Raw genomic sequence first — 141,295 nt, 5'->3', positions numbered from 1 at the left:
GTATTTTCCAGCCTTTATTGTTTAGTTCGAAAACCTTCCTGGAAACCAAACTGAAGTGCCGCAGTTGAAGGCGCGATTCTTCAGCTGTGGTCTGTGAGTCCATATCTGCAGTTGCCATTAGCGGTCGCCGTCGAAGTGCTGAGTCATCTGACGAAGCGCTACGTGACTCGGTCGCTGACTGAGATGAACGCGCTCCACTTCTCACTACTGTGGTTGGCAGCCACAAAACAGTTCGTTGAACCAGTGAAAGTCGGTGATGCGTTCACATGAAACTGATGATGCCATTGCCTGTCATTGACAATGAGACGTGTTGACTCTGCCTGGTTCAGTATCACACGACTGTCTAATGGCTACATTCAAGAAACACAATGCTGTGGTTTATGTCATTTTACTAGCTCTAACATAACTACTGCAACCATGTAACTGTTATATGTATATGTCTTAACTACTCCTTCCACACCTGTAAAACAACCAATCACTACTCCCACTACTACAAAGAATACTACCTTTACTTGTTCTACTTCATCAATACCAATACTGCAGTTCTGCTACTGTTGGTGATTTTATTAATGCTATTGTTCCAACTTAAACTCATCTGCTCTTTTCATTCTTACTCTACTACAAATGCAGCAAGCATTGAACAAACTCCTCATACCACATTACTATGAGTATTACCAAGTCCATAACTGCGCTACGACTCCGAAAGTTTCCTGCATCTCCTCTACTTCTCTACTACTTTCAGACGTTTAACATTGCTGTTTCTTTTTCCACATCTACTACAAAACCCCTGGGCTTCGACTACTTATAATACTGCAGACTTTAAAGATACTGCTGATTTTAACACTGCAAATATTACCACTTTTACTGGCTTTAGATACCTAACTAACTAAAACTAACTGTGTACCAGTTGTACCACTAATACTACTGCTGCTGCAATAACTGATATTTTACCGATATTTACACCACAGCTGCGACATCATCTTCTTCTCCTACTACTGTATTTTCAGTATGTACAGAAGAACAGTTTCAAACTTTGTAGTATGAGACGAATGAACCAATGAAAATAGTAACATAGTAACTAGAACGAAAGTGTTCTCGTTGTACTCAGAGCAGGGTATTTTTGAGTACGACTGGAACCCAGACTGTCAAGGAATCCTCCAACCAGACAATCCAAGATGGCTTCCCTGAGCGTAACTATGTTGCAGTTTTGTAACAATGAACTAAACCAGAAGAGACAATAGCTTCTTTGCTTCTTCTGTTCCCTCTTCATTTGCGTATTCATCCAGAAGTTGTTTACTTTCCGAAGAGGCACATGTGAGAATTCACCAACGTCGCCATCTTGTTTTCCGACTCTGCTAACAGGAACGCTGTGAGGTGGCCGTTCCCAGCTGAGAATTTTGGGGTAAATCATTTTCACTTATTCTACAGCGACCGATACTGTTCCAAATACCAGTACCACGACCCTGCTGGTCCAGACAAATGGAATGGTATTGTACCATCTTTATTGGAAACACAGGAGCATCACAGTCAGCAGGTTTGGTTTACATGTACAGCAGCACAGATAGATGCAAAATGGAGGCTCATAGAGAGAGAGCAGGTGTGGTGTCGGTGTCGGACATCAGAGAGGGTCTTTTGGGAACGGCGTGTGCCTGTTCGTACCTTTGGTGGCTCAGTCTGCCGGCACACCTCTTGGCGATCTGCAGGAGGTCTTGCCTGAAGCGAACGCCGATGAAGACGTACAGGAAGGGGTTGAGGCAGGCGTGCGTGTAGGCCAGGCTCTTGCTGATCTGCACGGCCACGTCAAAGACTTGCTGGGTGGGGCAGTCCATGGTGCCCGTGGCCGCCTGAGCGGTCTCCATGATCAGCAGGATGTTGTGGGGCAACTGGGACACGACGAAAACCAGAACCACGGCGAAGATGACGCGCAGAGCTTTGTGCTTCTGAAAGTTGCGGGCCTGCAGAAGTTTGCGGATGATGGCGGAGTAGCAGGTGATCAGGACCAGCATGGGGACCATGAAGCCCAGGCAGATCTGCACGGACAGAACGGTGATCTTCACCTGGTTGTTGGTGTTGACGGTGTAGACCAGGGAGCAGTAGGTCTCCCCGCTGGCGTGAGTCTTCAGTTGGGCGTGGATGAACTCCGGCAGCGCCAGGAGGATGGAGAGAAGCCAGACACCAACGCAGGCGAAGGAGCTGTAGAGCAGGCCCCGCTTCTTCCAGTTCTGAGCCTTGGCGGCCTGGACGATGGCAATGTAGCGGTCCACGCTGATGCAGGCGAGCAGGAGCATGGAGCTGAAGAAGTTGATCTTGTAGATGGCCGACACCAGCTTGCAAGAGCCGGCGCTGAAATCCAGTGACCTGGTGGCCTCCGTGGCCCACAGGGGCAGCGTGCACAGGAAGCACAGGTCGGCCACCGCCAGGTTGAGCAGGTACATGTCAGTCATGGTCTTGATGCGGTTTCGCACGGTCATGTAGATCCAGATCACCAGCAGGTTCCCCACCGCCCCCAGCACGAAGATGAGCCAGAAGAGCGGCGGCTCGTACCGGCCGCGGAACTGTCGCAGCCAGGTTCTGCTGCATATGCCGCTGCTGATGTTGGGCGTGGTGTCGTAGTCCTCGTAGTCGGTCGTGTCCTGCGATGAAGCAGAGCCCGGGGTGAGTTCAGACGCCAGGGCCCGCAACAAAGTCCAGACTGACGACCCAGAACTGACTCTCGTGCCTCGTTTTCACGACTTACTCAGCTCCCACTTCTGCTGCTTCTTCTCTGTCACCACCACTGATCTTTGACTTCTGCTGCTGGGGTGTCCTTCACTACTACTACTTTTACTATACTGCAACAACTAGTGCCGGAGTCAGGGTTACACAGAAGGGTGCTTGGTCTTGGGTTAGATACCAATGCCTCCAGCCACTACTACTGATTCGTGTAGTGTTGCGTCTACTTTTACTACTAGTTTTATCTCACCTACTTTGACCAGTACGTCTCCTGCTCATCTTACTTGCAGCACCAACTTATTAGTATTACCATAACTGCATCTTTTACCCCCCTAGTGTGACTATTAACGATACTATCTAGTGAGACCAGACAACGTTGCAATTTTTATTACTGCTACTTCACAGTTATACTTTAACTAGTCCTGCAGCTGTTACTACCATTATTGATCCTTTTACTTCTTACTACTGTAACTGTATTACTACTAACCTTAACTACTATTTAATGGTTCCTATCAATGCACTCCATCTTTAACTAGCATGACTAGCGTGACACTACTCCTTAACTCCTGATACTCAAAGTGTGACTACGACTAGTACTACTGCTACTTTTACAACACCTGTTTTTAATTTTGACTTTCACTATTCCTACTTATACAGTAGTGCTACCACAGTTGATGCTTCAAAAAAAAAGTGCAAATATTTCTACTTGGATAACAATTCATACTGACCGCAGTAGCACAGTAGTACATTTCTCGCGTCCAACATCATTTGACCACACTGTGACTTTAAAAGAATTACCATGCTATTGTCACTAGAACCTATAGTATCACTTCCAATTTCACTGTTGAAGAATACTCTCACGCGAAGGGGGAACAGTGTGGCTTCAGTGCGTCATGTGACCTGGATCGCCTCTGAGCCGTGAACTTTCAGCGCAGGTGTTGTGTCTGAGCAGGAAAACCTGAAGTACCACTTCCTGCAATGATCCAGGGGTGACAGAGGCGCTCGACAGAGGGGGCGTCGACAGCTGGGGCCGAGGGATGAGACGTGCCTCACTTACGAGCTCACAGCTACTGCAGCGAGTAAAGCTGTGTTCTCATCAGAGCGGCCCCCAGGGGCCCGGCTCCCCGGGGCATTACGCCACACCACTCACTGACCCTGATCTTCCTGAGAGTTTTCACTTTTGAACCGTGACATCCAACTACAACAACTGCTGCGCCTTCTACTACCTTTATTGGTACGAGTCAAACTTTTACTCCAAGTACTTCTACTTTATGCATATACATTGACTATTACTAATTCAATTTTTAGTACTGCTGATGCAGGTACTACTACAATACTACTGATGCAGGTACTACTATTACCGCCTACTGCTATTTTCCCTATAGCAATTGCACACACCTTTACTTTGAAGTATACTCTGTTTACAACAAAAACTATTGTAGTTATTTCCATTTTTCCTACTTTTAGTGCTGTTAATATTTCAGACTACTACCAGCACCTCTTCAACTACTTTTATTACTGCTTATGCTTTTAATACTACTACTCCTGAAGCCATGAGTACCAGTAACAGTCACAGTAGTTTTTACTACTACGACTCATACTGTTACCTTTATCATAAATACAGCTACTTTACTTGACATCGGATCAGATCAGATGAGATCTTTCGAGATAGTTTTATTATTACTCAGTCACCATCTATTTATAGTACACTCTGTTACTGCCACACCTTCTAATAGCATGTTTACACCACAGGCAAACATACTTAAAAAGTACTATCAGACCTTTCACTTTGACTATTCCTCATCATTATAATTCAGTACTGGCTCTGGAGCTGTCGGTACTTCTTGTAGTACCATCACTGCTCATGTTCTGAATCCAGGGATACTTCTACTTTAAACACATGCAGTGCTCCTCCTATTGCTAGTACTATCACCACCATATTGACTTCTCCTTTCAAAAAATGAACAGAACTATTACTTCCACAATTAAGTGGTTACGTCACAAGCGCTATGACTGAAGATACAACTCACCCTAGTACTACTACAAACAACACCAAGATTGTGTCAAAACATGTACTGTTATCTGTGCTCCCTCGGCTTCAACACAACTATCACCTCAGCAGTCGAAGTGCACCATAACAGAAACACACCTTCGGATGTTTGACTTCTATGTCTGGTGCAGAGTCTACTCGTGCTATTCATAGTGCACATTCTCAAGCGCTTGGCTGGAAGTATGTAATGTAAAGTCATGTATCACCACCGGAAACATTTCTACATTCGGTAAACATTATTTTCTGAGGCACAGATTTGAACAGGAACAAGCATGCGCGTCAAAAAAACAAACAAACAAGGAGGCAGTGAGGATAAAGGAGTAGTACTGCAGTACTGATACTCACAGACACCTGATAGTAAGTGTACACGGCCGTGGAGTTCTCCATGTTAACCGGAGAAAGAAGCTGTGAGAGAGGCTTGAGATGGACAGATGAGCGGTGCCTCGCAGGGAGGAGAGACTGAACACTCACTTCTGCCTCAATACTTTTATGGTTTCTGTCAGGTCATGTGACGCTCTCAGATCACATCAGATCTTATCGCTCATCCACACTTCGACGATGAAGCTGTGAAGCCGTTTGTGAAGACGACAACAGGACTGTTGCAAACATCCTTTACACTGCAGTCAGAGCTGCTGCTTCTTGGATTAATCTTTGCTTGTGTTTAGGATGCTGCCAAATATAGAATCTAAACCTGTCCTCACAAGGTTTAGAGGGTGAAAACATCAGGAGATTGAGTTCATGATAATCGGGTGTCAGTTTGGTTTAGAGTCCTGGTTCAGGTGAGCCATGTGTTTTGGATGGTCAGGTTTAGGGGAAAGAGTGGTCCCCACAAAGATGGTCTGACAATGTGGTGCAGTAGTGTGCAACTCGTGCTTACTTTAAAGGTATTTGTAATTTTGAAACTATGACAAACCGTCATCTTGAACCTAGTACTAACCATGAAATCGTGTGTTCTTTCTTTCTTTCTTTTTTTTTTACTAAAACGGAGCACACAAACATACACGCATATAATACACCCCACCACCACCACCAAAAAAAAAAAAAAAAATCACACATAATTCGCTGACCGCAAATGTTCGTGAGAAAGGGAGTCCAGCGAAAAAGGAAAGAAACGGTTGCCATTCGTCAGTCTTAATCATGTGCTTAAGCTTGGCTTCCTTCAAAAAGAACACAGGGTCAGGGAACCATTGAGGACTAGATGGTGACAATCCGCCGTCAAGCGAATAAGGATGTAATAGCTAGATCCAGCTGGTCAGACGTGAATAGTCCGGGATTATAGGGGAATCCAAATACAGTCAGGTGAAAGTACAGTGGTATGTTGTTCCCAAGTAGAAGGCGACACAGGCGAGAATGAACAATGATGTGTGTCTGCTTGCACAAAACTCTCCGTGGTTGGATACATTGGCATTAGAAAAAGTGCATAAGCCCCGCCCATCAAAAACACTTTCTGGGAGCTGAAATGTCATTCTCTCAGCCACGCCCACTCTGCTGTGATTTGACCTATCACAGCAGAGCAATGGCTTTTAGTTTTGTAAAATTCCGCAGGTTAGTGATAGCCTGTTCCGATGCATTTTCACGGAGAGAAAGCTTCTGTTCCATCGAAACAAGCAAAGGATTCGGTCATCGTGAGCCGGGGAAGGCATTGGAACGGGCTATTGCTAACCGATGGATTTTTACAAAACTAACAGCCATTGCTTAACTTGAAGTGATAGCTAACCCTGAAGCTATCAGTCACCCCGAAATGATCGTGAATCTTGTAAATATTGCGAGACTTGTACTGCCCTCCAGTTTGGAAGAGGGAAGTCGGTTCTGGGAATGACGTACGAGTTCAGTGCGTTCCACGTTCTACGTGAGAAGACGCCAAAGTCTATAAGCAACTTCTCGAGGAACACGCTCCATGTGCAAGTAAACAACCTGCAGGATGAGAAGAAAACAAAGTTCACAGAATGCGCTTGTTTCGTTTGCCGTATTGACTTCCACCTAACTGGGAATTTCCCAGTTCCTCAGGTAACCGGAACGCGCCATCACCTCAGTCAGACATCTTGAAGTTACCGCTAACCTTGGAATTATCGCTAACCATGAGACAACTTCTAAGAAATCAGAAAGGATAGATGTTGATTTCTCACGAAGGGGATCTCACAAACCGCACCCCGAGTCCTCCACTCCTTTATTTCAATGTGTTTCCTGTGTGCGTGCGACTGCCTCTCAGATGCTCTTGAGGCCAGTCGGCAGTTTCAGGTTTGGGCCCCTGAAGGCGACAGTTTCAGCTGCAGCTCGCGTCCCAAATGTCAACACACGTTGATTCTGTTTGTGCAGGGAAGCAGCTGCAGCATTGACTCTATTTCCATGGTCAGATTATCCACCAGGTCTGTGGTGTTTTCATTTAAAGAGCAGCTCAGGTCTGTTGCTTTATCAAGTTCTCCCCGGTCTGAAAAGCCAGCGACCCAGAGGTTTGGAGAGCGACATCATTGTTACGTCACACCTCCAGCGCAGCTCTGACTCAACTGATTCAAGTGAGCCAGTTCAGCCTTTCACATTGACCATGGTTCCATGCAGAGATCCGCCTGACTCAGGCAATGGCTCAATTAAACCGCTGAGTCTGATTGTGTCATGCTCACTGACAGCTGAACTTCTGTAATGACCGGTCTGTGACGAGGGGCGCTGTGCGCTCTTCAGCTCTTCCTTCCGGTTCCACTGACAGCAGAGGAGGAACACGCAAAGCTGACAGGTAGCGAGGAGCCGTTCAGCCTCAGGTCAACGTCCCGTTATTTTTGGCAGTTTGCTCTTCTGCAGATTTCAAACTCACAAGGTTCTGAATAAAGTAAAACATACTGGAACTTGCATTGTATCGCAAGAATGGTAGCTGTGGAGTGTCTGAAGAACAGAGCCTTGACTGGCTTAGCAACCAAGCTAACAGTTGCTAATATGGAAGTAATGTTGTCGTCTTCAACCAACAGTCTTCTTGTGGGAAAACTGTCAAAATGACCTGAGTGACTGACGGAAGATGAAGACAAACCTTCACGTCTGCAGATCACAAGTTACATAGCATACAGCTTTGTTGTGTGTTCACCGCAGCAACACTGAGGAAGTTACACACAATCACACTTCTGAAGCTGAAGCTCGCAGCTGCACATCACGCATTCCAGTCAGAGTCCAGCAACTGGCTACATGCTATCTTGGTCCAGCTACTGGCTACATGCTAGCATAGGCCAGCTACAGGCTACATGCTAGCTTAGTCCAGCTACTGGCTACGTGCTAGCTAAGTCCAGCTACTGGCTACATGCTAGCTTAGTCCAGCTACTAGCTACATGCTATCTAAGTCCAGCTACTGGCTACATGCTAGCTTAGTCCAGCTACTGGCTACATGCTATCTAAGTCCAGCTACTGGCTACATGCTATCTAAGTCCAGCTACTGGCTACATGCTATCTTAGTCCAGCTACTGGCTACATGCTATCTAAGTCCAGCTACTGGCTACATGCTATCTAAGTCCAGCTACTGGCTACATGCTATCTAAGTCCAGCTACTGGCTACATGCTAGCTTAGTCCAGCTACTGGCTACATGCTAGCTTAGCCCAGCTGCTTGACTTGGACTCTTTTTAAATTACATACAATTGAAGGCCACCAGGGGGCACTCACACTTGAGAAACATTGAGTACTGTGATAAAGTGGCAGTTTTACTTACTAAGCTGCTTTTTTGTCTTCTCTACCTGTGTTAAGTTGAAACTCCACCTCTGTCTCTGTAAACTTTGACGGTGTGTTCGTTCATCACTGTGTGGCTCTCTGCTGCAACCGTCTCCTGCTGAGGGTCCGTGGACTCATGCAGGTCATTAGCTGTTCGTCTTGTTCATGAGAAAAGCCGAAGGCCATCTGCGTCGTGTGATGACTGCAGAAGGTTTTTTGGAGGAAACCCCGCAGAGATATGGGGTGGTGCTGACTCGGAGCTGTGACTCAGGTCCACTTCATGGTGCGTCAGCCCCAGAGCAGAAAAAGCCCGGCGAGAACGGACTGGACCCTCCCAGGTGCTCCAACAGTCTTCTGTGGGAAAGTCGCAGCTCGCGTCTTGTCTGACTTTGGTTTGCAAGTTGAGAAACGAGTCACCGCTTCCTGTGCAACCTAGCTGTGATTTAAAATGTGCGGTGATGAATGACTGTCTCACTCTGGCTGCTTGTTGTTCTATTCGTCACAGTTTGTTTGCTGTACTTTTCAGTTTCATGTCACAGATTCAGCAGCTGATCCACAGTCAGTAGCACTGAGCCGCGCGAGACTTTTCCTTCCATCTTGGCTTGGAGCAACTGATTCTCAACACAGGCCTTTCTATTTGTCTGAAAACACCTCTTCTTCACAATATATATATATTTTTAATGATAATGCAACAAAGATTTTTTTGGGTTAAAATTATTTCATTTATGGTAGTTGAACTGTTTAAGTTTCATTTCTTATTTATTATTCTTTTTATTATTTATTTATTATTTCTTTAGTTCTATAAAAAAAACACTGAGTTTTTCTATTTTTTGTCATCCTAGACTTCTTTAACGTGAATATTATATATTAATATATAATATTATAATATGATATATTGTATATTATATAACATACAGTTTGGGTAAAAAATAAAAATAATAAACTATTCTTTATCTGAATATGTGGTCTCTTGAATTAACATTATTATTTCTTCTAAATGTACTCGCATCTTTAGATTACTTTGTTCTGCCTCACTTGTCTATTATTAAGTTATGATGTCATTGTTTTGTTGTCATTGCTTTTTTTTAAAACACATTTCTCTCTTTCAAAAATGTAATTTCACATTCTCTTTACTTACTTGCACTTAGTAGTATTAGCTTTGCACTCATTAGTATGTATTTAATGTATTGTTCAGTTATTATTGTTACAAAAGTACTATTATTGGAACTGGAAGCCAAGCAACAACATTTCGTTGCCAAGGTCTCACTGCTGTTTTTGTCTTTGTGCGCTGACAGTAAAGGAAGTCTAAGTTTAAGTCTAAGTCTATATCAACACTGACATTTCATTTTTGGAAATAAAAATCTAGTTCCTGCATATATTGGTGATACACATTATGCCATTTGTAGTGAAGAAAAACAATTGTCTATTTCAGGGGATTTTTAAAGGCACTTGCAGTGCAGACAACAGATACCAACCTGGGCGTTTTCCCGTCCCGGTCCGGTCTACGATTCTCTCTTTCCTCACACTCCCTCGCTCCTCTTGGACCCTGGAATGTTTCTTGCTAACACGATGAAACCTCACAAGGATTGACTTCCTCTCAGCAGCTGCCTCAGCTCCACAGCAGAGAGCTGTTACGGCTGGCTCGTCCAGTTCTCTTACCGTGAATAAGTCAATATCTAATTTAGTTGCTGGTTTTGCTCAACGCTCCAGCGAACCGACACCACAACCAGTGAACGTCCGTCAGACTTCCGGCCGTATTTGGTAGCAGCTTTATTCTCCGCACGACACCAGCAAGTGAACACCGAGCCGCAGGATGGTCCTCTACGTCAGACAGGTCTGACCGGCTCTCTCACGCGGCAGGCAGAAGCAGACGATCTAGATGACTAACCGGTGTGTTACAACTGAGGAGGACTAACTCGAGAGGTCAGATTATCTTGGGGTCATTTGAGGGTGCTTCCTTCAGGGTTCAGTTCTGAGACAAGGCCTCGCGGGACACGATTGCATAGAGCGCAGAGGGACGTCTGATGGTCCGGGCCGACCCCCAGTTTGGACTCTAGAAGGTCTAGGTTTGTCAATGAAGCCGGAGTAAACAAATCCACACAGAAGTTCTTGAGCTGTTGATCCACGCAGAAACATCAGGAGAACTCATTCGTTGGGCTCGTATCTGTAACACAAGAAAGTGATGTCACACAACAGTCGGAGGGAGACGTGACTCTGAACCACCCCGAGTCTCTCACGGATGACTAGAACGACGTCACTGATGAAGTTGGTGCTTCAGCCATAGCTACGTTCTGAAGTTGCTATTCGTTCGTTTTGATGAAGCTTCATGAAACAGTGTCCTCGTGTTCAGAGGACAGTTCACAGTGCCATCTAAAGGTCATGGAAAGACAGGACACTGATTCATGAAGCCTCTGTAAGATCTTTTGAAACAGTCATCTCAGAAACGTAGAAACTTCTGACCTCTGCAGTCGTTTCCTAATCTCCTTGATCTGTTCGTTCTTCTTGGTCAGGATCTCCTTCATGTTGCGGTAAGCCGCCGTCTGCTGGAACTTCTTGTCCAGTTCCTGAACACAAGACACTTCTGTCAGGTTTGCTGAGAAGCTTCCGCGGGGTCAAAGGGGAAGCGACCTTCTCTGCTAAAGCCAGCTGCTCCTGCACCCGCAGCAGCTCGTGTTTGGCCGACACCAGGTTGTCCTGCAGGTCCTTCTGCGAGGCGGCGCTGACGCTCAGCGAGCGCTGGTAGTCCTCCTTCAGGGCCGCTACGGTGTCCTCCAGACTGCTGATCTCCTGAGAGGAGGAGCTCACCTGGTGAGGAAGCACAACTCCATCAACCGCTGCTGTCAAAGGACTCTCCGTCAGAAGGCAGGAAGGTCACATACCAGTTAGTTCCAAAAGAGTGAGTGATGGGTGAAAACAGAGAACATAACTGATGATGAGCACAAAACAACTGGAGAAATGTCAGCAGATTTCATCAGCAGAGGTTTGATGAAGACATGAATTCACTTCTGCTCTGGCCAATTCATGTCAGGATAGAAAAAGTTTCACAAGTTTACGACAGGTTGGGGTCAGGCACCAGCAGGTGGACCTTGATTATAAATTGGGAATCTGTAAATTCCTGCAGGAACACGGTCAGTGAATGCAACAACTGACTGAGGACCATAGATGGAAAGCTGCTCAGAGACTAGTTATAGGTCAAGTGCTTCTGCCATCTACTGAAAACGATTTTATTTTGAGAGCTCAACGACATTTGACATTTTAACCACCGCCTGAACAGGTGTGCAATTCGAGGGGTGGGATCAACATCATATCACGTGACCAGTGTAAGTGGAAATGTCAGCGGAAATACGGCATAATAGAGAGGAGAACAATACGTCTTCAAACCACCTCAAAGAGTTTTGGAGGTAAAAGGAGGGAAACTGAAGGAAACAAGGGTTGATAACGCAGAGCTTATGGCTTCAATATAACCTCTCATGTCCATAACCCTTTCCCCAGCTTCTCCCCCTAAACCTAACCATCCAAAATACATGGCTAACCTGAACCAGGACTCTGAGCTGAACTACCTTTATTGACGTGTTAACCCTCTAAACCTTGTGGGGACAGGCCAAAATGTCCTCACAAGAAGGTGCCTTGTCAACGCTTGGTAATCACAAGCATGGCAAAACATGCCCACTCACACGGCCAACAGCAGAGTGGTCACACCAAACGTGACATGGCGAAACTAAGTGAACCTGCTGGGTCTAAAGTTGGTGGAACAACAGTGGAGGACTAGACAGGCAGATATGTATATTATTGACTGGAGAAATCTACAAATGTCCCACAGAAAAGCAAAAATGTCGCATGAAACAGGTCACTGTTGAAGCCGCGGCCCTGTCTCCCCAAACATCCCCCGCCCTGATATTGTAATGCAAAAGATAACAATGTATAATCGCTCCTCCATCCTGGATTGCATAGGTCATGTTCATGTTTCCCTGCTTCCCTCACTCTACTTATTTTAAGCAACGACTTGAAAGACTGTGTGCATCGGAGTGGCGCTGCGTACCTGCTGTTCCCCCTGCACCTGCTGCAGGTCTCTCAGTGCTCTCTCTGCTCTGGTTTTCTCATCCAGCACGCTCATGGCCTGCAGGAGCAAAAATCCAAAACACTTGGTCATGACTTGACAACAGAGGCTGGGGGTGAGTGCAGGCCAAACCTGACTCTCTAAAGTCCTCAGTCTGGCCTTCAGTCTGTCGTTCTCCTCCTGCAGTCTTGAGATCTCCTGGAATGAAAACGATGAATGTTGGCGCGAAAAACAAACAGTCTCTTATTCAGATGTTCAGTTTTTACTTTATTAAGAAGTTCAGAGACTCCACTGCCTTCGTTCAGAGGGGCCAGTTTGGGTTTGCTGGTCTCCTGGTTTATCTGGAAGACAACAGAACTTCCTGTCACACTGTGCTTCTCCCACTGCTACACCAGATGATGAATGGCATTGTGGCCTACTGACACACAACTCATTGCTTCTCCAGTAACTTCATTAGGTCCAGACTCTTAACCATAATGCTCCTGCTCACCTTTGCTCCCTCCTTTGTCAATGGTCTTGAAATTGGTGCCTCCTGAAGCTTTCATTCAGGAGGCACCAATTTCTTCTCCTGTGAATAGAGTTACTTATGGTGCTAACTGTCTTTGTCAGAAAAGGAAACATACTACATAAACATCCCAAATAAGAACGGGACAGATAATTCATATTGTCACACAACTATTTGTTTTTACACCTCACTACTCCCATAATCCTTTGCTGCAGTGGCAGCCTGGATCGCTACAGTGTATTAAATTTAGACTTTGACAGCAGAAAACATCTAGTGCTGAGATGGTTTTGCTGGAGTTGTAGCTTTTGACTGCCCCAAAGTAGGTGAAATAAATGACTGTTAATAAGAGCAACACTTGAATTAAGCAGTAAGATCTATTTTGATGCGGCTGCGATGCAAAATATCAGACTTTAACTGTTATTTACCTCATAATATTTCCTGTTTAGTATAGACAAAAAAAAATTCTAGGTTCTGCTCGAGCTAGGATTTTTGTGAAAAGTCGAACACAAGCAATAAGAAATGCATGTTTAAAACTAGATAAATGATCGAATAGGTCTAAATCCACGTTTCTTTTATCTTGTGAAGAACCACATCATTTGCAGAGCACAATTTGAGTCTTGGAGGAGGGGCTGAGCATCTGCCGTGGCCCATTTGCACTCACGCAATAGCTGCCAGTCTGAGGTGGCGCACTGAGATAAGGACATCCTTCTCACCCAGAAATCCACAGATAGATAAGAAGTCAATCTCAAGACGGTTCGTGCGTGGTAGCAGTCGAAGGCATCACAGAACCCATCAGCCTTGTTGACCTTCGCTCAGATACTCCGTTACTGTCTTGAGTGAGCTTCATCCTCTGTCACGTTAAAGCCTCAGCTACCTTTACAGTCGTGGCAGCTGTGGCTCATGAGAGCACAAAGGACTCCGCTGCCACCATGATCACAGACTCATGCGCCATGTTTCTACACTGGCTACAGGCTGCAGACTGGGCACACACTTCTCCGGTGTCCTCACACTCCCTCTCCAGCTGATCTCAGTTTGTGGCTGACCTGACCACCCTCTCAGTGCAACACCACAAGCTTTCTCACTCAGACTCCAACACATTTGAAGTGACAACTGTCCTCTACAGATGCTTCTACCTTTGAAGAGCAGGTCGCACCACTCACGACTACTACAGTCATCTGGAGCGTCTCATTTTCCAGTTTCAGCGACACCAAAACCAGTCATGGAAGAGGCGCTGTTCAGTAACTCACTTGATTTGCATTTAAAGAAACCAACACTCTGCTGAGTATGCAGCGTTTAAAGCTAGAAACCAAGCTAAAGCAGCTAGGAGGAGCTAGACTTAGTGATAAATGGCTATCACTGAACATGTGGCAACAATAAGTGGCTGGTTAGATCTTGTTATTTTGAAAATAGCACCGCCTTGTCCTTCCTTTGTGGGGTGTAGACTTACTATGAGGTATTGAAGAAACAGTTCAAATGTGTCTTTTGGACTATTGGTTTGGCTATTTGGTGGGAAAGGTCAGGCTGGTTGAAATTTCAAAGCTGATTCAAGGTTGGCGACACTTTATTCTGTTTCAATATTGATTCAATGTCTTTGTTATCTGGGATACCTTCATCCTTCCTGGTAGCTCTGGCTGAGAACTCAGTCAAATTCATGCTGGCAACTTTGTCACATTACATCGTGCTTGGCAAAAACCTTTTACAGGGGGCTGCAGTGGTTTTGTTACTTTGTTCTGTAAATGGTTGCAATATTTCGACATTGTATTTATGACATTTATTTGTAAAGCAAAAACACTTGTGTGTTAATTCATATTAGATGGCCTTTATTGCCTTAAAAAAAAAGCAAGAAGCACTGAATTGGAGTCAGCAGGTCAGGCTTTCCATAAATCAGAAGCCTGCAATATGCAATAATGGCCGAAGAATGTTTATGAAAACACAAAGACAGGAACCCCGACAGTTTTATTTCTTTGTGAACCAGCGACAGGTTGGCACTCAAAGTGAAATGGGTTCTCTTTAGAGGACATTTCTACTCACCTTGTCTGTCGTCTTAAAATCTGTCTTCTCAAACTCCGCCACTTGCTCTAAAAGCTCCCTGAAAGACAGGACAGAGGACACGTCCGGTCAGCGGACACTTGAGTTTCGTGTGCAGTTCTGGTGTCAGGATGTTTTGTTATCACCACTGGTGTGACACACTGTTCAAAATACCAGCCCTTGCTTTTCAGAACTAAGAGCACATGTGTCTGTGGTGACTTCTAAGCTTGGAAAAAGCAGGTGTGGTTTTTTAAAAAGCAGCTGAACACACGTAGACTCGAGGTGTGTAACGTGAAGTCACGTAAGCCGAGAAAACCAAGTGTTGATCCACCCAGCGAACGTATACGTGCCGCTATAGATGCTGACACCCTGTTGTTTTGAGAGGAGAGGTCACACGTGCAAAGGTGAGGAAAGGGTTACTTGAGTATATGTTTTTATGAGGCACACGGAGGAGCTTTGACTTGATTTGACTCTCCAAAACACCTGAATTCAGATAGTTCAATCTGTTGGTGGCTGAAGGAATCTCAGTTTTCAAGGTCTTTCAGAGTTTCAAATGTCTTGATCAAGTTCTGTTCTGGCGTCATAAATAATGCAGCTTGATGGGTTTGGCCTGTTCGTGAAAAAGGTATTGTCTCCCAGTGTACTCTGATTTCCTCCCACGGTTCAGAACCATTCTGCGGTTAATTGATGTCTGCGAGTTTGTGTGTCGTAGGGGCCCCCCACCTTTCACCCTCCCTCCCCCTGTCATGTAAATGAGCAGTACAACTCTCTATATTTTGGTAGGTTTCTTTGCATGTACGCACAGTCCCTCCTTCCTCCAGGTCTGAGGTCTCTTGTGGCAGGAAAAACTGATTTTGCTATAGGTTTTTTTTTTTTTTACGGTCAAAGTTAGATTAGACTGCCTTTATTCTGCCCACAATGAGGAAAAGTTGCGATTCATTTATGGCACAAGAACAACATGGCTGGAAATAAAGTCTTTTGCAAATGAGCTTGTATAAAACTAGTGTCAGATTTTAGCCTAAAAAGCTCCAGGCTGTAATGGTATTAAGTAATATGCATCATTTGTAAAAAGCAGTATTTCAAGTGCAAAGAACACACACACACACAACAAATAGATAAATGTACATGAAAACTAAAACTGATGATAAAATAAAAAAGTTCATCTTTTTCATGATGATGTTCAGTGACTAGTTTCCGGGCTGAGCGTTGGTTGTTTTGTTCCGGAGCTCCTCACAAGGGCGGAGCCAGACCGAGGTTTGGATGGGCGGAGTCTGAGAGATAAAAGTATGGAATGTCTGTGTGTGTGAGCGCGGAGTTGTCCTGCGACTCATTTATCCAGCCAATGAAAACAGTAGCTGCTGATCTGTTCCACAGGGTCGAGATGTAGAGGGTCAGAAACAGCCTGGAGAGAGATGGATCATGTTTGTTTACATCTGACACGTTATAGTGTGCGGGTGACGCTGCACTAGTCAGTTCTGCTTCTGTCTATTCTACATTTCCATTTGGGGATTTGGACATTGAGGAATGGATTCAGGATCCTTCACGTCCGAATCGCTACGCTTGGCGACAACATTTGTGGGGAAATGTGAGCGCTTGCACATGACTTCATCTCAACATGGAGGGAAGGAATATGACAAGGTCCAGAACTCAGCTGCCCATCCAGCAGCAGCTCCAGTGGCTCCTGGTGACCAGTCTGATCTCATCATCCTGTGCCCTCAGATCCAGTCTCACTGACCCACCTGCCTGTCTGAACACCAGAGAGTGAAAAGCCTCCAGCAGTCATGCTTCCTGGTTTTGGAACTCACGTCACCCAAGAAGACAGAGAAAATCTCTTCACTTCCGCCCTAAAAACTCATCTTTATTCCCTCTCATTCATATTGCAATGACTTTAACTTTTTTTCATGTTAGAATTCTTCCCACAAACGTCTTACAGCACAGTGACTTTAAGTGCGAGACATCCCTCTGTGGTTTGAAGTGTTCTCCCTGAAGGCACCACTCACCTGTTCTCCAGCTCTGAGATGTCGGACTGCAGTCGCAGGTAGAACTTTTCAGCCTGAGAGAAAAGCTGCCGGAGGAGCAGCACATTGGTGTGAGCCGTGTTGATGAGCTCCATCTCCACCTCGCCCCGCACCACGGCCTGGAGTCCGTCCAGCATCTCCCTCACCTCGTCCACGGTGAAGGTTTCCTCCACAAGTCTATGAACATCGGCATCGAAATCGTGTGACACTTGAGGAATCATCCATGTAAAACCAGAACACAACCTCCCACCTCCCACTGAAAGCAACATCTACCTGCTGTCTTTAAGTTCCTCAAAGCAAGAGTCGATAGTCTTGAGGCTCAACACTCGTTTGGAACGCGCAAACCTCATGTAATTGATGACTTCGTTCTGGTGGTGCTCATTAAACCCAAACTCAGCCTGAGGAGAGAAGAAAGGAGGCGGTGAAACCTGCCTGCAGAGGTAGCTCGAGATGCTAATGACGCCACAGGCCACGCTCAGGCTGGAACCCTCCAGGTCACCGGCCGTCTAACAACGGGCTAAATCGCATGCTAGCTTCAGAAAGCGAACAGGTGGTCGCGCGGGATCGGAGGCGGACGCTGCAGCCGAGGCGAAAGCTTCAAGAAGTAGACGAGGACTTACCATGGTGGCTGCGCTGCTAGCCAGCCGAACCTAGCTCGGGCTCTCGGGGAGAAGACAGACAGACACCGGGTGTTCCGCTCGCTAACTCGGGCCACGCAGGTGATTTAGATGTGAATCACCGATCCAAGCGTGAAGCAGTCTGCTTGCTTTGATCACAAACTGTGCAGTTTCATGTCTCGGCTCTGCGCTAATCTGGCCGCCTGGTTATAGCCTAGCAACGCGGCTAGTGTTTGCACTGAGACTGCCTTGGCAACCGAGAAGAGCGTCATCACCCTGGTTACCGCCGGTGCCTTCACGGACCTTACGTAAAACTAAACTCAGTTTAGAATTCATTGCCATGGTCAGTGGGGGTTCCACCAACGAGGAAAGTGCTTCCAAATAAAGTGCTGTTAAAATAAAATAAAATAAAAAAGGCTAATCACAAATTTAACAGTCTGATGGGAGGTTCTGGTCTGGATGGACCGTAGCCTCCTGCCAGAGGGAAGAGGAACAAACCGTTCCTCTAAATACATCGACAACGATAGATTATTACCCGGGTAAAGGGCGGCCCTAAAACTGGTCACTGAGCGGGGAAAAAAATACTAATATTGTCATTAATAGTTCCGTTCTAATATTGCTGTTGTTCAAGTTCGTTGTGAGTACTTCTGGTCCCTCAGAGCACATTGACAATCACAGGGAAAAAAATCCTTGCTACGTTTTATATTTAAATTAAGTATACATAAAATGAAAAGAATTCTTTTTTTTTTTTAATTTAAAAAACATGATCTCCTTATTTAAACAACTTTGATTTTTTTTGTTCCCCTCTTTCCCTTGTTACCACTATATCTATCTATCTATCTATCTATCTATCTATCTATCTATATATATATATATATATATATATATATATATATATATATATATATATATATATATATATATATATATATATATATATATATATATAAAAGCAGGGGAGTCACGGGCTTTACACATTGAAGGGAGTTCTTTGCAGTGCTTTGAGATCATCATCATTTTCACCAACAGTTGCACAGCTGGAAGCACACAGTGCCAACCCAGACAGTCACATCTGGAGTCTTTCAGCATCCTCAAGCCCGACTGAATAGGGCTGAGGGAGACATCGAAAGCGTCTCTGTTTTGAGGACACTGTCGGGGCCCAGATTTCACACCCATCTGAGTAATAAATGACACTGATATTGGCTTAAACAAAAAGACCATGTCAGCCATTCACCTAAGAATCACACTGTGTTGATTTGTGACTATTATCTTTCAAAAGAATACTTCACTCCACCAGTGGGCCATCATGTGATCCTGATTGAAGCAATAGCATCTCTTGAATGGACATTGTTGAAGGGGTCTCCTGGGCAAGGAAAGTGGAACTTTTCCACTCATGTCTCTTTGGCTGCAATTAGATTATGCTAACTGGCGGCACATGGTCGGCCGCCGAATCAGATGCCTCATAACGTGACCATGTCATGTTCAAGCCTGCTCCCATTCACAGAGAACATCAGTCACAGAGGCCGAGATGTTTCCCCTTTACCTTCAATCACGGTGAGTCTCTTTCAATCCCAAGTGACTCCGTTTCTGCGTTTGTGCTGAGTGTATGAAGCTCCTGTGTGGCTGGGGACTTGGCTATTTGGAAGGAGATGGAAGATGATAAAAGGTTAAGTTATTGGTTCTCACGGTGGCAATGAGTCAGGCAATAAGAGTCTTGAATAGTGAAGTGAAGATTGTAGAAGTGATCTGGAGCAGTGGTTCAGTGGTGACTTGCTTGTGATTAGGGGAATCAAAGTGTTGAACTTTTGATGATAATCTTGCAACCGTCGTCAGAGCTTTGTGCTCAGCAAGGTCTGATGAGTGCCCATTGGTCAATGAGCTTTCGCTCTGACTCAGGAGCGTGTGAGGAGACAAGGATCGAACCCACAATCTTTGAATTACTCACCGACCTCTTAACGTCCTCACAGTCAGACGCACTTTTAATGATGAGATTTCTTGGGAAATCATATACACTCATATAGGTAAGAAAATAGTGCGTGAATTCAGGCTGTGAGGTCAGAACTGAGCTGGTTTTACTCACTTGAAATAAGAGCAACTTTTGTGCAATCAAAGTGTTGCACTGTGTTCACACCAACATCCAAAAATATGAAGTAGTTTCCGTCTATTTCTTGGACATGGTCGGTGTGTTTTGGCATTTTATGGTTTAGTTTGGTTAGGCTTTATATACAAAGTGTGTGCAGCTTGAATAGTAGTGGTGTGTATTCAAATATCAAGTGAATTGAATTGTTTCTGATGGCTTTGCCTCTGCTGTCATTTCAATATATTATTCCGTCTCTGTGATTGAGTTCAGATGGAAATTCAGATGCACTGCTACTTTTTTGTCTCTAGAGGGCAGAGTATATCTTAAAAACACACGCACACACACACACACACACACACACACAAAACCGCTCACAGCTCATTCAAATTATTGTCGAGGGATTTTTTTTTAATTCTGTTGATAATCTGTGTAATTTTTGGGCAAAAATGTGAAGACATTTAATCCAAAAATGGCACGCAAACTCGTACGCTATATTTCTATTGGTTGATTACATTTTCATATTCGAGTTTTTTGGATGCTATGAAAATAAATAAATAAATGAATAAAGCACACACACACACACACACACACACACACACACACACACACACACACACACACACACACACACACACACACACACACACAAAATAATCAAAAGGATAACAAACAGGTGTCATTTAAAAATGATTTCTGTTTTCAGTTTTGTATCTTGAACTATTAAGAATCTCATAAAAAGGTTTAACCTATTTTTCTCGGACAGAAAATCACATTCGTTAAAATAATTGAACTGTACTTACACTTGACTTACAGTCACAATGTATTTTATTTAAATCCAAATATAATGTGACATGCAAAATAAAGCGAAATATTTAACATTATAAATGTGAAATAGCGCGTATTTGCCTTATTATTTGCAAAAGATTGAACAGGTTATTAACTTTCAACACGGAAACACGATCCGTTGAAGCACTGACAAAGGGTCAGCTCTGACTGTAATTGTCAATAGAATATACGCGGAAGCGGGAGTGAACGCAGATCCTGGGTCAGATATTTCACAGCGCCCGCCTTCACACAAGCTGATCAGCTGACCGCCGCATGACAGCCAGGCCCCGCACATGCGCACCAGCACTCTCTCGCCTCCAGGAACATGGCAGCGGCGTAACTGAGCACCTTCAGCATCTGAGTGGCAAAACTGCGCCGCACCAGGAGGGTGGGGGGCCGAGGGACGGCGACGACTAGCATCTCTCTGTGACATTTACAGGTAAATGCACATTTTAGCACTTGTCACTCGCTTTAGACGGAGCCCCCGGTGTTTGCTTGAATGGGCGCCGTTGCTAGCGCGACTAGCTGCCAAACCTGTGCGATGTGCTAACTAGCCGCTAGCAATGCGGCTAACCTATCACAAGCTTCAGGTTTGCATATGGCAAACAGTCAATAATACAAGTGTCTGAGTCTCCGCGCCTGCGAGTCAGTCGGGGAAATGGAGGCCAAGCCGTCGCTGTCGTGTTTGTTTGCCAAGAGAATTCACGCCATTGAACAATTAAGGCCCGCTTCAATCAAGCAGACTTCAGTTAGCTGGTCCAGAGTCAGGTAACGTTCGAGCTGCTTCTCGCGGATTTCGCTTGACAGGTCAGAGGTCTGGCCTTTTCTACAGTCCCGCACCGCGACTCCCGTCTCAAAACGGTCTGATCTGTTGTCACGTCTCAACGGGAGAAGTAAGAATTGGCATGCGAGCCGTCAACCCGGAGCCAAAGTTGTGAGAAGTGCAACACATCATAGATGCACGACATGGTCTTCTGAACCGGTTACGCTTGGTCTTACGTCTAGTCATGAGAGATTAGCGTGTTTTTAACAACATCCTTGACATCTGTTGCACTCCTTGGGACAATGTTGAATTCATGGAGAGTTTCAAATGCAAATCAAGTTATGTCCTCCTCATAATCCCGTGCAATGCCGGCATGAATTAGGCCAAATGTTGTTATGAAATCTTGATGAAATATGGAGTTGTGATGTGGTATAGTGGAAGGGTTTGAATCGTTTTCTGTCCAGCAACTAGACTTCAGTAAAGGTAGTAAGAAAATGAATGAATAACTGAAGGAATGAATGAATGAATAAATACACACACCGTTTTCATTGAGATGTTTTTAAAATGCATTTGCATCCCATGTTGACAGTGTCAAAGTTATGATGGATGAAGAAGTTGAATTTAACATGTAATGCAGGTCTGTTTATGTTGTGTAGGATCTACCCAGGCCATCCAGAACATTATGTTAACTCTGTTAAGTCTATCGTCAGCACTGAGACTCTCATTGTGAAGATTAGTAGCCATAAAAATAATAGAAGTGACTACACTGTAAATGATCAAATATAGACACAAGATTGTGAAATTTCTGTTATTACTGCGCTGTTATTGTGTCAATTGAAAGAAAACAGACATTACATTAAAATGAGAGGCTGTTGTCACATACCTGCCGGCTACTCTGAGTCATCGGTGTGAAGCTTTTTGTAATTGTCTATAAATGGAATCCATATTGAACAAATGATTAGTCATGGAATATTTCTGCGCTTTAAGCCATCCTCAGTCTTTCAAGTAGCACTTCTTGTTCTTACGGTCACATCTCCAAACAATTGTTTCTACAAAATGGAATCCACAAAGTCTGCTTAACACAATTGCATTCGTGGAACCTGTATGTGATTGCTTTCTTTTACAAGTCCAGCGTGATCCAATTACTTTTTCATTGATGCCTGTCTTGGAGACATTTTATTGGACTGACAGTTGAATGTAAACCGAATAAAGGGCAGTCAAACTGTTGCGTAATGGCACATGACAGTTTGATCTTTGTACCTTGAAGATGCTGATGTCGCCTTCCCTTCCTTGATCCAGAAGCCGCATTCTTCATTTCCAAGCAGTTTGAACCCACAGGCATCGTCATTATTAGCATTATGTGAGACACTGTTTACAACAGGGTTGCTAAGCAAACTGGTCATTTAAAATGTAGCATTTTTCCCTACCTGAAGTCAGAGTGTAGTTGCTCAGAAAGCTATTTATTCAACTTTTTGTGAACAGGAAAGACCTGTCTTGAGCTCATGTAAACGTTTGTTTGCTTTGTGCTGGGAAGCACCTCTTCCATATTGCTTAACCAATCATCTTATCTCAGCTGTGGTAGCTCAAGAATAATTTATTATTAATCTGGGAACAGTTGTGGCAGGGCGGGGATGCCAAATAATTCTTCTGTGAAATGTATGAAATATGGCCCTTCAAAGATCTGACCCGGGGATTAGGTCTTTAGTTTCTTGTCTTTATAACTCGTCCGTCTCAATATAGTTAGTGCCATCTTTTAGTGGTCCACTGCTGTATGGGAATATTCCTACCGTGTTGTTGTTAGGAACAAAGAGGAAGGAAAACTGAAGTCAGGATTTTTGCTGAAGGATCCTGCCATAGTGCTGACACAGATTTCCCTTGTCACATTTCTGCTGCTTCATTCCTAATGAGGATAAGAGAGGGACACTTTTGTTTGACAGTACATTCGCCAATGTTTGTTGTGGAAATTCATTCTATTGAAAAGAAGCACAAAACTGAATTTCATCCAGTTGATCTGATTCAACATCAGTAGTCTCACATAACCTCGACTTCTATCATGCACTTCACAAATGGGATCACAGGAACATGCAAACCTCTAATCATTGTGGCTCAAGTTGAGAGGAGATCACATAACTCAACTTTTGAAAGCTACAGTCTTGTATTTCCTGGAAAATGGTTTAATCTGACAACGCCATGAACAACTGCCAGTTTTATCTGTAATGCAGAACTTAATAGGAAGGATACCTGCTGAATATGGAAATGGAACTTGAAAGGAATGGAAGCTCTGTTGACTGATTCAACTGGCTGCTAAGGAACTCTAGATGGAAGCGGGGAGCTTTTTGGACGAAGCAATGCCTGCAGCACGTTGATGAAGTTTATTTACATCCCTCATACGAACAAAACTAAATGTTCGATTTTGATGTGGTTTAAAGGATCAGACAGTTGCATTGAAAAGAATAAATCCTACACCATTTCAATGTCTTTTCTCGTCCAAGATAGTCGGCACTTGATTTTTCCCATAGAAGTCCATTATGTTTTCCTTCTTGTAAGTCTTGTAAGTTCACTTAAATGAAGTATGTGAGATCCAGTAAAAGACATGTGAGTGAATCATTACTGTTTCATTGCACTTTTATGTCCATTTTTCGAGGACTTCGGGAGGTTATGAAAATGTAGGAAATGTGTTCCTCATTCTTGTTTACGTCGTCATGTCCAGTGGGCATGTTCTGCCTCTTCGGGAGGTTTGCAGGCTTCCACTTCACCATCTAGGAACAGAACTCTGAGGTTGCCTTTTTTTGTCAAGATCTCTGTCTCTTTGCCACGTGTTTCTTTTTATGCGTTTGGACTTTAGTAGGTTATTGTGCTTGAATGTTGTGATCTTGTTCTGATCATTTGCAGTCTTGTTTCTAGCCTGCCATGCTGCCCTGAGATCCTTAAATTTCATTATCTCCTCTTGGAGTTTGACCAAGATTTGTTGGGGACTTGCACTATCAGCAGGCTGATCCGCTGGGCTGAGTTGGTAATAGACTTATCTTTGTATCCCACTGTGTCGTTGATGAGGTCCTTTGTGATGCAGATGGACATAGATGCAGCCAAGGTGCTCCGGCTTGGCATGGGTTGAAAGTCTCTACCTCTAGCTACTGTGTTTTGCATCCCTATCTCATACAGTTGGCAGGAATGTTGGAATACATGAAGGATCTTGTGCGATCTTGAGCCAAGACGTTGGCGTTGAGATGTTGGAAGGTTGTTGAGACCAGTTGTGACACTGGTCAGAATTGAAGAAAGCAATGCAGACTGGATGGAGCATAGGAAATTCTCATGGTTGTCATTAGACTGAAATGGACCTTTAAAGGTTCCATTCTGGGTGTCTTCATAAATGGAGAAAAAGAGTGGGTGTGGTGTGTCTCCTTAAACACATAGATGGCTTGTATTTGTTGTTGCAATACCACATGAGGTGACAGCTCACCACAGCATCTCCCTCTGTTACAGTCTCACAGAGGATGTGGTTGATGTCGAGCGATAATACTGTGCGGTGCAATGATTCTACAGTCAAGGAAACGAGGGGCCGGGTCGGACTCCATTTTGTGTTTATCTTGTAAAGTGATGTTCAATAGGCCACTCTGCCTTTGCAACTGTTGACACAGGATCAGCTGTTGCGCTGTTCTGTTTGCATGACCGTGATTTCAGAACTTTCCCTCCACGTGAGCCACCAGTGCTGTCGTTGGTTTAGCTGCTGAGCTTTAGATTGTTGAATGGCAGTGAGAACTGGGTGAGACAATGCGTGTTACATAAGCATCTTTCCATGATGGCTTTTGAACATGATGGTGCAGAATTTGTTGCTTATAAACAGCAAAACTTTTTAAGCTCCCACCAGCTTTGTTCTTTCATCAACATGCCCTCAAATTACAGTTATTTTTCCCATTGTGAGTCAGAAGAGGTGAAAATAATAAAAATAAATAAAATAATAAATAAATAAATTGACTCGTGAAAGTGTTTTGTCGGAAATCACGACGTGGAGGATGGGAATGTGAAAACTGACATCTGAATAGGCACAATACGTCATGCTTCCATTCACAACATGTTTGCAGAATAAGTCAAAGAAGCTCTCCACATGTGTGCGGTCGTGACTACGCTGTTGAAAATTGTAGTCTGGACCACCAGCATTATGACTCCACTGAAATGCTACTTCTCCTCCTGCTACTGTTTCACGTTTGATGTTTGCGTTACAGGTCCTCTGAAAAGATGAACGTGGTCAAGGAAAACAAAGACCTGGCCTGTTTCTACACCACCAAGCACTCCTGGAGGGGAAAGTAAGCTTTACACCTGATCAAATGTCATGGTACTCTGCGTGTCATATCGTCTTTGTGGTACTTTATAAGACGCTATAACCCTCTGGGTTATCCTGAGTCACTGCTTGTTTAACCTTCCAGAATCTTCTGACGGCAGATTCACAGTCAGACAATTATTCATTGTTTAATAATAGGACAAGGTCAACACAGCTTGTGTGTCTACATGCACAGGTATAGATTCTTACAAGAATACACTCTTTCCTAAACTAGACATGATCCAGCTTCCCGTTAGCTGTCAATGCTATGATGCAGTGATCCAGTGGGATCGGATTACCAGTACCTGCTTTCATAATGTCTGCATGCCATTAACTTTGGTAACTTGAGTAGGGCTGCGCTACATTCTCCATCATCAGCATCTCATTTTGCTAATGCTTCCTGAAACGTCCAGAGGAGACAAGCGCTCGTGAAGTGGACAGCGGAGGCTGTCAGCAAGAGCATGGCTCAGTGGGCCAACTATCACTAACTGGAGTAAACAAATGGACGGCCACATTGGTTGGCAACTGTCGTGTTTAGTCCGTCCGCTTGACTGATTTATTCAATGGTGTTCAGTACCTGCAATCTCACAGACCTGTCATCTGAATCTGAATACGGAGTTACTCATCTGAGTCAGTATTGTTCTCTCAGTAACTCACCTGCGCACTTCTGTGGATGTTTACATGACATGTACTTGCCTCAAACAATTCATGAGAGAGGGATATTCTTTTATTGAAGTAGCAGAAGAGCGACTCTAATTCTAACTCAAACTTACTCAGATATGAGTCGTTGTGTTGGACTCACTTCCTTTGACTTGACATATTGATGAGCAGGAAGTGTTTCGAGTTAAGTGGTTAGAAATTGCTTATTTGATCAAATATATAAGTCCTGGATCCATGTTCCTGTGCAGCAGTGATTTAGTCTCTGTCAGAGTGCACCAACCTCACCTCATATAAAACCGTAACAGTCAGCTGACCATGGCTGAAGTGTGTGGCATCTAAGCCTCAAACATTCTTTCTGAGCACTGACGACAGGTCTTTCACTGACCTTTTTCCCAACTACTGTTTCACCTTAAATTGTGTTAGTTTTCTGTAGATCTATTCTTGGTGAGCATAGGTTAGTCTGTGTCGGATCTGCCATTGTAATATCCACTTCAGTCACATGCAGGAAGTTGCTTCATGATGGATTTTGAAACCTTCTGAGTTAAAGGAAGAGGACATTGTTTTCAACATGACCAGGCAAAGAAAACCTGAAGTTGATTTGCGGTGGAACAAAGAAGTATTTCGATGGTGTTGTACAAACGCTGCTCAATACTTTCTATATTGTTCATTTGTGTCAGCCTCTGACTTACACACTGATAAAATCAGCCCATGGTGAATGAATAATTAATGTCTGAGCTGACTCCGAGCTGAAACTGTGATTAAGCTTCGAGGTCAGGTTTTCGCCTCGGACTCCTGGAAGAGTGGTCCTGAGATGAAAAACACAGCAGTGTTTGTGGAGAGGTTGGAGTTAAGATTGTGAGAAAGTTCTCCATTAGGAGAACGCACGTAAAAACATTTGACATTTTCCCATGATAATGATGCAACTGCTCCTCCACTCGGACTTCGCCTCCAGCCTCCCTCAGTCTTGTCTGTTGTTGTTACTCATGCCCGCCGTGCACTGATTTATAAAGAAGAAGTGGCCTGTGGATTCCACTTCCTTCTACTCTCCAGTTTGATGGTACGAGCTCTACGTGGAGAACGTGTCAGTTAAGTTGTTCCGGTCATACATTATAGATGTATATTTTCAGGGTTACGTGAGCTCAACAAAAAGACAAAGCCGTTTAACAGTGTTAATTCTGGAGCTAATCAAGAATTTTACAAAGCATGACACAAGCTTGACTCGCACAGACTCACAAGTTGACATGTACGGATTGGCGTTGTTAGAAGGAAGTGTGGTATTGCGTTAACTTCGAGTGACACGCTCTCGTAACTGTCCCTGTTAATGTCCTGGTTCAGTGTCAGAAGCTGCACACAAGTTGTGGCCTTTTGTTGGTTCTTATCAGAGTTTTGCAGTACAAATACGTTATTGTTGCTGTTGTTCCTGATAAGAGTGATGAGACTCAGAAGACCTGTAGCCTTGTTTCTCCTGCGGACGTCACCAATGTTTTGATTTTCTATTTGGACTGTTCATTCATTCATGCCAGCTTTCATTGATGTGGAGCTTTATCAGCATCTTCTTCATCTCCACTTGCTTTTCTTCCTCACATTCCTCTGTGACTCACAGAGCGTGTCTCTCTGTTCCAGGTACAAGCGAGTCTTCTCAGTGGGAACCCATGGCATCACCACCTACAACCCCACCACGCTAGAAGTTACAAATCAGGTCAGTGTGCTTGCAGACTGTTGCAAGTGCAGCCAGGAAACTCCTCCATGCTGCTCACATCATGGATTTGCAGGCCTTTGAGGGATGAGTCCTCATTGGACTGTGAAGAATCATTTTGCAAGGGCAATTTGCTATGTGCTACTATCATTCAGACTGTAGAATATTGTATTATATTGTGACGTGACCTTGTTCTGCTGAAAACAATCTGTTTTCTTAATGCTTATGTTTCTAAATGATTTTTAATGTGTGTTGAGGAGGATCTCTTTCTACTTCCTATGATTCCAGTGGCCTTATGGAGACATCTGTGGCATCGGCCCGGTGGGGAAAGGTCAGGGAACGGAGTTCAGCCTCACATTTCGAAAGGGCAGCGGCAAGAAATCGGAAACGCTCAAATTCTCAACTGAACATCGGACAGAGCTGCTTACGGAAGCACTGGTGAGAAGAACTCTGGCTGAGTCATGAGTTTGTTTCGGCGCCTGTGTTCCTGAAAAATCAATCATTCCATTTGACTCCTTGATTTTAGTCAGCAGTTTGGTTATATTTTCTGTTTTCAAGATCCAAATGACTAACAGGTGCTCGAACTTAAAAGCCTTCCCAGTCAACCTGCGTTTACGTCTGAGAGCAAGTTATTCACCTCTTGATCGCCTGTGCTGCTTCTGGGAGGTCTGTTTTATGCACAGGGAGACTCACTTTCCCTGAGTTGGTACCAACTCTTTCACCTGAGTGGATCGCTTCACAATGTGTCTCAAGGTTCTCTTCAGCCTCTGTGATCAATGTACTGACAGTTAAATCCACCCACGGTCAGAACTAAGGCTTGTACTTAAGACTCACAAGAGCTTGTGACAAAGGCACATTGCTGCAGATTTTGGGAGGAACTCATCGAGCTTAATTCTCTTTTATGGAGTAGTGTATTGAAATTCCTGTTTTTTCTGTTACACGACCTTCACACAGTGAATATACATGCGTAAAGTTGTATTTCAGTTGCTGACTGAGGCAGCGCTGGTCAGTACTCTCTCATGCTGACCACAGACGGGGCTGTGCAGTGCCTCTGTTTGTATTATCGACCTGAATGGAGGGCAGGTTGATGCACATGATTCTCTCGGCAGCTTTGGCAGTCAGTTCTTTCTCTGCTTGATGACTGAGCCAAATCACATGGTGATGGAGCTGTTGCAAGTTCTTCAGCTGTCCTCGGAAGTGCATGTCACTTTTATGAGACCACTATTTAATTAGTCTTTTTAATTTTAAAAATGTGAATGGGTACCACGATTTGTCAGAGGTTATTGATTTTTAATTTTGCATTTTATTATTGATTATATTGATATGTTATGTTATGACAATACTGATGGTAGTCTTAGAGTCATGCTCTGTGAAGAAAGCGGCAACTCCATTCATTTGAAATGAAAATCCTTGAAATGCATTTAAATGTCAGTTCAATATATTGCTAGTAAAGAAATGTAGGTGTGTTGTGAGCAGCATTGGTGAAATGGATTCAGGAAGGTTCCATGTTTACAAGAGTTCCTGAATTGAAGTGAAAAGATCCGTTTGTATGTTGTAAAAGTGCATTTTAAGCAAAAATCAAATTTCATCCTCTTGCACAGATTGTTAACTCACTTCCCGTTTTCTTTTTTGTTGCAGAGATTCAGAACAGAGTTTTCGGAGGGGAAGATCACAGGCAGGGTAAGAGCTCAGCAGCTCATGATGGCAGCTGAGTGACATGTTGGCACTGTTATTAATCCTTCACGTACCCCACAGCGCTACAACTGCTACAAGCACCACTGGAGCGACACACGAAAGCCCGTCAGTTTAGAGGTGACGCCGGGTGGCATCGACCAGATCGACCCGCACACCAACAGAGTGATATGTTCTTATGACTATCGCAACATCGAGGGCTTCGTCGAGGTGTCGGACTACCAAGGAGGGTTCTGCATCCTGTACGGCGGCTTCAGTCGGCTGGTGCGGGCTGCTTCAGTCTCACGTGTCATTTGTGAGACATTCATTTGAACATTCTCTTCTTTCCACAGCATCTGTTTGCCTCCGAGCACAGAGATGACATCATCCGCTGCGCCATTGAGCATGCTGGGAATTTCATCGGCATCATGTTGCGGCTGCGGAAAGAGCCGCTGACCTTTGAGGGGTTTGTGACGGACAGGCTGGGGAAGTACAGCTCGGATGAGAGCATCACCTCTTTGGCTGAGTTTGTGGTGCAGAAGATCACATCTCGACATCCGGTTAGAACCTTGGTTGTTTGTAACTCCTTGTTTAGTCTTGTTTAATTTGCTGTGTTCACTACAAGACAGGCAGATGTTTCACACCAGATGTTATGTCACTAAGCAGCGTAATAAAAACCATGGAGGCAGAAAATGATATCGCGCACAACATCCTCTTTCATTCGTGTGTGTTGTTGTTGGAGAGGAGATGTGCATGCCCTCCAATTTTAGCCAAAATTAGTCAATTTTGTGAGCAAGTATTAAGAAAGCAAAAGTCGAGGTGCTGATCTTAAATTGAAGAGCTCTGTTTCCCTGTATCTGTTTACATTTGGAGGCGCGTGTGACAAGGTCAGTCATAAGGAGCGTGGTAGCTGACACTCGCTGTGAGAGCTCACCGCATCCAAAGGAGTTGTGTGTTTGTGTAACCACTTATCCTCGATGACATGACTGAGTTATTGGATGTGTACGGTTGAGCTAGGTGATATAATTTTTGTTTGTCATAATGTGTGTGACTGAGTCCATGTGTGTTGTATGACGTCCTCTTACCTTAGATCATCACGTGTGAGGGAGTGTGTTTGCAGGTGGTCATTTTTGACCGCCTCTGTTTAAGTGCATGCAGGTGGTGTGCGCTTTGAGGCAGTATTTTACTTTGCTAGCGGGCTTTGCGCCGGTGCAAGATTGTGGTCTCGCGGGTGAATACATGCTTGAAAATCAGTGCAAGATCATCAGAGGCTAGAGCTGCTATGCAACACTGACCCAGATCTTCGCAATCTCCTGCCCGTGTGTGGGTTCATGCACACGCTGTCATCGGAATTATGTGTTTATGGCCACGTATCTGATTTACCAAATGCGATGGAGCTGAACACAACTTGCTAAAAATAGTTTCACACTTCATGGGTTCTTGTAATTGTCGTGTTTATATAATTTTACTGGTGCTTTTGTTTTGAACTAACTAGCCTGGTTAATTGTTTAGGAGCCGATCAAGCGAATCCTGGCTCTGACCGAGACGTGTCTAGTGGAGAGAGACCCTGCGTCATACAACATCGTCACCATCAAACCCTTCGGGGAGGTGAGTGCTTGGGTCTGGCACGATGAAGCCGTTTTCATTTTCATTATAATATTTGTCCTGAAACTGCTCTTTAAGGTCTTTCTCATTTTCGTCTTCTGTGATTTGCATGAATAAACCGAGTCTCTCTCGCCAGGTGTTTGCGCTCATCTGTGACGTAGACAACCCTCAGGTGTTCACGGTGGAATTCATCAGGGGCCAAATCAGAAAGTTCTCCTCCACGGAAAGGTGTGTAAATAAAAGATCTCAGTTGTTTCAAGTCGTATGAGATGCTGAATCTTTTCGTGCCTGTGCCAGGGACTCGTTGTTGGCCAGCTTGCTGGACGGTGTTAGAGCATCAGGCAACAGAGATGTGTGTGTCAAGATGGCGCCGACGCAGCGAGGGCAGAGGTGGGGTCTTCTCAGCATGCCTGTGGATGAGGAGGTGGAGAGTCTGCATCTGAAATTCCTAGCAGCACCTCCGAGTAAGTCATCTTTCATAGTCACCACGTGCCACTCATGGTCTTTGTCAGGAAGCAAAATAGACAACAATCCGCTGTCATCACATATAGACACCCATCTGATAGCACTCTGTACTGTAATCCACTTACCTTTACAGTATCGTATCTACAACCCCTTTAAAATCCCATTCCCGGGCCAATTAAACCTTCCCTTTAATAATACATGATTATGGTACAAAATGTTTCACATCATTTTCATCACAAAAGCAAGACGCAGATGGGAATTTTGACAGCTGGATAATTAATACACCACATTGTTCAGGATGACCTCTGAACTAAATACAAGTCAGAATTGTCTCTGCTGTCTTTTTAGTGGACTTTTCTTCCTGTCATCAATCGTTTTTTTGACATTTTTTGACTTCTTTGTGCATTTTTTTTTCACAGTGCCATTTATAAACTCAGTTGTAGAACAACATGCACAATAACTTGCTAAACCGTGTATGATTGGGATGACGCTGCTATAAAATCATGTTCTCAATTTTGCTGTCTACCGCTCAATTTGTCTTCCTGTCTTCCTGCTCTGTTTAGATGGGAATTTTGCAGATGCTGTCTTCAGGTTCAACGCCAACATATCCTACAGCGGCGTGCTGCATGCCGTCACTCAAGACGTGAGTGTTGCCCGCTATGTTTCTCAGTCTCTTCGAACATCAGACAGTAAATTAACAAAGGGATCAATATTCTTGTGCCTGATATTGTGCGAAGAAAAATGCTGCATGGTTCTGTTATCTCTCTGCTGTCTACTCTGGAGCCATTAGACTTGTGAGTGCAGAAAGTCTGGCGAATCATCTCTCTCACTTCTTCCAGGGTCTTTTCTCAGAGAACAAAGAGAAGCTGATCAACAACGCCATCCTGGCTCTGCTGTCTCAGGAGGTCGAGCTGCCCGCCCTGAACACGGAGCTGGAGAGTCACTTCCAGGCCATCCGCCGGCTCGTGGCCTCCAAAGCCGGCTTCCAAGCCTTCACCCAGCTGCCAAAGTAAGGCCACGGCAAATCCAGACCCGCAATTCTTGCCCCTCCCCCCCGCTTGAGTTGTCTTGAGCTGCTTGTAACAGCTTTTGTCGTTCCAAGGTCTGGTCAGGGGTCCGGACTCACAGATGGAACGTAAATATGAATCCATACATCTCAGTCCGCCTGGTGCTTTTCCTTTCCTGCTCCTCTAGAGTCATGGTTGATGAGCTCCTTTACCTTGTGTCTGCTTCCATCTCGAGGCTTTCAGACAGAAGTGTTTCTGCACGTCAGTCAGCTTCGATATACTTTGGGCTCCTTCTCCGGCCATTTCCTTTACTCCCATCACTTTCTGTGATCTGCTTTGCTTGCTCCACACTGTATTCTTATAGCACATGTTCAACATGTACAACAGTCAACCTAGGTCACTGAGATGTATGAGACAAACTGTATTTACCGTCAATTTGTTGTTCCTCTGCTGCCATTGGACCCGAAGCCCCAAGATTCATTGCTGAAAAACTTGGTGTTTCCACTGACATGTGACTATAGGTCACTGTGACTGAGCATCAGGAGGCTTCTCAGTATAATGCCACATCTCTCCTCTCCTCTAAACGCTCACCTTCCTTTCCTCTCCTCTCAACGCTTTCCTTCCCTCCCCTCCCCCTCCCCCTCCCCCTCCTCTCCTCTCTCCTCTCCTCTCTCCTCTCCTCTCCTCTCCTCTCCTCTCCTCTCTTCCTCCTCCTCCTCTTCCTCCTCCTCTTCCTCCTTCTCCTCCTCCTCCTCCTCCTCCAATGCTCTCCTGTCCTCAATTAGGCCTCAGTTATACGCAAGTTGTCATTTCATGTCTATTAATAAAGAGTTAACTCTAACTACAAGCCGCATAAGGCACTAGAACCGGTGAAGCGCCTCGAAAGGTTGGCTCGTAACACCTTGGATGAGAGTTACTGTTTATAGTGCAGCTGAGCTTCTTCAGGCATCTTGATCACTCGTCAGCATTTTGAAGTGGACCCCGGACTTGGCAAAATAATTCACCTCATCTCTGTCTTGGGAATGTTTCAGGAGATGAAGGTTTGGGAAAGCAAGGCTGGAAGTTCCTGATGAAAGCAAGTGTTGGGTCGTAGTACAGATTTAGTCAGGAGGACACACATTATTCTGCCTTATACTAACCCATGCAAAATTGCTCTTTTTGTTTCAACATGCTTCACATAAACAACTCGAAACAGCAAACCAATTTTGAAGCAATGAATTATTTGAATATCCAGCCCCAGATCTCTCCCATGCGCGTTTGAAGTCTGTTCTGCTGTGTTTCAGCTTGTTGCTCACCACTCTGACCTTGTGTCATGTTGGTAAACGTGTGCGTCCGTCCTTGTGTGTTCCAGGTTCAGAGAAAAGTTGGGAGTAAAGACTGTAAAAGCTTTAAAACGGAACAACAACGGTGTGACGCACGCTGCTATAGACATGCTCTGTGCCCTCATGTGTGTAAGTAACAACCTGTTGACGGCTTCATCAACACCAGTTTGTGTGAATCACAAGTGAAATTTCAGTGTAAACAAGTGATTAATCTTTCAGTGTGGTCAAACCCAGTCACACACTTTTATGTTAAGTGTCGGTTTCTACTTTTTCCAGCCGATGCACGATGACTACGACCTGCGACAGGAGCAGCTGAACAAAGCATCTCTGCTGTCTTCCAAGAAGTTCCTGGAGAACCTTCTTGAAAAATTCATCACCAACGTGGTATGCTGTCATCTCATGTTGCACAAAAGTTCTCTTCTTTTGTCATAATTTTTGGAATTAGTGAGCTTCCTCTTTCCTAAAAGTTTTGTTTTAATTGGCTGCTTTTTTGGTACATTCCCTTCTTTTTTTCCTCTTTCTTGGCCTCCTATTTTCTTTGCCACATTTCTTAAGTAACATTCCTCCTTGCCTTGTATTCTTCTGGCGTCTTCTTGTTTTTTTGGGGGGGACAGTTGATATTTGCTCAATCCTTTTTTTTTGCGTCTTCTATATTTCTTTGAATCCCATTTTAGCTTATTTATTACCCTTCTGCATGAAGTTTGCTTCCATGTTGCTTCACTTGTTGAGTCATTTTCTAAATCTTTTTCTTTTATATTTGACCATACATTTGTCAGTGGTTTGTTTTGAAACATGTGGTTCGACAAGCAAACGTTATGTAAAAGCCCAGAGAATGCATTGGAAAAGGTCACATCTCTACTGCTGAGGTTTTACACCCTTGAGTTAAACATACAGTATAAGCTTCCCATGATCCATTTCATTAGTAATTAAAAAGATAGTAGATCTTCGTCCGGAACTCACAGAGATTTTGTCCATGTGGCTTTCAGAAACATTTTCAAAAGTTCAACCCGCTGTTCAATGTGTCTTCCAGGATCACGGAACGGGAGCTTTGGTCATCAGCTCTCTGCTGGACTTCCTGACCTTCGCCTTGTGCGCCCCCTACAGTGAGACCACTGAGGGTCAGCAGTTCGACATGCTCCTGGAAATGGTGGCTTCAAACGGCCGAACGCTTTTCAAACTGTTCCAGGTGAGACGGCGAGAAAGGAGACTGCCAGGTTTCAGTTCCAAGCTAGCATTAACACTTTTGCTTTCCTTCTGCAGCATCCGTCGATGGCGATTGTGAAGGGAGCTGGTCTGGTGATGAAGGCCATCATAGAGGTAACTACTAGAGAGCTAGCAATGATGGTGCGGGCTTTCACTGAGTTCTTGAAACCATTTAGGAAGGAGACAAAGAGATCGCCACAAAGATGCAAGACCTGGCTTTAAGTGAAGGTGCTCTTCCCAGACATCTTCACACGTCCTTATTCACCATCAGCAGTGACCAGAGGATGCTCACCAACAGGTCAGTACTCACACTGTTAATGAGCTGACAGATCATAGCTTCAATTTTACTCTTAATGTGGTGAAGATTTGATTGTGAGTGGTGTAAATTCAACTGAAGGACCTGCAGTAGAATTAGTTAAACAGTTACAAGCCTTTGGACGACGTATAAAGGAGTGCATATCTTTGTGTGGTGCTGTGCCAGGTGTGTTTCTGTAGTGTGTTCCACTCTCACTCAATACAATGAAACATGATATTACTATGGTTTCACGGTTACACATGCATTTTTGGAGCAATGTTGTGTATTTATGATGACACAAACATGAGTGCAGGCCAAGAACAGTCACCTTCTGTTGGAGTGTGTTTGTATTTGCATTCATATTCCAGTGTTTTGAGCAAAATGCCCTGAAACATAAAAAATGACACGCATAAACAAAAGTTCATATCTCGGTCACAAAATTACATTTATTTTATCCAAAGAAATGGTCTGAAATATACCATTCATCTGTTCCAAAAACTGACCACCTTTCTTCAAACAGTTGCTTTAAATATGAGTGTTTTCTTTGCTACCTCTCCCTTTTGTATACATTTTATTGTGACTTATTTCCTCTTAATCAATGGAGAGTTGGATTTTGTTTTTCCGCCTTCAGACAGCTGAGCCGTCACTTGGTGGGACTGTGGACAGCAGAAAATCCTGTGGCCATGAATCTTCTCAAAAGAATATTGGTAAATCGTCAGTGTCAGAGAGTGTGTCGTCACCTTCCTGCTGATGCCGTTTTTGTCCTGACCTCTGCAGCCCACAGGACTTCTGGCCTACATGGACAGTCCAGACTCTGTGCCAGAGAAAGACGTGGACAGAATGCACGTCCGAGATAACTTGAAAATAGCCACGGTAAAGCTGAAGAGTGGGTTCAGCAATGAGTCTGAAGTCTTCAGATTTTCACCATCATTTGTCTCCATGTAGGATCAGCTGAACAGGAACAAAGTGCCTGAGTGGCAGCGCATTGCGGGCAAAGCAGCCAAAGAGGTGGAGAAGTTTGCCAAGGAGAAGGCAGACATTGTACTGATGCACTGGAGAGATAAGATGGGCATCGCTCAGAAGGAGGTGAGTCCGTCATGACATCAGGCTTCCGCTGTGGGCTGCTGTCGTCCTGCTGTCGTCCTGCTGCTAACCCCTCTTGCTGGTGCTAAGCGGAACTTCAGCCATCAATAGCTGCTCACATTTTCTTGAAAAAAGATGAAATATATACTTAGATTATGGGTTATACTCGTAAATTACTATTTGATTTCTTTGGGAGGATTTTATTTTCTAAAAAAAAATGTCATGTTCCTGATGCAATTCAAGTTTCATCCTAGTCAAGTTTCATCCTAGTTTTTTGGAATGTATATGATGTATGAGAATTCTTTAACTATGATTATTTTTTGCCCTGTTTTTATATGACGTCACGTTCCCCTTTTGAGATTCAAGTTGTTTGATTTTGTTCTCAAAATTGACCTGAATAATTTGTAACTAGATGCCCCTGCATTAGAGAAAATTTCTCCTTGCATAACGTCATGAGCAACAGTATTTCAGAGTGGGAAAATGAATCCTTGCACTTGCCACGAAATGTCTGATTTTTTCTTTCTGTGTTTGCTCTGTTATGTCACCCTCAGTAACAGTTTATCGTCTTTGTTCATCAGTTTTGGGTCCTGCTTGTGTTTCCCTGAACTTTTTATATAACCTGCAGCAACAATTCAGTTCTGCTTACGCCTTGCTGCGCATGATCAGTGTTCTGCATCACAATTGTGATTTCTAATTGGCACTTTTTGCATCAAGATACGTGACTCTGTCTGGTGCTGCCGAGCTTCTGTGTGTCCTCTGCAGGAGCTATAATCAGTTGACCACCAACGCTGTCGCTTGTTTTCATGAATGTATTATTCATTCGAGTTTTGAAAAACAAGTGATTTATCTTCGAAGATGTCGTTGATCTGAGGAACAATAATCTTTCTGTGTTGTCTCTGCCCTTCCCTCCCTTTGTCTTGTTTTTGGTTTCTCTGCTGTCAATCAATGCAGCAGGACAGAAATAACCTGGTAAGTGGCGCCAAACCATGGGATCGATCCCCACCACCTATTCTCTTTGTCCCTGTTTCATCCGTCGTCATTGTCTCACTTCTGGTGCTTTCTTCATCTGGTCCGATCTCAGCGGGGTCTCTGGTTGTTGATCTGACTATTTGGGTAATGAAACATGATTGCAGCTAATGTTGAGCGGTTTCCAATCCTTAATTTCAGAAGATAAGGCAGGGTTTTGGAAAGCTTTTCATCTACGGCTGAACCCTTTTTGGGCAGAGGGTTTGGGTTTAGCTTTGGATTTAGACCAGGGGTCTCAAACTCATGGCGCACATGATGCAGTTCTGTGGGCATTCTCTCTTTCTCCAATGTGAGCTGGTTAGAACACGCTGTTAAAATAATTCCTGTAGATGGAATATGAGCTTGATTATATTCCAAATGCTACTTTATATGTGCAGATACCAGGTGAGGACAAGAGGATGACTTGCTATCATGTGACGCATGGTGCTAGAGGCCAACTTTGTGTCTCATATCTGCTGCTTCTCTTTTTTATTGTTTATGAGCCTTTTATTGATCTTCAACTGGTTCACATTTAAACACTGAGGTTGACTGTGCTCATGTGCACTTCTAATACAGTTAGATAAGATTCTGTTAAATATCTAAATGGATTTAATGACATAAACAATGAAGAAAATCATCTAATGTGCGCAAAAACCGCAAGGCCCCTCACTTCTCCTGGTCTGTGGCCCGGCCTCACCAAACCTTGGAGCCAATCGAGTTTGGGACACCTGCTTTAAACAGAACAGATGAGCTCAGCAGGGAAAGGCAGGGGACACATCAGACCACGTGGACTCCCCCCAAGATTAGTGCCACATTTAATCAGCTTTTTATTTGACACCTTTTTTACTGTGTGAAACATTATTATGTTATGTTAAAAGCAATGAAACCCGGCAGCTTTCCAGCACTAAAGGAACAAGAGCTGCAATAGAGAGTGAAAGAAAATTTGCAAAGATTCCTGATTGCAAATGGTAATTAGGAACCCCACGGGAATTTAATCATCAGTTCTTGAAAATGTAATCAAAATCCATACGTATATAGTATAGCAGCTTTCAGCTCAGTCAGTTTGACCACCCTCGACCTCATCATCAATAGAATTTTGCACAAGGGTGGAAGACTCTTCTAGTTGAAGGCTGTGAAGTGGTGTGGTCCACTGTCATGTTGTGGAATGCACTGGAGAAGTGAGAAGGTGTAGGCTTGAGTAAGCAAGGGATCGTCGAGCTGCTGATGCCATGTTGAATTGAAGCAATGATGTTGAATTTCTCTCAAAGAAAAGAGGAGCTCAATAATAATAATCAGAAGATTTCGATGCTGGCTTGTGGTGAGTTCCTCCCTCAGCCATGCTCAGCCATGTTGTTACCATAGCAACCATTACTTGTTTCAATTCTCACCACGCTCACCTGTCGTTTGGAGAAGTGAGGAGAGAGGCATCAGAGCAGACTGGAACTTGAGGATCAACGAGGGTCCACAACTTTAGAACAAAATAAAAAATGTGGTTTCATTTGTCCCAATTTTATGTTTCTTTCTTTCTGCAAGCATCATTTCCAGGATCCCATTCTGGTCTTCACTCATCTTTTGGTTCAACAGCTGTTGGTTTCATGTTGTTTGTCTTTCTCTGTGTGTCTTTTACTTATACTCATTTAACAGCTGTGTGATGTTGGAGGTGTTTCCATCTTAACATTTCTTTTGTTCTGTTTGCTAGCGAGGACAACGATTGGTTAGCTTGTTTCCAGGAGACTCACCAGGCTTTGTTTCTTTTCCAGAATCCAAATCAAAAGCCGGTCATCTTGAGAAAGCGGCGACAGAGAATAAAAATTGAAGCCAATTGGGAGCTTTTCTACTACAGGTAAACATCAGTCTCAACGTTTGTATCTGGACTTTTCAACTCAGATATATAAAATAAAATGACCACCATTTCCCCTCAGATTCCAGCTCGATCACGCACGCTCGAACTTGATATGGAACTTGAAGACGAGGGAGGAGCTGAGAGACGCCCTGGAAGGCGAGATGCGAGCCTTCAACGTGGATCGTGAGCTCGGCAACGCCACGGTCATTTCCTGGAACCACCAGGAATTTGAGGTATTGGACATGCTCTTCATCACAGTCCTTGTCTGCACATCACACTGTAAGAGTGGCTTAACAGCAATAGCAAGCCTCAGCTTTGTTTTTTTTTTTTTGTGGTTAACAGACCCAATCGCCAACTCTGGCTTTGACAGGTCAATTGTAATTCGCATAATCAGATCTGTTCATCTGCATGAGGAGACTTTGTGCTCAGTCTCTTGATTCATTTTTGGAAATGAATTTACCGACAAATACTACGCTACGCAAAGAGAAAAGGGTATTTAAATTTGATTCCAGCCCAGACTCTGAAAACAGTCCAGTCTTTAGATTTCACTTTGCTGCTTCACATTCACACCCTGTAAGGTTAATTCAAAGTCCTGTGTTCATTTTACAGGTCAAATATGAGTGCCTTTCCGACGAGATCAAAATCGGGGATTACTACTTGCGCCTGCTGCTGGAGGAGGATGAGAACGAAGAGTCGAGCGCCATCAAAAGATCGTAAGAGCCACTGGTGCCCTGCAAACCAGATCAAGTGACTGACCCACTGTTGTGCGTCTCTTTCAGATACGAGTTCTTCAACGAGCTCTATCACCGCTTCCTGCTGACACCCAAAGTGACGATGAAGTGCCTGTGCTTGCAGGCGCTTGCCATAGTCTACGGCAAATGTTTCGAGGAGATCGGGCCGTTTAGCGACACCAAATACATCGTGGGCATGCTGGACCGGGTCAGTGCACGCTGCAGGGCTCACTGTGCGAACGCTTGCTCGTAGTTGATCCTCTCTTCTGTGTTGACAGTGCACCGACAAGCTGGAAAGAGACCGACTCATTCTCTTCCTCAACAAACTGATTCTGAACAGAGTGAGTGACTCATCGCACCATTTCAGTTCTTATATCGAAATGCGTTGTTCATTAAAATATTTTTGCTGCAGAAAAACGTGAAGGAGGTGATGGACTCCAATGGAGTGAGGATCTTGGTGGACCTGTTGACATTAGCTCACCTGCACACCAGTAGAGCGACTGTGCCACTGCAGGTAAACAGCGGCTGATGATGGCGTCGTGGAGCCGTTGTTAATAATTATCATTAATGCCACTGATCGTCTCATTTAAACCTGTGTGCCCTCCTGTAAACACATATACCATCATGCTTTCTGTAGAGTAATGTCTTGGAGGCGTCACCAGACATGAAGCGGGAGAGCGAGAAGGAGTGGTACTTTGGCAACGCTGACAAAGAACGAAGAGGACCTTTTAGTTTTGAAGAGGTTTGAAATATATTCTGTACTTGAACAAGCACATTTCCGTAGAGGGTAAGGTTTTGAATTAGTCTTTTTCTCTTTAGATGCAGGAGTTTTGGAACACGGGAGTGCTGACGGCAAAGACGCGCTGCTGGGCTCAGGGCATGGACGGCTGGCGGCCCCTGCAGGCCATCCCTCAGCTGAAGTGGTGCCTGCTGGCGACAGGGCAGGCAGTGATGAACGAGTCTGACCTGGCAACCCTCATCCTCAACATGCTCATCACCATGTGCTCCTACTATCCAAGCAGGTAGGAACTGTGGACAACGGCCGCATGTTGTCTTTAATTTTTAGTATGTCAACCCATAGATGTTTTTGTTGCGTTTCAGAGACCAGGACAACGCCGTCATCCGTCCGCTGCCGAAAATCAAGCGGATGATCAGCGACAATGCGTGTCTCCCTCACATTGTCCAGGTATTCTGATAGTTACCTTGGAAAGAAAGGCTGAATCTCTGTAATGATTGCTCTTTTTTCGTTTTTTCTTGTGTAGTTACTCTTGACCTTTGACCCCATCCTGGTGGAGAAAGTGGCCAACGTCCTCTACCTGGTGATGCAGGACAACCCCAATCTGCAGCGCCTTTACTTGTGTGGTGTCTTCTTCTTCATCATGATGTACACAGGCTCCAATGTCCTTCCAGTCGCCAGGTTGGTTTGCAGTGTATAATTGAAGTCTGTCTTTTCAAAATTACTTTTAAAATGAAAGGAGGAGGGGAACCTGGAGAGATAGAGCTATGACAGAGAGTGATGAGGGTCCAAGGCACAAAGCATGTTTATGGCTGAGAAGAGGGTAGATACATGGAGTAGAAAACAGTTCATCTCTTTGTGCTCAGTAATAAAGAATGATGGATAGAGATGAATGGAGGTGAGGAAGAGTGCAGACTTTGGAGACTCAGGAGTCAGAGTTAGAAGAGTCAGAGATGAAAATACGGACGTTGGTCATTGGGAGGAACCTGAAAGTTGAAGATCAAAAATGAGTCTATCAGAGCGACACGTGGTGAAGTTTGGACAGAAACGTTTGGGAGAACAGATGGTTTGGACACATGGAGAGGTGAGACAGTGTTGGAACAAGGATGTAGGAGATGGATAGAGAAAGACAGCCTTGAAGTTCATAGATGAAGGAGGTGTTTGTTTGAAGATAGGAGTAGGACTTGCTGTGGAGTTCACTGATGGCATTTTGATTATCATGTTATTTGTTCTTTATTCATTACCACTTATTTATGTTCAAGGAGACAAATAAACCTTTGTATTCTTGTGATCCGAAGGTTCCTGAAGTACACTCATCTGAAGCAGGCCTTCAAGTCAGAGGAGGTAAGCGTTATGCTTGTTTGTGCCTCTGTTCTGAAATGTTACACTCAGAAATGACCTTCTTGTCGCTGCTCTCAGTCCAAAGGTCAGGACATCATCCAGCGCAGTGTCCTTGGACCAGTTCTGCCCGAGGCCATGGTGTGTTACCTGGAGAACTACGAGGCTGAACGCTTCTCTGAGATTTTCCTGGGAGAGTTCGACACACCAGAAGCCATTTGGAGCAGCGAGATGAGGTGATGCTACGATGTCCTGACTTAGGCAGCATGGTGGCTCAGGATCTCCAATAACTCTTGTGTTGGACTTCTCGCTGCAGGCGGATGATGATCGAGAAAATAGCAGCTCATGTCGCCGACTTCAGTCCGAGGCTGCAGAGCAACACGCGTGCGCTTTACCAGTACTGCCCCATCCCGATCATCAGCTTCCCCCAACTGGACAACGAGCTCTTCTGCAACATCTACTACCTCAGACATCTGTGTGACACTGTTCGCTTCCCCAACTGGCCCATCAAAGATGCGGTAAGAGTGTGATGCAAATGAGATGAATCTGAATAGAAAAAGCAAATGAGATGAATCCGAATAGAAAAAGCAGGGGGACTGGACTAAATCAGAGACATTTTCACAGGTGAAGCTACTTAAAGACACATTGGAAGCCTGGAAGAGGGAAGTGGAAAAGAAGCCTCCTTCGATGTCTGTGGATGACGCTTACGAAGTCCTCAACCTTCCTAAAGGACAGGGGCAGTGAGTGTTCCGACGTTCAGTTGCCTTCACTTTGTGGATGAAGTGTAGCTGAAGGGTTACTTGACTTTAATGACCTCACTCGAACCACTTGTGCATGCTCGTTCTCTTCAAGGCATGAGGAGAGCAAAATCAGGAAGGCCTACTTCAGACTGGCACAGAAGTACCATCCAGACAAGAACCCGGAGGGCCGAGTGAGTAGCAGGGTCACTGATGTCCGCCTCTCATCACAGCTTGTAACCTCCTCCTTACTCGCCTTTATTTCGTGTTGCAGGACATTTTTGAGAAAGTCAACAAAGCCTACGAGTTCCTCTGCACAAAATCTGCTCGCTTCCTGGATGGACCCGACCCAGAGAACATCATCCTCATCCTCAAAACGCAGAGCATCCTCTTCAACCGGCACAAACAAGGTGAGGAACAGGATTTTATTAACGAATATTGCTTGAGTTAATACTCTGTGAGCTGATCACAATGAGAGAGAGACCTAGCATTGTGTAAACATCACGTACAGCGTACAGTCAAACTCTTTCACACAAAAGGCTAAATTTGAAACACTGTCAAAGCCTTGTGCTGAAAACTCTGCCTTGGTTTACACATTTAATGCTCTGAGAGCCACATGATTTCAGACATGCTGTTTTGGCTCATGACTGACAGGTTCTGCTTCAAATTTTTTTGGTTTCGTGACTTCAATAGTCTGATTTTTGAGTCAATATCTGCTCCATTTGGACTGAAAACGCTTCTGATCCTGAACAGAACTGGAACCCTACAAGTACGCTGGCTACCCCATGCTCATCAAGACCATCACCATGGAGACGCAGGACGACCAGCTCTTCTCCAAGACCTCCCCCCTGCTCCCTGCTGCTGCCGAGCTGGCCTTCCACACAGTCAACTGTTCCGCTCTTAATGCTGAGGAGCTGCGGCGAGAAAACGGCATCGAGGTGTCTGACCGTCTCCTCCATCGTTCCCCGTCATGATCAACTTGACTAACCCTTACTTGTTCACCAGATCTTGTTGGAGGCCCTGTCTCGGTGCGTCAGTGTTTTGACTGCGTCCAGTAAAGCTGATGACATGGCAGTTCAGGTAGAGCGGAGACTCATGTTTTTGTGAAACAGGGCTTTGCTTAACTGTCGAAGCTTTGTGCACTCAGGTGTGCGGGCACATCTGCAGGTGCTACAGCGTCGCAGCTCAGTTCGAGGAGTGCAGAGAGAAGATCATCGAGCTGCCGAACATCATCAGAGACCTTTGTCATGTCCTGTACTACGGCAAGGTGAGAGCTTTGTGTTCCTTGCTTGTGGTGCTGGAATTGAAACGAGACTGGATCAGATGGTGGTTTTTTGCTGATCAAAACTGATCTGATTTTCAGGGGCTTCCAAAAACAGCAGCTCTGGCTGTCCTGTGTGTGAGCTCCTTCGCCGTGGACTTCTTCCTCCAGACCCACCTCTACCACGCCGGCGTGCTCTGGCACCTGCTGGTCAACCTCTTCAACTACGACTACACTCTGGAGGAGAGCGGCGTCCAGACCAGCCAGGAGACCAACCAGCAGGAGGTGGCTAACAGTCTGGCCAAGCTCAGCCTGGTGTCCCTCAGTCGGCTGGCTGGGTACAACCCGGTCCCCGCCAATCCAGACATGACCAACCACGTCTCGGAAACCAATGGCGTCGAGGGAACGCCGCCGGAGAATCCCACTGTACGCAAGAGTCTCGCCGCCATGTTGACGCCGTACATCTCCAGAAAGCTGGGAACTGTCTCCCCACCTGAGGTCAGTGCTTGCCAACCCCTGAGACACGGGTACGCCCTAACACCTGCTGATGCTCCTGCAGATCCTGAAACTGCTCAACAGTAACTCTGAGAACCCGTACCTCATCTGGAACAACGGAACACGAGCCGAGCTGATGGAGTTTCTGGAGCAGCAGCAGGAGGGAAACATCAAGAGGGTAAGACAGACTTGGAGCAGCCGCCGAACTCCAAAGACAAAGTCAACTGTCAAATCAAACTTCCTTATTAACAAAGGAAATATTTTGTGGCTCCAGTTCTTCTTGGTTCCTCCTGAGTTTGCCACTGATTTAGTTATTTCATTGCTAACTGTCACAGGGAGAGAACGACAAAAGCTTTGGTGCTGAGTTTGTCTTCAGTGATCACAGTAAGGAGCTGATCGTCGGGGAGATTTTCGTCCGTGTTTACAACGAACAGCCCACGTTCCCACTCGAGGTGAGTCCAACACATCCTGCTGGCACACGCGATTCTGTTTTCACGGTTTCCTTTTTGCTTTGAAGTTTCCCAAAGCCTTCGCCGCCAGTCTGCTGGACTACGTGGGCTCTCAAGCCCAGTACCTGCACACCCTGCTGGCCATGAGTCAGAGCAACAAGGTGGAGTCCCAGCAGCATGCTGAGAGGCTGCGCTTCGCTGAAATGGCTTTGGAGGCTCTTCGCAACGTCATCAAAAACAACCCTGGTGAGACTTAAAATGAACTCAACTGTAAATGCATTGAATTATGGACTCATTCTCTCATAAGTTATATTTAGTATCTGTTTATAAAATGGCTGCCATGCTTGAAACATGTTTCCATGCCTTCGACTCTGTGCTGGTTTGAGCTGATTGAAAATATCATTCAGAGTCGTCATTCAGAGCAGCTTAAATGAACCATGAAAGAAAAGTGACACACGTTTGTGGCTGCATTTCAAACTGGAAACCATGTGGCGTTAAACACAAACTCCCGACTAATGAGCCGATATGAAGAACTTCTTTGCAAACATCTCTCCCTCAGTTCATATGTTTGTCCACCTCTTGAAACTCATGAAAATATGTTGCCATTGGAATCTGGTGAAACATATCCTGTTTTGTTGAAAACTGCAACTGACTCTAAACTAAATTGATCATTGTCTTTTGTTCACATTCGAGCTTGTGTTCATGCTCCATCTTGCTTACTTTTGAGATAACTTGAGGCTCCCTTAAATCAATGCTAGATTCCAAAGTAACAACATCCTCTGTTTTTCTGAGCAGGTTCTGAGACGGAGTGCATCGGACATTTCAAGCTGCTCTTCTCCTTGTTGCGGGTCCACGGCGCTGGCAGGGTCCAGCAGCTGGTTCTTGAGGTGCGGCCACTGCACCCACCTGACAGCACTGGAGAAGCACTTCCTGCTTCAGTGAACACTCTTTGATCTTCCCCCGCAGGTTGTAAATACTGTGACGTCAAACCAGGAGTGCGTGAGCAACATCGCCGAGTCGCTGGTTCTGTCCAACCTCCTGCTGCTGCTGCACTCGCTGCCTTCTAGTAAGGAATCTCCTGTTCTGGAGCAACGTAGTTAGCGATTACTTTCTAAAGAATCATTCAAGTTGTCTGCGTCGAGTCTCATTCTGGCATTTCCAGAATGATGAGTCGGCATTTGACTTGAGAATTATCTACAACCACTATTTTATGATTAGATTAGCTCTCCTGTTTGATTGCTTTCATGAACAGATTATTTTTATTTGTTTTCCAAATTTAATGCCAATAATACTGCATCTTACATTACGTACCTTATACATAAACTTAATGAGAAGGATTTGGTTCATTTTCGTTTGTTTCAATGCATTTTATTAATTGGACAAAATATATTTAACATTATTTTACCATACAAGTATGCTATTTCCAACCTGAATGTTTTATATTAATTTAGACTATACAGTTATGTATATATATTTTTTTTTTCTCAAGTAATATTTTAACAATGCATTACTTGTTTTAACCATATGGTGAATTTTACAAGATTAAAAACAATACATATATACAATATTTGTATGACAATAGTTTGGAACACGAATATAACATTTTGTGTATTTTCTTAAAGTATTGTAGTCATCTCAGGGCTAACAAATAGTTGTGAAATAAGGCTGCAGTGAATGACGAGTCGTCTCTCAGGTCGACAGATGGTGCTGGAAACTCTCTACGCTCTCACGTCCAACACTAAAATCGTCAAAGAGGCGATGGCCAAAGGTGAGTGCCTCACTTCTTTCCTTGACCACCGTCGTCTAACCCTCACACCCGTGTTTGTCCGCTCAGGTGCTCTGATCTACCTGCTGGATCTCTTCTGCAACTGCACTCACCCTCAGGTCCGCACGCAAACCGCCGAGCTCTTCTCCAAAATGACCTCAGACAAGCTGGTCGGGCCGAAGGTCAGCAAGGAAGATATTTTTTTGAGCAACCTGACTCAATACTAACCAAGTCTCTGACCCCGCAGGTTCGACTCACCATGATCAGGTTCCTGCCTGCAGTTTTCATGGATGCCATGAGGGACAATGCAGAAGCTGCAGTGCACATATTCGAGGGAACTCATGAGAACCCAGAGCTGATCTGGAACGACAACTCCAGGGAGAAGGTGTCCACGACGGTGCGGGAGATGATGCTCGAGTACGTCAGCCGCCCGGAATGTGTTGGGAAACCTGACCAGAGAAGAGGAGGCTCACTTTGTTTGTTTGTTTGTTTGTTTGCAGGCACTTTAAACAGCAGAAGGAGAATCCTGATGTGAACTGGAAAGTAAGTCGTCACATTTCTCTTGGAGACTTGCTGACTCATGCTTGGTTTTAGTTTTGACTAGGTCTCCAGTTCATTGTAACCGAGGAACTGAAACTTTCAGTCGCCTAGTTGTTTTGGTTTTTAAACTTGAGTATCAAAAGATTGTTCCTTCTCTCAATTTGAGTGCAAATGTGAGCACTATCTTTATATTTCAGTTCATAGATGTATTTTACCTGCCTGTATGTTGTTAATTATTTATTACCCTATTACCATATAAATATTAAATACATTTGCTACGTTAGTCTAGACCTCCGCACCCAACCTGGTAAAGTGAGAAGTAAAAATAAATAACTTTATATGGGTGCACATCATTCATCTTTTTCGATGCCCATCCTCAAATTATGTTTCCGATCTATGTATGCAGTGAATAATTTTTCTTAAATTATTTTTTTAAATGTTATTATCAACCTTAGTTGATGATCACATTGACTGTTGCCTTTTAATGATAATATGTATTTTTAACTTCTAAAAGTCTTTATTGAATTAATTGTGCACAGTATAAAGTAGTATATTTGTTGCTTCTCAGTGATGACATTTTGCCCCCCCCCTTCCAAAGACAACCAAACACTATTTACTTTTTACATCTCACCTGGTGCTGCATCTATTTTCTGTTATCATGTCCACGTCACCACTGAACTCCCCGCTGTTCTCAGCTTCCCGAGGACTTCACTGTGGCTTACGGGGCAGGACAGGGCGAAATAGAGGTGGGCGGCGTCTTCCTCCGCATCTTCATCGCTCAGCCTGGCTGGGTGTTGAGGAAGCCTCGAGAGTTCCTGGTGTCTCTGCTGGAGACTCTGACGGAGCTGCTGGAGAAGAACAACCCCAATGTGAGTGAGGACCTGTGGCTGGATGTCGGACTGCTCTTGACTGTCTGCTCTGCTCCACAGGGCGAAGCTCTGGAGACGGTGACCACCGCGGCTGTTTGTCTGTTCAGTACTCAGACTCAGCTGGCCGATCAGGTTCCCCCTCTGGGCCACCTACCTCGTGTGCTGTTGGCCATGAACCACAAGAACAACGCTGTGCCCAAGAGCGCCATCCGCCTCATCCATGTGCTGTCGGACAATGAGGTTGGACATGCACAGATCCTCCTCTCCATCATCACTGTGTGACGTCACCAGAGTAACTTACTGGTGGACACTGTCTTTTCCTCTCTGCACAGCTGTGTGTGCGATCCCTGGCTTCCCTGGAGACTATTGGGCCTCTGATGGCTGGAATGAAAGTTCGTCCCGACATGGCTGGACATGCGTGTGAAGCTCTCAACCGGATGTTCCAGAAGGAGCAGACAGAACTAGTGGCTCAGGTTCGTATCAGACAGACGTAATCGCTCCTTTGAGGGTTAGACAGAACTGGTGGCTCTTATTATTCAATTATTGAAAATCAGACAGAACCAATCGCTCCTGTCAAAGTAGAGAAAACTAATTGCTCAGGTCAGACTCAGACAGAATGGTTCAGGTCAGAACTAGTGGCTCGGATTCAAAATCAGGCAGAACTAATCGTTCTGGTCTGAATCAAACAACAAATTTCTCAGGTCAGAATCATCAGACAGAATAAATCACTTCAGTAGAGTCAGACAAAACCAATTGTTTAGGACAGAGTCAGACAGAACAAATCGCTCAGGTAAGAATCAGACAGAACTAATCGTTCAGATAAGAATCTCAGAGCTAATGTTCAGGACAGTGTCAGACAGAACTAATCGCTTTTAGCTCAATTGCTCAGTTGAGATTGCTCAAATAAAGTCAAATGGAACCAGTTGCTCAGGTAAAAATCAGACAGAACTCATCGCTCCAGTCAGAATCAGGTAAAACTGGTGGCTCGGTTGAGATTCAGATACAAAGCAGTGAAGCAAAATGGATTTTGTATCTTCTCCTGTCCTCAGGCACTCAGAGTGGAGCTGGTGCCGTATCTCCTCAAGCTTCTGGAAGGAATCGGATTGGAGACGTTGGACAACCCGTCGGCAACAAAAGCCCAGATCGTCAAAGCCCTCAAGTCCATGACTCGCAGTCTTCAGTTTGGGGAACAGGTGCGCGGCTCTCGTCCTGTTTATTTTTAACTTTAGATTCTTCAAAATTGTTGACTTCATGCGGGTACTGATTTGTTCTACTCTGTGTTCCAGGTCAACGAGATCCTGGCCAAGTCTTCAGTATGGAGTGCCTTCAAGGACCAGAAGCACGACCTGTTCATCTCCGAGTCTCAGACCGCTGGTTACCTGACGGGTACATGCTCTCAGCTTGGCTCTCGCCGTGTTGTTGCCCGCTTGCTCTCGCTGACAGCTTCTTACCTGCTGACCTCTTCTGTCTTTTAACCTCCGGGCCGTTTCCTCCCTGTGTGTCCTCCTCCTCTCCTCCTCAGGGGTCTCCACTCCCTCCCTCCTGGCCGCCAGCAGCCCACTGCGAGGTGGGCTCTAGAGTCCAGAGCTGGACCTCAGAGCCCCCTCCTCTCTGTTGCTCTCTCTCAGGTAGACCTTGAGTCCTGCAGCCGTCTCCTCGCCGTGGCTCCATCCTTTCATTTCCATCATTCTTTTCCTGGCTTCTCCATCCTCACAGTCTCACTTGAGTCCTGCTCAGCGTCATGTCTTTGTTCTGTTCGTTTCGATTTTTCATGTTTTTATTAGACAGCAGATTAATATAATATCAACAATTAAATCACCACTTTTATATTTCCTGTTTTGTAGGTTTTTGGAAAGGTCTTATTGGGATTAATGAAAGTAGTCACGTCTGACCTCACAATAAATGATGATGGATTGGGGACGGGGAGAGATGACATCATTCGCTGCTTATGTACTGTTATAGTGGGGCTTCAGTTGAACCCTGTGGTTCGACTTGACCTCGACAACTTAAAATCCTGACTCACTCTTTTGTCCCGTTGAGTTGGTCCATTCCTTGGCTGTGAATATTTTTCACACATTCTTTTAAATAAACAAACTCCACTGTAAAAGAAACAGAATCCTGTAGGTGACCATCTGTCAGGGGGGGACAGTTTTCTGGCCTCTCCTTTAGGGGCAGAAGCTCAGTCATCCAGGTGAGACTCGTGGTGCTGCACCTCCACAACACAAGAGCCTGTTAGAAGGAGGCCCCAGGGCAGACCAGACACCCGCTGGGATGATGGCTCAGTTTCACTCGGGCTACTGCTCCTCAAATGGCCAGAATATTAGATCCTGTTGTTCATGACCATCGTGTGTTAGGACTCAGTCTGCACCATCCATCATCACCTAGTCCCCGCCCCTCGCTCAGCCACCCCCCCCATCTGACTGACCTCTGTCCCACCCTCCGCCCCGCAGGTCCAGGAGTAGCAGGCTACCTTACGGCAGGAACCGGCGCCACGGTCATGTCCATCGTCCCGCCCCCCGTGGACAACGACAGCGGAGACCAAGGCTGACGGCCCCTGGCGGCCCCGCTCAGACTGCCCAGCACCTCCGCCGCTCCGGAGGTCCGATCTGCTCCCACCACGAGGCAGAGTTGAAGGAGCAGCTCACCGCTGACCGACACCAGAACCGCTGCGACGCCTCCTTCAGCATCACTCTCCTCTCTGGACGAATCTCACGTCAAAATCATTTTTAGAAAAAAACAAAAGAAAAAAAAGCCAGACCACCGTGTTGTTTCTGTGAAGCTCAGAAGAGTTTACTTTTTGTATGGAAATATTTTTTACTCCGTTTTCTTCTGTTTTTTCCCCATCGGATTATTACTCTTCCTGAATCTTTGCTTTTCTGACTCCTTCCATTCGTGATCAGCCGCTCACTAACGGACCTTCCAGGCTGCTTAATCACTTCCGACATGAGAAGAACCTCCACCAGACTCAGATGATTCCTCCCGCTCTGCGCTCTAATCCCACCCGGCACTAGAATATCCAGCGTCCGCTGCGACCCGACAGAACGACTAGTGCAATTTATGAGATGTTGGTTGTACAATGACGTATATAAACTTTCTATATTGAATGTACATTGAAAAAAAAAAATAAATCAGAAGCACTTGTACATAAAATTTTAAGAATAAAAGGGAACCACCAGTGCGGGTTACACTTCTTTGCTTTTGAGCTTGGTTGTGCAGTGGAGCGTTGCATTGTCGTGCTGTGTGTGTGGCGCAGTAACCACTCTGACCAGCAGAGGGAGTCAGAGTTCTCGGCTTCCGTCTGGTGGTGAACAGTGAATGTGGGTTCCCTTGCCAGAGTGGCCGTGTAACCGTGCTTGTTTCCCCTCTCAGGTGTTGAGAAGACCTCTTGATGGACAGTGACAACAGGAGGAAGAGAAGGGAAGGAAGAATGGAAATCCTTCTCAGGTAATTGGAACAATATGACTGAGCCATGTCACAGTGAACGTTCACGTTTTACAATTTACATTCTGTTGAAGGTATAAGGATGTTCATGGCAGCTACTTGTTTGAAATTGAACCATTGTCGCCAGTGTGTTAGACAAGTGTCATTTGGTTGGGTCTCGGGTGAGAGTACTCTGCCCTGCCAGCAGAGGTCAGCCCTATTTTTATGCACTTTGTGATCAAGGATGTCCTTAGTATGAACAGAACTGTCCATCTCCACTTGAAGGGGAGGCTCCAGACCCTCGAGCACCTTGGATGCTAGTGATGGACAGATGAGGCTTTGTGAAACAGTCTCCTGATTTTCAGAGGCCACCAGATGGCGCTGTCTGCTGTAAAATGTTTGGACTTCAACAACTCATTCAACGAAACCTCACATAATTTTTAAACCAAGAGCGCCATCTAGTGGCCTCTGAACATTTGGACACCGTTTCATCAATCCTTATTTTGTTTTTTAACTGTTTCCCATAAGTAATCACTGACCAAACATTTGAATATACTGCTGCTGCATCCACAGAACAAAACAATTCCACCAACTTTAATTCATAACAGAACTAATAAACTGGAAATGGAAAGTGTTTTTTTTTTTTGGAGGCCAGGGAGAGGGCGAGGCCTGCAGCCAGACAGTTGCACAGTCATGTCTATCATTGCGCCCCCTGGTGGATAGACCCTCACGGTTCCCTTCAGACTCTCCACACCTCCACTTTACTGACACAAAATACTGAGCCTGGTTCCCATTGAAAGCAGCTTTTCTTCTGTTGATTCGCTGTTTGATCCTGCAGGACACCTTCACGTCGTCCTTCCTCCCACCGCTCCGGGTGACAACCACAGATCCTGTTTGTCTTCCTCTGATTTCTGCTTCCCCCCCCTCGCCAGATCCCAGCAGAGCCGTCCGACCTCCGTCCTCTCCTCAGCTCAGTCCGGAGAGACAAGGTGGTCAGAGCTTTATTGACGCCTGTAAACGGCCTTCCTGTCTTCTTCAGACTGGTGGGAAGGTGCTGCAGACGGAGCAGGTGGGACCAGCAGACGGCGTCCCGCAGGTACATTAACCACCCGATGATGTTCGCCAGGCTGGAAAATTGAAATAGTTCTATGATAAATACGGCAGTAGTTTGTGAAAAACTTTCAGATTTACTCTGCTCAGTCAGCAGGAGTCGAGGTGTTGTGTCACCCGTCCATCCTCATGTTACACTCTGTTATGTCGGTGAGTGAACTCTGCTGAACCATGGAGGGAGGATCTCGCCGTGTGCTGTGGCTCCTTCGCTGCTGGAATCTGAGCAGGTCACTGAGCTGCTTCAGGTCAGGTGCTTCAAATCATCTCCTTCATACAAACCAATATCATGTGACGCCGCAGACTTTTGAATGACTCCGCGTTGACTGTGTGAACCATAAACCACTAGAAGAAGTACTGGGTTTTCAGTCTGTGTAGACAGAAAAGTTCAATTGAATTTGGTTTCCACATACGACCATAGAATTCATTGTGATACAACAGTGGCCAAACACCGGCGCCATCTTGTGGCGTAACTGGAGGGACCAAACGCTAGTGCGCTATGCACTGCGGCGGTCCCAGTCCAGTCCCCACAGTCTTTGAGGAGGAAGAACAGGTTCATATGAACCAAGGGCTTTTGATTCCAACCACATGGTTGTGGAAGTGGTGACTCGGACTATTGTCAGAGGATGAAGTGTCTGAACGAATCGGAGACGGACGGCAACAATGAATGCTCATATAAATGGAATGTAAAACTCTCTTCTGAAGGGTCAGCAGGAAAAAACGTGTTTGGGTCTAAGGTGGGACTGACCGGGTCAAGTATTGATGCCTCCTCACCCATGTTTCTGTTTGCTTCTCTGCTGCTCTGATCGCTTGCTATCAAGGTTTGTTTACACTGGAAAACCTTTGGCATTTGCAGTTGGTTTCCAAACCCTTTGAGGCAAACTTTTAGGGCAAAATCATCCTGCGAAAACGTATTAAGCGTTGCAATTCAACTCTCTAGACGATATTTGAGCGATTAATACTACATATTTATGAATAGTTCCAGAGGCGTGTTGGTGACACTGTTAACCTCCTTCATTTAACTGAAGCTCAACATCACTGTTTGAGTTGCGTCCTACAGTCTTACAATCTACAATCTGAGCGTGAGCAGCTCGTCCTGAAAAATGTGACTTAAAGTTTGTATCATGAATGTTAGTCAAAAAGTTGTGACGGAGGAGCTGAAGCGCTAAAGGTTGAACGGACCCATTTGAGGTCCGACCTTCGGCTCCTGAACTTTAGTGGCTTCTCATGGCCAGATTTCTATTCTTGCCATGTTGCTTGCTCCACTATTTGTGCCTCAGTTCTGTGAGTAGGAAAGCCTTAGTGAAAACTGAAAACGACCCTTGTCAGTCCAGAATTTCAGCTGCTGCCTCTCTGACTCATGAAAGTATCGCTGTTGTTTGCGAGCCTTGTGGTCGAGTCATTTTGAAAACAGAAAGCAAAGTGATGTCATGTGGCATTTGAAGGTCCCAAGCTGCTTGAGTTTTTCATGAGAGGCTTTAATGACGGCGCTTTCATCCCACGTGAGGCGAAGAAGATAAAAAAAGTAATTTATGGCCCCACAAAGTCGATGGAGAGGAAGTAAAGGGAGCAGACGTTGAGCGGCTCTAAAGACCTCCGCTCAATACGGAGGGTCGTAAACCCAGGGTGGGACAGATGCTCGGTAAAAACAAGCACGCTCCATTATCCTGCCTGTTAAAACCCTCGCCGTCGCCACCACCAGGGTCGGGGTGGAGCGGGGGAATGGGGCTGGAGATGCAGCCGCCGCTGAACCCCACCCACAAGTGCACCCAGAAACGTCTGCACGCGCAGATGTTCATTCAAGTTCTTTATCGCTGCTTTTGGGAGTTTTAGTGTTCTAGAAGGTGGATTTATGGATGTAGAGAGGCGGAGCGCCATCTGGTGCCGGGATGTTTGGGCGGCTGAGGGGGGGGGTCCGTGTGGCCGTGGGGTCACCGCCTTCGTCTATGCTCACGGGTCAGTCTTGGACCGTGAAACTGACCCGGTCCCGAGCCAGGAGTCGATGGGCTCGGACTGAAGGAACCTCAGTCCCAGAGACCTGGACCTCCTCTCTACCACCTGCCCCGCCTTCCTTCCAACAAAAGAGCTCCTGTCCAGCGTGAGGAACGATGCCCGGGCTGAAGAGGGCCATGTGGAAGATCTGGACTGTGGCTTCTTGTGGGCAGACTAGTGTGGTCTGGGGTGTGCAGTACCATCCATCGCTTCAATCTCCGGCTGGTGGTCTCTTCCCTGGTGTGGAGTGGATCTGATCTCCATCCTCGCTCGCTCCTCCACCTGCTCCACCTTCCTTCCAACGATAGAGCTCCTGTCCAGCGTGAGGATGGGGTCTGGGGTAGCAGTCGCTTCCATCGCTTCAATCTCCAGTGACAGAGGCTGGTGGTCTCTTCTCTGGTGTGGAGTGGATCTGACCTCCATCCTCGTCAGAGACCTTCTGGAGATCTTGGACCGACACACAGAGAAAATGACCAGAGAGGGAACAGAGCCCTGAGGTGCCCCAGTATCACTCGGCCTCACCTCAGATTCAAGTGGTTTTGTGGATCATCACAGTTTGGCCTCCAGTGTTGGAGATGGTGTCTCAGGTTCCTGACCTGGTGAAGGTTTGTCCTGGTCCGGCTTGGTCCGAGAGGCACGTGAGACTCTGATGATGGCATCAGAACCATGAGGTGACAAGGGTCCGGACCTGCATCAGAGTTCCAGATTAGGCCGTTTAGTGACTGACCTCGGGTCATTTTAATGACACAGCAGAAGCAGCGGCACCAGAGGTTCTGCTGCGACTCGGGTCTCAGACGACACACCCAGAGGCTCACTCTCAGACTCTGGGCCCATTTTCAGTTATCTCACCTTGGTACTGGACCTGGGATCATGTGTGGACTGCACATGGGGCCCACAGTCGTCCACACTATAATAACCACAGGCTTTTTTGTGTTTTTTTTAAATAAATGTTTTTTTTCACCTTCTAATTGACAGAAGAAAAAAAACGATGGTTGGAAGAGATGCTGTTTTATCATTTTTTATTGTTTTAACCAGAAACATTTTGGTTATAAAATAGATTCATAAATTAAGAAAATAAAATAAAATATTTACTGTTTAACAAAAAATGTGATTGTGATAAATTTGAGAAAATGGAAAAAAAGTGATCAAATGAGAAGAAATAAGAGAGAAAGAGAACAGAGAAGAGCAGAGGCGTCAGTTTCAAACTCGCGTGTCTCTTTCAGAGCCAGTCGGGTCTGGTCCTCGGTTCCAGAGGAATCCAGCGAGTGAGGTTTGGACCCAGAATGTGCTGAGTGTGTGAAAGTGGTCGGAACCACAAACCCAAGTTCTCCTGCTGAGACCGAGCGGCTCGGAGGAAACTGGTGAGGAGACATGTTTGTCTGACTCGAGTCAGGTCAGCGCTTGTTTTCCCTCGTCTCTTGACTGTCGACTCACCGACCTGAGCAGGACTCTGGCGCCGGCTATCTTCCACCATCTAACGTGCGAGTTCTTGTTGAACAGTGACGAGGCGATAAAAAGAAAGAAGTGTTGTTTTTCCACTTCCCTGACGGGTCACATGGTCCAACAAGTCACTTGCAGTGAGTCACTTTGAGTCACCGTTCAGTCGGACTGATGCAAAATGACCCGTTGTTTGTTTGACTCTTCTTGTTTCAGGCTTCAGTGGAGCTGGAGGCCCGACTGAAGTGAAGAAAGAGCTGAGCCAGAAGACTCTCTCTTCTCACCTGTGGTCGCGGGCTTGGGAGCGACCCAAAGAACCACTTCCTCTGTCTGGACTCTCTCAGAGTTAGAAGCTCAGTCGTCCAGGAGAGACTCAGAGTAGAAGACAAGAGTCTCCAGGACTAGTGAAGCGTTCACCTGGGAGGAGGCCCCGGGTCAGCCCCAGGACACGCTGGAGAGATGGTGTCACCAAGATGGTCCAAAGAGGTTTCTGAGGAGAATAAAGTCTGGGTCTCTTAACGCCACTGCTGCCCCCGTGATCCCATTAAGTAATATTAAATTTGGCTCCTTAAATAGCCTCAAGTGGCTAAAAGTTAAATGTCACAACATTTTTTAATTATTATTTTTTTAATAATATCTTCAAGAATTCATATTAAATGTTCTATTTTAAAACATACAATAAAAGTAATATAAATATATATTTTTTATAGACATTTAAAAAAGTTTTTTTTATTATTTAAAATTAATTTTTTTGCGCACATTTTTTTCAATAGATCGAAAAGGTTTCAATACAAATACGGATTAGATTAATTTTCAATGCTTTTATTGCAATATTCTGCTTTTATTTACGTTATTTCGCTCGATCTGAAATAATAACTTTGCGACTCGATAGGAAAAAACTCTTCATTTAACGACAGCAACAGAGATCGTCCCAAATATTCGGAAGTCTTGGGGCTTTTCTTTCCGGTCCACTCGGACTTGTCAGACGTGGCAGAAGAGCCCGGTTCGACTGCGTCTCTGACTATTGATGTCGCGTGTGAGGGAGGCGGAGTTGAGAGGAAGTGCTCCGGCTCGCAGCGGAACGCCGCAGATCCGGGCTGGTACCTCCAGTTCGGACCTCCAGCTCGACACCAAAAGTTCCGCTCTTGTTCCCCCAACTTCGTCCGATGGGCTGAGGGAGTCGCGCTGGGGCGGATTCGGTCATCTGAGGTTCGGTTCGGCCCTGCGGGCTCGGCTCCAGGATGCGGCTGTGAGGCATGGCTTCGGCTGTTTTCGAGGGGACTTCGCTGGTCAACATGTTCGTCCGCGACTGCTGGGTCAACGGGATCCGGAGGCTGATCATCAGCCAGCGGGGCGAGGAGGAGGACTTCTTCGAGATCCGGACCGAGTGGTCGGACCGCAACGTCCTCTACTTGCACCGCAGTTACTCGGACCTGGGTCGGCTCTTCAGGAGACTGGCGGACTGTTTCCCTGAGGACCGCGGGGACCTGTGCAAGTCTCCGCTCACTGAAGGTCGGTACCGCCCGCCTCGGTGTTGGTTCATGTGAAAGATTTGTTTACTTAGACAAGACTCCAAAGACCGACCGAGGATGACCTCAGATGACCTTCTTGCACCGCTCAAACCGGGAGTGTCAAACTCGAGGCTCCGGGGCCAAACACGACCCGCCAAACCAAGAGCTTTAAAGCGGCTCAAACTCCAGTCAGCTCAGTTTTCAAGTGCGTGAAACGCATGAAAACACGTGTCCCTGTGTTTGCTTCTGGGGTGTCACCAGTCTCCTGGCATCTTCTTAGTTTGCCCAGTGGGAGGACCGGCGCTGGTGCCGACTCGGCACAGCAGCTGGATGACCTCTACCTCAGTCAAATCCGAGAGACTCAGAGCGACTCAGGTCCAGTGAGATGGGAGGCGCTGTCGGGCCGGGGGGTGTCTTTGACCCGTCCAAGTCGATAATAATAGAGCTTCTATTTCATTTAAAACCCGGACAGGCGCTTGTATATATTTTTATTTTGAATCATTGCCTCCGCCCACAAATGATTCAGTTTTGGGAAGTGACCCAGGTCACCGTCTGGATCCAGGAATTACGACCGTTATCGACTGTGTTGCCTGTGGATGAAGCTACGTGACGGAGGTCTGCACTCTCTCAGTGCTTTTCTGGTCCAATCCAACATTCTTCAACATGACATGATTCAGTTTGTCAAAGTAAAGTATAAAGCATATATCCATAAATAAAGCTGAACGTGAACTGCAATTGAAATATATATTTTTTAAATGAGTTAAGTTAAAATATGAGTAGACTATATTTTTATGTTTATAGAAGTCATTTACGCCTCATAAAAGTGTATTTTTTATTTATTGTATGGCCACTTTGGGCGTCCTGCAAGGCGCCGTCACGTGAAATGATCACATGTTATTGTTGTTAAAAGTGAGTTTTGATGTCAGTTGTGTTTGGACACGTCGTCCAGTGAAGACCCATCACTGGCGAGCAAAGTCCACTCTGTGCTGTCAGATCAGACTGAACCCACTGGCCTCCAAAAACCAATATTTAGGCCGACACACAAAGTCCACCGCTGGTGTGGCGTGAAGCAAGTCTTGAACCTTGCACCTCTTCAGTGCTTCTGCTTCTGTCCGTCTCTCCTCCTCCTCTGACCTCAGACTCCAGGCTGGACTTCCTGTGCTGCAGGCGACGGCTCCGCCGACAGTTTCTGGAGCTGCTTCCTCTTTATTTGCTCCGAATCTTGTCTCCTAGCTTGCAGTCAACTCGGGTCAGACCTTTAGCTTGGACTGGTGATGCGCTGGCGAAGCTTCATGAAACACAGTGCTGGGGCTGACGGGTCGTATCTGGGTCGTCCAGAACTGGAACTCGGCGGGTGAAGGTGGAGTCTGCGTGGCAAGTGCCGCGCTGACTCGACAGCTCTGGGCTCCGCTTCTCACCGACGTGTCAAGTATGGAGTGCGATGTCACACTGGAGTCCAACAACAGGCATAGAAACGGATCAGGAAGCCTGAGATGAGAATCAGGAGGAACAAACATTCCCTGCTTCCTGACGGCGTCTTCAGAGACACCCAAAATCTGAGGGAGGAGGGCTGAGGCTGGAAGTTACCGCAGCGCTGAGAGAGCCTGAACGCACTGCTGCTTAGGAACAGAGCAGAGGTTTACAGCTGTGACTCAGAACTTCCATGTTCACTTCATCATCCTCGCTGCGTCAGAGTGGAGGTCGGCCAGGACCTGCTGACTCAGCAGCCGCTCCCTGGCTTCTTGTTGTGACGCCACAGATGGCTGTCTGTCTGTCCATCCATCCATTCAACTGTTCATCCATTCATTCATTCATCCATCTGTTCGTCCATCCATCCATCCATCCATCCAACTGTTCGTCCATCATTCATGCATCCAACTGTTTGTCCATCCATCCATCTGTTCATTCATTCATCAATCTGTCCATCCATCCATCCATCCAACTGTTCATCCATTCATTCATTCATTCATTCATCTGTTCGTCCATCATCCATCTATCCATCCATCCATCCATCCATCCAACTGTTCGTCCATCATTCATCCATCCATCTGTTTGTCCATCCATCCATCTGTTCATTCATTCATCAATCTGTTTGTCCATCCATCCATCTGTTCATCCATTCACTCATTCATTCATCCATCTGTTCGTCCATCCATCCATCATCCATCCATCCATCCAACTGTTCGTCCATCATTCATTCATCCATCTGTTTGTCCATCCATCCATCTGTTCATTCATTCATTCATCAATCTGTTTGTCCATCCATCCATCATCCATTAGTCATCCATCCATTCATCTGTTCATCCATCCATTCACTCATTCATTCATTCATCCATCTGTTCGACCATCATACATCCATCCATCCAAGCATCTTTCTATCACCCTTCAAAAATCCATCCATCCACTCACCTATTCATCATCGTACACCCATCCATTCATTCATTCATTCATTCATCCATCTGTACGACCATCATACATCCATCCATCCAAGCGTCCCTCCATCCATCCTTTTATATCATCCATCATCAATCCATCCATTGATCGAGCCAAGCATCCATTTGTTCATCCATCATCCATCCATCCATCCATCCTTCCATCCACCTGTTCATCCATCATCCATCCATCCATCCATCCTTCCATCCACCTGTTCATCCATCATCCATCCATCCATCCATCCTTCCATCCACCTGTTTGTCCATCATCCATCCATCCATCCATCCATCCATCCATCCATCCTTCCATCCACCTGTTTGTCCATCATCCATCCATCCAAGCATCCATCCATTCTTCATCTTCGTCATCATCATCCATCCGTTCATTCCTATCCGCCCATCCATCATTAATCCATTCGCCTGTTCATCCATCATTCACCTGTCCGTCCATCTATCTATCCATCCATCTGTCCATCATCATTTGTACAGGCCCATTTTCCATTCTTCAGCATTCTTAACTATCATTTCATTTTTGTGTTCCAGGTTTGGTGAGAATCAAAGAAGCCAACGACATCGAAGAAAAACTCAACGAAGTCGAGCGACTTCTGAAAAATGCCATCAACATGCCCTGCAAGGTTGGTTGCCGGCCTGATGTGGGAGAATCTGTCGGCGGAACATTCATCTGAATTGTTCATCTCCTGAACACTGGAGTTTCTGACAGCACCTGAACACAACATAAGTTAGTCGCTAAACTGCGAGCTGTTTCCCGTTTCTGTTTCATTTTAGCTTTTTGTTTCATGCCTGGACTCCAGACCCGTCTGCTGTTATTTTGGAGCAAAAGTCGCAATGTGCCATAGAAATGCTACGGTGCGTGATTCACGCAACAAAAATGAAATAAAAATAGAGGCACGTTTCCATGCAACCAACTCCGCGACTATATGGGCGCGGTGGATGCAATGCATTTGGGGCGATGGAGTCGCGACTTTTAGCACATTTCAAGCGACAAGGTTCAGGCCATTTGTTGCATTAAACGCTCAAGTTGAAAAATCTGATCTTCGCCGAGAACTCGCAGTGTGTTAACCAATCAGTGCTCAGATTTAACTGAGACATGCACAGAGAGATCATGGACGTGTTCCTGGAGAGTTGTGACATTCATTTATTTATTTGATCTTGTTGTTAGCTTTGAATGATAGCATGCTAATGCAATGTGTAGTTCCTGCCGTGACTTTAACGGTGCAATGACGTGAGAAGCAAAACTAGCAGCGCTGAATCCTTTGACCCGCGGCTGGTTGTGGGAGAGTCCCACTCTCCTTCCGTGTCTCCATACGATGGTCCGACTGGTTCCATGGTTTCTAACTCACTCTCTCCTCAGTTCTCCAGGTCAGAGGTCATGCTGACCTTCTTCGAGAGGTCCCCGCTGGACCAGGTTCTGCGGAACGACAAGATCCACCGCATCCAGCCGTGCTTCCAGAGCCCGATGACCATCTCGGGTAGGACCCGCTGCCACCACGCCCCGGACCCGGACGGTCTTTGAACGGGCTTTGCTTTTGTTCCAGAGATCATGAGGTCGAACGGCTTCTGTCTCGCCAACACGGAAACCATTGTGTTCGACCAGAGCTTGCCAGAAGAGAAGGAGCGACCGTCGTCCACGGACTCAGTGGAGCACACGTGAGTACAGCACCGTAGGGCAGGACAGAGGCGTCACCAGTGATGCCTCATTCTTTCATCGCCGCCGGCTGAGCTCCACCAGTTTCCTCCTCCGACAAGACGCTTCAGTGAGCGTATATCTGGAGTGTAGTTGCCCGTCTCGCCGGGATGTTTGGGAACCAGCGTGGCTCCGCGGCTCCTCCCCTCCTGTCATTCTCCACAGGAAGGGTGTGAGCGCATCTCTTCCTTCCCCGGGTGAAGGAAGCCGCTGAGGAATGCGCTCCAAGCTTCCGGAGCCGTTACGTAAACGTCGGAATGACAGATGCTTCTCTCCTCTTCCTCCAGGTACGAGGACGGATTGGACTTCTTGTCGCCAGAGACGGATCTGTGCGGCGAGGACCCGGACGCCTACGTCACCAACCTGTCCTACTATCATCTGGTGCCGTTCGAAACCGACATTCTGGAATGAGGAAGCTCCACATCCACTCCCCCTCGCCCCCCCTCCCCTCCTCGCCTGAGGAATTCCGAGGCTTATTTGCACACGACCGCTCCACTTCCATGCCGCTGCTCTTCTGACGCCACTTCTGAACTGACTCGCTGAACATGTAGATGAGCTTGGAGAACCTGCGGCGTCTGTGGCGGCATCACTGAGAGTCGATGAACGAGGAACCTGTGGAGCTAACAGATGAGTTCTGGAACCACTTAGATGGGAATTTGCAGGGGCTCATACACACCATGTTGGCAAATCTCCAACTGTGATTTCAGGCAGTGATGTAGCAGAGGGGGGCAGTAGAGAGAGACTGCTAACTCGACCAGTTCACAAGGAGGTTCATGACTGGACGAGAAAAGATTCCAGCTTCTACCTGCCATTCTTTCATGTAGCCGCATTAGCATGCTACGCTACCTCCTAGCATTATATCGTAGGATGCCTACCTGGGTCGGACCACGGTCTGGGAATGATGCAGGGAACTGACTCATGTCCTGGAGTGTTTTGGCTTAACATGGAAGTTAACATTGCTAGCATAGAAGCTACATAGTGATCTGATTTTTGGAAACTGTTTTGTGTATCCCAGATGAAGAACGGAGAACTGAGACTCTTGGAGGTGCCAAACGTGGAAAGCTCTTTGCTGGGCGTCTTGCGGGTGACTCGGGCTGCACAGGTCCGTCCGGATCCGTACCAACTCACATATGCTGATGACGTTCTGTACTACCTGTTACACGTTGTTGTCGTCTACATGTGGTACCACAACACACATGGTTGTATACCCTTTCTGAACACTTGGTTCTGACTCCCTCAAATGAAGCCTATCCTTCAACTCATGGAGAGCCTGATGGTTCAAATCCCAGACCAGGTCTGGTTGAAGAGCAGTGCCAAACACAGGACGACGTTGCGTCGCGTGACCACTTCGAAGACCTGTCAGTGTTGACGGTTCTGATTTCAAGTATTACCGTAGAAGTATTTACTCTCGAGTTGTATTCTGTAGCAGAGGTTCAGCGACGGGACACCAAAGTGAATTTCTAATGTTTTCTATCTAATAAAAGCACCGCGTTGCCGCAGCCGTCGTGTGTCGCTTCTGTCGAGGCTTTACTGGACGAATCAAGTGAATCGCTGCAGTGTTACGAGATGCAACGCAGCAAAGAGGCTCTTTTGTTTCAGAGGTCATCTGAGGTCATATGCAAATAAGCTGACGTGGGCGTTCGGCCGCGGTGAACATTGAGGTCTGGAGTACTGTCCGCACGAGTCCGGACCCATTCATTTTGCCGACTCGGACCTGTGACTCGGCAGAATGAGTCAATCTTTTCTGGTTAGTTTCTGACTGGTTCTGACTCGTCGCCTCCTCTCTGCTGAGGCCGGTTGCCCTGTCAGTCAAACATGTGCTTCTGGAGGGAAACAGAACCCAGTAGTTCAGTTCAGGTCTCCACTGTCATCGCCCCCTGCTGCCCATTGAAAGGAGTTGAAGCAAGCAATTCACCAGCATGTTCTTGAGCTCAAAAAGATGAAGCCTAGAAACCATCTTCACCGGTGATCAGGGAAGAGGTCACCTCCTGTGTAGACCTCAGCAGCCACTGGGCCTCTTCAGGTCGATTCATGCTAAATTTTCTTTATGGATCTGGAAATGGACGGATCCCTCTGTCCGTGCTCTGCCTTCATTTCCTCTGTATTTCTGCACCTTTCCACAAGCCTTACAGATACGGACCAAACGGAGCACTACCACCAGAAACCATGAGGGGCAGTGTTGCTCTCACTACCCGATACATCGCTCTAATGAGACACGAAGAAGACATAACAATGGCGGAAACTCTCCGTCCTCCAGTGGCGATATATTTAACGTCCTCACCATCCACCTCCTCCTACAACGCTGCCTCTGTTTCCTCTTTAGTGCAAGAGCTACATGATCAATGCTTCTTCCACAGTCGCCATGTTGGTTTGGGAGTTTGTTGTTGTCATGAATTTTGACTCTGGGCTGCTCCCCCTGGTGGATATATGGGTGAACAGCAATACCAACATAAAGAGGCATGGAAGCATGTGACCAGTGACGGTACCAAAACGACAGGCATGTTTTAGTCTGTAAAGGGAGCATAAATGGTCCTTGTCAGCAAAGATGCCAAGACTGGAAGCTGAACTGATGTGGCGACTGGAGACCTCATGAACTCACCGAGAACTGACGGGAGGAGGAGGGCCTGGCCTGAGAGCTTCAGGGTGGCCTTCATCCTGTTTCAGCCTCGGCTTCTTCCTGTCGATGTTGTGTCTCTTCACAAAGGAGGGAGGCAGTGCTGTGTCCTGGACCCGCCATGCTTCGCCTCTTCCTTGTTTGTATGACCCTTGCTTTAGGGTCGGACAAAGTTCATGCTAAAGTTCATGACCGTTTGGTTCCATGTAAAATTCGGTGTTGTCAGAGAGGAACCCTTGTGTGTTTCATTTTGATGGAACAAAGTGTCAGTCAAAGCTAAATCTGGCTGCAGATGCGCTGCTTTTTACTGACATCAATCTCTGGTCATTTTTTTCGTTTACCCCTCATCTGCAGATAAAACTGACTACTAGTGTGGCTTCATCAGAGGCCCATGTTCATAGGCTGATTTTAGCATGAAGCTTCTCCATGGTTCCGACTCAGAACACAAACTTCTGCTCCTTTATTTATATGCTCAGCTTCTCCGTTCGTGCGCCGCAACATTGACACACAGTGGAGCTGATCTATGTTTTTCTTGCTTCTTAAATGTAGCTCCGCCCTTGTGGTCCACTTGGAATGACTGGGCGGGCCTGATTTGGCCCCCGGGCCTCACGTTTGACTCGGGGTTGGCAAGATCCTGGAGGCGGGGTGGAGCTATCTTGTGATGGAGGCACCCACTGACCTCCGGGTCCATCATGCGTCTCACAGAACCGACACCACGGCGTCACCGTAATGAAGGTGAGAACTAAAAAGTATTGTCTCAGTCGTTCCCGATGTGCTCTTTAATACTTCTTTAATGTGGACGTCTAGTTGGAGGACACACATCCGCTTGTGTGTTTTTGGCATCTGAATCGGACGCCTAAGTCATTGTGGCTCCACGGTGTGTGTGGGGGGGGGGATGTGTGTGTGCAGTTTTCTGCCCAAACACAAAGGCAGTGGAGCCGTAGAGCGCTGGCACGCCGCAGGACCTTGCTCCACATGAGTCTCTTTAGCAACACAGTCAGGATCCGCGCTCACCCCGTGAGAACCAGCTGCTCTCTCTCCGCCCGCAACTCTGCGCAGAGCTCTCTCGCCCAAAGTTGCTCTTGTTTGTTGTCTGAACCAGATCAGAGCAAGTGTCACTGCCAGTGTTGCCTTCATCGACGTCTGGACACCAGCTTGTTTACGGAACTATTGAATTGAACAGTGTTTTGTGGGGAAGAGACTTTGAAGAAAATGTTTCAGGAATGCTTCGTGAAAAGTTAAATAAAAACAGAAGCATAAAACGACCAATGAATAAACACACACTATCCTTGTGGGGACCTCTCATGGCCTTAACCCTTTCCCCAGCCTCTCCCCCTAAACCTAACCATCCAAAACACTCACCTGAACCAGGACTCTGAACCGAACTGGAACCCAATTATTTTGAGGTTGTAACCCTAAAATTGAGACTTGAACTTGCAGAGGCTGGCCAGAATGTCCTCACAAATACAGCTAAACTAGGTACACACACAAGCTGTCTCAAAAGTGTCGGTCGTGAAAAATAACAGTGTTCCGAAACATGACGGACCCCCTCCCCACCTTTACCACACCAAAAAAAAAAAAGTTGTGGAAGCAAAAACAAGATTAGAAATATGTCGACCAAGAAAAAGAAGAGAAAAAATGCTGAGGAAAGAAACGGGGAAAGAAAGCCTGTGACAAATTGTGATTGTCAACATGTAGTATTATGTACTCTAGTGTTAATGTGGTATTTGTAAGTCAGTGAAACGTGGACTGTGAAAATTAAAAGATGACTGTGTACACTCTAAAGAGACTCTCCTGGGAAAGTTGGTTAAAATGTAAATAAAAAAATATCAAAATAAATCACATGATCATGGGGGCAGAATAGAAGAAAAGACAGATGCCTGTGAAAACGTGTCCATGTGTATTAAATCATTTTTAAAATGGAAGAGGAAGAATTTTTGCTTGTCATTCATTAAAAAAAAAAGGCTTTTCCGCAAAAATGTCTCAGTATGTGGAGTGTGCAAAAAATATACATAGATTTAAAAAAAAAAAAAAGTCGTACAGGACGACTGTGGAGGAGACAAAGATGTCCGTAGTGAATTTGCATGTCGTAAGACGATAAAAAAATGTGGGCAGAAAAAGCTGACTGTCACATACAGTTGAGGAAGAAAAGCATCGCACAGGCCACGGAGAAGAGGAAGCTGCGCATCAGCAAACTGAATAGATGAAAAGACGGAAGTGTTACTGTACAGAGAAACTCTTTATGAAGAAACTGTAACTCAGATGAAAGAATAGAAAGTAAACCCCCACTGCCATAAAAATGACCTGTGGAGAAACATGGAAGGGTTCAATCCATTACAAGTAAAAACGTTAAAATTACATTTGTCATTAATATACAAGAAATATGTTTTAAAAAACTTTGATCTCAGTGAAGTTCACATTAGTAAACTAGTAAAAGAGGCATTTAGGAAAATAAAACAAACAAATAAAATAAACGGTCATGCCAAAATAAAATAAAATATAAAATAAAAAATAAAATTTGATCTCAACTCTTATTAAAATGATCTCATTTCAACGTCCCTGTGTAAAAAGTCAAGGAGAAATAAAGGAAGAAAAATGTTGAATATACTTGATTGATTAATAAATATGTATTACAGATACTTCCATCTAAGAAAGGTTGACATCACCAAGCTAATAAAATAAGCTTTTTGGAAACTAAAATAAAAAGGTCAATGTTATCTTGTTCAAATGAAACCATGCATTAAAAATGGTGCCTCAGATCATGTCCTATATTTCACATGGAGCCTCTTCGGGGAAAATGAAACCATCCATCCATCCATCCATCCATCCTCATCCGCTTATCCGTTGCCGGGTCGCGGGGTAGCAGCTTCAGGAGGTCACGCCAAACGCCCTTCTCCCGAGCAACATCCACCAGCTCCGACTGGAGGATCCCGAGACGCTCCCAGTCCAGCGTAGAGACATAATCTCTCCACCTGGTCCTGGGTCGACCCCTCGGTCTCCTCCCAGCTGGACGTGTCTGGAACACCTCCAAAGGGAGGCGTCCAGAGGGCGTCCTGATGAGATGCCCGAACCACCTCAACTGACTCCTCTCAATGTGGAGAAGCAGCAGCTCTACTCCGAGCCTCTCCCGAGTGACAGAACTTCTCACCCTATCTCTAAGGGAGACGCCTGCCACCCTTCAGAGAAAACCCATATCAGCCGCTTGTGCCTGGGACCTTGCTCTCTCGGTCATGACCCAAAGCTCATGACCGTAGGTGAGGGTCGGGACGAAGATTGATCGGTATATAGAGAGCTTTGCCTTCTGGCTCAGCTCTCCCTTATGGACAACAGTGCGGCGAAGGGATTGCAATACGGCCCCTGCTGCCCCAATTCGCCGACCAATCTCCAAATCCCTAATCCCCTCACATGAGAACAACACCCCGAGATACTTAAACTTCTCCACTTGAGGCAAGATCTCAGTCCCTACCCGGAGAGAGCAATCCATCCGTTTCCGATTGAGAACCATGGTCTCGGACTTAGAGGTGCTGATCCTCATGCCAGCCGCTTCACACTCAGCCGCAAACCGATCCAGCGTGAGCTGTAGGTCACGCGATGATGAAGCCATCAGAACCAAATCATCTGCAAAGAGTAGAGATTGGATCTTCAGGCCACCAAACCGCAAACCCTCCTCACCAGAGCTGCACCTCGAAATCCTGTCCATGTAGACCAAGAACAGGATTGGGGACAAAGCACAACCCTGGCGAAGACCAACCCTCACTGGGAATACATCGGACTTGCATCCAAGTATACGAACACAACTCCCGCCCCGGGAATAGAGAGACTGACCAGCCCTCAGTAGAGAACCACTCACCCCATGCTCCCGAAGCACCTCCCACAACTGATCCCTGGGCACCCGGTCATACGCCTTCTCCAAGTCTACGAAGCACATGTAGACGGGTTGGTCATACTTCCAGGGACCCTCGAGAACAGTCGCAAGAGTAAAGAGTTGGTCCGTAGTTCCACGGCCAGGACGGAACCCGCATTGTTCCTCTTGAATCCGAGGTTCGACTATCGATCGGGCCCTCCTTTCCAGCACCTTGGAGTAGACCTTACCAGGGAGGCTGAGGAGTGTGATGCCTCTGTAATTTGCACACACTCTCTGGTCCCCCTTTTTAAATAGAGGGACCACCACCCCCGTCTGCCACTCGTCCGGTACCGACCCAGATCTCCACGCAATGTTGAAGAGGCGTGTCAACCACGACAGCCCATCAACACCCAGAGCTTTCAGCATTTCAGGACGAATCTCGTCAACTCCCGCAGCCTTGCCACCGTGCAGTTTTTTGACTACCACAGTGACTTCAGCCCGAGAAATTAACAAAGACTGCCCATCAGCCTCCAGCTCTGTCTCCCTTACAGAGGGCGGAATATCCGGATTCAGGAGTTCCTCAAAGTACTCTTTCCAACGGCCAATTACATCCTCTCTTGAAGTCAGCAGCAAACCATCCTTGCTGTAAACAGCTTGAATGTTCCGCTGCCTCCCCCTCCTGAGGTGCTTGACCGTTTTCCAGAAGCGCCTTGGTGCCGATCGAAAGTCTTCCTCCATGGACTCTCCAAACTTCTCCCACACCCGCCGCTTGGCCTCAGCAACAGCCGAAGCCGCAGCCCTTCGACCAGACGGTACCTTGCAACTGCCTCAGGAGTCGCACAAGACATTAGGTCCCGATACGACTCCTTCTTCAGTCGGACGGCTTCCCTGACCTCTGGTATCCACGAGAGGGAAAACAAAGAAAGAAACAAACGAAGAGCTTGAGCGTCGCAGAAGTGTTCAGAAGTAATAATTAGGAAATGCGTGAACTCTGGAAAATGAAAAAGCGAGTGTAGGAGGGCAGGAGGTCAACGTTGTGTCCTCCTGGGTGGTGTCACATGTCCACTTTGATCTCCACCTCCACTCTTTCATGGAGGAGCGCAGGGTGGCTCCTCTCAATGCAACAGAGTCGCACAAAGTGATTGGCTCTTAGTGACATCAGGGAAGCTCTTATAAAAGGGGCCTGGGCTTCGGCCACACAAGGATCCGTTCAAGCCTTTTCTTTTTAACTGGTGGACATTGGCACATACAGCAGTGGAGACGACGGGCGGGAGGTCGGGGACGCCGCAGATCTCACGCTCAGCAGTAAGTGATCAGGTCTGATGGGTGGAGGCCCTGGGTCGGGCCCAGCACTGGCTGGAGGGGGGGGGGTCGCTCCGTAGCTCAGACCAGCTGGAGGAGGTTTCTCTGCCAGAGTGTGGGCCGCTGTCCTGCGGCTGCTGCCCCCACGATCACAACCCAAGTGCAGTGGATACGCACACACTGAGTCTAGATTCTTGAGTCTTCTGCCTTTTCCTTGTGCTGAACTCAGGTTTTGGTCTCAACATGTCTTTGTTTGTAGCGTTTGTTCCCTCTCTACATGTTTGTCAGAGTCTTAGACACAGAATCTGCACAACATGCTTCCATTTCAAAACACACTGGCGATTATGTTGTGGTCAACCACCGCCCTCTAGCGGTAGACACGCGAAGTTTGAATCATTATCATATCCTTCATTATAACACGATCAAGTAGCGCCCTCTACCGATTGTTTTTGCAGCCCAGCCACAAAGAAAACAGTCTTTTTTGGCTCATTTTTACAACTGTGCTCTGGTTTCCTCCCACAGTCTGACAACATACAGAGGCTAATTGCTGAGTCAAAATTTTCAATAGGTGCTCGGGGGTTATCTGTCTCTTGCCCCTGCTAGCTGGGACAGCATATGTGGAGGGTAAAAGATGTTGAAGCTGTGATGGCCTGGTGAGCTGTCCAGGGTGTCCTCTGACAGCCCAGATGTTTTCCTCTCTTCAGCTTCACGCGACACAAAATGAACCTAAGGACAAGTCGAGGTCACGACTTCAAATCGTACCTGGCCAGCTCATGCAGAGGTGGAATGGAAGACGGATGGAGGGCGCGGGTGAGTTTGGAGAACAGCTGAGAGGGGCTTCCCACGATGTTTTACGTGTGTTTTGAACCCACTGCCAGCACCAGCCGGACGTGCTGCTCAACAAAGCTGACAACGCCTGGAGGCCCTCGGTGAACATGTCGTCCCGTGGCCTCGCCGAAGAGAAGGACCTGGAGGCGCTCAAGACCCAGAGGTTGTTGAAGCAGGTGCGGAGCATCCTCAACAAACTGACCCCGGAGAAGTTTGACCAGCTGATGAAGCGGGTCAAGTGCCTGACGGTGGACACTGAGGAGAGGCTGAGAGGGTTCATCGACCTCCTTCACGAAAAGGCCATCTCCGAACCCAACTTTTCGGTGGTGTATGCGAAGATGTGCCAGCAACTTATCGGGGTGAGTTTCCGTCGCTCTGTCATTTAGCTGCTCGATTCAGCTGTTGGGACTCGAACTCTCAAGGTCCTTCACAGGCCTCAGAGATTAACTTCACTCCCAGGGTTAAAACATTGCTCCTCTCATCTCAGATTAAAGTCCAAAGCACCAACAAACCTGGAGAATCTGTGACTTTCCGAAGGTTCCTCTTGCAGCAGTGCCAGATGGAGTTTGAGAAGGACAACAATGATGAGAACCTGGTGAAGAAACAGAAGGAGCTGGACGCTGTGAAGGAGGTGACGTTCTCACCAAGTCAATAATCCGAGTCCTGGCCTGGGTGATGAATGGAGGTACATGCTCCATGTGAACTACAGGTGGAAGAGAGGCAGCAGCTGGCTGAAGAGCTGGAGGAGGTCAAGTACAAAGCCAGGAAGCGCTCGGTCGGCAACATCAAATTCGTGGGCGAGCTGTTTAAGCTCAAGATCATCAAGGGCGCCATCATGCACAACTGCATCTCCAAGCTTCTGAAGAATTCTGACGAGGAGTCTCTGGAGTGCCTCTGCAAACTGGTGTCCACCATCGGCAAGATCCTGGACGTCAGCGGGAACAAGGTAAAGACTCGCCGGAGAATGATGCCAACCCTTTCATTCATTTTCCGTTTGACCTTCAGACTCTCATGGACAGCTACTTTAAAACCATCAGCAGAATCGTGAAGGAAAAGAAAACGTCAGCCAGAATCCGCTTCATGTTGCAAGATGTGGTGGACCTTCGCAAGGTAGGACTTCAGCTACCTGCTCTGAGATGCGTTCTGACCTTATTGTCCCTTCTCAGAACAAATGGGTGCCTCGGAGAGAAGACCAAGGCCCCAGGACTATCGATCAGCTCCACAATGACCTGAAGCTGGAGCAGCACCGGGAGCAGCTGAAGATGCAGGAAGTCCTCCTCTCCCAGCAGGAGTCCACGGTCAGCCCAAGACACAGATGCGAGAATGGAAGGCGACCGTGCGGGAGCCACACCTTAATGGGCCGATACATGCCTGCGCACGACGGCTTCAGCTCACCGTATTACTGGCCCGTGGATTGGACACGCCTCAAAAACCTTCGGGTAAGGAGGCGTTCCTGATCGGTAGATGACTGGAAGACTTCCTCCTTCTTTGGTTGTTTTCCTTCAGGGGTCAACACAGCAAGACCCCCACCTTCACCTTCTGTGTCTTGATCATCTTCATGACCTCACCTCTGAGTCCAAACTGCACGCCAACAGTTACACTAACTTAGTAAGATGTTAGAGGTATCAGACATACCTTTGTCCTTATCAAGCATACTGTACATAAAGCTCATGAGGAAGTGCATTTGAAGGTTGGGTCCCTTCCTGACATCCATGCCTTCTTGGTTGACTGGTGGTGGTCAACCAGCCGCAAGTTGCATGATATAACTGTGGGACATAGGCCTCATCTTGGACTTCCTCAAAACCAGGTTTATTGAGTGGCACTGGCTGTTTTCGTATTGCAATGCTCCCTGCAATGGTTTGTTTCAGACCATCCTTGACATGACTGATTTACCACTGATGCCCGGAGGCGGAAGAAATCTGTTGGTCTTCTGGAGGAAAGGCTGCGGGTACAAACCAGACAAATGTAGGTGGATCTTTCCGCGGTCCAAATCCAGATATTTACAGTTTGCACTCATGACACCAGTGACTACCGTGGCCTTCCAAGCTTACCACACCTCCTCCAAGGCTCTGAAGAAAGAAGAGGTGGAGAAGAAGTCCAAGGCCATCATCCAGGAGTACCTCAACATCAACGACATGGAGGTACGTCCTTCAACATGCGGCAACATATTTCATTCCATCACTCCTCTGTCTCCTTGTCTGATCCCTACAGGAGGCTCTTCTCTGTGTGCAAGAACTGAACAGCAGCAATTTGCTCTCTGTCTTTGTTAAAACCGGACTGGAGTCTACGCTGGACCAGAACACAGTTGCCCGAGAGCTCATCGGCCTGCTCCTGCACCAGCTCATCACAGAAGGCATCCTGATGACTCAGCAGTATTTCAAGGGGTCAGGATGGAGCTGGTTAAGCAGTTACTGTCCACGAATTTCAAGTCTGTCCTGCAGTCTCTCTTGGGCTCTCCTACCTGGCACGAGCCTTCCTAACCAAACCTTTCCGAACCAAGTCTTTTGGATTGCCAAACAAGGCTTCCCTCAGCCATGTCTTTGAGTTCCTGAGATGTTCCAGAACCATCAGGGGCATTCACACCCTTCTCCCTTTCCCCGACAGGCTCAATGAAGTCTTGGAAATGTCCGAAGACTTGGAAATAGACATCCCTCGCATCTGGTTGTACCTGGCCGAGCAGATCACGCCCATTCTTGCCGAAGGAGGAATCCCCATCAAGTCGCTGTTTGAGTAAGCTTCTCTGGATCAAAAACGCGTTCCTGGTTTTTGTTAGAGACTGGAAACTGGTAGTACAGTGGGGTTTTATGGAACAATGGGCCCGTCCCAGTGAAGGTTAGGGTGTCCCTGTGCAAGACACCAAACCCAACTTGCCTCATGTGACTGTGTATGAATGGACCTGGAGGTGGTCCGAGGCCATCAGCAACCATGCTTAGACACTTGCCCAGGGTTAGGTGCAGGTTTTTGTTCCAACCCAACAAGCATAGACCGTGTCCCGAACTAAGGCGATACAAACATTGATTTTCCAAACCTGCTACACATTTAGCTCAGAAAGCCTGTTGCTCCTGGTTCTGAATTGGCGACGTCTTTTTCGAGTTGCGTTCCAAGGATGGACCCCAGAACAACATGCACAACATAAGCAGCGCTGCATCTAGATCCATTGAGCAAATTAGAGGAGTTCCAGGAGACGTTTGGACCATTGTATGTCAGGAGCCGAATCATGAGCTTTGGCTTCCCAAAGATTTACTGGAGCAGTGAGCGACAAGAGGCTCAAATCACGACACAACTTTCTTTCCTTCTTTTCTTCAGGGAGATTTCAAAGCCTTTGATTCGTCTGGGTAAACCAGAAGAGCTGGTGGTGGAGATACTGAGGCTGCTGTGTAAAACTCTGGTGGGTGGCTGTGACTCCAGTCATGTCCATGAGAACTGACCATCAACTGATCAGGGTCCTGAAGGGGCTGGTGCCATGTGGAGGGAGGCGGAGCTTCAATGGAAGGACTTCCTCCCTGAGAGCACTGATGTGGACATGTTTGTCAGAGAGAAGGTACATAGAAGGACCAGGATCTTGTATCTTCAAACAACAACCTTGACTCATGCCACTTCTCTGTCTTCCATTGGGGGGTTGGACAAGGCGTTTCCTTGCGCAGGATCAGGCTCTGCTCTCTGGGGTTGTGTTTGGACGGAAAGGTCATTGTTGTGAAGTCCTCTGAGAAGGATGAAGACAACTCTTTCATGCACTGCAGCAGATTTGAAAGAGGATGTTTAGTGTGTGTTGTCTTTGTGTCCAGAACTTGCAGTTCACACTCAGTGACCAGTCAGAGGAAACCACACAGGTGTTGAAGTCTGAAGATCCGCCGGAGATGATGGTCCCGGACAAGGACGAGGAGAAGATCGCTGACGAGGCTGAGGTCTGTTTTTCTCCCAAATGCCGTCATTACACTCTCACTTGTGTGACTTCAACACTCGTGTTCAACTATTTAGGACTCACCTCTTCAGACCAATGACCCGGAAAACATCCCACTGGACTCTGAAGGAGAAAAGAATCCATCAGTTCCATCACTCAAAGACTGTGACGACCAACTGGAACAAGGTTTGATCCTCTTTGATCTGATTTCTCGAAGGGTGAGGAAACTCAAATGACATGTTTTCAACTGTGATCCCTCAAGTACCACCAACCCCCGCCAAGCCTCCTCTCACTAAAGAAGAGGTGGAGAAGAAATCCAGCGCCATCATTGAGGAGTACCTGAGTATCAACGACATGGAGGTACGCTCTTCTGAAGAGAAGCTGTTGAAGATGATGGAAGTTACTTGTCACAGCGCGACACTCACATCTGCCGCGTCTCGCCAACAGGAGGCTCTTCTCTGTGTGCAAGAACTGAACAGCAGGGATTTACTTCATGTCTTTGTTCAAACTGGACTGGAGTCTACACTGGACCAGAACTCGGTCGCTCGAGAGCGCTTTGGCCTCCTCCTCCACCGGCTCATTACTGAAGGCACCGTCTCCACTGAGCAGTATTTCAAGGGGTCAGTGTGGCAACGTTAACAACATCATCTCTGACCAATTCCCCGAGTCATGTACTTTCATGGAGGACTGCCAAACCTGCCTTTCCGTGACCTCATGAGATGTTCCTAGACTAGAGTTCATATTCACACCAGGTGTGTTTCACTTCACTCCAGATGTTTGAGCATCATATCTTTCTCGGACAGGCTCAAGGAAATCCTGGAACTGTCGGAAGATTTGGAAATCGACATCCCTCGCATCTGGCTGTACCTGGCAGAGCAGATCACGCCTGTGGTGGCCCATGGAGGACTCCCTATCAAGTCGGTTTTGGGGTGAGTTCCATGCTTCCCTCAAAACTGACTGTTTCTTCATTCACACTCCTGTCTTCAGGGAGATTTCAAAGCCTTTGATTCGTCTGGGTAAACCAGAAGAGCTGGTGGTGGAGATACTGAGGCTGCTGTGTACAACTCTGGTGGGTAGAATTGACTCCTGTCATGTCCATAAGAACTGACCATCAACTGAGGAAACTCTTCTGATTAGGGTCCGGAAGGGGCTGGTGCCATGTGGAGGGAGGCGGAGCTTCAGTGGAAGGACTTCCTACCTGAGATCACTGATGTGGACATGTTTGTCAGAGAGAAGGTACGTAGAAGGATGTAAAGACCTGTGGGGAAACAACGCAACATGTCAGTCTGGAGTCTATGTGGAACAGGAAAAAGACTAGGTGGTTGACTCGAATCCCATTTTGGGGCACAAAGAGTTGACGTTTTCTCTGTTCCGATCGTTGTTCCTGGATCCCTACATGAACGGTAGAGCTTGATGGTAGTTGATGGAAAGGTCTTAACTGGAGCAGGACTGTTCTGAAGTCTGCTGAGGAGAATGAAGACAACTTGAAAAGCTGAGCACAATGGTGTCTCGTGTGTGAACTAAAGACTTGTTGTGTGTCTTCAGGCGTTGCAGTTCACATTGGGTGACCAGTCAGAAGAAACCACAAAGGTGTTGAGCTCTGAAGAACAGCCGCAGATCATATTCCAGGGCACGGACGATGAGACAGTCGTGGTTGAGATGGAGGTTTGTTTTATCTCCAGTCCATGAGGCTTCCAGCTCACTGCAGCAGCTCCCCAACATTAGTATGTTTTGAACCTTGGTGTCCTGTTTCTGCGCAGGATGAGGTTAGTGAAGCTACGACAAGACAAGACATGGAGCGGCTGGAGACGGTGATGCCAGACGAACTGATGCCCCAGAAGATGGAGGTTTGCTTCTCTTGATGTTTATATATGACACACTCAAAAGTGTCCTCACAAACACCAAGTGTGGAAGACCTTATTCCCATATTCCTCAAACATTAACTACACGAGCCCAAACCCTCATCTAACATTCACCCTTGACTTTTATTTTTGTGTCCATGTGTAGGATCTGGAGTCGCGGCTCGATGGTGAGTTACAGAGAACCCAAACTGACGTCAGCTTCGAAGACCTGACGGAGCAGGTGGACACGGAGACGGAGGACGGTGCTGAGTCAATCCCCAACGTCACACAGGTTTGTTTCCGACTAGTGTCACACGACTGGGCGACCTTGTCTGACCTACACTAATCCATACCATTGTTACCATGCCATAGACGGAGTTGGAGGAAGCCAAATCTATGTTGAGTTTTAATGAACTGACTGAGCGGTCGGACGCTGCGTTCCAGGAGGAGTCAAATGACCAGAGGAGTTATGAAAAAATGGAGGTTTGTTTGTCTCTACAATGTCATCATAGAAGGGATGTGACTGTGGCACGAGGTTTGTTTCTATTTTTAGATATGTATTTTGTTATATGTTGGAACCATGACATGAGGGTCATAAGCCAGCAGGTCGAAAACAGCTTTACAGATCAAGACGGAAACGTGTGGAACAAACAGGGCCGTGCAGGAGGAAACAGTAGGGACGAAGAAGGAGTGGAGGGTTTAGAAAGTCTCCTGGTGCCACTCATCTTTTCTATACACACTCTGTTCCAGTCCTCTGTACTCTGTCCGGGGTTGGAGACAAAAGTCCTCCTTTCTGTCTTCATATGTAGGATGTGGCGTGTGAGCTGGATGACCATGGAAACAACGAGCAGGGCTTTGAAGATCTGACCGAGGAGCTCGACTCTGTGAGCCAAGACGAAGCCAAGAAGATGTCAGATACAACTGAGGTTCGGGTCAAGGTCTTCCTTCAAAGGTTCCGGCGTGCTCAAAGGTTCTTTTCTCCCCTGCTTCTTGTTTCTGTTGTAGAAAGTCGAGTCGGGCGATGAGTTGCCCGTCACACAGGGTGAGACGAGCTCTGCAGACCTGATGGAGCAGCTGGACTCGAAGGTCGGGGAGGAGTCAGACGTGCAGAAGACCTCTGACAAGACTGAGGTTCGTGTGTCTCACTGCTGGGATTCAGATTCAGGAGCAGAATACGATCAGTAGGAAGGTCAAGCTGATGAAGAACCAAGTGGGAATTGTCATAAAATAGTCATGCAATACTACACTCTATACATCGTTCGGGTTGCGTATTACTCTCCACTTTTTCATGCTGCTCATGGAATCCTTAAATCCTTGCATGTCATGGCTTTAACACGCTGGTCACATGACTTCACATGAATCCCTCTGCACAGAAGAGAAGAGTGGTGCTGGCTCACAAGCTTTTGGAAACAAATGAATTTCTCCTGTGAATCTGTTATAAGATCCTCAACATGAAGGAACATGTTCAGCTTTCAGTGTTTAATTCGTTCATTTTTTATAGTGTCATTTTTGGTTCCATGTGTAGAGCCTGGAGTTGGAGTTTGAGTCGGAGGACACACATTCAGATGTGGAGATCCAACACCAGGCTGTTAGCCAGAGCATTTCCTGCGTGATCAAGGTTTGTTTATCGTATTTAAGCACCATTTACTCTGGGGTGACTTACATGAACAGCTTTTGTTGACCTGTCAAGTTTGAAGGCTCACTGCCACCACCTAGTGGTTGAAGTGCTAAAGTGTTTAATGAAAGGATAAGTGTTGGCGCCATGACGTTTGGGCTCGGAATGGAGAACATCTGAGCATAGATGTGGGTGGTATTTACAGAAGAGGCTTTTCTGTGCTTTCTATTCTTCAAGCGTGGAGTAAGTGATGTAAAGCTCACCTCTGCTGCAGGATGTGGAGTTCAGTGAGGACTTCCGGCGAGCCAAAAGGCAGTGGAGCACTGGAGAGCTGAGCAGGCAGCTGGACGCCGTGATTCAGGAGCAGCCGGACAACCAGATGATCTCTTACTGGATCGAGGTTTGTCTCATTCGAGTGAAAGATCGCGCCATGGAACGGATTGGCCCTTTTAGCCTGAACACGAACGCACCCGCACATTGAAGGCAACATCCACCGGCGACAGAATTCAGGGTCTTTCTTCATGCTTCTCGCGTCTGTGCTTCTCTTGCGAAGGAGAACATCGACGAGGAGCAGATCTCCTCCCCGGTGTTTGTCAGGGTCCTGACGACCTGCGTCTGCCGCTCCGCCATCGTCTGTAAGTTGCTCTTCTCTTCTGTGAAAACTCAGAGCTGCAACACATTTTTTGTGATGGTGTTGATGTCAGGTCAGCCGACAGCCTCTGAAAAGAAAGATGTGACAGTTTTAAATGAGGCCATGGACAGTCGTTTCCTTCCTGCTATCGCAGGGGCAGCACCTTAAATAAGAGAGTCCCCTCTCCTCCAGCTGTTTTGGGAATATACCAAGGTGTTCACAGGTCATCTGGGGGAGACCTCCGCAGCTAGTCATGGGTCTGACCCAGGGCTTCCCCCCAAATGCTCAGAACGTAAGACATCATGGAGACATACAGACAAGATACCGGAGCCCCCACAACTGTCTTCTCTGGGAGGAGCAGTGGTTCTGTTTTCAGTCACTCCAAAGCTGACCACAGGTGAGAGCTTTGTCTCCTGGCTCAGCTCAGTCCTCCTGGACAAGACCCCCTGACACTGGCACTCAAACCGCTGTCATGCTAACCATGGTGATTCTTGGATTCAGTGGTCAGTGGCACTGGAGCAGGTAAGGGCTTCTGGAGAGGGTGAGAAGGTGGACGTCACACTGGAGGTCCAGCAACTGCCTGAGACAAACCAAACAGCAAATGTTTTGAAGCGAACATACTTGATAAACCATCGCTGTCATGATGCTGACAGGTATGGTTGAGATGCTGGCCAATCAGGATCGAGGAGGCGGAGCCATGACACCATGAGTCAGCACGTTTAGTGGACCAAATGTACGCTGGAATTTCCATGTCTCTTTCACTGGAGATGCCATAATCAATTTATACATAAGTGGTGACGTCTTACACCAAACAAAAATATTGTCTCAAACAAGCAGGTGATCACTGGTCTTTCGACAGATGAGAGAGTCTACAAGGTGGATTTGAAGCAGCTTTACCACCGAGCTCAGCTGCTGCAGAAGTATCTGGAGGATGAAGAGCAGCAGCTGCAGGCGCTGTACGCCCTGCAGGCCCTGATGGTGGAGATGAAGCACCCCAAGTGTGAGCCAGTGGGGCCTCGCTGAGCGTGTCACGCCGTCAAAATAACACGTCTTCTCTTCCAACAGATCTGCTGCAGATGTTCTTCGACCTGCTTCACGACTGTGATGTCGTCACCAGAGAGGCCTTCTGTCGCTGGGAGTCGTGCTGCGACCCCGAGGAGCAGCTCGGCAAAGACGCGGCGCTGGAGTCTGTCGCCTCCTTCTTCACCTGGCTCAGAGACGTTGTGGAGAACATTGAATATTTTTTCGTGTGAGTCGCGAAGAAAGAGGTGGCGCTCATACCACGGCGGGTTACACTTGAGACGAGGCTGAGGACGGAACGCAAGCCCAGCCAGTGCGACCGTGGACAGACTGCTGGAGTGTCGTCTCAGCTCACAGACCAACTGTGAAGTCAGCAAGTCGTGTCCACCATGCCTGCACTCTCTTCTTCACCGATGCCTCAGGGGCTCTCTCAGCTGCCCCACCACTGCCACTTTTACGATCTACAACTCACTGTATCATCAGCAAACATCATCATCCATGGAGGCTCCTCGCCAACATCTGTCTGTCACTGCATCACCATAGCAACAAGAGGAGCTGATCCTTGAGGTCTCACCTTGAATTCCTCCGTCACTCCTTCAGCAGTCATGTCCCACGCTCCCGCGAGACACACAATCAAGATCCTTTTGGTGAGATTCGTTTAGATTAGATTAGATTAGATTAGATTAGATTAGATTAGATTAGATTAGATTAGATTAGATTAGATTAGGTGAGATGTTTTATTTGTCCCATGGTCAGGAAATTCAACCTATCATTGCTGCCAATGACAACAAAGCCAACGACATCTTTGAACTTGGGTTTCAACTTATCTAAAACCATCGCAAGTTACGTGACCCCTGGGGTCATAATGTAATGGTCGCCTTGTGTGTGTGGAATGTATGAAACTGACAGAACAGCGCCTCCCTGAGGTGGGCTACTGTAATCACACCTGTTCGTCGTCAGTAGTATAAAAATAATTTAAATAAATTAATAAAATACATTGGATGGTCTTCAGTAAGTTTCTCAAACCGTCTAATATAATACGTGTAATTGTATTATTGTAATATAATAGGTTTATTTTACAGTTTACGTCACGCGCGCATGCGCAGAGCCGACTGATTTAGCAGCTGTATTTCCTGCTCTGCAGTTTCCATCTGGAGCGATGGCAGAAGTCAGATGTTCTCTTGTCTGCGGAGGTTTGTCTTCCTGTTTTTACTAGTGTACGGTTGTTTGGTGGTCCAGTGTTCAGCAGCGTTCTCGTTTGGCGTGTGCGAAGCGTCTGCTGTTGAGACTGAGGGGGAGGAAGTGATGCCGAGCTAGCCGGGGAGGCGACACTTAGCCGGGATGCTCCAGTCATGAGGTCTCAGGCGGGAGAACCCAGATGTTTGGGGCTTGAATGTCAGGTCACCTGCCACCTGCGAAGCCGTTTGAGATGTTTTCGTTTGTGTCTGCAGTTGCTGCTCTTCTGCTGAGCTCAGCGGTTTGGGCTTTTGTGGAGGATCTGGACGACACGTAAGTCATGAACCAAGGGTCTCTGTTTGCTGCTTTAAAACAGAAATGTTCCGTTGAAACTGCCATTAAAGACGTTCTTTTTTGTCTTCTGTTATAGTAATCATTTACAAAACATTTACAGTCGTCCCGCAGTGTTTTTTTTTTTATTTTTCGTATTTTATGTAAATTTACTTTCAACTGTTTACTTGTGTTCCTCGAATATTGTTTTATTAAATACTGCAACTTTTTTGGGCCTCAAGTTACCTGCTAAAGACGAATGAAGACAATTTGAACTTTTGAACATGATATATTCAGGATTTGAGTGTTCATTTATTATTAGTATTTTTGTAATTAGTACACATGACAGTCATAAATCAAGACATCAGTTGCGTTTTAACAAAATGAATGTTAGTGATAGTACTGACTTGACAGCTCACCTTTGAGCATTAGATTGTAATAACATATGCAATACAACAACACTATAATTTAAATTAAACTTTAAAAGTAAAATTAAGATGTTCAAGTCGAACGTAAAAGTAATATTTGCCTTCATAATTTGTTGTTTGTCGATGTGTTATAACTTAAAGTCATAACTTGAATGGAATCATGACCTGTTGATGTTCGATGTTTGAAATCAGCTTATTAATTTTACAATTACAGTTTCAACTGTCTGATAATGAGGTTGTCATTTGGAACATTAATATCTTGTGCCATATCTTACTTAAAAGTAAGGTGCAGGTCTTGTTTTTGATTGTAAAATGTATGTGTTACTATTTTGACTACATGTCGTCTACAGTGGTACCTCGGTTCTCGACCACAATCCGTTCCAGACGGCCGTTCGAGAAGCGATTTGTTCCAAATCTGAATCGATTTTTTTTGTTAGGCTTTTGTAGGAGTGAATGTAGCGTGTCTGCTGCAGGTGTGGTGCTCGTCTATGTGTGAATATGAAGAAAAAACAGTCAGTAAATGGAGCTAACGGGACACGTCTGCATACAGAGGCTGCGTTATACACAATAACAAAGCGCCTCGTGGCTCAGCTGATCGGTCCGCGCATGTTATGTTTTTTCCATCATTTTTCGGGGGCGGTCGAGTTCTGGATTTTCGTTCAAAATCCGAAGCAAAAAAAATCTTGAAATTTTTGTTCGAAAACTACCACTGTAGTTTCAAAATTCATTTGCCATTTCACGATGCTTATTTTGTCACCGGCATCATCCAAAATGACTTTCCCTCTCTAGTTTTATGATAGTGAGAGTAAAAATAATCAAAATATTTTATTATTGTGAGAGAAAACTATCATACTATTTCCCAAAGTTTCACCTTTTTACTTTTATTTTTCCTTTTATATCAATGTTTTTTTTCCTCTCACTTTCCTGCAGATTTAAAGACACTAGAGTGAACGATGTCTGGCTGGTGGATGTGAGTTCGACACCACACACACACACACACACCCTCGTGTCTGGTTCCATTCATGATGTATTATTTTGTGCCCACCGCACCACCAGTCGGTTGATCCGGCACGGAAGTGGCAGCGGTTGGTGGTGGATGGAGGCTAACGTGCCTTTGTCAGTTCAGAAAGAGAAGTCATGCGTATGGGGCAAAGCCATGGGGCTTGTTAGGGACCAAATCAGAGTCTGTCTGAAGACTGATCCTCTCAGGCTGCTTTGAATGAATCACTTTAGCTTGCACTGTTGAATACATCATTTTTAGGAGCGTAGTTCTGCTGCTAAAATGTGTGTCTTGCTCAATCCTCCAGTTCTATGCACCGTGGTGCGGCTACTGCAAGAAACTAGAACCAGTCTGGCATGAGGTGGGAGCTGAGCTAAGGAGCTCCGGCTCACCGGTGCGTGTGGGAAAGATGGACGCCACAGCATATTCCGGTGAGTCACTCAGCATTTTCTCTTTCCACTTAATGAAATACCTTTTTTTACTTGCCACCTGCTAAACTTGAAAGCAAAGACGTCATCTTAAAGTCATTCACTGGTGCCGACTTTGTCTTTTTCTGACAGGAATGGCATCAGAATTTGGAGTTCGTGGCTACCCTACAATAAAACTGTAAGTCTGTTTTTTTAATTTTATTTTTGGAAACTTGATAAACGTGCCTTAACAACTGCTGCACAAAACCTAGGATTGGCTCCAGCCCCCTTTGACCTCCATATACTAGGAATTAGTCACAGGAAATTATGAGTAATTATTTATTATTTATTTCTGTCGCACATAACACACAGACAACATCCTTTTGTATTGTGTTGTGTTTAGGTCTGCCAACGGCAGTCGACGTGTCATGACGACATCGATGTCGACGGCAGATTTACTACTAGTAGTTTTTTTTATTTTTTTATTATTATTATATTTTCCAAAAGTGGCACCGCAGCGTCCGCTGTCTTCTCAGCCTTTCACACACACACACTCAGCCCGCACGGCAGAATGGTGTGCTCTTTGTTTGAACTGCGAGCTAATTGCTAACATGACGTTTCACTGCAACACTGAGGTCATCAAATGGCACGTCACAGTTTAATAAATGATTTGAAACTGAATGCAGTACCAAATAAATGTGCTCCAAAATGTAGTCACACAAATGTGAGATGATGGAGTGAGATGATGGATGTTGGAGATGTGTCAGGAAGCTCCTCAACACCAAAGTAAAGTGATGCAGATGGAGGTTTAGCTAAAGAAAAATGCTTAAATTAGCTAGTCAAGATGGACAGTGAGAGACAGACCCCACACCGAGAAGAAAAAGTCCTGGCTCAGTTTGCAATGCAATGAAAGGTGGATCGAGGAAAGACTGGGTAGAGGAGAAGCAACGCAAGTCTAGTTAGAAAGGTTTTCTTTCAACTGATATTGTGTGCCCTTAGTGTTCTAAAAGCAACTGCACATTACTTATACTTATTTTATTTATTTTATATTTGCGTTATTATATTTATTTTATCATATTTGTATATATTTAGTGGGTGTTTGTTTGTTGTCTTGTGTTGTTTGACAGCATTTACTTTACATTTCATGCTGCTTAATTGTCCTCTAGAGGGATTGTGATTTTTGTGTGTGATGGCAAATAAAAAATGCGTTCATCAGACAAGATCATACTCATCATCACTTTCAAATATAAAAATTTTGCATGTGGTAGAAAGTGCAGTCGAAGTTTCATTCATTCATTACATGTTTTTTTTTCTTAATCTGACTGACGACCACTTTTTTATGCTGCTTAGTAAACTGTGGATTTTGAGCATTTCCTTCTGTTACTGACTACATATACTTGTGTTTTCTCTACCTTTGTCTTCACTCTTTCCTTGGTTGGTCCACCAGCCTCTAAATATTGCTTAAAATGCTTTTCATCATCGTCATCAGAAATGCTGTCAAGACGTGCAGATATCAAGCCTGTCTGCCTCTTAGATTCAGAGTTCAGGGTTGGGAGAATGATGCTGGCGCATCTGCTTCGTGATCTTCAAACCGTGCTCATAGTTTCAGTTTAGACTGTGTTGTTTAGAAACCCACTTCCAACCTCTCTTGAGTCTCAGCTCTCTGGAGATTTGCCCCTTTTGGCGTGGACAGCTGGGAGTTGGTGTTTTTGCAGTCGCTGCTATGGGCTACTGTTGCTGTTCTTCTACTAGTCCAGAGAACAAAGGTGAAGTGAACGTCTCAAAAGGTTAATAAAAATACGTGCCACTTTACGATTCATGGATTCAGCACCTTCTGAACTTAGCAGCTCGTGTATTTTTTATCCCTCAACGTTCCTTTCTGAAGTGCAAATGACATTTATTTATATCTAATGAATGAAGTTAGGTGAAAACTGACGGCTCTGCAACAGAGCTGGCGCCGACTGGAGACGAAGGCTTCGCTGCAGGTTTATTCTCCCGATTTGTCACGTCACGCTGCCGTAATGAGCTCCCCGCTCGGGTCCATCCAGCTCATTTGGGAAAGTGCCACAGGATCTCAGCAGGGTCCGCAACATTCGACTCAGCAAGTGATGAAACATCCATCAATGACATGAGCTGTTTCCCGCGGGAATGTCGGGACACTTTATTTTTCGGCTCTGCTTCTCCCTGGACATTATTAGACCCTGAGGACTGATGCAACCTTTGCATCCGATGTCTGCTACACACAGAGATGTGTTGTATCACTTATTTATTTATTTGATTTGCTGACAAACAGGAGGTTACTGTCGGCTACATGGAATGAAATCTTGCTTCCTGTTACCTGAGTTCCTGAAATCTTGGATGTGTTTTCTTGAAAGAAACTAAGCTGTTAATGAAAAACAACTGAGCAGCAAGTTTTAGATTCAAACCTTGATGTAAACTTTTCATAACCTTTCTTAACTTTGCGCACTTGTTGGTATCACATTCTTTCATAGTAATGTGACGTGATGACTTGCTTAACTCCCCCAAACCCCACTGTTCATAATTATTCTTCGTTTTAAATAAAGATGAGACCTAAATCATTTGTCCCTTCAGATTGAAAGGAGATCTTGCTTACAACTACAAGGGGCCGCGGACAAAAGACGACATCGTGGAGTTTGCCAACAGAGTCGCAGGGTGAGTCTGAGCTGCCTCAACATTTAACACAGGCGTGTGTTGCTGGTCCATTTAATAATTATGACTAATTATTGCTGGCAATATTTTTATACTAAAGTAACCACTATGATGAGAATGATAATGTGTCAATAATAAATGCAATTCTTTTGTTTATTATCAGTATTTCTACCATTTACGAATTGTTTTTTGAATAGCTCTCATAAGAAATAAAGATAATAATTTAGCTAAAATTTTTCAAGTGCATTCACTTGTTAACAAACTGTGCACTTAGTAAAACAGCTCGGTGGACATGTGTGTTTCATGTGTTGCCTTGTTTGTCTGTTTGTCACCACATGAGAAGAATCTAGCACGTCCACATCCCTCAGTAGGTCCGTCCTCATCCGCTTATCCGTTGCTGGGTCACGGGGACAGCAGTTTCAGACAGCTGTGCCAAACCTCCTACTCTTGCGCAACATCCGACTTGAGACGCTCCCAGGCCAGGGAAGAGATATAATCCCTCCACTTGGTCCTGGAACACCTCCACAGGGGGGTCTCCACCCTATCTCCTAGGGAGACGCCTGCCCCCGCTGGAGAAAACTCATTTCATCCACTTGCATTCGAGAGTCCCCCTGTAGAAGCCGGAATATTCCCACACCAGGGTTCTTTAGTTCTCAGCATGTGCCACATATGAGCCTTTAATGTCCCGTGAAAGACTGACTTGCTATTTCACTCTCAGCTCCCATGTGTGTCTAGTTCAGTCTCCTAATATACCGTTGTATGGATAGATTTGTCAAAGCATTTGTACTCATGAGGGGTCTGTGTTTTGAGGCGCTGATGTTATGCAGAGAGCAGAAAGAGAGAGCGATATAAAAGACACTTAAACACTCAAGCTGACACCAGTCAAGTGCGACAGGAGTCACGTGGCTTGTCTCTGGAGTTTTCGCCAATCTTTAATTTATCATGTTTTTTACATTCAAGCGGCTGCTCCAGTCAACACTTGTGGCGCAGATGTAGCCACAGGTCTCTGTTGTCTCTTCAGCACTTCTCCGTCACAGGAGAATTGTGTTTATGAGAACACAAGCGCGCTTATCCGTGCAGCCCATATTTGTTTCATAGCTCAATGGATTTGTGGATGTGATGCTCCACTTTAAGCCAGTGTATCAGCTGAGCCCGCTGGATTTACTGCTGCTTGAGGGAAATCAAGCTGATCCGTGACGGAGCGGCTGATCAAACGCTTGGCTCCCGCGCCGTCGCGCGCGTGGAACTTGTCGAGTCCCCACTGGGTGGAGCCAGTGACACACGCATCACACCGACAGCCTCACTAGTCTCACTCTCCTTAAATCACTTGGTCATGCCTTGTTTTACGCTCCTCTCTTTTCTGAAATGTGTTTTCAGACCGGCTGTGCGAGCTCTCCCCAGCAAGCAAATGTTTGAGCACATGATGAAGCGACACGCCGTGCTTTTCGTGTATGTCGGCGCTGACTCGCCTCTCAAAGTAAGCTCACAACGTGCTGCTTGAAGCGACAAACCTCGCAGGAACTGATTAAAAAGTGTTTTTGGAGACGAGGTTGCGCGTCACACTTTTGAGCCTCATCATGTTCATGCTTCTGCAGGAGAAGTACAACGAGGTCGCCACGGAGCTGATCGTTTACACGTACTTCTTCTCTGCGTCAGAGGAAGTTTTGCCAGAGGTAACGCTCACCTTTATTCACAAACATCAAACTTTGAAGCGGCGTTTGAGAAGGCTGAATCATGTCGACCAGGACAGGAAAATATTTTGAGGTCACAATTTACATCAAATGTTTAGTAACTGTTTACATACCTCGATGAATTTAGTGACTCAACATGAGGTTGTAAGTGTGTTGGTTCATCCCTCAATGAGTCATTGGTCACATGCGTGACTGATATGTCTCAGGCAAAGGCTATGCTTTCACTTGTTCCTGAACAGTTGTGTCTTCAGTAATGGCAGTAAAATGAGTTAGTATTGTTATTTATCGTCGCCATCGTGTTCAATGAAACACAGGAGCAGCGGCGTTGCGCTCTATCCACTGGACTGCCGTGCTCAAAATGAGCGTCTGTTGTGACGCACGTTCACCAGTGGATGGCAGTATTTAGCTTCACTGCTCTGGCTCTTGTCCACTTTATGATCGTGTTAACTTTTAAATCCGGTCTTGGACTGGCCCCTGATGAGATGGTATAAATGCTGAACTCCTCAGGTGATTTTCTATTGGTTGCCCCTAAATCAAGACGAAAGCTGTCCGGGCACCTCGACCCTGGAACCGCCTGCCAGTGGAGGTCTGAAACTCAACGTGTGCTACACTCTAGGACACTCGTTTTTCACTTCCAAGTCACATACAGCACCGTTTGAAACACGTCCCCTAATGCTGAACTTCGTGTAACTTTGTGTCTGGCGACTGTCACCACCAAATTCAATTGGCTATGAAGTTCAGTGAAGTTTGCTTTAGGAGTAATCATTTTTGCAGTTGTAGGTGTTATATTGATGCCAATATAGCAGTCAAGATGTTATTCAGCTGCAGACTTGGCATTTGTTTTGCTCTCCTCTTGACCCCAGCAGACCTCTGAACTCCAACAATTGCAAATTGAGGATGACTGCTTTTTTTTCTCCCTGACAGCCAGGACAGTGAAAGCAGCATTACTCTTTTTAACTTGAACACATCAGTTTTGAGTGCACATTGTTCCCATTCCCGCCCACCACCACCAGATGATAAGTGTTTTTCACTTTCCCTTTTAGTGCTCCTGATGGGGAAGCGGGGGGGTGGGGGGTGGGGATCACAGATGAAGCGTTCTCATGTCACCATGGCGACCGGAGCAATACTAACCTTGCATAAATCATCATTAATTTATCTAATGGTGAACAACTCACACAGCGCTGTTCTAATTACCATCTCTGTTTCTGCTTGTCGATTCCCAGCAGTGTTTTCTTGCTCACCAACAAAATCTGCCATTTCATTTGTTGTATGATATAATTAATTCATGAATTACCAGACGGCCCTCGAGGATGTTTTCGTTTTTTTCCGAGCATATGTCATTCCTGCCCTGTAGTGTCCAAGATCCAGATGTTTCTTTTTTTTGCCTGAAGATGGATATTTCTTGTTTTCTCCAGTCATTAATGTAATCAATCTATATCTGTCACTTAATATTTCCAGGAATGCAGATGATGACTGAGCACTCATGGCACTTTCAGTACTTGTGGGCATTCAGTATTCATTCTCATGTTCACGCTGCTGACAGTACATATGTAGAAGCTGAGTGCAATGCAAATTTGTGAGTTATTGGGATGTAGGAGGATGAGCGGGATTGAGGGAGCATTTTGGGGTCAGTGGAGTAAGAGAGATGAAGGGTGGTGAAGAAGAGAGTGTAGGCAGGGTGGAGATGACGGTGACATCAGAGTAGCAGCCACAGTTAAAGGAAAGATCTGTCGGATAGATTTATCTTGTCCGGTGCTCCCCCTGGACTAACCAGTCCCCGCACACCGGGAGTAGGTCTGGTTTAGCTGTACATGTGAGCACATTTTGCTTTGTGGCGACATCTTTGGCCCTCAAGTTTAAGCCTCAGTTTGAGGATGCAGCCTTTAAAATAACCAAACTGCATCCTTATAATTGGGTTTACAAAGTCCTGGTTGAGGTTTGCCATTTGTTTTGGACAGTTAGGTTTAGAGTGAGAGGCAAGGGAAAGGGAAATGGACCTAAAGGATAGTGCTAGAAATGTGTGTGTCTGTATGTGTTACTATATATGCTTTGCTCATCTGGGGTTATGTGGGGTGATATTTCAATCTCTGGATAAATGTGTATCTGAGGCTCCTTTTGTGGCAATTGTGGTGTGGAAAGTTACATTGGTGGACACTGTCATGATGTCTGACACTCAAAAGTCAATGTTGGATGACTCTGTATTGAAGATGCTGAGGTTGTCATTGAAGGTGACTAGAAAAGACAGGGTCAGAAATGAGTCTATCAGAGAGACATGTGGAGAGTTTGGAGACAAAGTCAGGGAGGACAGATGGTGAGGACACACGGAGAGACAGTGGAGACCAAGAATGATGGAGAAGAGGAGGATAACCATCATAAAAAAATGCGAAGATAATAGTGTGAATGGAAGAGTATAAAGACAGGTGAGGGTGACCCCTGTCCCCGGGACATAAATAAACAGAAATGAGGACGGGCTGGCTTTGCATTCTTGATCCATCTTATATAGAGTTCCTGCTAAGTGACCCATGTACACCAGAGTGTTAGTAAGTAAGATGGTTCTGTCTGAATCTTCATCATTTCCTGTTGAGTGACTTGAGTGAGGGACACTGTCTCATCAACCCTGCAATACTGTTTCATGACACTTCATCCATCCATCACCAGTGAACGCTTCTCCTATGAGTCAAGTGTACGTGCACATATTTGCCTGGTGTTATTGCTGTATTCAGTCACGTCATTCTCTGTGTTTCCAGATGATACGTTTGCCAGAGCTTCCTGCAGTGATGGTGTTCAAAGATGGAGGCTTCTTTACCTACGACGGTAAGTCTTTTACTCTACTCACTTCTGTGATACCATTGTGTGCTTGTCCTCCTGTTGTTTTGGCCTCACCACTCAGAGCTATGGTGAGCTGTGGTATGTGGTGCAGCTCAGAGGGCTGTGTCCACTCTTCTTCATGTGGTGGGGCCACGAGTGTTGTGGTCGCTGCACGAGCAAATATAGCCGCCAAGGACTTGTTGTTCTCCAGCGTGGGTGTGACCCACCACAGTTTGTGTCACTGCCACCGCAACTAACACAAAAGCAGAGAAAGAACCAGCACTGTGAAGCGTTCTGGGGAATAAATCTGTGCACAAGTTTCTCCAAGCTTCTTTTGTTTCTTCTATCTTTAGTTACTGCTTTATTTCTCTGCCTCCTGCAGGGCCACGGCGTGATGGTGACCTGCAAGCTAGTTTCTTGTCTTTACTGTAGAATCCATTACACTCTTATCTGACAATTCCAAGGCTGCCAAAGTCGGAAAACAGAGTGAATATGACTGGATAATTTTCATTTCCTGCCTTTAGTACCAGACTCTGCGGTGCTTCTGTGGCCATGTCGATTGAAGACAAAGTGATCTGGTTTCATTCTGATGGTAAAAGTCTGCAGGTGGTGTGGCTTTATGGGCAGGAAGGGAGGAGCCGCGTACCGTCAGTGTTGCTGTGTGGTCACAGAGAGATGGTGTTTATGCTTTTAACCAGCAGGTCTTTCCCAATAAAACGACAGCAATGTGGAGTAAGAGCTCACTTCTACTGATTGAGTTTACAAGGAAGAATAAATATACTTTTTTATGGGATTCCTAGGTCTGATTTGAAATCTAACTGTCAGTTATCATTCATTGTTGCAACGAGAAAACTGACACTGATCATGCAAATGCTGATCAAGGAGACAGATGTGTACACACATGTATGAGGACGGAACTGTTTCAAGAGACCCTGCACTTCACAGGCAACTGTGGAGGAAATGTTGATGGAGTGGTGAATTTTTCAGTGAAGAGCACACTGGAGTTGGAGTAGAAACAAGCCCTGCAACAGTTTAATATCTTTCACATTACATTTTGTGGGATATGGCCAAGTTTTATGACTTTATTGTGACATTTTTTGTTGAAAAATGAAAATAATTTATTTTAAAATAATTGACAGCAGAATAGACTGGACGGAAGACAATGTTAATGAATAAATGTAATAAACGTTAGATCAGTGGACAAAAAGACTCGCTAAAGAGGGATTAATGAGGAAGCGTCAATATTTACAGAAGTAAAAAGAAAGTTATATTTCATGTCAAATATGTCGTAAGCCTAGCCATCCAGTGGCCTCTGAACACTAGGACACGGTTTCATCAACCCTGCAATGCTGTTTCATGATGCCTCATCTACCCATCACTAATGTTTGCCATCTTTGCTAATCCCATTCTGTTGTTACATTGGCGCTACGGAGTACAGTATGTAAGCAAGTACAGTATAATGGTACACTCCATAAATGACATTAATAATTAGAATAATGAGTGTGAATATTGGACAGTCCTCACAAGGAGTTGACCATTCTGCATCCGACTGCATTTTGAACTAACGCTGAACCGAGTGTTGAACAGTGAAGAGCCTGTCAACGCTCTCTGCCCTAAGCGTTCTGTTTACTTCCCTCCGTGCTCTTCCTCGGTAGGAAATCACCCCCTGAACTCGCATGCCCAGCCAGTCATTCCATGGAAGAAAAGCTTTTGCCAAATAATCAGTCCAATTTTTTTTTTTTCTTTCCAAGGTGGAAGGCTGATTTGTTATTTCAGAGTCTGGAAGCGGATCCTGCCTTGATTTGTACCCTTCAGGCACCTGCGGTAAAGGTCTCGCACAGCCAGACCAATCTCACAAACCTCATGCAGCACCTGTTTTCATTCTGCTCCTCGCTGGCTCGTATTTTGAGAGCAGCGGTGGAGTCCTTGCAAAACTTATTTTGGAGTAAAGACTAGTCCCTGAACAACCCACTCCAGAGACCAAAGGCTGTGCTTCCTTTAGGTTTTGTGTGTCTGAATAGGAACTGATTGGCATCACATTGACCATGTAGAAACAAATGTCTGTGCTCAGCTGTGGTGACAAGTTTCTACCAGGGTCACCAAAACATTTCCGTTGCAAGGCTATTCCACTTCTGCATCTCAAATTTGTTATTTATACTGGAAGAGTAGCTGAAGATTTTGTGTTGATATTTGCTACAGCTGTTGCTGAATGAGCAGTGGTCTGTTGCCTGATGTTGCAGTGAAGTGGGGACTTTTGGCAAGTTGTCACAATTGGTGTGGTGCCTGAAAACGCCAGATCCCTGCGGGTGCATGAGCAATCCCACTAAGAAGCTGTGCGGATACGATCGGCCCGTCTCTGTGCGGACAGTTCACAGATGCTAATGTTGATGTTGCAATCCTTCACGTTACTTATCTGGATTGGTTTTGAGTCCAAGTCACGCCTGAGCTCTCCATATGTCTGCTCTCACATGTGGTGAGCTTTGAAGTGACCCAAAGAACAAACAGCACCGTCTCAGATGGGTTTGTAGCTCCGTCATCGACGAGAGACTGAAAGTATGATGCTCCTTCAATTCTGGAGAAGCCAGTTGAGGTGACTTTTGATGATTTGAGGCAACTGGGAGGAGGCCCTGGGGCAGACCCAGGAGCCCAGATGAGATGGTGGTTTCTGGAGGGAAGGCTGAGCCTCTCAACTTGACCTTGGATGAAAGGTGAAAACAGATGATGAAAACAAGACGATAGTGGGAAAATAGAAACTCTCAGGGTGATGCAAACTATTTGAAAGCTTTCAACTTGATTTACTGTACTTGTGTATTAAAGGTAAGAAAAGGTGAAGTGTGCTTTGGTATTCAACTCATGTAGTACTGCTGTCGGGCCAAAATTGAAGCTCTTGCTTTGGCAATGTGAAACCTGAAGTTGCGTAATCTCAGGGTTACAGGGTCGTTTCTTTCGAATGAAGTTCTCACCGGTGAATTATGAGATTAATTGGCTTCAAAATCATGTATTTCTTCCTTTAAAAAGTAGAAAACCAAGTTAGCTTTATACTTCCAGCTACGTTTGCGTCAGCGGTCATCGCTGAGATGGTAACTCTGGCTGTGTTTAATGAGGAATGAACTTCTGCAGATGCTGTGCTTTGAAATTGGATTTAAAAAAATATAATAAAACAGAGATACTTGAAGGTAGAGAAAGGTCCTTTGGAAATCTGACCTCAGGAATACTCGAGCTGAATGATTAACAGCTTTAGCTTGACACGGACTCATGTCCAGAGTTGAGAAAACTCTCTGCATCACGTGGCCTTGAACGTCTTCAGCTTCTTTGAAACTAATGATAAGCCACCTGTCTCCACCATTCCATTTGAAATGGCTGTACAAGAGTAATGTAATTAGGTGGTGGTGCGAAGAAACAGCTTGTCTTAGCAATTCAAAAAGACGACAAATAAATTCCTCAATCTGCATCAGAGAAGGTTGTTTGCCTCGTCCTTCCCTCCACCACCTGTGGTCTTGAGAGTCTAATTTTTCGGTGCAGCTGTGCTATGTTTTATGTTTCCCCGAGGACCCGTCCTGCTCGCCGATGACTGGATCTTGGCTCGAGAAACAAATATGGCTTCTTACTTTGCCTGCTGTAAAATCAAAATTAACTTGGCTGACGTTAGAAAACACATCAAATGGTGATCTATCTACTTGTGTGTTCCCATCACGTCTGTTGTTTTCGCAGTAACTTGTTTTTCAATATACTATAAACCTCAGATTTCATTAGACGCCAGCGTCAGTCACACATTGCTAAGTTGACCAAACACAATTCTACCATAATTGAATCCACATGAGCAGGTGTCGACGAGAGCTGTGTATTGGCAGGTATCTTGCGATACATATTCCGATACAGGAGTGCCGATACAATTCATTGCAATACATTGCATTACTGTAAATTCAGCAATATATTATAATAAGGACCTTCATTTTATCGCGGGAAGTCAGATTAATTCAGTACAATATTATTAGATTACATTCGATTATATGGGCATGAAAATGATCTTATTTTTGTGACGTTAGTCCAATCCAATTTTTTAAATATTCATCTAGCTGACTTTAAATATCAAGACAATATGGTGCAGTCAAGTATCGCAATATTTGACTCGCGTGGACGAGGCAACACAAAGTTTAATTCATGTATTTATTACGTGTATATTACACGACATATATGATGGAACGTGGCACACTTTTCATGGAACATGTTCACATGAACGCCCAATACATTGTTTATTTTTCTCTCCCTCACTGAGCCCTACTGAAGACATAGATCCTCAACCAAATTCCGGGCTTTTGCCAAGATTTTTTTCTTTCCGTAGCCATTGGTCACGCCTCCCATTTCTTGCCCGCCGAACCACAGAAGATTGGTGAGCTGTACATTGTGCTACATTAGCATAGCTAACTAAACAACACTTGGAGGACTGACCGCGAGGTTGTGCTGTCATTACGCTGCCATCCCTACACCTGAGGAAAACTTGGCGAAAAACCCAGACCCCATTAGTTAATGGTCCAAAGTGAACACATCAATCAATACCTCGAATAGTCAATTTCACCTGAGCGTGACATTGACTATGAAGGAAGAATATTGTGTTCCATTGAATTGACTGGTGTTTCAGAGGTGTTTTTCTGGGTTCCTGTTTGTCAGAGATCATTGACACAGTGAGTATGGAAACTGTTGGGGACCCCTGGTGTGTAGTGATGGGTGTGTGCCATCAGACCACCATATTCAGGAACATTCATCTTCAGCCAGACTCTTGCATATAATATTGTTGCTGGTGTTTTTACACCGCGAAATGTGATCTATAGCCAACATGGTTGCCTGGTGACATATTTTCAAGCTGAAAAAGGGTTGCATTGACAACTACAGATAGGTATTCATGTGCACTGCTCAATTAAACCGTGTTTCTTGAGCTGCCTGGAGTGCTGCTGTCCAAAAGAGGCCACTTCACATTGAAAGCAGCATTTTCTAAGCTCTGATTACTTTACAAACAGCCGTGCTGCTCTTGAAGAGTGCTGTTTGGAAAAAGGCTCATACATATTTAATAGGTATATATAAATCTGTGTATCTTTTAAACGCCACAAAGCTGTCACACAATCTGTGCAGGTCGGCGCTCCACTTCAATGGTGTCGATGGTTTGGTGAGCACGGCTTCTAAAGTGAAGGTTTTGACTCGTCATACGGAAAGACAGAGCACAGTCAGTCGAGTGGCAGAATTATTTGCATATAATTTACTTGTGGCACTTAAGTGACAGGCTGATTAACAGTCCTTGAACGTGATGACGTGGTGCCTGAGGGGGCGATGATACACCGCTGACTTTGCCACAGCAGCACATGTACAGTGCCAGTTTCATTCAGGCAAGGATGACAAGGGCACCGAGGAGTGCATTGAAATCCACCTGCTTTCATTGTCGTATCTGCTTAACCCCCTCTGCTCGTGTGTGATGACACTTGATGCCCACGATAGTGAAGCAGCTGAATGGATGCTATGAAAAGGCTTGATCAGATGTCTGTTTATGTTGCTCGACAATACAGACATGGCTGCACTGTGCTGGCAGAGAAGTGTGGGACATTCCATTTAACATTGAAGCTTATTTGAACTAATTTTACTTTCAAATTCTCTGAGTCCTTCTAATAAATAACCAGGTGCTCGAAAACAAAGAACGCAGGCTGTGATTTGTTTTGAGACCTCAAAAGATGAGTCAAAAATGAGTGTTCTTAGTGCTGGTTTCGTCTTGAGTGAGGGATTGGATGTTAAATTAGCTTTGCTATAGAAACAGATTTCGGAAAAATAAATGTGGATCTTTAAAGGAGAGCTGTCCTTCGTGATTGATTCTCACTGGAGAACCGACCCACGGGGGACTGGAGAGTACTTGTAAAACTGAAGTTTGGCATTCACTCAGAATGTGTATTGAAAATGAAGTGGATACTTGTGTGATGAAATTCTATAAATGTGAAAAAGATAATGGAGACTTTGGTGCCGAGTGTTTCGCATGATGTCCTTACCTGTTGATGCCTTCTCCATCTGCCTCTGTCTTTTGATACATTTTCATTTTGGTTGAGAAAAGTGATGCCAGTCAAATCTTTGCCATGTTTTAGTTCTATTTCTCTCTCTCTCTTTTTTGGAAAGTTGTTTTTATAGCAACAGACTCTGAACGCTGAGAACACAGTCGCGGGTGACATGTTGCCAGAATAGGAATGATAATTTAGCTTTAAATATTAAAATCAGATTTTCGACTTGCTTCAGACACTGGAACGTGGATTAGAAGCGTGATTCATTCCCTTAACTGGTAAGTAGGGATGCAGCGAAATGAAAATTAATGGCCAAAGCCGAAATAAATTTTAAATACTTGGCTGAATATTGAATAATACTGAATGTCCAATTTGGACCTTGCATTACGTCAGTACATGTTCAGATGATTGAATATTTTTTATGTGTATATTTTTTTATGTTTCTGACTTTTCAAATAGTAATTGTAAAATATATAGATATTGCATAATAGGCTGATAATATAAACAGATGGCTCTAGATATTTTGGTTAAACATTCATGAAAAACTGCAATTCTGTTCACACTCTAGAGCACGTTCAAATATCCAAAACCTTTATCACTATATAAAGAATTTGAATCATACTTTGCCCTGAAGCGTCGGCGTAACGACGGTCTGAGCTGGCCGCGCTTGATACTTGAGACCATGGACAACAAAGAAATGATCAAATAAGGAGGAAACGTGCGACATGGGTCAAACAGTCAAAATCATTTCCACTTGTGTTGAACAGCTCTTGTTTGGTCCCCAGCTGACTGGGCTGTGGTGTTGTGGAGTCGATGCTGTCACCACTGAAGTGGAGGAGTGTGTTGCCAGATTTTTCTGCAATATTCTGTTACATTGCGTTGTCAGGATTCAGTCTGAGCTGCACTGTGTTTGATCGCGTCACACACTAATATTTGGCCAAATATATTTGGCCTCTGAATATTTGCTGCATCCCTTTCTAAGCTTCTGCTGCCAGCATCCTACCATCCTACCTTTAGGCACCTAGGCTCAAACGTTAGTTACACAGATGTTATTCCTGATTCTCTGTGTTTTATCAGCCATCAATAATGAATGACAGTGCTCAGCCTGAGAGTCAAAGTTGGGTCTGAGTCCCAGATGTTGTGGGGAGCTTCAGAGTACAAAGGTGCTCTCATGTACGCCTCATTTGCTGAGAAAAGAAAATGTAACAGTCCAAAGTTTTATGGTTTGTAATGGCCATTTTTTTTATGTACGCCAAAAGATAATCCGAAACAAGATCCGTTTTTATTTCCCCACATTTCATTGGCACTTGTCAAGAATGGGATGCGTGATTCACATGCACCTCTGCACTGCAGCACAAATCTGCGACACCAACATTGATCTTTCGGCTCCTCAGGTGTTTGACTCACCTTTCATATTCCTTTTTTTGTTTTGTTTTCCTGCCGTTTGCCTTGTCTTGGAGGTCCCACTCCCCTTTCACCTTCTAGCTTTTGACATGTGTCGACGCCGCCTCCTCCCTGCGCTCATAAGTCAAACTGTGGATCGTTCCTCCCCCACCCACCGTCTGTTTTTATTCCCTCTCCTGCCCCTCATCTTTCTTCCTGGCCTCCTGCTGGGCCAACTCTGCGCTGACAGGCTCCTGCAGGGCACTGTGAAGATGGAGATGCTGGCAGCCAAGAAGCCAGCACCTCTAATTTGTTTCAAGGTGAAGCCAGTTCAGGCGGAATGAGGGGGGGTTCATCAGCCTGCGCTGCCACAGCATGGGGGCGTCAACTCTGGCTCTCTGCTCTGCCACGCAGCTGCACCCGTCGAAGAAAGCCTGAACATCTGTGGCTGGTACTCGCCGTAATGTCTGGTCTGACTCAGCGTTTTGCAGTCGCACACCCGCGACAGCAGAGAAACATTAAGACCATTTGTTAATGGGATTGTAAGTCGTCACCTTGGGGTGTGAAGAGTGTTCCAAGTTGTCATGTTCGCTATTAGAACCTCACCTCCACTGTGGCCTGAACTATGCTAAAGTGCTCTTGTAATTACTGTAATCGCAGCAGTGAGGGCTTTATTACTTATTAACATGTCATGTTGAGGTCTCCGGTACTGCTGTCTTAATTATGAGCATCTTCTCTCGTCTGTCTGGCTCGGTCACGCGGCTTCACCTCACTAAACACTAATCAGTATTACATTGCTTGTCTCCTGGGCCCTGTCATGTTTCTGTAACATCTGGCTTAACTGCTCACATTTATTATAAAGTAGCACTGAGCGATAAACAGTAATTACTGTTGAATAACTTTTAAGTACATTGTTAAACATGGTGGTGCAAGTTTGAGTAATCTGGTTGGTAGCGTGTACCGAGACGGTTTGTAACCTCGCAACTGCACGTACCACACAAATGGCTTGATCGCAAAGAGCATGTTCAGAATCACAGCGGAGTGCTCTGTTTAAGCAGCTCTCGCAGAAGAGGAATGTCACCTGAGCGCTGAGACACACACACACACACACAAGCTTGTATTAGTGAGTGAGGAGGCAGCATCCAAAATCGATGAGGGATCATGTTGTGTTTTGTTTGAAGTGTGCTGCATTAGTCTTATTTATTTTTCCTCTGCACCCGCCCCTGTTAAATGTCCATTTAAAAAGTTACATTTTTGTCCCTTGCAATTCCAAAAATGTACCAAACCATACCTTAAAACTTAGGAAGCATACAAAACCAAAACCTTTTATTTTTGATCAGGTCGTTGCCAACGGCATTTGACTGCACGACCACTCCAAACAAGGAGCTGATTGACGTCTGCAAACTGCACAGTGAATTCCGTAAATCGTTGAATTATCACATGCCAGAAATGAACTTGGAAAAGTTCCCAATAATGCTAACCAAAAATGATTAATAAGCTAAGATCATTGATCTTAGCGAGTTGCCAAAACCCATGCCACATGTCTCATCGGACTTGGCTTGTCTTATCTTTAGTGTCTTATTTCAGAGAGGGACTTGGTCTCTGGTCTGATGAAGACCTGCTCATGAAGCTACTGTTGGCAACAGTTCATTTTAGAGCAGGTCCAGGAGTGTTTTCTCTCAGGTCCTCTCAGGTTTGCTTTCATGCCCCTTCCTGGCAAACCGCTCCAACAACCTGCTGATCCTCAGCGTATGACAGCACTGAAGAATCTCCAAGAACATGCTCCATCACAGCGACCCCTCTTCTTCTGGTGCCAGTATGGCCTCTGTAGCTTGATGGGGCTTCCTGAATGTAGCTGTTAGCTTGTGTCGAAGTGATGCAGGAATGGCTTTTTTAAATGGCCAAACCAGTGGGAAGATTTTTTTTGCCTCCTGAATTTTTCCGTCTCGTGTGTCAGCCATTGTCGTCTCTGGCGCCTCGACAGCCTCTCTTGGATGCTTAACCCAACCAAAGCCTCTTGTCAAAGTTGTTTTGAATCTTTGTTGCGGTGACCTCTGCTTGTGTGTCATTTTCTGCTCTGGAGAGCGAACAGGCAATAATCACTGTCATCTTCTTGGAGTCCACACGTCAGTGGAACAATGTCTTTGCTGTTAATAACGACTTCTTCCTCGCCGCCTGTCGATGGGTCCTTCTTTACGAGCCGGTGACCCTGAAAGATTTTGCCTTTGTTGCAGAGTATGAGGATGGCAGTTTATCATCATGGGTGAACAAGGAACGCTTTCAAGGATACCTGCAAATCGATGGCTTCACTCTGTACGAGCTCGGAGAAACAGGTGAGTACTGCGTTCGCCCTCATTGCAAAGTTAGTGCGGCCATTCTTCTGCACCTATGAGCCCCTAATGAGGTCACATCCAAACCACACAGTGGTAGGAAACAGGAATAGGAAATAAAACTGATGTCTCTTTGTAGGTCTTCTTTATTTTCTTACTTTACGCATTTTTGTGTTTGCTTTTTCTACCCCGGTCCTATTGATACGATCATTTGAATATTTTTTTTCAATGAATATTGTTCTTTTTAACAATATTTCTGGTCCCTCAGAATAAATTACCAAACTATATTGGAAAATATATACTTTGAAATGAAGTGCCTTTGTATCATGTGCTGCCAAAATATTCACCACTTGGTAAAATCATCTGTTAGATATGATTTATGCAGAGAACCTTTTAACAAAAGCAAATGATGTCAAAGCCGTTAGCAGATCATGTCACTGTGTATTACGATTTTCCTTATTTTGCCCTTGTTTTCTGATATTTAGCCACATAATATGAGTCTTTTTCTTCTTCCTTGTGGCTTGGCAGCACCTCACAGCAGTCTGGGTCTATTTTAATGTGGCTACTTAGGAAATTTAATTGCCCACCCATGCTGTAGAGGAAGAGTCTGACACTGCGTTGGTGCCGTCAAAATTAGCACCAGTTAATCCATCGTCGCGATCTAATCTCATTAAAAACAGCCATGCGTAAACTCATGGACCGTGCGGCCGTGGATGCGTCTTGTTGCCTGCCACTGTAGATCTTTGGTCCATCTCTTCTGCAGCTCATGCAAGCAGAAGAGCTTAGCTGTTTATAAACTGCCTGGTTCGTGATCTAACAAGACATGACTGGAGATATTGTCAGTGTCTGAGGTCGGCAGCTTCTGTTGAGATTGAGGAGAAGCAACCAACTTGATGTGAAAGATGCACGTTAGCCCTCTAGAGGGGAAAGTAAAGGAAGAGTATGCTGCCCGATGACCTGGCTGGACTGACTTGTGAAAGACGGTTCTCTCTTATCGCTTCTCTCCACAGCGAAAACAGTTTAGTTTGCGTAGCTGAGTAAATAGGTTTTGAACAAGAGAGTTGTTCTTTTTTGTTGACCTGAACAGTTAAATGTGTCTCAACCAACGCATTATCTGCTTCTTCTCAATGCAACAGGATTCACGCCGGTAGATTTTCAGTCAAAATTAAGGCCCTGTGATTAATCTAATTTACATTTTAATTGTTTGTAACCGTGCTGAAAGTAATTGATGAGGAAGAACAGAGACGGCAGAAGAACAATGACTGGACACTGAGTCAACACAGAGGAGATAATCTCTCGCTTAGAAGCAAGAGACGTTGTGTATTTTGCAGAGTAGAAAATTAACAATTAATGTGGAGAGGTAATCTAGCACTGAAGAAAGTTTAAATTCCACTCAGAAGTGAATGTATAATAACTATGGAAGTTTATATGATCATCCATCCATCCATCCATCCATCCATCCATCCATCCATCCATAACCACTTATCTGTTAGTGCGTCGTGGGGGCAGCAGCTTCAAAAGGTTGTGCCAAATGCCCTGCTCTGAGGCAACAGCCACCAGCTCCAATGAGGGGGAATCTCTAGACGCTCCCTGGCCGCCCCTCCACCTGGTCCTGGGTCGACCCCTTGGTCTCACAGCTGGCTGTGCCTGAAACACCTCCAAGGGGAGGCATTCAGGTGGCATCCCCGCCTCATCGGGTTCCTTTCAATGCGGAGAAGCAGTGGCTCTAATCCAAATCTCTGCCAAGTGTTAGAGCTCCACGCCCTATCTCTCAGGGAGACGCCTGCCACCCGTCGGAGAAAACTAACTTTGCCTTTTGGCTCAGCTCTCTCTTACAGACAACAGTGTGGTAGAGCGATTGAACTACCGCCCCTGCTGCGCCGATTTGTCGGCCAATCTCCAACCACCTTACCCCCTCACTGGAGATCAAAACTTAGTAGTAGTAGTAATAGTTTTAGCCTGACCTCATGAGGGCTGTAAAAATGGAGGCAAAGGGCCACACATGGCACCCGAGCCGCACTTTGCCCAGGTCTCTTGCCCAGCATCTGCTGGAACTCACTGCAAAGATCACTATCTTCATTTCATACTCTACTCGCTCCTTCTAACGTCCGTCTCATTATTGCTTGAAATATCCGATGTTCCCCTGCTCTGTGCTTTATTGCTGCTGTAACAGGAGAAGTGCTCTTCAATATAGCTTTGCCAGACTTGCTCAAAAGCACATACTCTCCTGCCCCCCTGGGAAATTTAGGCAGGAGAGTGAAACACAAACTGCCTCTGAAGGAGCAGAAAAGTGATGCCCTGTGTGAGGGAAGATGCTTTCTCTTAAACAAGATACTGGCCCTTAATGTTGACCTCTTATTTTTACATCAGCGCTGTTCTGGGAATACTGCCGAAGTTTATTTGATTTGCATGATATATCAAGTGACATGTGGCCTGATATTCCAGGTGCTTCCTCTGAACTCCACTTGATGAAGTCAAACAGAATTCCCATCAAGAGGAAGATATTGGCCCTGAGTTTTTGAGTTTTCGTGACTCATGTTGTGGGGTCTGTGAGCGTTATTGTAACAGGAGCTTGAACTTCATTGAAAGCTTCTTTCGCCAGCTCGTCTACACACTGCTGGACGACTGTTTGCACTTGACCACGAACGCCATCGATTGCCATCATTGTCATTCATGTCAGCAGTCCGCCAACTGCTCTTTTGACATGATCTCAGCTTTGCCTTCTGTGTCACCAAGCTACTGATGCCATATAAAAGTGAACACATCATATGTTTCAGTACTCCACTCATACACATCTCTGGACAGCGTTATCTAAATTATTTCTTTCAACACATTACATTTTAAAGACTTAAAACGCTGTGTGTTTGATATAATCCAGTTAGTTTACCACGGCAACTTGCCTATTCACTCATTTACTTCTTCACCTGAATTTCTAACACCTAGAATGTTAAGTTGAGTTAGTTCAGCAGTTTAGTTACTTAATCACTTTATTACTTCAATACTGTAGTTACTTCATATCTTCAATTGCTTTGTCATTTACGTGACTTCATCACTTCACTTACTTCCTCACTTCAGTTACTTCATCGCATTCAATTTGTCACTTATGTTAATTCATCACATAGTTACTCCAGTACTGTAGTTACTGCATTACTTCAGTTACATTCATCCCTTCCATTACTTTGTTGTCACGCAAGTTAATTCATCAGTTCGTCACTTTACTTACTTCATCATGTCAGTTGCTTCATCTCTTCAGTTACTTCATCACTTTAGTTACTTCGCTTCACTTACATTATCACTGAAGTTACTTCATTACTTCATCACTCCACTTACGTCATCGCTGTAGTTACACATCAGTTGATAAGGTGTCGTTTAAAGTGAATAAACAAATGAGTGGAAGTACTTTCTCAGATTTAAATCTTTACAGTTAAAACTTCATCTAAGCCCAGCAAATTGTTGGGCAGTGTTTGGTGAAGTTGTCTGTCCTGACAGCAGTTCTAACAAACATCTGCTTGTATCTTGCATTATAGATGAGACAAGTCAAAGGAACATCTAAATAATGGATATAACTGCCTTCTATTTTTGAGCGTTCTTTTCTCTGGACCTTCGTTTTTCGGTTTAATCTCCGGGTCAAAAATAACATCGATATTCGCATAGGGAGACGAGGCCAGAGGGCAGTTGGCCCGCTGCAGAGCCGTGATAAATTATTGGCCAAGAAAGCCTGAGGATATTTCTCCTGTCCTTAATAATACACAGAAACCAGGAGTGCAACAGTAAATGAAGGATAACTGAAGCAGCAGCCATGACTTACCTGCTCGCGGCAGCGTGAAGAGACCGTGGTGACGTCGCGCCTCATAGTCAAAACAAGAAACTCTCATTTGTGGGCATCTCATTAAAGCCTAGAATCAATTGTTTGATTAATGCTAAAAAAGAAATTTCACAAAAATGTGTTTCATGGGACTCAAGGTCATTTTCAATAGATGATATTTGCGTTACCGACTATGAGCACCAGGGGGCAGCCTGGCACTCTCATCTCAAGGACATTGCTGCTCTCAGGAAAAAAAAAAACTTTCCTTTTAACTTGAGTAACACTTTTATTTGGAGCTACTTGTCCTGAGTTTGGGGCTGAGTGACACTGAAATGGCTCCTTGAGCACTTCACAAGCTTAATGTTGGAGCGATGAAAGAATCAGGTTCTCTCAGCTCTCCTCTATTGTCCTGTTGAGAGGTGACGCTTCTTCTGCAGAGCCTCTTATCTCCTCCACTTATTGTCTTGTGGCCCGCTCTCTGATTTGTGATTCCTGTCCTCCGCCTCAGGCAAATTGGTGGCGATTGCAGTCATCGACGAGAAGGACCCGACAGAAGAGAGCAGCAGGTACAAAGCTCAGAGATTAAAAGGCCCACTTTCGCGGTGTTTACATTTCAGCCGCGCACCTCAATAGCTGTGCTTAAGAACATGCCTGTCCAATAAAGATAAGCCTCGCTGTTATTGCCGGGATCTTTGAGCCAAAATGGTTGTGGTGCCTCACTCTCCTCTCATTTGTTCTAGATTGAAGACCATGATTCAGGCGGTGGCCAGGGACTACAGAGAGCAGTTTAACAGGTAAGGCACTGACAGACTCTGAGGTCCAAGATCCAGTGTGATTCGTGCTAGATGGCGCTCTGCGTCTGTCAGCCAACTTTGCTCCATTGTTTGTCTGAGCTCATCTGCTTCGGTTCAGCGAAAACGCAATTATGCAAAATGTCAACTTCCAAATATAGGCTGGCTTTGTAGCTGCCAGTCAGGAACGCAGCGATGTGTTCAAGTCCAACTCAAGTCGTATTCAATTATCTTGCTTTGATGTCATGGAACATGACACCTTCAGAGACCCCAGGAACACTTTCTTGAGGCAGAAGCGAAGATATGAGGGCACTCAGGTGTGGAGAGCTGCTCCGTGTCTCCGAGAAAAACGGTTAGAACTCCTGTAGCTTGATAATTTCACAAATCCACCCTCTGGATACGGAATCGTATACATTAGAAGATCGGATTTAAAGTGACTCATTCTGCCTTGTAGCAGCGGTGCAAGTATATCGACCCACAGTCCTTTTGTTCATGTTTGAGCTTTACATTGTGTTAAAATTGTTCCGCCTTCCTCTTCTGAGTCATTGCAGGCCTCAGGTGTTCTGGCGTCGTGTGAACACATTACATTGAAAAGGAAATGAATATTTGCTGAAAACAGTGCTGAAGTTTTGAGAATGGTTCATGGACAAAATAAAGCCTTTACCAGTGGACGCTGAAGAGCAGTGGTCGGTGAGACCATTAAATGTATAACTACATATCGGGCAGTCGAAGCAACACTGCCCCTGGTGGTACTTTGCCATTTGGCCCGTATCAGTAAGCTTGGTGGAATTACCGACAAAATGAATGTAGTGCACGGACAGAAGGCTCTGCTGTTCCCTTGACCTCTGATTCCAGCTCCAGTAAAACAAGCGGCGAATACTGTATATTGTAATACACCCCGCCTCTGCTGGACACACAGATGCTTTCTGGCCGTGTTCCTCTGCTTCAGCTGCCAGACCTGTGTGTCGTAGCTTTTTCCTTTCGAACGCTTCATCGACTGCTTCCCCCGATGGCACTGTCAACTCCACAATGAAAACTTGTTGGCAGGATTTGGAGCGAAGGACCGGGTCTGGACGCAGGATGGTTGCTGCAATGTCTGGTGGGAAGGTGAGTCTCGGACTCACGTCCACCTGCATTTGCCATTCCTGGGCTGTGTTTAGTGGGCTTGAGTCCGGAGGTGCTAGCTTCACCATCTGCTTCGCCCCCTCCGGACGTTGACGGGGTATTGGTTGGCAACAGACAGTCTTGGCTTCTAACTGCCTGCTGTAGCTCAGGTTTTGTCCCGAGTGACACAGGCACATTCACAATACATAGTAGCTTCTCCACCAAACTGTATCTGCTCCATCAGAAATACGGACATTTATTTGACGTTATTACAGCAATAAGGAGGAGAATCTTGATGAGCAGTCGCTATTAGGATGGTACAAAGAGCTGCCACCAGAGAGACCAGACCTTTCTGCTCCTTCCTTTTCTCCACCACCGTTCTCGATGCATTTATGACGCTCGCTCTTCTTTGATAGCGTGGCAGGTTAAAGGCTAAAACTTTGGAAATGCATTCCAGGCTTGGTGGGTGTTACTCAACCGTCTATTTCCTCTTCTATTTGCCTTCCTCATGCTCCATGTCACCTCCCACTCATGAGAACAAGCAGTGTCTCTGGATTCTGGAAAGGCTGATGTAAAGGCAGCAAAATCCTCCTCCCAGTCAAACGTCCCGCGTCCACACCTTTGATGTGTTAAAAGGAATTAAAATCAAGGTCGCAGCTCCACCGCTGACCTTTGCCTCCGATCAGTTTTCCAAGACTGTGAGGCGTCTTTAGGACGATGTAATGAAAGAGCCATTACATCATAACGCCTCGTCTGATTGTAACTTTTTAGCCCGTCATTGACGTGTTTCATCAGCCTCCGAATGCAGAGGTGGCGCTCGAACACGATCAAAGTCCCTCTCTCTCCCTCTCTCTCTCTCTCTCTCTCTCTCCAGGCGTTCCCATTAAGTGTGATTGAATTACACCCAATCCCTATCATCAATTACGCTACAATCTGACACAACCCCCACCGGTGTTTTTGAAGCCTCCTGTGCTGGAGAGCCCCACTGAGATCAGAGCGACCTGCGGTCTTCTGACACCCCTAAACGCCGCTTGTAGTTTGACACAGCTTATTGGAGCTTGAGCTGAGGAGAAGGCAGCGATTCACTGTTGGTTAATAACCGCTCTAACGATTGACAAAGTAGCGGCTGCGCGGCTCGATATCTGCCACCGTTTGTAGTTTTATGACACAAAATCGCAAACCGTGAGTGTGTCAAGTCTGTAATTCACCGCACCAGCAGCTCGCAAGCATTTGAAGCCGAGTAACATCTGCTGCTCGATGACAGGCCATTACTTTCTCGGCGGCGCTGGCTTCTTTAGCTACATGTACGCTGTTCTTCTCGGCAGACTTCACATGTTTGATGTATATTTTAATATCCGTCTTGGTTTGGAACTGATCCATTCACAGTTCTTTGGATTATTAATATTAATTTCCATCATTTTGGCTCGAGTTTGTGTGCTTGATATTTTTCTTTTGATGCATGGTGTTCTGAAAGCAATGGCCGATTTTCATATCAAATGAGTGTTTTTCCTGTTTTCTGGCTCTAGTCAATCATGAAAAGTGTTGAGTCGTGGGAAATATGAATTCCACTCCTTAGAACAGAGACTTTTCTCTAGTCCTGTAGATATACAGAGTGACCACAAGCTATGACCACAGCAATTGTGATTGGTTGTTGATTTAGTTTATTTTTTAATTTAAGATCATGAGGCTTCAAAGGGAAGATGAGTTGTGCTGTGCCAAAAGTGTAGCAGAACATTATGAAGAATAAAGCCAAAACAATCACACTTAAAATGGACATTAAGAACTTTTTCTTAGTAAATAAAGAAAACAAAATGCACTGTGGTTTTCATAGTGGATAGGAAGAGTGGATCAACTCTTTAGCCACTGCAGGACTCATTGGAAAGACTATCTTTGTAAAGCTCAGTTTGTTTCCATCGTGAGTGAGCGTAAGCAGGTCTGCAAACAAGCATATTAGAGGAGCATGTGGAGAAGTTTGGACTCAAAATTTGGGGGAACAGACTCAAATGGTTTGGACATGTGAAGATGAGAAACGGAAAACATGTTGGACGAAGAAGTACCTGGCAAATGATGGAAGGGAATATGACCGTTGAGGTTCATGGATGAGATAAAGAGGTCATGAAGAGGATAGGTGTGACCTGGGAGGTCGACCTAAATGGGTGAAGGTGGAGGAGGCTGGCTTGCAGTGGCAGCTGCTGATGGGAAGAACATATAAAGTAACAAAAAAGTGAAAATGAATAGAAGTATTTTATATCTGATAATTGTTGTTACATTATGAGATAATGATTATGTGTTTTATATTCCATCTCTACTTGATTGTGACCTCTCTGTCAGTGCTGTCCATGGGTCCTGGGGTGAACCCTGACCACCTCCGTCTGTATATAAATTGTGATTTTAGACCGTCGCCAACCATTTTGTTAGGATGATGGAGACAGTTTCAGGCTGTCTGGTGGATTTTCCCTCACATGTCTAGAACAGACCATGAGATTGACTCAGCCCTTGTTAAAGCTGTAACCATGCATGTTGAAACATGGCAATCTGTCAGTCAGAATGAGCACAAATTAATTCTGATCCAGTCAGAACCCCACAAAGCTGTTTGAAAGACGATAATCCGGCCTCCGGCGTCGCCATGTTTGTGCACACGTTTGTCAGTGCGATTCATTTTCTTGGTCGTTAACACCTTGACAACCTCTTCCAAACACGGCCTTGCGTCACTTCTTGAGAACAACCATTCCCCGCAGATATCAATAAATATCTGTTTAGCAGTTATCTAGGTCGCTCTCTCTTTTCCAGCCCGAGTGAATAGCTGAAATCCACTCCTCTTCCTTGAAGAATCAGAGCGCTTATACCAGGAAATTCTCTTACAGCATGTTGGCTGGCTGCCTCTGTACACGTGCCGTTTTCTCAGTCTGTTCCTCAGCCCTCTTGGCTGACTAGCTCCCTCCCTCCAGCCAAACACTGTCATTGGGAGTGATGGGAGGATGGAGATGGATGCTGGGCTGTGAATGCTGCACCTCAAGTATGAGCTGGGCTGCAGGTATTTAGATGATTCCAATGATGTTAAGGTTTTCAGATCCACGTCAAAAACACCTCATATGTCTGTTGTAAATGTTCCTTGGTAGAACTCATTCTAAATTTTTATCTGTTTAGCATCTCGCAGCAATGATGCCACTGCAAAATGAGCTCGTGGATGTGGATGTACATTTGGTCTAGATCTCGGGTCTTCAACTGGATACTGAACAAATGAGCCTTTTTATATTGAGGTGAAGATCCGTCCTTTGTCCATTTGCCCTTTTTCTGTCCTCTCAAGCTCAAAAATTAACTTTGTGACTCACATTTTAACATTTGCAGCTGTTGACCTGCACAAGCATAGAAAGAGAGAACTCCTCTAAACTCTGTTTGCTTCTTGTCAGATTCAAAAGTGACATTCGTGCTCATCTTCTTGGCTCCTTTTTGATTTTACACCTACGAATGTCTGAGGTCATCGAACCTGAAGACAAAGTTTTGATGCTCTATTATTGTCTGACAAGTTCTTGAAGCACACCTCTGGCGGAGGTGAGCTCCGACGTGGGAGTTGTTCGCCAGCAGGCAGAGAGAGAACCGATGAGCAAGACAGAAAAAACTGAACACAAAGTTTAGCTGTTGTTCTGAGCCATCTTCAGCTGTGTGCAATGAAAAGTTACACATTTAAATAGAACTAATGGTTATCTTTGTGTTGTAAAATCTTTGGTTTAACTTAAAACCTTCCGGTCTACTGGCTGGCCTGTATAGCTGTACAGACCACCACAGAGGGGCGTCCAGTTTGTTAAAGCTAACTGTCTTGTTTCTGTTAACACTCACAAAACCTCTACCTCCATTCTGGAACCATCCTTCTCGTACACCTTCAGATATTTGGATCCTGCACTGTCAGACAGATTGAATACCTCGAAGTACTTTATAGCTCAGTTCCCAATCACTTGTCGACTGATTCCTCTAAGCCTGATAGTCAAGAGGAGGAGCGAATGTGCCAACAGAATTCGGTGCTTCATTTAGGCTGAGTTTAACAACGATGAGATGAGCACTTTGGGTCTCAAACGTCGGATGGGTCTATTGCATCAAGAGAAGTGGTCGATGGCCAGAGGCTCTTTGAGTAGATGCTCTGTGTCTCCAGATAGGAAGAAATACCTGCTAAAATATGTCCCTTTTTTTGCTAGTTTTATCGACAATTTTATCTCCATTTGGTATGTTCACACCATCTTGGCAACACTTGTTGCACACCCAACGAGTTGCTCGTTCCCAGCCACCAAAGAGACTTCCCCCACCAATGTTTCGGACAGTGAGTCTCCCCCTCTGCTTGCACCATCGCATCATCTGTTTGCTGCAGCAGATGTTGCCTACGGTGGAATGTGTCGCTCGAAACGCGTCACCCCAAACGTATCATGTTCCCGATCACAGATCTTAATTGCGCCTCTACATTGACTTTACATATTCAGTGACAATTCATTGTTCAGAGGCTGCAGGCAATTAAGATTCATTTTGTCGGATTTTAATTCATCTTGCTCGGCATCCAGAGCCGCGATGCTTTTCCCGTGTAACGTCTTATTATTGTCTCTAATATGAGTTTGCACGACGGCTCATAATCGTGTCATTGATACGAAGGATGCTTGCTGGGCTCCCCGGGGACTGGACGTGTTTGCATCATTCCATATTAACTTCATTTGTTTGACGCCGCCTCCTACCACCAGCCCTTTACCAGCACACGCTCGCTTTCCTGGACTGGTGCCGCCTTAGTTCCAGCTCGCCCGTCAATACACAGCTCCGACGAGGTGCAGTACAATGAGATACAAATTGAATTCCTCCTCCTGCCTTATCGTTCAGAGGATAAATCACATGAGGCTTTTTCTGGTGCGGGAGAAATGAGGAAGCGACACCGGAGAATGACGGCCAGTTGGATTTTATTTCAGTTCCACAGTTCCACTGCAGGAACATTTGTCTGCCTCAGAGATGTGACATTTACATAAGAAAATAGTGGAGCAGTGTAGCAATGATAAGTCGCACCATCGGAGGACTGTTCTGCAGCAGGTGCTTCCACGACTGTGACGGAGCAACATCAGGTCGCCCCACTTCTTTACACTTCAGACCAACCCTTTACACCATATCCTCCACCCTCAGGAGCTCAAGGTTTACGGGCCTGATTACCCTTCTCTGTAATAGTACAAAACTGTTGGGTCAGGCTTTTTAAATTTCTATTATTATTGACGTGTGAGTTTTATTAAACATTATAGGGTGGAATTCGATAAAAAAAAATACAGTTAATTAGAGAATTTGTTTAATCGTATCAGAATATTTGCCACAAGAAGCCACATTTTTCAATTTGAATGTATTTGGTATATTACTGAATCAAATGATGGACCCTGCATACAGTTTCACAACAAAATATTGTTTATTTGGCATCAGTTTGACAATCGTACAATAAATCTCGATGGTGTCTATATTCAAGTTTTTATGTCACCTGATTTAAACTGAAGCTCTTTTCATGTCTTGAAAATATTTGCATAAGATTTTCAGAATTTCATAATAATTTCAAATACATTCAGAGTAGTGGAAACCCTGGACATTGTGTTAGGTTCTGTGTTGTCTGGAGAGCAAACTGTTAATTCAATTTAATAAAATGTTTGTAGTGTAAATGTAGCAAATTGTAGTAAATGCTTTCCATTCATTTTAATGATTCACATACATTTCGGTCGGTGAACAACCATTGAAAGGTACAAGCACAATTGAAGTAGAAGAACTGAGGTTGGACCAGGTGTTTTTGGGACTTAAAATATGCATCTCTTGAAATGGGTAATTGTGAACCTGCTTCCCCACTTTGTGATGTATTTTGCCCCTCGTGTTTCAGTCAAGAGATTTCATTAACATAAAGTTCAGACTTCAAGTATGGACAATTCTCGTGTGACTGCATGTGACTTTGACCTCACGATTGGTGCAGCCCTTCGGTAGCGTGCACTGATGATGGGCTGATGAGTCTTCTTGAAACAGTGTCCTCTTTTTCAGAGCTAAGTGGGTGGCTTTAGGTTGAAAAAAATAAAATGGTTGCTCAAACCCAAAAGCGTTTTTAGCAATGACTGCCATCGAGTGGACTCTGAAAGTGACGGTGGCAGTGTTTCATGAGGCCTTACTATGGAAGGGAGTCACCTGCTGTTAGTTTGTGAGTTTTGCTGCTCAGGTTTTGTCTGCATTTTGCTCAATACAAGTCTTGAAGTATCGTAAAAGTTTACTGTGTAGCCACTAATTCTATGCCATTCCATTGTGGTGTTGAATGCGTGTTGTGGTACACGTGATGAGCTCGTAGCACCAGTTTGCTCCATGACTGTGTTTAGTTTTCCCTATGTATTTCGCTTAAAATGATACTTTATGTTGTGTCTCACCGGATAGACTGAAAAATGCGACACCAAACATGGCAATAACATTGGTTTTCCCAGACTGCTTCAACAGAGGCTGTGAAAGCTTGTGCGATTGTGCCCAGAGCGACTCCTCTTTGAGATTCACTAGAGTTGGAGACACAAAACCATTGAGTGCCAACAAATGAGATCCAGAAATTGTTAATTAATCCCAAATGAGCATTTCTTTTGCCGGCCAACTTGGCATTAATGGGGAGAAAATACAAATTCAATCTCAAGTGGCACGCTACCAAATAGAGCCTCTTATTCTGGGAGACAACTGGCCAGAAGACTCAAACCCAGTTCATCTGACCTCGTCGTGATGAAGAGAAGTTGGAGGGAGTTTAAGTTATGTAAAGATGGAGACCCCACCAGTTTGCATGCCAAAATGTATTTATGAATTGCTAAATACACCAGCATTTGTTTTGACGGATGAGAAATGAAGAGGAAGTTGTGGAAGTTCTGAGTGTATCCTGGGTCTCCACTGAGTTTAGCACAAACCCAGAGTGCCACTAAACAGAGAGCCAAAAATGGTGGCATTGGATCTAATGTGGAGGGAACCATGGAGCGATGCGTGACGAGTGTGAGGCTGCCCCCTGTGTTTGCCTTGATGTCACTGCAGATGATGTTTCTTCAGGACTGGGCTGGGTGACAGATTAGATTGGGCACCAGGACAAGTTATCAGTTCAGGGAGTGTGGGATTTCATAGTGTGAATTTGTTGGTGTGTGCGGCTGAATCTGTGTTGCTCACTTGCCTCGGCGATACCTCCCTGCCTCTGCAGTGTGATGAGTGACACGTGGGTCGATTCTGAGAGTCACTGTGACCGGGTCCTCCCATCGCAAAGTCTGGCACACCTCTGAAAGAACATTTTATTTGATACCTTTTTTAAAAAGTGGTGGTTCTGAAACAACCCACTTTAATTACTGCCGAAATAACAACACCACTGTTCTCTTATATGTGGATGAAATTCTTCCACAGCATTTGGAATTATATTTAATCTCAGATATGATAATGTAATGAACTAGGGAGCATAAATATGCAAACCTCAATAACTTTTTAAAGTGTGTCACTTCCCAAAGGAAGTTCAATAAGCATCATCCTGCTGGAAAATAAATGCTAAACCACACTGTATTTCAACTCGACACTATTAACCATTGTTTATTTCACCTGCAGCAGCAGCATTCGCTGGAATTTACGGCTCAAATTTTTATGTGCGGATGATACATTATTTATGATCACAACAGATTCAGAATAATGTTTTCTCTCAGCTGATGTTTTTACATGTGCGGGGAGAGATGGCGCTGATGCAGTTCAGGGCTGTTCAAGTAAAACCTGGTTTAATTCCTGTTTTATTTCTGTCCAATGAATGGTTGCTTGATTGCCTTTTTAATTTGGTTAAATCGACTTTATTATGCATTTCTATGTGGTCGGAGTTTCCATAGAGCGTTATGGGAAAGAACGCCATTTGAATGAAAAACTCAAGAAGCCTGCATGCTACACCGTGCTTAGTTTGTTTACATACAAATAGCATTACATAAACATGACCATGTTTATGGAACCTACCAAGGTCCTCTGAAATCATGTGACTAAAGCTGCTGCCACTTAACTGAAGACATATTGTTCAGTACTGAAATAATATTTAACTCCTTTTGAAGAAATATAAGTGTGAACTTTTGGTGTCCACAACTAGACTGAGGAGAAACATTTGAATTGAGGGAGAACAAGTACGTTCTCACATAAATATCAACCACGTTCCTCTAGTCAGTGTCAGGTGTGGCATCCCATAGTTCTGGTCTTGTGAGTTGAATTGCAGCAGTGAACGTCTTACCAAGATGAGTTTGTCTGGACTCCCATGTCACATGTTGTCCAATGGGGTCCCGATCACAGCGTAATTTTGTATTACTTGTGTCTCTTTCAATGTAAAACAGAACTTCTGTAACAATGCTGCCCCACGGTTTCCACTACATGTAAACGTGGCGACCAACACGGCTTAAATGAGAGCCACTACGCCTTTGGAATACTGATCTCTTTTTGAAGAAGTCTCACGTGATCAAATGTACTCAAGTGTTTGTGGAAACATGGAAACAACCGGGTAACACATAACGCATCATGGAGTTGGATACAAATATTGTGGTTTTTAGTGTGTTTTTAACAGAAAAATCCCAGAAGAAACATCTTAATGACTGAAGTCTGTTGCTCGTGGAACTCAAATTACACTCAAACCTGGACTGACGAAGGAAGAGACAGACCACTGCTGGTTGGACAGAGATTTCTCATGATTAAAAACAATTTTTTTTTCTTTCTCTATCGCTTCCTGATTGACTGCGTTCTGTTCTTTTTAATTTCATTTAATTTTAAATTTTTTTTTAGTGGGGGGACGTTGGCGCTGTCACTGCTATATACTTTGACACAGTCTAACTTTGTAAATGCGAGTATGTAAAATGTATTTTGGCAACACTTTAGATAGGGGAACACATTTTATCTATTCATGAACGAACCTCTTGTTTAACTGTTCATACTCATATGGTCATTATGGTGTTGTTTAGGTGAACTTTTGGTGACTATTCCAGGGTAAAATGTAGTCAGTCTAAACAAGACACTAGTTACTGCGAGAACACCTATGGATAAGTAGTTAATTTAGGGAAATAGATGTTTCCTAATTTAAAGTGTGCGCTTTATTTGTCGGTGAAAAGATGTCCGGAGCTTAGTGGATATCCGTCCGTCTGGTGGACACTATAAAGCATAGATGAAGTCGAAACACTTTTTATATATATTCTATATTTAAGAAATACAATTGCAAAGTTTTTTTTTTTAAAATGCTTTTCTTCGGTCTTCTACTTGATGCCCTCTCACATTTCTCACAGTGTATGGTGCGGCCCTATAGGAGATAGTTGCCCACCCGTGTATACTATAAAGTATCAGGACTGTCACAGTGCTGTTGGTGCTGTGACAGTGGTGGAAGCTTTGGTCCCACCAAACGTTGCGGCCGTAAGAAAGTGTGAAATGCTTCTGTGCCTGATAGTTCTGTGGAAGGGTCTAGAATGTGCGCTTCTTTTCCGGGTGGTTTTTAATGCGCTTGATTGATCTGGTGTGTGTGCAGAGACTTCCAGTTCGGACACATGGATGGGAACGACTACATCAACAGCCTCATCATGAGGTGAGTACCTCCTCCAGCTTCCCCTCTCACTGACACACACACACACACACACACACTCCTAATCCCTTTATATTTTCCCCGCCTGCCTCATGTTGCTACTCTCAGCTACTTATCCAGGTCTTGACTGGCTTGTAAAATCACCCCGTGCCATTAAAAACGTTCTCGTGTGAGGAAGTCAATTACGCAGGCAGATGTCAATTAATGTTTAGTGCTCTCAGCGATTCTCAGCCGAGGAAAAAAAAAACACAAACTGCTGCAGGATTGTGGGAGGACTTGCTCCAGATGAAGGATTAAGTCGGAGCGTTGTCAGACTTTTTCTAATGATGCAGGAAGCTCGGCTGCAAAGACTTAGCATCTGTGCTCGGGTGCAAACTCACCTCCCACACGCCTCTCTGCTGCAACATCTAATCCCATGTCCTAATGTGATACAGGGGCGTGTGTTGGTGCGCTTATTTATAATGGACCGCAGCGGGGTGGTGTTTTGATTTTGATAACTTGCTGTTTACGGTAGACGATAGCAACCGTCTCGATCTCCTGTAATTAAAGAGTGGATGAAAGCAGGTAAAATGTCTCCTGCTGGTGATGCGCAATTGGACACCCAGTGTTTTTATCGCCAGATAATGAAGGCGATCATCTGTGGCAATTTGCATTCAATATGCTGGATATGAATTTCTGTTTTTCCTCAGGGGTGCGTCCAGGCAGCGCAACACAAGATTAATTGCCGTCCTTTGAGGAATACATTCCAGGCCAGTCAGTGTCCACTAATCCGTCCCCTCCGAGGACGCACTCGGAAATAAATCTGATGGCTTTTTATCCCTCATCACGGCGATCTGGCAGCAGCCGAGCTGGCAAAAGGCTCCCACCACTGGCTTATCAACACGTATTAGCCGGTAGCTACTGCAGTGGCAATAGGCATTGACGTACTGATATGAATGTAATCTTCGAGCCTGTTATTAACCACAAGTGTTGGTGTCCAGCATCACTCAGGTGGTTTATCTCCATGAGCCACTGGAGGAATGGAGCCAGACCTCTGAAAATCTCGGATTGAAGGAGTGGAAGATAGGGATCCGTTTGTCACCAAAACTGGGCTGCATCACAAAATGGAAAGTTTTTCAATGGAGGATGAAGCCAGAAAATGCTGAAGCTCTTGTGAGCCAGTTGTACCTTCCATTTACGATAGGAGAGATGGATGCTTTATTGACCTCTGAACCCAAATTCACATTTCATGCAGCATCCGTTGTTCAAAGACAAATAGCAAGGTAAAAATAAATACTCAAACGTCAGATAGCAGAAACAAAATACAATGAGTCTGTGTAAATGTGCCATTCATAAAATCTAGAGATAAATGGGATATAAATATTAAAGGATGGAATGACATCACTGCCAAGTTCGTTTTTGGCGCTTTCCAGTTACCGAAGTTGGACAACATGATGCAGATGTCCATATTACAAAATGTTACATCTTACTTTTTTTTAAAAAAAGGAGACTTTACTTAAATCTGAAATATTTTTGTATCATTGAACTTTAAAATGTTGAACTGTTTTTTTGTTATCTCAGTGTCTTTCATTCAAGGCTATGGCAGCTACACTTTCTGCATTTAGTTTTGATGGTTATTTTGGTTAGATTTGGGAATATGTATTACCCCATCTAAAATTCATTTGTGTTGTCACGGCATGTTCGTCGGCCATAAATCAACGCTGCATTTAACAAAGAAATATGATGGATCCTGTGTTGTTGAGCCTCTTTGGTGCCTCTGAGGTAGTGAAGAATCAAGAATGTTCTTGACAGTATCTGTTCCATTGGGTTGCTGCAGTAGACCAATGTTTGCGTGAGGTAGTCTTTATTGGCCACTTCCTTCAACTTCAGTTTACAACAGATACAAAAAGTGCGATTCATTTGCGATTTAAATTGACAGCTGTACTTTTTAGAATATGACATATACTATTTGTCTTCATTGTAAAATTTAGATTCCACAGAAGAAAAAAATATAGATAGAGGATGAAATATTACTGGTATTTAGCCATCAAGACTAAGAACTCTGGACAGTATTAACAAGTACATTATTGGTAATGAACGTTTACTCTACTCATTCCACTGCTTCCATAATGGCTCTCAAAGTGACACGGTTTTATCACTACTTGCCTGGTTGCATTACGTAGAAAATTAATGACAAGTGATTACACCTCTTAAGTGTTTTATATACATCGATATCACAGAGTGGATTTACATCTCCGTTGCTTTAATGGACAGATAAAGCGTCTCCGTGCGTCTGGCTTCCGTGTTCTCCGCTCAGAGGTGAGCAGGCTAATCCCTGTTTATTCTAAATGGCCGCCATCTGTTGCGATAAGCGCCACATTTATAATGTGCCTACATGTGATTGCGGATCTCAGCTGGACCGAGCAGCCCGTCGCTGATGACTCGGCCACATGGGCGTCAGTGTTTGCACTCCTGAGCTCAGCCGAACGGCGAGTTGGGACAGTGATGGATCCGTGTGCGAGGGATTGGTTGCCAGGTTGAGTAACTCTGCAGGGTGGGAGGCGGCAGCTCTGTGATGGACTGCAAGCTTCTGTGTGTGCGCGTGCTGTCTGAGCCATACTTCAGGTGAAGCACAAGAGGAATCACTTGTTTATATGAGGAATATATGACCTTGTTTGTTTCCTGTCGCACCTTAGTGATGCATCTGCCGAGGTGTCCTTGCACAATCTGGACTTCTCTTGTTGGTCATATCCAAGTTAATGATCCTCACTTTACTCTTGTGTTCGCAAGAACATTCATGCGTAGCAGATATTGCAATGGCCCTTAAAAATAAATGAAGACTCTTGATCTCGTGGCCAGACCAGGCTGCTGTTTGCCGAGTGCTGCCGTTGTTTTTACATCTTCCAGGATTTCTTCCTTTTCTTGTCTGGTCTGTATTGAATTTTATCCCAGCAAATACCAGCATACCGATCAAACCTCTCTCGGCATTTGTCTCTGGAATGAGTAGTAAGGAATTCCAATGTTGCTGAAGGCAAATGTTTGTGCCTCACGTTAGGAGCCAGTCAGTTTCAGTTAAAAATGAGGACTTCTGCAGACACGGGGCAGGAAAGACAGAGACATTTAACAGTTACCAACTGGTTCCATGGCTCCTATCATTCTTCTTCAGGTCTTCATTCTTCATGCTGTAGCTGGACAGGAGGTAGTCAGGGTGTGAAAGTGACAATGAGGCTGGCGGGTGGGGAAAGTGACCGCGGTCTGGTCAGCTTTTCTATTGCCATTTTTTTCTACCGTGTAGCATTTTGAATCTAGTTTGAGATAACAAAAGTGTTTGTACTTGTTTCTACTAGTTTGTGTCTGTCCATATGACTAATGGACTTGTGCCTCAGTTTGATCTCGCTCTTGGACTCATGCATGCTCTGCTCTCGATATGGTCTTGACTACTATACTGCTGTTACAGTACTATACTGCCAAGATGTTGTCGCTTTTGTGCAACAATAGTTAGCTGCTCGTTCTCATGAAAGATTGGAACAGTGTAGATATTTCTAATGAACTCATCTGCTGCTGCAGAATATAATGTCGTCTTTGTGAAGTGACGACTTTCAAAGTGAAAGACTAGAGAGCCTCAATAGTCTTCAAGTTCCGCCTCAAAAAATATGAACAGGAGTCAATGGAGAGATGAAAGTTATTTTCTGATCGAGCCTGAAACATCCCATGGATCTCACATATGACGTCTGTGAATTTGAAAGATACATTCTAATGCCGTGAGAGCACTGGCATCTAAAGTTATTGTAGCTTTGTGTGGTCTGTAGTGGCATACTACAATGCTTGTGGCAGGCGGTACACGCTCTACAGGGTCACAGTAAGTGTTTGACAATGTCAGCTAATGTTCGCTAGCCTCTAACTTTGATAGTTCAGTATCTTTAACACCTGCTTTAACGGTGGAGCAGTCGAACTCTGCTGTGATGTCATGCATGTTTGGTTTGTAGTCCAAATAATGGTGTTTTCTCAAACAAATAAATCATAGATTACATGACAAACGTAGAAGAAACTCACACCATCATTTATCATTTAAATTGAAGTACAGCATGTGTGTGATCCAGGGCATGAAGGGAAGTGGACCAGGAAATAACTTTGATCTCCCCGTAGACTTCCATTCATTTTTTTTTTCCTGAGCTTTGGTCCCACGGTCCTATGTTGTTACTCCAAAGGTTTTGGTTTCAGTCACTGGAAACACCGGTCTGACACAGATCTTGTGTGTCGATTCCATATTAAATGTGTGACATTTAATACGTGAGGGGCATTTTCCTGTGAGGTGCCTGGGAGTCCTCCCCAATCTTTCTCTTGAGGTGGAATGACAATAGTTGATGATGATTGATGCCTCATCTAACCATCGCTAGTTCTTATCACCAACCTTATCTCTTCTGACACCATGGGGTCAAAACTCATTTTGGCAGAACAAAGCCTGCGCTGAAAAAAACCAACTAATAATAATGGAAAAGCAGTGAAAGTTACGGCCAGGTCCAGGTGTACAGAATGGAATCTGGGAGTGTATAATCTACTGGTCCAAGGGGTGACCCCTGTGGCTCTCCATTTGTCAGCTCACCACAGTGTAATGACAACTTCATTTCAAAGGAAATTGTGGAACGCAGTCAAGTCGCTGAACATGGCTTTAAATACAAACATCTGTGTCCTCAGCGAGGTGGCTGTTCCTTCATTCATCATTCTCAACACCTCCAACGAGCAGTACTTCCTGCCCAGCGAGCCGGTCCAGACCACCGAGCAGCTGGTCCATTTCGTCACCAGTGTTCTCAACGGCTCCGCACAGGTACGAGCCTCAATTCCTCCTCTCTGTTGTTTTTCTCCCCCGTGCTCCCTCCACCCCCCCACAACAATCACACCAGCAGTCTTCATAAATCAAGCTTACATTCCAAGCCGGCGCCTGATGAAATCATTTTCACTAGAACGCTTTTCCAATCTTCTTTCCCATGTTCAGATTTGGTCCCGTCATCCCTCTTGAATAGATTATCTACAATAATTCTCTGTTCAAGTCTGACAGTGAGATTAGTTCCCGGCCGTGTATTGTGGCGTCCTCACTAATCTCCGAGCTGTTTGGAAAGAGATGTGATCAATTTGGCTCCTCTGAATTGACCAGATGTATGAAACCATAAGCCAAACAGCGAGAGGTTTGCAACAGAAAAAGCTCTGTGCTATTTTTTACTTTGGCACAACACACCAGCGGTCAGTGGATAAATACCTCCATGTTTTTGTTGCTGCAGCCAAGCATGGAGGGTTTTCATGTTGTGTTGAAGGCTCTATTAAATCAAAGCTCTGTGTCTGGAATTTCGAAGGCTTTTACTGTGTAAATGGATTAGAAAAAATAGCATATTAGCACTGTAAGTGGAGATGAGTCAGACTAGTCATTTTGGCTTTTGTGAAAATGTCATTGTGGTCCAACTACTATTCCATTATTGGCTCCCGCAGTAAACACGCTGGACAAGAGCAGAAATTAGTTTGTCAGAGGGATGTGGACAAATGTGGAGACCAAGTTGGTGAAGTTTCTGGCATCTGGTTTAAAAAAAAAATAAAGTGTCTGTACACTTTACTTCAATTTCTCTATTTTTATTTCTGTTTTTATGGAAAGAAATATGTTTTGGTTTGTCATGTGTCCGTATGACCGACAGATTCAACTCACCATAAGTTATTGAAGTCCAACCCTTGAAAATGATAAACTCACTATGAAGATATTAATAAACTGCTCATTCTGGTAAGGACACCAGTGGGTGCCGCTGATCTGCATTCATCATCTTCTCATCTCAGCTTCATGTGCTTCTTCATCATGAACCTCACTGGTTGTCCTCCTCTTCTTCACCTCCAACATTCTTGGCCCAACTCTGTCTCTCCTTTTCTCATGTCCACACATTGATCCTCCCTAACTTTGTCTCCACTCATTCCTTCCTTTGTTCTCCAAACTTTAACACAAAGGTAACCTGTCGATATTTTCCCCATGAGAAAGACTTTTCTCGATATTTCCACCATTTAGAAACATAACTTCCAGTGGAACAGAAGAGTCTTCAAGCTCCGTTTGACCGCTGGGCCTGCTTGGTTGTCAGACTTGGTCTAATTGGCTGTCCTGGTGAGCAAGTGTCAGGCCCGGATCACCGACGGCTGTTTCATGATGTGCTGCTGGAAGAATGAGTCAGAGTTATGCGGAGTCCTGCATCAGCATTTCCTGACTGGAAATGTTGTTATTGCCAGGAATGCTTCTCAGTGCAAGAGGGTTCAATGTCCTCCAGCATAAAGTCGGTCCATCACACCAGAAGCCCCACACCGCTCCAAGTGATGCCAACGGCAGCAGTCTTCTCTGGCTCTGAACCTCCACCAGAGGGTCCAGGTTCCTCTGTCCACCAGAGGGACAACCCAGAGACAGACGAACTGGGAGGTCTTAAATCAGTCCTTGAGGTCCTTCTGTACTTATGTGTGGCTTAGATGTTAACCAAGGTTCTGAGGTGACAATGAGTTTGAGCAAGAATCCTGGAGGTGGAGAAGAGGTAGACAACCAATGAGGTTCTGAATTGAATGAACTCCCAGTTGGTTAAGCGAACTTAACATGGTGCTTAACTAGTTCCTAAAGTGGCTTTCAATGTCTCTCCCCAGGCGTACGGCGGCGACGGATTCATCCAGAAGATCAAACGTGTTGCCTTTGATGCCAAATCTACCGTCATGGTGAGCTGTTTTTCAGGGCACTTTAACAAGGCGATGCTTGCTTGGATTTTTGGTTCCGGTACTCTTCCAGCGAACATCCAAAACATGCACTCACGGGCCAGACTAAAATACTGTAAGACACAGCTGTGTTCGCCATTAATGCGTGCATTGTTAGGAACAAATGAATTATTCATCTTGCAGGGTTCTCCTCAGCACTTTAGCAGCACGCGAGACCTCGATTTTGACCACCTAAATTGAGATTTTCCCAGTGAGGCAGGAGTTTTCTGCTGTTGTTGTCAACATGTCGTGAAGTGCGACTCGCAATGTCAGTGCTCCCTCAACTCATTCGAGGAGGACTTCTCCTTTTTAAGGTAGACCTGTGAGGATGTACAAAAGATCCTGGGGACAACCCTAAATTGTCTATCCTTTTCATAAGGTAAATTCCCCAAACACCTGCTTGGATTCCACATTGTGACTTGTTTCTTATGAGCAACTATTCGTCTGAGTGACTAAAATGCTGGTATCAGCAGGGTTCAACCGCAGTTCAGGTTAAACACGGCTCTCAGGCTGAGTTGAGCCCAGTCAAAGAAGTAATCTGGTGTTCCTCCACCGAGAGAAACGTTTGGACACAACACGAGGAGGAGGAAATGAAAATATTCATGCCAGCCTCAGACTGAGAGAAGAAGTAAAACAGAGCCGCAGGAGGAACGATGAGAGACGAGGGAGGTCAGGAACCGACTCTTTCGGGAGAAGGCTTGTTTATTTTACCAGGAGAGGAATCCACCAGCGATGTAAAATCAGCTCGCTCTGTCAGTGCCGTACTGTAACCACGGTGAATCTTAAACACGTCCTCTGATGGAATGGCAACTATTCCTGCAGGACTGCTGAAGTAGCTGAGTAAACTCCGTCAAGAACATTTTTATTGGTGCGGAAACCCATTATTATTCACGTGTGACATTCCCACAAAGTCACCTGTCATTCACATTAAGATCATGAATTCATTTTCAATTGGAATGATAAAGTTTCTCAGGAGGAAACTGGTCCTTCAGTGCAGACTAAACCCTGATTCATTAAGTTTCATGTGCAGCTTGAAAACATAGAATTACAGTCTTTTTTTCTTTCATGTAAATGTAAAAAAAAAAAATAAAAAAAATATTATTTATGGATGATGGTGGGCGCCAATACAGCACGAGTTGAGAGCCAGTGATCCTGTGAGAAAGCCTTTATGACCCCCGTCACTGACCCTTGTGAACCTTTATAGGACGTCATTGACCCCAACAGAGCGCTTGCCCACCCTGAAAAGGTCAGTTAAAATGAAAAAACTAAACAGAGCAAAAAGGTCGGGAAGGCTTTTGCAGGATGGTGGATAGGGGACGCTCAGAAGAAGAAGCAGACCTGGGGGAGGGTCGTCCAAAATGGTGTCTCATTGGGGTACAGACTGTGTCGGGCTGTTATTTGGGGAATATAGTAGTTTTCACTACAAGGAATGAGTTTGTATTTGTAAACTCTTGCTTTAGCTGTTTTGGAATGGTATCGATGACATAGAAGGTGCTTGACTCCATGTCGCCTCTTTCTCCGTCAGTCGGTGTTCCGCAGCTCTCCTCTGCTGGGCTGCTTCCTCTTCGGTCTGCCGCTGGGCGTCATAAGCCTGATGTGCTACGGCATCTGCACCGCCGAGACGGACGACGGCTCGGAAGACATGGACGCGCTCAAGAGGGAGGGCCTGACCGATGAGGAGGAGGAGTACGAGGAGGAAGAAGAGGAGCAGAGGAGACTGGCCGAGGGCGCCCAAGACCAGGACGACGTGGGAGAGAAGGATCCTGAGGAGAAGAAAACCGATTAACACGGGAGCTCCCGCTGGATCCAGGACGACGGGGTTTGAGTAAGAAGCGGTGACATGAAACTCAAAGACATATCGGCGTGTTTGTTTTTCATCTCACCCCCTCTTCTGGCGCCTCCAGCTCAGACGTCCGCGTGGGAGGTCGGCTACTCGGCGGAAACAACCTCTTTAACGCCGCGGTGTAAATATTCAAGAGTGGAGGAGCCGCTCGCTGATCCGACCGGCAGCTGGCGGGCTGTTGATCCGAGGAAGGATGTTGTGTAACCGCTTAAGCACATTTCCGTCACTCACTTTTCCTCTCATCCGTTAAAATAGTCTGGACGTTTCTCACCTTCCACCCATCACCAGAAGACTTATTCCAAGTGCCCAAACTGGAGAATCTGCCATAAATTGAACGTGCTTTTTTTGTCTTTTTGTATTGACGGTGCAGAGAAATGTAAAACTCACCTTTAGCATCCCTTGATAGTCGGATGATTTCTTCCAATCCAGCGCTCACCTGCTTTTTAAGACTATAAATTCCCCTGACCTCGGCTTCCATGTGGCTCCTCAGTTTGACATCAGCTGCTGTGGTGAATTTATTCGCTCTGTGTTTACATCCAGACGCGACAAAATATAGGCCACCCTTCCCGGCGCCGTCCTGGACGTCTGTGCCAGTTTCCAACTCTAAAAATAGCACGATGACTCAGCGATCTTTAAGCCGATGATATACTGTCTATTCGTGGGTTTTGTGGGCGAAAGCCAAGTTTTCTACCAAAATGTTAAGCCCTGAAATTTTGCAAGGATGAGTCTACCTTGAGGAGCCGCAATGACCCGACAAAATCCATCCGCCCGAACTTAATCCGTCATCCCCTGCTGGCAGAGTCTGAAAAACATTTAAATGTCTAATTTTATTGATTTCCTGAGTTATGACGGCACATTTCTTCAGCCCAGAAAAATGTTTGAGCTGAAGATTATGTCTGGTTGACTGGTGTTCCACACTGACGCTGGCCTTCTATGTACACTGAGCGTTTCCTTTTGCCCTTGCTCTTCTGTCGCGTCCCTGAGCCAATGGGAGTATATTTGGGGCTTGTTTGCGCTTCTGTTTCCATTTGTCGCTGTCAAACCTCAATTTTGGCTGACGGTTTATCGCTCGCTCTTTTCTTGAGCTTGGCTCTGTGGCTCACTTCAGTTTCGGCCTGAACTCACCAGTCGCGCTTCAGGGAGGAGGTGTTCAGGAACAGTAGGAGATTCCAGCCCTGCAAGTGCCTCCAGTCATTATTCCTGAACAGCGTCTCTGGTTGGCTGGTTTTCTGACAGAGGCGTGATGGAGTAAGAGCAAACGCTACTGTTGTGGACCACCCCACCCAAGACCAAGACGAGACTGAGACGGATGCATAAGTCCACTAGTCGTATACACACAGTTATTTATTACTGCAAAAGAATGGGCTCGCTCCTCAATGACCTTCTTCTCGACTCAGTCTTGAGCCCTCAAAGTCTTGGTCTCGGGCTTTAGGTCGTCTCTGCTACAACACTAGCCAATGGTTTCTCATGTGCGCAGATAGGAACCCTCAAGTTCAAGTGAAGGAGTCGCCTCCAGAGGGCAGATGAGGACACTTGTTGACTTGTAGAGACGTTTTCAAGTGCACACACCTTCAAGTTCCCCCTCGTGTTGAAAGCCCCTCCGTACCCGTTCATCCATCTGTGAGTTTCCCCGTTTGATATCTTACCTGGCTCCTCTTTGATTTTGAGTCATAGCTCGCCTTGATTTTTGAACGCACAACAGATGACTCTGCCTTTAAAATGCCTGAAGTAGACAAGACGTGCTAATGCTACGTAGGATGTTGTGTATGTTGCAAGTTCAAATGATCATTGGATTTGAAGGAGTCCACGTGTGTCTTTGTACTCTGGGTCCGTCACTCAACTTTGCCCTTTAACTATCTGCCCTTTGACTAACTGGCTTCCGCCTTGCGAACCCCAGACTCACATCTTTCTCTTTGCTTTGCTGTACGAGTCATAGCTGAGGTTTGACCCGAGACAGACCAAACGAAGCAGGTTGAGTTGCCATCCTTAAGCAACGCTCGGCCACCGACCTGCTCTCGGACCCGAGGTCGACTTGTTTAGCTGCACACCTGTGTGTTCTTCGGTTTGTTCATGATGAATTTGAAAACCCTCGACAGGTGGTCTCGAGTCTGAGCTGGCGACTCGAGACTATTGTCTGGTGAAGGGCTTCTCTTACAGTGGTGTGTTCAAAGGCAGGTGAGCTGAAGTTGAAGTCTCTCGCCGTCTGTCGTCATCCTCTTTCCCAAACTTCCTCTTTTGGACCTGAATTCAAACTGTCACTCTTAATGTTGGAAAAGGTTGAAATAAAGATTGTCTTCTTTCTTTCTCGTGCGTTCACGCGTCTCATTTCCCCGACAGAGTCAGTGTTTCATCCTGCCTAATTGGAGGTGGAGGTGTCGACTCGTTCCCGATGAGAGTCACAGTTTTTGTGGGAGTCTGTTCGACCTCTTTACTTGGGAACTCATTTCCTGGTTAGCGAGTCTCCCGTGTGACTGGAAGGTAATGAAACCTCACAATGTCACGGTGATCCTTCTCAGTTCTCTCCTCTTGTTGCTCTTCCAAACTTGCAAAGTTTTTTTTTTTTTCTTTCCGCTGCAGGCGTTTCTTTGAACAAACTAATTCTGCCCCACAAATTAATCACTTCCTTTCATTTCGCTCCTCTTTGGATTTTTATAAGCCGAGTTAAATGGAATTTTTTGGGTCACATTTTTGGGTTACCTTGACTTGATATGAAACAGTTGCTGCTTTTTTCTCACACTTTCATCCAGTCAATGAATTCTTCATTCTCAGGTCCGTCTGGGTGAATCGCTACAGTGACTCGGGCCCATGAGTCACTTGGATCTTTGGACATTTATCTTGGTTTACATTGAGGGAATGGTTCCACAGTCTCTCCGTTTTTTTTTTATTGAGTCATCCACTGACTCGGATCCTCAAGTCTCCATGGCATACAGGTTTGAGACTTGTGGGTTATGGAACAGAACATATCCACTGGTACTGGTGATGAGCTTTGGTAGAAGACACGTGCTACTGAAATGAGTCCGCGGCAGGTTGGCAGGACTCTCATGGAGATGGGTTAAGAGACTCTGTCATTCACAAGAGACTCAAAGTGGATCTGTTGCTCCGAACGTCAGCCACACATCGTGTCTGGATTCATGCAGTCACTTGCATTTCTTTCCATTTATCGAGTCCCTGCGATAGTCCCTCGAGTAACTTGTGTGTGGGCCTTCACATTTTTACATTACCCAGTCACAGAGATTAAGTCAGATAGTTGGAGCTTTCCGTCAGTAGGATTCACTTTCTGTTCTGAAGCAGTTACCCATACGACAGAAGTGTGGAACTCTGCAACTCCTAGAGTTCATTCATTTCCCTTTCGAGTCCCTTAGAAGGACTCATCATGACTCAAGTCATAGAAAGTCCCTCTGATGTGTGGGACTCATTTCTCATTAAGGTGGACATCTTGCAAACAAGTGAATCACTGAAGCAGATTCACTTCCATTGAGACACTCTCAGATGTTTGTTTACCGTCAGTTAGACCCCTCAGTCTAGACACAGATAATCTCTACCTGGAAATGCCGTCACCATTCGGGCTTGTAGGGACATTTGTGGGACTCTGATTCCGTTCAGCAGATTCACTCCCTGCTTACAAGCCTGAGACTCGCTCGCTCAGATGTGTAGCTTCTTCTGTAATCCCTGTCTAGACACAAGGTCTCACTCCTGCTCTACGACAAGCATGTCCCCATACTAGCATCTAACTGGCTGAGCTGGGCCCATGTTCTTGACGTGGGCGGGGACTCGGCCCGGAGCGTCTTTAGAGACTGCAGAGATCAACTCCACCCTGGTTTCGTTGAGTCCCACACTTGTCTGACTTCTGTCTTCAGGGTAGCTAAATGTAAAACTAAGAGGCTTCTGAAGTAGCTGAAACATCCCACGGAGGATTATTGTTCCAAAGCTCCCAGCTTAAATCAGTCCCTCTTTCTTCAAGGTTCGGCGCCACCTCCCTCCGCCGTTTCCTGACCCGTCCAGTGTCACCGTCACACTGCAGCGACGGACCTCTTGTTGCACACAAGTGGCATCGGTGTTGTGTGTTTAAAGCCCAGCTGGGAGGTGTCGCGGGGGGGCCCAGCAGGGGAGTCACGCGGCGTCGCTGCACATCTGTGTGAAAGGAACGAAAGATCACATTAAACACACGTGGCGAGTTTAGCGTCACACACGCATAAATCATCCGTGAGAGGATGAAGCGGCCCCTGGGAGGAGGATTTTTCTGGAGAGTCTAGGAACAGCCTGCAGGAACGGTGGGAGTGAAGGCGCCCGCTGTTGCACGTGTCACCTTCTGGAGAAACGGGGGACCTCAGTCAGCACTTGAGGGGACGTGCTGTCAACATCAGGACCCAAGACACCATTAGACTGAAGACAGGAGCTGACGATCCGTTGGTGTCGCAGGCGGTGGGGACTGCGACTTGATGTCTCAGGATCAGTGTCGCTCCAGAGATGAAGAACGGTCCAAGGCCTTTTGTCGCCTCACTGTACGACTCTTCAGGAGTAAACACGATGATCCATGTTCTCTCAGGATTATTGACATGTCCGTGAGACGGGCTGCTCCAACCAGGGGTTCCAGCTATAAAGGACCCCCCAGCATATCTCTGAGATGTGTGTTTGGTCCCCATGGTGGAGCAGATCTTCACTTTCAGGAGTGTCAGTCACGGTGGTTGAGGCTCCCTGTCACTTTGAGAAGCCTTTATTGTGATGCTTGTGGGTTTATGTGTGAGGTTCTTTGGTGATGGGGGTTAGTGAGTGCCAGGCCAGTGCCAGGTTACGTTACTGCTGATGCAAGCGGTGACTCACCTGGACCCCTCCATGACTCCCTCACGGTTTCTAGATAAGGTGGAAAGAGGTTTCAGTAGTCGGCGTGCAGTTCCTGCCCGAGATCAGCAGCAGACTCTGGTTCTCAGTTTGCAAAGGAGGGATGGTCCAGTCTTGGTTTGAGTGTTATGTGTGCGAGAGAAGAAAGTAGCTTGCAGACCGGTGTAGGTACCAAATGTGTCGCGGAGTGATGACGTCACATCCGGCATATACGAGATATATTTATTTTAATGTTTTAATGATCCAGAGGAAATTGTAATAAAGCATTTCAAGGCACTTTCTACCACATGCGTAGCATTTATTTCAACAAAATATGATGTTTGTCATTGAACCGTTTATGTCCGTTCTTCTCCGCAGTCTGTGGAACAACGCGTCGTGATTGGCTGACATGTACGGAGCTTTGTTTTTCTTTAATGTCGCTCAAGAAACCACTTCCGTGTTAGCTAAAAGACGCGTCGTGATTGGCTGACACGCACGGGAATTTTTTTTTTTTTATGAAGAAACGATATAAAATAAAAACGATATCCCAGCCGTGTCAGCCAATCACGACGCGTCTTTCAGCTAACGTGGAAGTGGTAGGACCGATTTGTCAGGGCTGAAAACTCCTTCATAGATGCATATGTTCCCTGGTAAATGAATCAAAATGGATCTGGAGGTGAATAGGTGCCTACTGTGGAGTCTACTGTGATTTTTTTTTTTGTGCAACATTAAAGAAAAACAAAGCTACGTACATGTTAGTCAATCACGACGCGTTGTTCCTCAGACAGCAGAGAAGAACGGACATAAACTTCATAAACGGTTCAATGACAACCATCGTATTTTGTGGGAATAAGTGCTACACATGTGGTAGAAAGCGCCTTGAAATGCTTTATTACAATTTCCTCTGGATCATTCAAACATTAAAAATATATATGCCGGGTGTGACGTCATCACTCTGCGGCAGGTAGGACACATTTGGTACCTACACCAGTACGGCTTGGACTCTCCTTTACTGGTGAGCGCCCTGGAGGAACTGATCCAGGACTAGCTGGACAGGCTGGACCCTCTGTTCTCAGGGGGGAACCTCGGTATTCCCCTAAAAGGTTTCCTGACCGAGGACGGTCCTGGGCGAAGCTGCCCTCTGCTTTAACAACATGGTTTCAGACTCAACAAGATGGTCTACACAACCCATTAAACTCAAGTCGTTTCTTGAAGCTGAAAATACCACGGAGGTTCGAGCTTCTTCTCTCCACGTCAGTCACACACATCGGTGCTCCAGATAAACATCCTCCTCTCCGGATGAACTTCCCAGGATGTGAGGACGAGTGATCAGCGCCATGGAAACAGCCCACGCTCGCATATTTGCAGACTGTCAGAAGTCAAGTCTTCATGTTTGGTAGCTGTGTCTCTCTGCTGCCACACAAAGACAAAAAAAAAAAAGAAAACACGCTGGCACTCTAATTACGCAAAGTCGACAGATTTGCCCTCTGGAGTCGGCGCCCGCCCTCACTGTTTCAAATGTCGACGCCGTCGCGCAACTATTTTTGTCGACGGCGCGACTTGTCAACTGGGTTTAATAGCCGCTTGTCAACTTGACGTCGATTGCTGTGGTTTGTGTTTCTGTGCACTGTGACATTTCAGGAAAAAGTTTTCTTGGGGAGGAATCCGGAACGAGAGGCAAGTCTTCTCCGTCTGTTACGATTCTGACACCTAGCTACTACCTTTAACCGAATGGCGAACCAACCAGCTCTGCGTCCTTCACACTTGCTGACTCACACAACGCCGTGTTGTTTCCGTACATGAACCTGAGCTCGCCGTCGCTGCACCATTAATCATACGCGTCGACACTAATGTGGCGTAAACTGGTCTCTGGCAGTCGGTGTTCGCCACGAGCATCTGTCTCACGTGAGCCTGCCAAGACCCAGCAACCTTTACCTGTCACCGTCCAGGATGCGCTCTGGCGGGAAGTGACTTGTCTCTATCGAGTCACTGCTAGCTAGAGAATATTTTCTCTGGTCACATGACCAGATATGGCTCTCCGTCGAAGAACATTTACAATCTCTTCTGACAATAAGTGGAGCACAAGTCCCGAAGTGAGGACCCAACAGATGCTCACATGAAAACCCGACGCGTGACTTTTCCTGGTTGCTCTTGATCGAACTATTGTCACTACAGTGACAATCTATGGGTGTTAGGGGTCACAAAATTAGAAAGAAAGAAAAGTGGCCAAAACAAATGCTTTTGTCCAACATGAGGGGAACTGCATAGCAGGCCACAATCTTCACGCGTGTCTCCATTGTGTTTGTGTTTTGGACAATGTGTTCAGCCAACTTTAACTGTGTGTCTGCTTCAGGGAGTTTTTGGCTGGACAATGTTTGGCGCTGCGTAGTGCTATCATCCTGGCTAGCATGCTAGCGGCAGTTGTGTTCGGACAGACCCCTGAGGTGCCACCACGGGTCACGCTCCTGGTCCACATGTGGACCTCCAGATGTGGTGACAGTGGTGAGAGTGATGAGTCTTCACGCTGGGTTACTAAACATGAAGCAGGATTTTAGCTGGTGGCTGTTCAAGTGTCGTCGGCCTGTTGGTTGTGGAGCAGCACCGTCGACGTCCGTCCCTCTGCTGCGGGTGGATTCCGAGGTAACTGTGCAATGAATTACGCTTCTCATCGCTGCTCTGTTGTCTCACTGTTTGCCTCCCACTGGAGCAATTTAAGACTGTAGATTGTTGGGAAACTGGCAGTTGAAAAACAAATGAGATCCTTGAGATTCTCTCTTTGATGCTCCGCACCTGCTTCTCCAAAACGCATTCAGTGCTCATCTAACCTTCGCCTGACTCACCTCTGACGTGTGTGATCGCAGCTTTGGAGGGACCTCATCTGCTCGGCTTCACATGCAAGTAATAAGTGTCGAGCTAAGAAGCTGTCAAGGATCATTCCCAAAAAATGAACCCTCCAAGAGGGTAGTGATGAATGAGGATGTGAAGGTGTGAATAGATCAAGAGAGGTGCAGGTGGAGGACCTGCTGCGAGGGGAAATGACCTCGGAACAAGTGTGAAACTTGAGCTCAGTGTCTGATAGTCTGTGTTGCATTTATGCCGCGCGGCTCAGGCGTCTGTCTGCAGAGAGGGTCACCTGAAACGCTCCTTGGGAGAGTGGAGCGCTGCAGAGAAGAAGGGACGACCAGAGGAAATGGAGGGAAAAAAGAGGTCCATGGCGCAAGAGAATGATGGAATTTGAATCACGTTGAATAAAATGATTGATGCAAAAATGATTTTGACTCACCAAAAAAATATATAGAGAGTGGTACCTGGGTTCTCGACCACAATCAGTTCCAGACGGCCGTTCGAGAAGCAAATTGTTCAAAATCTGAATCAATTTTTCCCATGACAATGAATGGAAAAAGAACTAATGCGTTCCAAGCCTTAAAATAGTCTTTTGTAGGAGTGAATGTAGAGTGTCTGCTGCAGGTGGCTGTTCCTCTATGTGTGTGGCCGCTGCATGTGGGAGGGGTTGCCGAGTGAGTGACGTCTCTCCAGAAGTGAAGAGGTGCCCGGTGCGTGTCCAGCTCTGAATGTGCGCTTCTGTGCAGTTTGGCTGTGACAAAGTCATAAACCAAGTCACGCTCTGTCCCAGACTGGCCTCATCCCTGTCCCAGCTCCAGCCCACAACAGGACATCAAACCCTGGAGTGAGCGCTCCAGCACCTCCCCTGTGACACTCTACCACGCTCCAGTGTGGAGACAGGAAAGGTTTTACACCTCAATATGAAGATAAAACAGTCAGTAAATGGAGCTAACGGGACACGTCTGCATACAGAGGCTGCGTTATACACAATAACAAAGCGCCTCGTGGCTCAGCTGATCGGTCCGCGCACGTTATGTTTTTTCCATCATTTTTCGGGGGCGGTTGAGTTCTGGATTTTCGTTCGAAATCCGAAGCAAAAAATCTCAAATTTTTTGTGACGTTGACGTTTGAAAACCGAGGCCCCACTGTATATTAACAAGTCAGCTCTCTGTAGAAACAGTTGAAAATAGGTGACAAATTCAAGAAAAATGTTGACTGGTGCTGCAAAAACAAAAATAGCCAAAGAAAAATTGTTCACTATCAATAACCAATAAACCCCAAATCCTTTGGAAAAAAACCCCCAACATAATTCATTGGGTCTTTTTCCTTAAAAAAATGAAAATAAATAAATAATCATCCGATAAATAGAGAAAATGGAGGGGGAAATGTCAGCATAACCGTCAGGTATGTGTTAAATCATAGTTGACGCTGATGGTGCCAGCTGACCTGTGAGTTGTTGTGAGCGCCCTCTACAGGAGAGGACACCGGCTCTGGACCAGTGAGTGAAGAAACCCACCTGAACTGGGACCCGTTTCCTCGCTGCCTGCTCGGATCACTTTTTAATTGCTTTGGCTGACACGTCCCCCCACCCAACATTGCCCCCGCTCCCTCCCCCTCCCTCCTGACACCACGTTGCGTTTTGCCCGCTCGATAATATAATGATGCGATAATCATAATTAGAGCAGCGCAGTGATTTGCTTCAAAATGACCCAGAGGCGCAGATGGATCACACCAAACACATGAGTGTTGATCGTGGCTGGTGGAGGAGACCACCACAACAGGCTCCGCCGGGTCGTCGGCTGACGCTCTTCTCACTGGCTCCATTATTGCGCCTGACCACCAGCGCTGGCTTCACTTCTCGTCCGTGGAAAATGCCATCGATTCCCTGAAGATTTCACGCACGGAACATTCGTTCCTTTCCTCCTGACTTCTCCCTTCACGCTGTCTCCCAGCGGTCGAGGGGTCTGACCCAGGGCTTCCTCACAGTCGCCTCTCCTGGATGTCTCTCTGGGACACAGCGTGGGCTTTAGAAATGGTCGCTCAGACGCAACTGAAGTTTTGGATGCCGTCGTCTCTGGATTCGTCCGATCCTTCAGAGGAGCTACCGTGAGTCGTGAACACCGGCAGCTGCTGCGATCTGCTTCCGTTGATGACGCTGTCTCTCCCGTTACCATTAAATCTGTGCTCTGATTGGTCAACTTGTCGCTGGATTTGCGGTATGTCCAACTTGATGTTTCAATTGTCTCCAGAGAAGTGTCGCTTGAAACTCGCTCAAGTCACCGTCCTGTCGCCTCTAACGTGTCGCGTCCGCTCCGATGTGGCCGAGCCACAGTTTGTCTCACGGCATCACGCGTCTACGTTGACTTTACTTTGTCTCTTGGCTCAGCTCTGTTTCACCGCACCCCTGCCTGAGGTTAGGGAGCACAACTGTGTTAGCAGACTGTGGTTTACATCCAGAACCAATGGTCATGGAGAGCTTGGATCTGGGTATTTGGACCAGTGGTAGCGCAACTGTAATTTAAAGTAATTTATTTTGACCTCTTTTGACCACCAAATTGTGTAACTGCATGACAGTTGTCTGACGTGTGCAGCTCAAGTTGGACTCAAAAACAAATCCAGAATGTACTATAGAAGAGTGGATGGCGATATACTGTGAGTTCCACAGGACTAAAAGAGTTTTTAGGGATTAGCTTGATAATATTGCATTGATATTTGGTCAAAACGTGGGAGGATATTAGGGCGTCCATTCTCTGTAGGATCTGACTCACTCCTGAATGTGATGAAATTGTAGGAAACTAAAATCTAACAGCGATGATTTTAGTCTGACGTTTTCATTCTGGTTTTACTGGTGCTGCCAACAATTGTGCTTTCATCAACCAGACCTATTGTACGTCATGGCCACTAGATGGTGGCAGAGAGCTCTGTATTTCGCTCTTCAGTGGAGGAGCTGAGCTGCACCAGACTGGCAGCCGACAGTCGCCGACCACAGGTTGGAAAACCAAACAAGCAAAGAAACAAACTTTGCAGACAAACTTTTTTATCCACAAAAAATCCGCCGGATGAAAACATGTGGCTGTCAGACAGCGTTGCGTTTAAAGGCAGTGACACAAACCCTCGGTGGGCCTGGTGCTTGAGCTCCAGTTGTCAGCCACCCAGATGAATGTCTAAGCGCCCCGGAGGATCCTGCCTGAAGGTTGGTGGAGGACAGCCACAGGCAGATCCAGCGCCCCCCCACTCTGGTGATGCTGCGGAATAAAAGGCCGGAGAAGATCCGTCAAGCTGTAAACAGAGCGGAACAGAGAGAGTCTCTGGAAGCCGGGCCGCCGTGTACCTGCAGCTAATAGAAGAAATGTAGCGGCGGCCGCGAGGACTCCTGCAGGATCGCCGGCTGCCGCCGCTGGTTAGACACTGCATTTATCAGGGCCGGGACACGGCGGCGGGAAGATATGAGGGAGTCTGTCCTCGCCGCTGTTTGTATCTATCTAGGTTTTCTGACAGCAACAGAAGAAACAGACATCAGAGATGAACATGTGATGTCAGAGCCACTTCCTGTCAATGCTTCTCCAGTCAGCCCGAGATTTCAGTGGATTCACCCGGAGTGGAGCCTCAAATCGTGTTCATCGCCATGACATTATGACCAGCCATCAGTTTCCTTCAGGGCAGCAGTTGAAGTGAAGCGGCTCAGACTTGCCTCTCACCAGGGAATAGAGTCTGAGACACACATCCTAGCTCTGCCCTGGGGGCTCCTCCCAGACTCCGCCCTCTGCTGAGCCATGACTGAATCCTGCCTGGATGAGCCGGCTTTCCACTTGTCTCTGGAGGCCGGTCCTGGTTGGATCCGTTCCATCCAGGGAATGTCAATGTGAAGTGAGCATTTCAGTCCTGCCAGTAGACTGGAGTTTGGACTGCAGTCAAGGTTTAGGTCCCTTGCGTGACTGAGTTTCATCAGCGATTCCATTCCCACTCCTTGTATCTTTGATCTTGTTCCGTTGGCCACCACAATCCACCGACTTTGTCTTGTGGCTCAGCCAGACCTCTTCATTGCAGACACCCCAGGCATCCCTCACTCATGAACAAGACGCCTCCACCTGGGGAGGATCTCAACTCCCATGGTCTCAGATTCAAAAGCGCCGGTCCTCATCTTGGTGCAACTAAAGTGTAAGAGAGAGGGTGACAAGAGACGGTTACCTGCCCCGACTGGTCCAACTCTTTTTCGCTCACCAGACTGCGACAAACACTGCATAAGACATCACTATATTGGAACTAAAGTTGGACCTTTTAAACATAGCTCAGCGACGTGTGATCCACAAAAGTCCAACAAATGTAATGAGAGCTGGTCATTACAGCTGGCTTAATGAGGTTTCGTGACACAGTGTTGAAGGGTAGATGAGGTTTCATGACACAGTATTGAAGGGTAGATGAGGTTTCATGACTCAGTATTGAAGGGTAGATGAGGCTTCATGACACAGTATTGAAGGGTAGATGAGGTTTCATGACACAGTATTGAAGCGTAGATGAGGTTTCATGACACAGTATTGAAGGGTAGATGAGGCTTCATGACACAGTATTGAAGGATAGATGAGGTTTCATGATACAGTATTGAAGGGTAGATGAGGTTTCATGACACAGTATTGAAGGGTAGATGAGGTTTCATGACCCAATACTGAAGCGTAGATGAGGCTTCATGACACAGTATTGAAGGGTAGATGAGGTTTCATGATACAGTATTGAAGGGTAGATGAGGTTTCATGACACAGTATTGAAGGGTAGATGAGGTTTCATGACCCAATACTGAAGCGTAGATGAGGTTTCATGACACAGTATTGAAGGGTAGATGAGGTTTCATGACCCAATACTGAAGCGTAGATGAGGTTTCATGACACAGTATTGAAGGGTAGATGAGGTTTCATGACACAGTATTGAAGGGTAGATGAGGCTTCATGACACAGTATTGAAGGGTAGATGAGGTTTCATGACACAGTATTGAAGGGTAGATGAGGTTTCATGACACAGTATTGAAGGGTAGATGAGGCTTCATGACACAGTATTGAAGGGTAGATGAGGCTTCATGACACAGTATTGAAGGGTAGATGAGGTTTCATGACACAGTATTGAAGGGGAGATGAGGTTTCATGATACAGTATTGAAGGGTAGATGAGGTTTCATGACACAGTATTGAAGGGTCGGTGAGGTTTCATGACACAGTATTTAAAGGTAGATGAGGTGTCATGAAACAGTTGAATGTTTGGACTTGAACAACTCATTCAAAGACACTTCACATCATTTCTAAACCAAGAGCGCCATCTAGTGGCCTCTGAAAATCAGACACTGTTTCATCAACCCTGCAGTACTGTATATAAAAATATAAGAATCATACGAATCTATTTCCGCTGGCCTCCAAAGGTTCCCGCAGCTGTAGGTGCCCGAGGCTCATCTCCACTGCGGAGCCTCACAGAGTGTCTCCAGTCTCCGGCGTGAACTGAAGATTATTCAAATCTACGTTTTCAGCCGGGAACTGTGTGTCTCCGTTTAATCTCTGATCCTCCACTGATTTGAATAAACGTCTATTCTGGTGTCAAAATGGCTGCTGCATGCTGATGGAGGAGGACAATAACGCAGGGAAGGTCTGGACGGATTCTTCACGGCTGAGTGACTCACAGAAATCTGCTGAAGGAGGGGAATGATGCTGAAAAGCAGCGTGGAGAACAGTGGAGTTTCACGCTTGTCCTTCCTTTCAATGGCTGTCGGTGTGTGAGTCCTCTGCCTCTCACCCCGTGTAGCTGGGACGGCCTGCAGCACTGTGCGCCCTCATTACGGGTGTAAGTGGAGGAAAGCAGACAACCACCTCGCAGTACTTTGTGGTTTCATAAAAGTGTCTGGAGAAGCAGGCTGTGATGAATGAGAGCGACGCCGCCATGGCAACATTTCCCAGCCACTCCACTGTATTGTGGCTTCCAGAGTGAAGACAGATGGATTCAGATTCTTCTGTGCAGAGCGGCGGAGACTCGCGAAATGTGCCGTCAGCCACTAGCTTCATTCTCTGTGTGGAGTCATGTTCCCGACCACCTGTGGTCTGACTGAAGTCTCCAGTAGGAACCTCAGGGGACCTTCAGAGGACCCAGCAGATGCAGTCAAACGGCCACGTTTCCCCCCGGGGGCCTCATTTTACTCTTTGACCGTGTTTCAGTCAACTGTTTGTGATGAACTAAATAAGCAGCATGGGATTCTTACGACAGTGGTACCTTGGTTTTCGAACGTCCCAGACCTCGAATTGGACTTCGAACAAAAATTTCGAGATTTTTTTACTTCGGATTTCGAACGACAATCCTGCTGACTCACGACACGCTTTGTCATTGTGTATAACGCAGCATTGACTCGTGTCCCGTTAGCTCCATTTACTGACTGTTTCTTCTTCATATTGAGGTGTCAAACCTTTCCTGTCTCCACACTGGAGCGTGGTAGAGTGTCACAGGGGAGGTGCTGGAGCGCTCACTCCAGGGTTTGATGTCCTGTTGTGGGCTGGAGCTGGGACAGGGATGAGGCCAGTCTGGGACAGAGCGTGACTTGGTTTATGACTTTGTCACAGCCAAACTGCACAGAAGCGCACATTCAGAGCTGGACACGCACCGGGCACCTCTTCACTTCTGGAGAGACCTCACTCACTCGGCAACCCCTCCCACATGCAGCGGCCACACACATAGAGGAACAGCCACCTGCAGCAGACGCTCTACATTCACTCCTACAAAAGACTATTTTAAGGCTTGGAACGCATTAGTTCTTCTTCCATTCATTGTAATGGGAACAATCGATTCAGATTTCGAACAAATTGCTTCTCGAACGACCGTCTGGAACGGATTGTGGTCGAACAAAACAAAGAAACCTTGCATATAAAGAAAAGATTAAAGTCAATGATGGTCAGTCAGTGGTCATTTTAAAGCACCTCAAGCCCGAGGAGTTGTCGCACAAGCGCACAGTCCACGTGTCGAGGATGAAGAGAGCAACCGTGGAGGTGGAATTGAAGTCTCGTCGGCTCCATGGATCTGACTTATGACTTCCCAAAATAAATGTGGCACAAACAAAATTATTCATTTCCAGGCTCCGTGCGCTTCCCACAAAGCATCTTATTCACCAGCGGCGCGGGATTACTCAGCGTTTATTGCATTTGACACTTCCACTTCCGCTCTGCTGGGAGTCCACGTCGGAGCTGGTGACGGAGGAAGATCTCAGGGAGGCCGTTCCTCCTCGTCATCTCCACCCAGTTTCCAGGACGACTTCTCTGGAGAGCAGTGGTTCTACTCTGAGTCTCCCTTGGATCTTCAGTCCTGGCACAGAGAACTCTTGCTCTTTGGGTCACTACAAAGCTGTGGAGAGCTCCCTTTCGGCTCAGCTCTTTTTTCCCCACAGATGTTGAATCAATCGTCCATCCTTCCCTCACTCTTGAACAAGAGCTGGAGATGGTCAAACTCTTCCACCTGGAGAGGACGGAACGCCGGAGCCATGGTCTCACGGTACATTCACATGAAACACCAACACTCACTCGCTTCATAAAGCCCACTTTTCTGGGGGCGGGGCTGAAAAAACCTGGCGCTCAGCTAAAACAATCCCATGCCCCCATATTGTATTGCCACAGTTCGTCGCATGTGAACGCTCCTCGACATCGACCTCACCTGTAAATCAGTTGCTTTTGTTGCCCAGTTCGAGGATGTGATCCTCATCTGATAAATCAAGCAGGAAGGTTGCCTCAATGGGTCAACAGGGGGCGGAAGTCTATCCTAGTTATTCGGGGTGAGAGGCAGGGGACACCCTGGACAGCAGTTACAAGGACTGTTTGAAATAGGTTTAAAGAAGTGGTAAATGAATGAAAGATCAACTGAAACTGGTGATGAGGTTTCATGAAACAGTGTCGTCATTTTCTGAGGCCACCAGATGGCGCTCCATAATGTTTGCTTGGAGAAACAATCCCACATTGGTTTGAAACTGAAAGCACTCTGAAACTGATGACACTGTTTCACGAAGCCTCATCAGCCCATCACTACCTTCCACAGGCGCGAGCATCCGAGTGTCTGATCGAGAGTGGGCTAAAGCGGGTCCCCACCTTTCTTTTGGAAGAAGACAAGGGATACAAGTTAAAGTGCTCTGACACAAAAGTTACTGTTCCGTCGATAGCAACATGAAGTTTCGCGTGAGCTAAACGTGATGAGGATTTTAACCTCCAGTTGGCAGTAGAAGAGAGTCGCTGGTTTGACTGTTGAATCTGAGCGGCTGCTCGTCATGACCGCTCAAGCTTTCAACACCAGCCTGTCAGTGAGTGACACTCGCGGGTGAGTCATCGGCGCCGTATCCATGGCCGTCCCCTGTGAGGCTCTCTGCTGTCGCGTCATGGCGAGAAAGTGACTGGTGTCTTCCATCTGTCGCGGCCGCTGAGCTGCCTTCCTCTAAATGCTTGGCAGAACTGAACTGGACTCTTGTCGTGTTCAGGGCTCAGACTCATGGTGTCATTGGTTAGCACGAATCTCTGTGAGTCATGGAAACCTGGGAAAAGACTCAGATGACTCACTTCCTGTCAGAGCATGCAGGAAATAAGGCTCTTTGCAAATTATCATGTTTTAAGTTAGTGTCAGGTTTTAGCCTAAAAAATGATTTGAACCAAATATGTTTTATTTAAACATTTATTTATTTAATAAATAAATGCCCATGCTTTCAATAAAACCAATGATCAAGTAAGTCAATCATTTTTATGATGATGTTCTGTGACTAGTTTCCAGGCTGACAGCGTGTAGCAAGCGCTGGTTGTTTTGTTACGGAGCTGCTCACAGGGGCGGAGCCTGACGGAGCTTTGGATGGGCGGAGTCTGAGAGGTAAAGGCTCAATAATCCAGCCAATGAAAACAGTAGCTGCTGATCTGCTCCACAGGGTCGAGATGTAGAGAGTCAGAAACAGCCTGGAGAGAGATGGATCTGGAGGTCAGCCATGTTTGTTTACGTCCGCCCCGTATAGTGTTCGGGTGACGCAGTCTTTAACTTCCCTCTATTTTACTCAGTCTATTTCCATCATTGGATTTTGGACATTTAGGAATGGATTCAGGATCCGTCACGTCTGAATCGCGATCTTTGGTGGCAATATTTGTGCGCAAGTGTGAGGTGTCGCACATGACGTCATCTCAACAAGGAGGGAGGGAATATGATGCCGCGTCGAGGGGCGGGGCCAAAGGAGACTCAAGTGATTGGTGGAATTGACGGGAAAATTGCAGCGCCTCCCAGATTGGTTGGAATTGTGTTAACAACATCGCCATCTCCTGGAGGGACTGAGTAACATACTGAAGCGTAACACGCGTGGGACCAAATCTGGGTCAGCCACTGGGTACTCTTTCTTTCAGAGCATCTAAAGTGGCTCTTTCATGTTCTCACGCTCATCGAGGTGTGTGAGTCGAGCGAATAGCAGTGAAATTAGAAAAACATGAAAAGTCTTTTATGTTTGATGAGCGTGCGCCGTGTTCTGGCGGAGCTCGGCTCGTGCTTTCATGTTGCCAGAAGGTTTGAGTTCACTGAACTGGACCTGCGAGTGGTTGGCCACACTTTGTTCACAACGAGGAGACTTGACAGAGCAGCGGTGTCTGGCGCCGATCCTTCGGAATCAAACATTTTTATAACTCTGACTCGGATCTTCCTGGTCAACGGCACTGTCCGCGGGCTCCTGAGTGCCATCCCAAGAGGGTGAGGATCTCTGGGTGGATTCGGAATCCTGGACCCTCCAGCACAGAGCCGAGAAGCCAGATTTCCATTTCCACCAGAGCCGTTCTCGAGCGACCTGGAACTGGACCCAACAAAAGGAGGATATAAAACCAGCCTCTGGAGGACCGGGTCAGGACCTGCAGATTGTGATGGGTCCTCAATAG

General features: G+C 45.7%; 6 protein-coding genes across 16 annotated transcripts; 4 read left to right on the top strand and 2 right to left on the bottom strand.

Moving 5' to 3' along the window:
• Positions 1–1,540: 1,540 nt before the first annotated feature.
• On the bottom strand, positions 1,541–5,149 carry ccr9b (chemokine (C-C motif) receptor 9b). The gene is made up of 2 exons (XM_053860118.1): positions 5,108–5,149; positions 1,541–2,633 (listed from the first exon to the last, which is right to left on the bottom strand). The coding sequence occupies exons 1-2, from the start codon at positions 5,147–5,149 to the stop codon at positions 1,581–1,583; spliced, it is 1,095 nt and encodes a 364-aa protein (XP_053716093.1). The 3' UTR covers positions 1,541–1,580.
• Positions 5,150–9,877: 4,728 nt separating this feature from the next.
• lztfl1 (leucine zipper transcription factor-like 1) lies at positions 9,878–17,912 on the bottom strand. Of its 3 annotated transcripts, none has more exons than XR_008414174.1 (11): positions 17,673–17,912; positions 17,326–17,450; positions 17,035–17,229; positions 15,038–15,095; positions 12,768–12,842; positions 12,634–12,699; positions 12,484–12,561; positions 11,073–11,231; positions 10,905–11,008; positions 10,682–10,814; positions 9,878–10,608 (listed from the first exon to the last, which is right to left on the bottom strand). XR_008414174.1 is itself a non-coding variant. In XM_053859827.1 (10 exons), exons 1-10 carry the CDS (start codon positions 17,673–17,675, stop codon positions 10,590–10,592), a joined length of 900 nt encoding a protein of 299 aa, XP_053715802.1. In that variant the 5' UTR covers positions 17,676–17,912; the 3' UTR covers positions 9,923–10,589. The 3 variants fall into 3 exon arrangements, 1 of the variants encoding a protein (XP_053715802.1); XR_008414173.1 differs by having other exon boundaries at positions 9,884–10,608; positions 11,073–11,249; XM_053859827.1 differs by lacking the exon at positions 10,682–10,814 and having other exon boundaries at positions 9,923–10,608; positions 11,073–11,249.
• A 2,963-nt stretch (positions 17,913–20,875) lies between these two features.
• LOC128755763 (dnaJ homolog subfamily C member 13) lies at positions 20,876–51,789 on the top strand. 7 transcript variants are annotated; one of them, XR_008414171.1, is made up of 58 exons: positions 20,876–21,013; positions 25,561–25,641; positions 27,939–28,014; positions 28,300–28,449; positions 29,650–29,691; positions 29,767–29,967; positions 30,036–30,242; positions 31,195–31,290; positions 31,424–31,515; positions 31,585–31,751; positions 32,316–32,395; positions 32,592–32,761; positions 32,855–32,887; positions 34,111–34,210; positions 34,358–34,465; positions 35,112–35,267; positions 35,342–35,398; positions 35,461–35,582; positions 36,211–36,286; positions 36,357–36,452; positions 36,525–36,665; positions 37,614–37,631; positions 39,428–39,510; positions 39,590–39,743; positions 40,120–40,223; positions 40,290–40,449; positions 40,520–40,582; positions 40,654–40,755; positions 40,879–40,983; positions 41,061–41,263; positions 41,343–41,427; positions 41,504–41,658; positions 42,276–42,321; positions 42,397–42,551; positions 42,632–42,833; positions 42,940–43,055; positions 43,168–43,246; positions 43,327–43,462; positions 43,806–43,990; positions 44,058–44,132; positions 44,200–44,319; positions 44,416–44,811; positions 44,873–44,986; positions 45,144–45,260; positions 45,326–45,503; positions 46,053–46,144; positions 46,224–46,323; positions 46,951–47,025; positions 47,092–47,204; positions 47,270–47,439; positions 47,523–47,565; positions 48,258–48,431; positions 48,492–48,671; positions 48,764–48,904; positions 49,481–49,624; positions 49,718–49,817; positions 49,954–50,059; positions 50,882–51,789. XR_008414171.1 is itself a non-coding variant. In XM_053859734.1 (57 exons), exons 2-57 carry the CDS (start codon positions 25,574–25,576, stop codon positions 50,977–50,979), a joined length of 6,816 nt encoding a protein of 2,271 aa, XP_053715709.1. In that variant the 5' UTR covers positions 20,876–21,013; positions 25,561–25,573; the 3' UTR covers positions 50,980–51,789. The 7 variants fall into 7 exon arrangements, 6 of the variants coding, with proteins under 6 accessions (XP_053715709.1, XP_053715708.1, XP_053715710.1 ...); XM_053859734.1 differs by lacking the exon at positions 49,954–50,059 and having other exon boundaries at positions 37,617–37,631; XM_053859733.1 differs by lacking the exon at positions 49,954–50,059 and having other exon boundaries at positions 50,882–51,788.
• A 5,429-nt stretch (positions 51,790–57,218) lies between these two features.
• Positions 57,219–62,468, top strand: pxdc1b (PX domain containing 1b). The gene is made up of 5 exons (XM_053860610.1): positions 57,219–57,899; positions 60,874–60,965; positions 61,703–61,820; positions 61,887–61,998; positions 62,323–62,468. The coding sequence occupies exons 1-5, from the start codon at positions 57,644–57,646 to the stop codon at positions 62,444–62,446; spliced, it is 702 nt and encodes a 233-aa protein (XP_053716585.1). The 5' UTR covers positions 57,219–57,643; the 3' UTR covers positions 62,447–62,468.
• A 534-nt stretch (positions 62,469–63,002) lies between these two features.
• LOC128756254 (eukaryotic translation initiation factor 4 gamma 3-like) lies at positions 63,003–80,605 on the top strand. Of its 2 annotated transcripts, XM_053860609.1 has the most exons (32): positions 63,003–63,137; positions 65,199–65,384; positions 70,500–70,605; positions 70,674–70,982; positions 71,111–71,254; positions 71,333–71,569; positions 71,629–71,733; positions 71,790–72,062; positions 72,492–72,588; positions 72,649–72,764; positions 72,835–73,007; positions 73,228–73,353; positions 73,930–74,011; positions 74,066–74,164; positions 74,409–74,528; positions 74,602–74,710; positions 74,787–74,884; positions 74,972–75,144; positions 75,328–75,453; positions 75,512–75,593; positions 75,662–75,760; positions 76,070–76,189; positions 76,285–76,371; positions 76,532–76,657; positions 76,738–76,848; positions 77,175–77,291; positions 77,371–77,496; positions 77,891–77,983; positions 78,255–78,380; positions 78,534–78,615; positions 79,471–79,611; positions 79,677–80,605. In XM_053860609.1, the coding sequence occupies exons 3-32, from the start codon at positions 70,516–70,518 to the stop codon at positions 79,862–79,864; spliced, it is 3,975 nt and encodes a 1,324-aa protein (XP_053716584.1). In that variant the 5' UTR covers positions 63,003–63,137; positions 65,199–65,384; positions 70,500–70,515; the 3' UTR covers positions 79,865–80,605. The 2 variants fall into 2 exon arrangements, with proteins under 2 accessions (XP_053716584.1, XP_053716583.1); XM_053860608.1 differs by lacking the exons at positions 63,003–63,137; positions 65,199–65,384 and adding an exon at positions 69,691–69,798.
• A 141-nt stretch (positions 80,606–80,746) lies between these two features.
• On the top strand, positions 80,747–126,041 carry tmx3b (thioredoxin related transmembrane protein 3b). Of its 2 annotated transcripts, XM_053860145.1 has the most exons (17): positions 80,747–80,824; positions 81,083–81,140; positions 82,496–82,535; positions 82,873–82,996; positions 83,126–83,171; positions 85,565–85,645; positions 87,020–87,119; positions 87,238–87,315; positions 90,081–90,147; positions 99,791–99,889; positions 104,200–104,257; positions 104,432–104,485; positions 115,104–115,160; positions 119,832–119,961; positions 121,791–121,859; positions 123,421–123,720; positions 123,800–126,041. In XM_053860145.1, the coding sequence occupies exons 1-16, from the start codon at positions 80,791–80,793 to the stop codon at positions 123,679–123,681; spliced, it is 1,356 nt and encodes a 451-aa protein (XP_053716120.1). In that variant the 5' UTR covers positions 80,747–80,790; the 3' UTR covers positions 123,682–123,720; positions 123,800–126,041. The 2 variants fall into 2 exon arrangements, with proteins under 2 accessions (XP_053716120.1, XP_053716119.1); XM_053860144.1 differs by having other exon boundaries at positions 123,421–126,041.
• The last annotated feature ends 15,254 nt before the right edge of the window (positions 126,042–141,295 follow it).

This window comes from Synchiropus splendidus, chromosome 3 (genome assembly GCF_027744825.2).
Source record: "Synchiropus splendidus isolate RoL2022-P1 chromosome 3, RoL_Sspl_1.0, whole genome shotgun sequence".
NCBI classification, from domain to species: domain Eukaryota; kingdom Metazoa; phylum Chordata; class Actinopteri; order Syngnathiformes; family Callionymidae; genus Synchiropus; species Synchiropus splendidus.
The sequence above is the reverse complement of the archived record's forward strand: the minus strand, read 5'-3'. Positions and strand labels throughout refer to the sequence as shown.

Bases quoted from the DNA above. Each gene is read 5' to 3' on its own strand.
- lztfl1 (XM_053859827.1), bottom strand. The intron at 12,843-15,037 runs GTGAGTAGAAAT...GTTGTCTTCCAG, and splicing joins ATTTTAAGACGACAGACAAG to ATAAACCAGGAGACCAGCAA. The intron at 12,562-12,633 runs GTTTGGCCTGCA...TTGCTCCTGCAG, and splicing joins TGAGGACTTTAGAGAGTCAG to GCCATGAGCGTGCTGGATGA.
- LOC128756254 (XM_053860609.1), top strand. From the start codon at position 70,516: ATGAACCTAAGGACAAGTCGAGGTCACGACTTCAAATCGTACCTGGCC. The intron at 71,570-71,628 runs GTAAAGACTCGC...TTTGACCTTCAG, and splicing joins TGGACGTCAGCGGGAACAAG to ACTCTCATGGACAGCTACTT. The intron at 77,984-78,254 runs GTTTGTTTATCG...CCTCTGCTGCAG, and splicing joins GCATTTCCTGCGTGATCAAG to GATGTGGAGTTCAGTGAGGA.
- LOC128755763 (XM_053859733.1), top strand. From the start codon at position 25,574: ATGAACGTGGTCAAGGAAAACAAAGACCTGGCCTGTTTCTACACCACC. The intron at 35,583-36,210 runs GTCAGTACTCAC...TTCCGCCTTCAG, and splicing joins CAGAGGATGCTCACCAACAG to ACAGCTGAGCCGTCACTTGG. The intron at 41,264-41,342 runs GTAGGAACTGTG...GTTGCGTTTCAG, and splicing joins TGCTCCTACTATCCAAGCAG to AGACCAGGACAACGCCGTCA.
- ccr9b (XM_053860118.1), bottom strand. From the start codon at position 5,149: ATGGAGAACTCCACGGCCGTGTACACTTACTATCAGGTGTCT. The intron at 2,634-5,107 runs GTGAGTATCAGT...GCTTCATCGCAG, and splicing joins ACACTTACTATCAGGTGTCT to GACACGACCGACTACGAGGA.
- pxdc1b (XM_053860610.1), top strand. From the start codon at position 57,644: ATGGCTTCGGCTGTTTTCGAGGGGACTTCGCTGGTCAACATGTTCGTC. The intron at 57,900-60,873 runs GTCGGTACCGCC...TTTGTGTTCCAG, and splicing joins CAAGTCTCCGCTCACTGAAG to GTTTGGTGAGAATCAAAGAA. The intron at 61,821-61,886 runs GTAGGACCCGCT...CTTTTGTTCCAG, and splicing joins GAGCCCGATGACCATCTCGG to AGATCATGAGGTCGAACGGC.
- tmx3b (XM_053860145.1), top strand. From the start codon at position 80,791: ATGGCAGAAGTCAGATGTTCTCTTGTCTGCGGAG. The intron at 81,141-82,495 runs GTAAGTCATGAA...ACTTTCCTGCAG, and splicing joins GTGGAGGATCTGGACGACAC to ATTTAAAGACACTAGAGTGA. The intron at 87,120-87,237 runs GTAAGCTCACAA...ATGCTTCTGCAG, and splicing joins GCGCTGACTCGCCTCTCAAA to GAGAAGTACAACGAGGTCGC.